Here is a 143,066-nt window from a genome sequence, read left to right as displayed (position 1 = left end):
GAGGGCGGGGAACAGGGGTTGAATGGCAGTTGGGATCCTGGGGGGCAGTCAGGAAGGAGAGGGGCGGTTGGATGTGGGGGCAGGGGGCAGTCAAGGGACAGGGAGAAGGGGTGGTTGGATGGGGCCGGGGTCTCTGAGGGGCCGTCAGGGAACGGGAGGTTGGATGGGGCAGGAGTCCGGTGGGGGGGAAGTCGGGGTGAGAAGTGGGGGGGTTGGATGGGGGCGAGACCAGGCCACAGCCTCCCCTAACCGGCCCTCCATACAATTTCCAAAACCCGATGTGGCTCTCAGGCCAAAATGTTTGCCCGCTCCTGGTCTACACTGTGGCGTCACAGCGGACATACTTTGACTCTTGGGATTAGAGCTGAGTGGGAACTGGGTTGTCTGCTTCATGGGACATTCCATGATTTCAAAACGTTCTGAAACTGAACAGAAAATGCTGAAATTTCCAGCCAAGTGAAATTTTGAAAAAAAATTGTTTTGCGTTGATAAAATTTATTCCAATGTGGTCATTTTATTCTGATTTGGGCCTTTTAAAAACTGTTCAAAAAGTAGATAAAATATGAAGTGCCTTTCAAGAAATCGTTTGAAAACTAAAAATTGAGGTGTTCCACTTTGAAAATATCAAAACAGGACTTTTTTTTTTCCTAATACAGTTTTTCTAAACATCTCAATTTTGTAAAAACCAGCCTTGTGACTAAAAATGTCCAAACAGCTCTATCTGTGATTTTGAATGTAATGGCAAGGGGCCTCAGAGAGGGGTTTCTTGTAACTAAATGATTTAATAAATGTATAGTAGTTTTCCATAAATGGACACAATGGGGCAGATTCATCCCAGGCATGGTTACGCTATAAATGAACACTCTACTGACCTCATGTCAGGTGGGATTTCATTCAGCAACTAGTTTAGTATCGGTGATTCAATGTTTCTTAACCAGGGGTACCTGTAGCTCTGGGAGGTACAAAGAGGTCTTCCAGGAAGTACATCAGCTCATCTAGATATTTGCCTAGTTCTACAACAGGCTACAGAAAAAATACTAGTGAAGTCACTAAAATGAAAATTTTGCAGGCAAGTAGCTTGTAAGTGAGGTTAAACTTGGGCATCCACAAGACAAATCAGACTCCTGAAAGGGGTGCAGTAGCCTGAAAAGGTTGAGAACCACTGTGCTAACTCATCATTGTAGAAATGTGTTGGGCTTTTTTTTTGTAAATAGTCAAAGAAATACAGCCCTCATATTCTACACAGCATTATAAATAGGGTAACACGTATTAATCATTGCTGCTAAAAGGTGAAATGGAGTTTTTAAAGCTTTTAATCACAATTAGCCTTTCTAAGGACTTGTCCACACACAGAAGTTGTACTATTTTAACTAGCCCTGTTTAATTAATGTAATACAACGCCCCAGGTAGAGGCGGCTCTAGACATTTCGCCGCCCCAAGCACGGCGCCATGCCGCGGGGGGCACTCTGCCGGTCACCAGTCCGATGGACCCTCCACAGGCATACCACCGAAGGCTGCCTGCCTGCCACCCTCGGCGACCAGCAGACCCCCCTGCGAAATTGTAGGGTGGACACGGTTATACAGTATCAGTATAAAGCACCATTATACTTTATGGCAGTATAAAGGTGATTTATACTTGTATAACTATTCCTGTACTGGAAGAGGAAAGTATAATGTTCCTTTATACCAGTATAACGTTGTCCACACTAGTGGGTGTACTGGTATAACTATTTTGGCAAGAAATTACATTTCTAGTTTAAAACCATGCATGGACCAGATCTTAGAACTTGCTTCGTAGCCCACTGGAATTGGTAGCTGGCTTTCCATTGACTTTGGCTTGGTCTATATTAGAAAACTTGTCCCCGTGTAACAAAATCGATTTAAAATCAGTCTAGTTACACTGATGCATATCTGTATTATTTATCATTTCAATGGTAGCAGCATCCAGAGGCTCCAGACCAAATGTGTTAGGCACTGTACAAATAGGTCAGTGACAACCCCTGCCTCAAAAAGTTTACAAACCATAACAGGGCTTTGCAATAAATTAAATACATCTATTTAGTTACATTGGTGCAAGTTTTCTAGTTACCTTTGGGCTTTGATCTAGCCCTTGGGGTGAAATTCTGACCTCAATGAAATTAATGACAAAAATCCCGTTTGCTTCATTAGGGCCAGCATTTCACCTTGAGCAAAGAAGATGTCATCATGAGTTTAGTGAGGAAGGATGGGGATAGATTTCCAGTGTTGTTTAATAAGGGTTTAATGAAATAGTTTTTAGTCAAGCTGGTTGAAAAATGCAAAAGGAAGGGAGAATTGCAAATAAAAAAAAAACTAAGTCAGTTCCTTTTGTGGGTTTTGAAAAGGAATTGTTTTTATTTGTGTGAACATTTTTTTTGAAATCTTGATGTTTATTTTTCTTCAATGCCTCCCTCTCCTCTAATTTCTTTTTCCATTTTGCCTCTGAAAAAGAGAGGATGGAAGACGGGGAAAAAAGAGGGGACTGGAGGGGAAAAATGAAAAAAACAGTAAACCAAAGCCAGCTACAATTGTCATTTTCCAGTGGTGTAGACAAAAAGGAAAACTTCGAAGAAAATCATGAACATTTCTGATTTGGGTAAAAAGGCCACTTTTGATTCCTTTTGTATTGTTCCTTGGGAAAGTTCTGCTGACTCTAGTTTTCCGCAGGAAAGCTCTTGCGGGCTTCATTTTTGCCCTGTCCCCAGCAGACTGTCAGTGATTAACAACTCCCAATCATCAAACAAAGGCTGAAGGTGTGAAAGAAAAGCCTGTTGACACACCAGGTTAGACACTGCGAGATGAGACTCTGGTCCCATTTGAGTCAATTGCAACACTCCCACTGGGGGCCAGGATTCCTGCTGGTGACTCTCCCACAGCACAGCGGGACACGGGGAGCGGCCAAGGGGGGGTTAAAAGCCTTTAACAATAAGATCACTTCACAGCTGGGCCCTGGTGAGAATAGCTGAGTTCTTCCCCTCTCAGGAGGGCACAGGGGTCGCAACTTGCCTCGTTTTGCATTGCTCCGCTTGGCACCCAGAGAGGTTTGAACCTGGACCCAATGATCTCAATGGAAAAGCTCCCACTCACTTCAACGGGGCAGGATTAGACCCCAGTAAGACTCCAGCTTCAAACGTGTAACCAAAAGGAAACGTTCTCCCTTCAGCCTGGAGATGATCCACTTTGGGGTGAATTCCCACCCTCCCCCATGTTAATGGGCCATGCCCAGTGCACTGTGGCCTAGGTCTGTTCACCCCGCTGATGTGAAACTGGCACGAATGCAGAAAGGTTGATCATTCCCTGGGCTTGCATCCGACCAAGCAGGTATTCAGGCACAGAAAGCTCATGCTCCAAAACCTCTGTTAGTCTGTAAGGTGCCACAGGATTCTTTGCTGCTTTTACAGATCCAGACTAACAGGGCTAGCCCTCTGATCCCTGGGCTTGATTATCATCTGCAATCTCCCTTCCTCCAGGGCTCAGCAGCAGGAGCCCCAGGAAAACCCTGCACTGAGGAGAACCAGGCCCGCAGAACGGATTCCTGGGAGTCCCCATGGCTTCCCCTTTGTATTCAAGGCTGCTTGGTCCAAAGCCCTCAGAGGTCAAGAGAAAGGCCCCCGTTTTGGAGCAGGCAGAGTCCTGCAACGTGTGAGACTCACCGCGCCCTACAGCGGGTGAACACATTGCTGAGCGGGGGCTGCACTCATGCTAATGGGACATGATTGCCCCAATATCCCTCTGCTGTTTTAACTCGCTTGGGAGTCGTTTATAGAAGACCTCATCACTTCTTTGGTTCCAGCCAGGGCACTGCCCAAAAGGCCTGGCCAGGGACGCCAAGTCGGGAGAACTTTCCCTAAATCCGTTAAGAGGCTTCCTCCACCCGTAGGAAAACCGTTGCATTTCCCCGCCTGTTCAAGGCAAGACTCTGAAGTTTCCACCAGGTAAAAAAAAAGGAGGTGTCGGCTTTGCAAGGAGGGTCCCACCCCTCTCCGTTGCTGGAAGGCATCTCCATCACCGCGCTCGGGGAGCCAGACATCTGAGGATCGGTGCACGCCTGCAAAGCAGACACACACACACACACACATACACAGCAAAAATGCCCGGAGCTGCTCGCCTGCGCGCACAGGTCAGACGCTGCAGCTCCTGGAGGAGCCTGGAACGGCCGGCGTGTCGTTCCCACACGAGCGTGTGCCTGTGCAAAAAGACACGTGCGTGTGTGTGAGAGACGCTTGCCTCTGCACCAGACTCCCGGGACTCCGGCGCGCGCCCGGGTCGCCCTGCACACTCACAATGGGTGTTGCTGCTGCGGCAGCGCTGGGTAGGGAGCCTGCAAGTCCCGCTCCCAATAAAGCAAAGCCCATTGTGCTGGGGACTGATAAACTGATCAAACAAGCAAAGCCCCCGGGGCAGCCTGCTGAGGGGGGTGGGGGGGGGCTCTACCTGGCTGTGGGGGAGGGGGGGAGTTTAAGGGGGGGGACAAGGAGAACATGGTGGATCCCCCCCCCCCCCCGACGCTGAATTCTTTTGCAAACATTCATGCCTAAGGAGGAAGGGCTGGAACAAAGCGGAGCCGCTCCAACCGGTCGGACAGGTAAGGAGGCTTGTTGACACCGTTATGTTTGCAGCACGCATGCTCCTCGCCGAGTTTCCTGGTGCATTTTTCTATTCCACCTTAGGAAACTTTCCCCCCGCTTTTGGGTGCGTGCGGGCTCCGCTCCCCGCTGCGGGACCCCCTGCCGGCGCCGGGGGTGCGGCCGCCCCGGAGCTGCAGCGGCCCGGCTCGGCGCTGCCCGGCCTGGGGCGGGGGGCAGCAGCAGGACCCGCGATCGGGGGCAGAAGGGGGGAGCCCGGCGGCGCCCGCCCGCACCATGCCCAGAGCCTTCCTGGTGAAGAGGCGAAGCCCGCAGCCGGCCAGCCGCAGCTGGGATGAGCTGCCGGACGAGGAGCGAGCGGACACCTACATCCCAGGTGCGGGGCCAGCGGAGCGCGGCGCTTGGGGGGCGGTCACCTGCCTGCGGCAGCACCGCTCGCTGCCCAGCAGGGGAGAGGAGACAGGCGACACCCCCTCCCCGAAATAGATCGGGGCGCAGCGGGCAGGGGGAGCTCCCCCGGGACCCGGGGGGGGGCAGTTTTTGCAAGAGTTTGGGAAGGGAGGGTGAAGATCTTCAGCGAGAACAAACGGCGGGGGCGTCGCACGTGGGAGTAGATCGCAGCTGGGACCCAGAAATGGACACGTGGGGCGGGGGGGGGAGCTGTGGGGCTGGCTGTATGTGGGGGGGGGTGGACTGTGTGTGGAGTGCGGGGCTGGGGTGTGTATGTGGGTGGGGGACTGGCTGTATGTGGGTGTGGGGGTGGGTGGACTGTGTGTGGAGTGCAGGGATGGGGTGTGTATGTGAGTGGGGGGCTGGCTGTGTGTGGGGGGCTGTGTGTGGGGGATGGGGTGTATATGTGGGTGGGGGGCTGGCTGTATGTGGGGGATGGGGTGTGTATGTGGGTGGGGGGCTGTGGGGCTGGGTGTATGGGGGTATATATGAGAGTGTGGGGCTGGATGTGGGAGGATCGGGGTGTGGGGGGATGTGTGTCCCCCCCGATCTTAGCTGATGCCCGGGGACGTTCCCCAAACGGTGCTTGATCCAGACCCCCTGCCCTCCCCCGAGTGACTCCCTCTCGGCCTGATCCAAAAGCCCCCCGAAGCCAAGGGGGGGGGCTTTCCATTGACACCTTCGGGATCGAGCCCTGGTGCCCGGGGCAGCGCCCCCCGAACAGCCCGAGGCTGCTGCCCTCGGAGCCGGCTGCTGGGCGCACGGGGTGGGGCCCCAGCGGGTATAACGGGAAGGAGGAAGCCCCGGCCGGTCCCGGCTGGGCTGTTTGAACTTTGGGACCATTAAGTGTTTGAGTTTCCGATTGCCCTGTTCGCAGGGCCGCCCCGCCCGCCCGCTGCTCAAACAGCGCTGCCCCCCCCCCGCCACCTGTGCCCTGCCTGGCACCTCCTGCCCTCTGCCTGCCTGGCACCACCCACTGCCTGCCCCATGCCTGGCACCCCCCCACCTGTGCCCTGCCTGGCACCACTCCCTGCTTGCCCCCTGCCTGCCTGGTATCCTCCCTGCCTGGCATCCACCACCACCTGTGCCCTACCTGGCACCACCTGCCCTCTGCCTGTCTGGCACCCCCCTGCCTGGCACCACCTGCCCTCTGCTTGCCTGGCACCCCCCACCACCTGGCACACCCCACCATGTGTGCCCTGCCTGGCACCACCGCCCTCTGCCTGCCTGGCACCACCTGCCCTCTGCATTCTGCCCCCCATGCCCTGCCTGGCACCACCTGCCCTGTGCCTGCCTGGCAACCTCACCACCTGGTACTCCCCACCACCTGTGCCCTGCCTGGCACTGCCCCTTTCCTGGCACCCCATCACCTGTGCCCTGTCTGGCGCTACCTGCCCTCTGCCTGCCTGGCACCCCCCAACCTGGCAGCCCCCACTACCTGTGCCCTGCCTGGCACCACCTGCCCTCTGCCTGCCCCCCCATCTGTGTCCTGCCTGGCACCACCTGCCCTCTGCCTGCCTGGAACCCCCCACTACCTAGCACCCCCACCACCTGTGCCCTGCCTGGCACCACCCCCTGCCTGCCCCATGCCTGGCACCCCCACCACCTGTGCCTTGCCTAGCACCACCTGCCCTCTGCCTGCCTGGCACCCCACACCAACTGTGCCTTGCGTGGCATCACCTCCTGCCTGCTCCCACCTGGCTGCCGCCACCACCTGTGCCCTGCGTGCCTCCTGCCTGGCACCCTCACCACCTGTGCCCTGACTGGCACCCCCCATCACCTGACCCCTGCCTGCCTGGCACCCCCCACCCCCACCACCTGTCCCCTGCCTGCCTGGCACCCAGCACGACCTGCACCCTGCCTGCCTGGCACCCCCACCACCTGTGCCCTGCCTGGCACCCCTCACCACCTGTGCCCTGCCTTGCACCACCCCACCACCTGCACCCTGCCTGCCTGGCACCCCTGCCATCTGAGCCTACCTGCCTGGCACCCATCACCACCTACCCCCTGCCCACCTGGCACTCCCCACCTCACCACCTGCACCCTGCCTGGCACCCTCCTCACCTGCCCACTGCCTGCGCCCTGCCTGCCTGGCACCCCCCACCACCTGCACCCTGCCTGCCCCTGCATAACACCCTGCCTGCCTGCACCTCCCACGCCACCTGTGCCCTGCCTGCCTGGCACCCCCCATCACCCGCATCCTACCTGCCCCTGCATAGCACCCTGTCTTCCTGCTTGGCACCCCTCACTGCCTGCGCCCTGCCTGCCTGGCACCCCACCACCTCCTGCCCCACTTGCCCCTGCATAGCACCCTGCCTGTCTGGTACCACCCCCTGCCTGGCTGGCACCCCCCTGCCATCTGCACCCTGCCTGCCAGCCTGGAGCCACCTGTGCCCTGCCAGTCTTGCACCCCACCACCTGTCCCCTGCCAGCTTGCCACTGGATAGTACCCTGCCTGCCCACCAGCCTGGAACCCCTCCCCCCAACCTGCGCCCAGCCTGGCATGCCTCCCCCTACCAGCCTGCTCACCCTGGGCAGCGTCCTGCCCACCAGCCTGGCACCCCCTGGCACCTGCACTCTGCCTGCCCCCTTCCTGCCTCTTGCCATCGTGCCCACCCACCTCTGGACAGTGCCCTGCCTTCCTGTCCCATGACATCCTGCCCCCTGCTAGCCTGTCCCTGGGTGGCACCCTCCCACTCTGCTCCCCCAACCCTCTTCTAGGAAGGGCCAGAACCCAGCCTGCCCCCCGGCAGCACTGCAGCTGCTATCTGCACTCTGCTGCGGCTGCCCCTCCCCTGGCCACTGTTGCTCCTCTTGCAGGGGCTCTGAATCTGGGCCACCCCCTTTCCCCTGCAGCAAGTGTCTCTCCCTTTCCCAGTAACCCTCCTCTGCCTCGCCCCAGGAGGGATAAGCTGCGTGCTGCTGAACTGCCGCATTGAAGACAGCTGCAGCTTGGAGAGCAATGGCAGTAGCACCGCCAGCACAAGGGATGCTGAGCGGAGTGATCCTCCGACTCCACAGCCAGCAGCCGAGATCGGGAACACAGAGGGGACCCTTCTGGACTTGGCCATGAAGCGCCCAGTGGTCAGATCGAAAATCAAGGTACAGCCCCAGCCTCCCATAATCTGCCCACCCGGCGCACAACCAGCCCAGTGACCGTCAGCTGGGGAACCCAAGGTATTTAGGCACTTAACTCCTATTCGAGTTAGACACCTACATACCTTGGAGGATCTGGGCCACACAACTGACACACTGGAGCCTACTCATAGGCATAGTTTGACTTCTAGGCCAATGGGACTGCATGTGGAGGAGCAATGCAGTTGGGAGGGGGCAAAGCCCCTCTTCCCCCTCCCAAAACTATACCCAAGGGCCTACTCTAAAAATGTCCTTTCCGTTAAATAAATACAAAGCTATGGAAATACCCGCCCTCAAAAACCGTGGATGAGCTTTGCAAGGCAGATTAGGGGATTTAGACACTCACCATGTGTTGAAATTCATGAATTGTCTGTTAACTAACTACACCTCTACCCCGATATAACGCGACCCGATATAACACGAATTCGGATATAATGCGGTATAGCAATGCTCTGGGGTCGGGGGAGCGGGGGCTGTGCGCTCTGGCGGATCAGAGCAAGTTTGATATAACGCCGTTTCACCTATAATGTGGTAAGAGTTTTTGGCTCCCGAGGACAGCGTTATATCGGAGTAGAGGTGTACTTGGAAAAATTCACTCTCCGTCTGTGTTTCTTGCGTGTACACACATGCTTGTATTTGGAGCCTGACTGAGTAGAGTCAAAAACCAGCTGATTGTAATGGAGATTTCAGTAGAAATGGCAAGACAGAAAAAGGGTAGTTGATTTGAGTGTAAAAGAAAAAGTAGCCCAATCAGAGAAAATGACGTCAGCCTCACTACGGTGGCTTCATTCAAAATTTTGCAGCTGGCTTATGTTCTTTTCCATGAGCCAGTTTCTGCTAGCATTGCTTTGCTACTGAGGAGGAGGAGGAGGATCAGGCAAAATAACCAGGGCTTCAGGAAAACCTAATTCTCTGCCTCTTCATTGTTGTTATTTATTTGTATATGGTTCAGTACAGAATAGCTTTGTGCTGCTGTAGGCCCTGATTCTGCCGTGATCTCTGTGTAGGTAAAACCTCGTGTTTGTACCGAGCTGATTGCAGGATCTGGGCCACATGTGGCCAGGAAGAAAAGAATTTGGGGTTATTTTTTACTCAAACTGTGGAATTTCTACAAGGATTTATTTTGCTCACTAGTTTACTGATGACCCTTATATTTTAATCCCCATATTGTTAGAGCCAGAGACGATCACGCAGAAATATGTATCATCTTATTAGCTGAGTTTCTGCAGAACACGCCCAAGCTTTCTAAAAACACCACTAAATGCACTGCAGATTCTCAGGAGTCTGCTCAACTCCTTTTTCGCTCTGACTGCTAAACTCATCTTTCACCCTCTATTTTAGAGTATGTCTACATTGTGATAGGAGACCCAGGGCACCGAGGGGCTGGCACGAGTCAGCTGACTTGGGCTTACGGGGCTAGACAAGTCCAATATACACATTCCAGCTTGGGCTGGAGCCTGGGCTCTGGGATGCTCCTCCCACATGGGGTCTTAGGTTCCAGTCCCATCCTCGGTGACTACACTGCCTCCCAAGCCCCAGGAGGCTGAGTTAGCTGACCCTGCAGTGTAGATGTATCCTTAGTGGCAGATGGGGGCTATCAAATTAATGTTTAACTATTAGCATAATCAAAACATTGAGCCTCCCCCATAAAGTCCGTTCTTCCAAATAGCTGAATCACCAGCATCAGGTCCAGCCACTTCAGATAATCACATTAGCTCAACCTTTCTTGTATTAGACTCAAGAATGAAAACATTAACTCATAATAACACTTTCAAGTTAATTAACAGGCAAGTGAGATAAACTGGGGAAGACTCTATTGTTTCAGTCTCTGCAGAGTCAACACAATGGCATGCTGGCTTACTTTGTAAGGATTATCTTCACAACCAAAACCTCTAGAAACTTTTTGGTAAACAAATCGTCTGTTCCATTAAACACAGCAAAAGGAAGTCCTTAGCGATACATTGAAATCTTGTTTACATGAGAAAGCTGCATTGATTTAATAAAAGGTGTGATTCTAAACCAATTTAAGCCTTGTCTATACGGGGAAGTTTTTTCTTCGGTGTAAACTAAGGTGTTAAGTCAAATACCCTCATAATCTTCTGTGTAGATGCTCTTATTCCAGTATAAGGGTGGCTTTTTTGTGTTTGTGGGCTTGTCTACATCAGAAAGTTGCAGCGCTGGTGAGGGAGTTACAGCGCTGCAACTTTGAGAGTGTCCACATCTGCAGGGCATCACCAGCGCTGCAACTCCCTGTTTGCAGCGCTGGCCGTACTCCCGTTTTGTCTCGGGTGTAGAGGATCCAGCGCTGGTGATCCAGCGCTGGTAATGCAATGTAGACACTCACCAGCGCTTTTCTTGACCTCCGTGGAAGGAGGAAGCCTCTGGTAATCAAGCTGGTTTCCTTTCCCGGTTTGCTCTCTCGGTCCCGGAGCCAGCCAGCAAACCGCGGGGAAGGAGACCTGCTTACTCGGGGTTCCGGGACCGAGAGAGCAAACCGGGAACGCCGCGGTTTGCTCTCTCGGTCCCGGAGCCAGCCAGCAAACCGCGGGGAAGGAGACCTGCTTGCTCGGGGTTCCGGGACCGAGAGAGCAAACTGGGAACGCCGCGGTTTGCTCTCTCGGTCCCGGAGCCAGCCAGCAAACCGCGGGGAAGGAGACCTGCTTGCTCGGGGTTCCGGGACCGAGAGAGCAAACCGGGAAAGGAAACCAGCTTCGCCGCGGTTTGCTCTCTCGGTCCCGGAAACCCGAGCAAGCAGGTCTCCTTCCCGCGGTTTGCTGGCTGGCTCCGGGACCGAGAGAGCAAACCGCGGCGTTCCCGGTTTGCTCTCTCGGTCCCGGAACCCCGAGTAAGCAGGTCTCCTTCCCCGCGGTTTGCTGGCTGGCTCCGGGACCGAGAGAGCAAACCGCGGCGTTCCCGGTTTGCTCTCTCGGTCCCGGAACCCCGAGCAAGCAGGTCTCCTTCCCCGCGGTTTGCTGGCTGGCTCCGGGACCGAGAGAGCAAACCGCGGCGTTCCCGGTTTGCTCTCTCGGTCCCGGAACCCCGAGCAAGCAGGTCTCCTTCCCTGCGGTTTGCTGGCTGGCTCCGGGACCGAGAGAGCAAACCGCGGCGAAGCTGGTTTCCTTTCCAGGTTTGCTCTCTCGGTCCCGGAACCCCCCTTGAAGCCGCCTAACAGCGCTGCAGTGTGGCCACATCTAACACCACTTGCAGCGCTGGTTGCTGTAAGTGTGGCCACTCTGCAGCGCTGGCCCTATACAGCTGTACTAATACAGCTGTAACAACCAGCGCTGCAAAATTTTAGATGTAGACATGGCCTGTTTTAGTATGTTGCTTGGAAGGGATTAAAGCTAAACTGAAAATAACCCGTAGCAGAGTGGCTACCTGTGTCTCTCTAGGGCAGTGGCTCTCAACCTTTCCAGGCTACTGTACCCCTTTCAGGAGTCTGATTTGTCTTGCATATCCCCAGATTTCACCTCACTTAAAAACTACTTTTTTACAAAATCAGACATAAAAATACAGACGCACACTATTACTGAAAACCTGCTTTCTTTCTCATTTTTACCATATAATGATAAATGTTTAATATTGTACTTACATTTCAGTGTATAGTATATAGAATGAAAGTTTAGTTTGTACTGACTTTCTAGTCCTTTTTATGCAGCCTGTTGTAAAACTAGGCAAATATCTAAATGAGTTGATGTACCCCCTGGAGAACCTCTGCGTACCCCCCAGAGGTATGCGTTCCCCTGGTTGAAAACCACTGATCTAGGGAGTTCTACCTCTCTAACTGGTAAAACTTTCCTGTGACAATGAGGCCTTAGTTAGACAGGCATAACTCTCTCATGAAGACAAGGACCTAGGTATTTTGCTGGATCAGGATCTAAGTATGAGGAGTCCCATTGAAGCCAATGGGTTACTCACAGGCTTAGAGTAAAGCATGTGCTGAAGTGCTTGGCTGGATTAGGGCCTAAATCTTCGGAATGTTTTCATTTTTTCTCATGACCGCATGTTTCTATTATCCCGGTTTATGACTCATAGGACAGTTCCCTTTTGTCCTGTGAAAAAACCCACAGGGACTCTGAGATTGCTCCTTGTCCGTTGAATTGGGCTATGGACTTTGCCCCATAAGCTACGGAACTCCTCAGATCTGTGTGGAGTCTGTGGTCTGTGCCTTAGGTTGTACAGTGCCTGAACAATTCCTTGTGATGGTGGATGGAGTCGTCCTCATTTCTCAACGTCCAACCCAATGTCGTGCTAGCTGTATCTCTTCCAGCACAAACAACCCACATTAACATGGCATTAAGGAAGCTGGTATCCATGCCTCACTAACTGACATACACTGCAAATTCAAGAAATCCCAAATAAGATTGTTTCAAATGCTTTAGAAATCCTGTTCTCTTCCATTCAGTCAGTCCTGTCTCATATAAGTTTGAACAAGAGTTAGAAATTCACTTAGCACTCTGAACTCTTACACCCCTCCACACATGAGCTTATCTTTTCAGCTCATTTTATGCAATATATCCAGAGGCTCACACAATGTTTGAGGCCGTTTCTGCAGAACTCTCCACTTCTTATATATGTCAAATCCTGAGCTGCTGTAAACTGGTGTAGCTCCACTGACTTAGATGGAGAAAAGTCGATTGACACCAGCTGAAGATCTTGCCCAAGTCCATATGGAATAATCTCCACTCAAATCTATGTTATTAAGATGCAAGTGTATTTTACTACCCACAGACTCAAATCACTACAGCTCTTTTAGTGGGACTTTAGCATTTTTTTTTAAAATAGGGCTGAAAAACAAACCCTCAGGCACAATATGTGTTAGAAAATATGGTCTAAAGGGCAGAATTAGGCACACCATCAATGGAAGCTGGGCACCTGGCCGTCCTTTGTGCCTTTGAAAGTCAAGCTCTGGATACAGGTGGGCAGGGAATTCAGTGTATTGTGAAATAGCACTCTATTTTCAGATCCAGGTTGTGACGCTAATTATGGGGGCACGGGGAGGGGGCATGTAATGCGGGGACATTATGGCATGTTTCTATCGGATGCGATGGATCTCTGGCCCTAATGATTTAGGAGATGAAAGCCCTGATAGTGCAGGGAGGTCGGTGTGAGGAATGTGGGTGCAAGAAGTCAGCCTCACGCAGCTCACTGTAAGTAGGAAGCTAAGACCTCAGACAATAAAAGCAGATTTCTCGTTCACGATGCTATTCGGTTTCTCCTGTGTTATTATCGTGAGGATTTTTTCACTGTGCACAGAGAGAATCCCCCTGTTCTTTGCTCTTGCCTGTCGACCCAGAATTGGATCAAACCATGTTCTATTTCCATCCGCTAGTTCACGACGGGTACCTGCGATGATGCGGCGCTGCACAATTGTGAGCTATGCGGCAAAGGCTTTCGTTTGCAGAGGATGCTCAACCGTCATGTGAAGTGTCACAGCCAAGTAAAGAGACACCTGTGCACCTTTTGTGGCAAAGGATTCAATGACACCTTTGACCTGAAGAGACATGTAAGGACCCATACAGGTGAGAGCAGCTGGGAGAAGGTTCTGCAGCCCGACCGAGTGGTGTTCTTTTCTTAAAAACTAAAGTGCTCTTCCCCCTACATGCAACAGAAAGCAGTGTTTTGGTGAATAGTCAAAGGGTGAACCACAGGATAGGATTTTATATTCAGTACAACCTCAGATAAGTACGGTTTGGTTTGGTTACATCCCACTCCGCCTCCCCTCCAGACTGGCTGGTTTGAGGGAAGCCAGACAGCAAATCTGACTTCTCCTAGCCCTGAGCACAGATGCCCCACAGAGCCAGCTGTGACAGAATCACGCTGCTTTGGGCTTCACAGAAATTGCATCCATTAAATGAAGGGCTTGTGCGGCTCTGTGTGGAGACATTTAAGGTACACAAGGCTGCATGGACATTGTTGTTCCAGGTTAGCTTCATTCAGTTAGGAACAGTATTAAGCTAAACCAAAATAAGCTGCTGTCAAACTGGAATAAGAGTGTTTGCACCAATTTTTAAGTAAACCAGTGCGAGTGTGAACGCAGAGGGAGCCTAAATTGGTATAACCCCTTCCGTGGACACTCTTGTAAGAGTGGCAGATAACTGAATTAAGCCAAATAAATATGGATTGATTGACTTTTAAGAGTGTCCACTAGAAGGTTGCCCTGGTTTCACTAAATCAATCTAGTTACACCAGTGCAATTTCTGAGGGACCCCTAGACCCCAGCCTCACCACTGCAGACATTCTTGGGCAAGCTGGCTACCCTATAAAATAGGGGTCATTAAACCAGCAGGTGTTTAGCTTGTGCTGCAGGATTTGGACACCCAGTGACTGCTGGACAAGCTTCCTGATTTCTCTGTTTCAGTGCTAGCCAGGACCTTAGGGATGCTGCGGTGCAACCTTGATTAATCTTTTTGTTTATGGTATCCCCAAGCAGAGAGTCATTAGCCAGGTACCCCACTGCACATCCAGGTGCAATAACTGTGTAGGCAAACACGGCATTTATGGCTTAGCAGTCGCTCCCACACAGCCACTGACATCTAATGTACTGAGAAAACGTTGGCCAAGATATTCGTCTTTCTCTTTGAAAAGCATTGTGGGATCTTCAATTTGTGCATGGAAAGCTGTTGGAGACGAACAGCAGGAAACAACATTTTGAGACACACCGTCAGGTTCAATTTGGCCCAAAGTTTAGATTTTGTAAAAACAAACTTTTATTAAGGACAAAAAAAAAAAAAGCTAAGACCAGCAGACATATTTCCATATACAGTATAGTGTGAAACAATTGTTCCTTGCCGTGTTTGCAACCAAAACTTTGCAGCTCTCTGATAGTGCATGAGAGGGATAGCTCTGTGGTTTGAGCATAGGCCTGCTAAACCTAGGGTTCTGAGTTCAATCCTTGAGGAAGCCATTTGGGGATTGGTCCTGCTTTGAGCAGGGGGTTGGATTAGATGATCTCCTGAGGTCCCTTCCAACCCTGATAATCTATGATTCTAAGAGAGTATGAAAGTGAACTGATTAGTCATCTTCCATTGCCTGAGCTGAATTTGTTGTAAAAAGTAACCAGCATAAATTCTTTCAGTTTAATCAAAGGTATCGTTTGTAAAAGAGGTACATTTTGTTTGTTCTAGATACAATTTGAAACTTGACTGTTTTCCCTGAATTCCAACTGGATTTGATGGGAATTATGAAGAATTCCCACCCCGGAGCGCTGTGGCTATGCTGGTCTCCCCCGCGCTGTAAAGGTGGCTAGGTTAACGAAATAATCTGTTGACCTAGCTACCATCGTTTGGGGAGATGGATTGTCTACTGCGATGGTGTCAATAACCTAGTCCCAGATTTGGACCTTAGTGTCCAAAATATGGGGATTAGCATGAAAACCTCCAAGCTTAGTTACCAGTTTGGACCTGGGAAAGCTGCCACCACCCAAAAAATTAGAGTGTTTTGGGGCACTCTGGTCCCCCCAAAAACCTTCCCTGGGGGACCCCAAGACCCAAATCCCTTGAGTCTCACAACAAAGGGAAATAAACCTTTTCCCTTCCCCCCCTCCAGGGGTTCCTGGAGAGGAAAACAGAAGCAAACTCCATGAATCTAAACAGAGGGATTCCACCCTCCCCGTTCCCAGTCCTGGAAAATAGAAGCACTTCCCTCTTCACCCAGAGGGAATGCAAAGTCAGGCTAGTAAATCTAACACACACAGATTTTCCCCTGACTTCTTCCTCCCACCAATTCCCTGGTAAGCAAAGACTCAATTTCCTGGAGTCCCCCCGCTAAAGAAAAACTCCCAACAGGTCTTAAAAAGAAAGCTTTATATAAAAAGAAAGAAAAAGTACATAAAAATGGTCTCTCTGTGTTAAGGTGACACATACAGGGTCATTTGCTTAAAAGAAATATGAATAAACAGCCTTATTCAAAAAGAATACAATTCAAAGCACTTTAGCAACTATAGACATGTAAATACAAAAAGAAAAACAATAGAAACCTTAGTGTTTTTATGATCTCTGTACTCACAACTTGGAAACAGAAGATTAGAAAGCAGGAAATAGAGATCCCCTCATAGCCGAGAGAGCATACAGGCAGAAGACCAAGAGCAAAGGACTCACACACAAACTTCCCTCCACCCAGAGTTGAAAAAAATCCTGTTTCCTGATTGGTCCTCTGGTCAGGTGCTTCAGATACTTCTTTCCAGGTGAAAGAGATGTTAACCCTTAGCTATCTGTTTATGACAGTTGGAACCCCACTTGTGTCACTGTAGAAAGAATCTGCAGTATGGTGCTCCAGTGGCATAGCTGTGGCACCATAGCTGTACTGGTGGAGCACTTGTAGTGTAGACATGACCTAACTAATAGTGTGATTGGGACAAAGATTTCAACAGTACTAGAAAAATATGTGATTGAGAATCTCCCTCCTCCAGCCTCAGATTAGCTGGATGTTTCTGCTAAAATGATCCAGTAGCTGAGTCATCAGCAATGGAGGTGTACATTAGCACAATTCGATTACATCGTTATCATCCATGAATATGAATGGGGGAATTTTACTCCTCTTTCTTTTGTTTCTGTCTGCCTCCAGCATAAATCCCCGAGCTTACAAACTGTTTTGCACAGGTGTATACATTAGGGTTGTCAAGCGATTAAAAAAATTAATCGCGATTAATTGCACTGTTAAACAATAATAGAATACCATTTATTTAAATATTTTTGGATGTTTTTTACATTTTCAAATACACTGATTTCAGTGACAACGCAGAATAAAGTGTACAGTACTCACTTAATGTTTATTTTTGATTACAAGCATTTGCACTGTAAAAAACCAAAAGAAATAGTATTTTTTAGTTCACCTAATACGAGTACTGTACTGCAATCTCTTTATCATGACAATCAAACTTACAAATGTAGAATTAAGTCCAAAAAAACTTGCATTCAAAAAATAAAACAAGGTAAAATTTTGGAGCCTGCAAGTCCATTCAGTCTTACTTCTTGTTCAGCCAGTTGCTCAGACAAACAAGTTTCTTTACATTTGCAGGAGATACTGCTGCCCGCTTCTTGTTTACAACGTCACCTGAGAGTGAGAACAGGCGTTCTCCTGGCACTGTTGTAGCCATGTTGGAAGATATTTATGTGCCTGATGCGCTAAAGATTCACATGTCCCTTCATGCTTCAACCACCATTCCAGAAGATACGCATCCATGCTGATGGTGGGTTCTGCTCGATAAGAATCCAAAGCAGTGTGGACTGACCCATGCTCATTTTCATAATCTGAGTCAGATGCCACCAGCAGAAGGTTGATTTTCTTTTCTGGTGGTTTGGGTTCTGTAGTTTCTGCACTGGAGTGTTGCTCTTTTAAGACTTCTGAAAGCATGCTCCACACTTTGTCTCTCTCAGATTTTAGAAGGCGCTTCTGATTCTTAAATCTTGGGTTGAATGCTGTAGCTATCTTTAGAAATCTCACATTGGTACTGTCTTTGCGTTTTGTGAAATCTGCAATGAAAGTGTTCTTAAAATGAACAACATGTGCTGGGTCATCATCCGAGACTGCTATAACAGGAAATATAAGGCAGAATGCGGGTAAAACAGAGCAGGGGACATACAATTCTCCCCCAAGGCGTTCAGTCAGAAATTTAATTAATGCTTATTTTTTTAATGAGAATCATCAACATGGAAGCATTTCCTCTGGAATGGTGGCTGAAGCATGAAGGGGCATACGAATGTTCAGCATATGTGGTATGTAAATACCTTGCAATGCTGGCTATAAAAGTGCCAGGCGAACACCTGTTCTCCCTTTCAGGCGACATTGTAAATAAGAAGCGGGCAGCATTATCTCCTGTAAATGTAAATAAACTTCTTTCTCTTAGCGATTGACTGTACAAGAAGTAGGACTGAGTGGACTTGTAGGCTCTGAAGTTTTACATTGTTCTGTTTTTGAGTGCAGTCATGTAACAAAAAAAAATCTACATTTGTAAATTTCACTTTCGTGACAAAGAGATTGCACTACAGTACTTGTATGAGGTGAATTGAAAAAGACAATTTCTTTTGTTTATCATGTTTACAGTGCAATTATTTGTGAGCAAAAATAATTTGCACTTTGATTTCAGTTACAAAACAGAATAAAATATATATGCAAATATAGACAGACAGCCAAAATATTTATTACATTTCCATTGGCATTCTATTATTTAACACTGCAATTAAAACTGCAATTAATCGCAATTAATATTTTGAAATTAACCTTGTGACTTAACTGTGATTAATCGACAGCCCTAGTATAAATATTAGAAGGATCACAATGTCTAAACACAAAATTTCACCAGTTTATCTAAGGTTGGAAATGGACCAAAATAGCTCAAAACTCGTGAGCCCGGGTCCTGAAAATCATGAGATTGGCTTAAAAATCAAGAGGTTTTTTTTTTTTTTTTAAAATTAGTGTTTTTTATTTGCCCTCTGGGTTTTGAGTCTTTAGGGGAAAACATTTTCAGCTTTTTCTCAGCATCCCTAAGAACTGGAAACAGGGGAAACCCTGGCCCCATCAAAGTCAGTATCATGAGAGCTGGCAACACCGTAAAATTTAGGACACTGATTCAAGAAAACCTCCCTGTTCAGCTTAAACATGTGCCTACGTCTTACTGAAATGCTTTTGTGCTTTCCTGAAACAGGGTGTTTGATACCTAATATGAATTTAAGGCACCTTGCTTTAGGCACCCACTTCAGAAAATCTTATCCTAAGAAAGCGTAAATATTTATTTAGATTGTAAGCGGTTTGGGGCAGGGACTGTCTACTAATCAGTGTTTGTAGCCTAGCGCAATGGGGCATTTTTCTTGGTTGGTCCTAAAGTGTTATTGCAATAAATGTGATTCGTCATAATTAATAATAAATAACGTTGTCTGGCCTTGCAGGAATTCGTCCTTACAAATGTGAGATCTGCAACAAGGCATTTACCCAGCGATGTTCTCTGGAATCCCATCTTAAAAAGATCCATGGGGTGCAGCAGCAATATGCTTACAAACAGCGACGCGATAAACTTTACGTCTGCGAAGATTGTGGCTACACGGGCCCAACGCAAGAGGACTTGTATCTGCATGTGAATAACGCTCACCCTGGGAGTGCTTTCCTCAAGAAAACCTCTAAAAAGCTGGCAGCAGTCTTACAGAATAAACTGACCTCTGTCCTGCAGCGGAACCCTGAAGATGATGAGGAAGACGAGTAACGCAGTGGATTACAGCGGTCACATGCAATAAAGTTTACGTGTCGGGTATTTTTTCAAACAGTTTTGAAAGGGATCCGTGTAATAGCAGGCATCTTGTCCTTTTGGAAATGACAGGCTGTGGATGTTACAGCCTCAATGTGAGAGAAATGTTCTCAGCTTAATGCAAATACAAGGCTTTTTTAATCGTGAGAATAAACGGGAAAATTTTGGAGCCAGCATCGCCTGTGGATAGAGCCCTGCACTGGTACTCGGGAGACTCCACGTCAGTTCCCAGCTCTGCCACTGGCCTGCTGTGTTACCTTGGGCAAGTTACTTAACATTTCCATGATTCAGTTTTCTCAACTGCATAATGGAGATAATGACACTAATCAACTTCGTAAGGTGCTTTGAAATCTGTGGGTGAAAAATGCTAGATAAGAGCGAGGTATCCTTAACATTATTCCCAGATGAGAATCTACAGTAAAATGAAGTTAAGGATGAGAGTATGTATCATAAGGTAAGAAATGAACAGTCAATACACTCAAACAACCTTAACTCTGCCCTGTAGTGAAACCACGCAGAAACCATGTGATTATGATTAAGGTTGTTAGGATTTGTAATCCCAGGTTAGAAAAAAATGAATTTTAAAGATGGTAGATTTTTTCATATTATTTCTGTCCGTCCCCCCCCGGGGGGGCATGATTCCAGGGCAGAGTTAAGGTTTTTTTGTGCGCCTTGACTGTGCATTTCTTACCTTAACATGTTTGGATTTCTTTTGAGTGTAACCTTAACTCTGAATTACCTGTTTTTTTAATGCTTAGTTCTGAGATCACTATCACATCCCTGTGGCAGTTGTTTAATTACTGAGGCATCTTTTCAACCTTAACTCCACCTTAATATATATTTTTTGTCTGGGAATTTCCCTAGTTCTAAAACATTTTCATAGATGAACGCTAAATAAGAAACCCAAAGAGAATGCTACCAGATAGTTCTAAGGACTTGAAGATACACAGCACCAACCTTCAATCATTTAAAAAAAAAAAAATTAAACTTCCAAGGGTGGATTTCGCTGGGATACCAAAGCAATGCAAAGCAGCCAGAGGGCACTAGCCAGTTCACCTAGTTATAGAACTACATTGCATCGCCAGAGCGGCACAAATCAACTAATGCTTACTGGTGAATCTGGGCCTTGCTTTGCCATTGACTTATTGGTTTAGAAGGCTGCGTTAGTGAGACCAGCACTCTGCTGTGTGGCAGGATCAGGGAGAGAAAGACCCCAGGCCCGGAGTCCCAGTGTCTCTGCTTCCCGTTTGCTCCCCCTCTGGTTCCTTTGGCAGTGCTGGCCCAGTGCTCAATGGAGTCAAGCAGCAGTGCCGTTGGGGAGCCTTACAGACACTGATGCCCAAACAAGTGTGCAGCCGCCGAATGGAATCTTTGAAGAGCAATGCCAGTTGGGCCAAGTCATCCGTCAGTCAGAACTCCTGGTACATGTGTCCAGTCTGTCTTGGTACCACTGAGTCATTACAGCCAATAGTACCGTTGCTTGCAAATTAGCTGGCCAGGAAGGGTGGCGATTGGTGCTCTACTCTGCTAAGCTCACTCAGGACAGAGAAAAGATTCATGCCAACACTCATTTCTTAAAGGACCCAGTTTGACTGCATAAACCAATGAATGAATTTACTTGTAAATTATCCAAAAACTCATTGTGTACTCAAAGAGTGAGTGCTGGACGTTTGGGGAGGACACACGCTTATTTTGTGTACAAAACAGAGATTGCATCCTGGTTTTAATGCAAAATGGAACTCAGCCTGAAGTATGGAATGGAACTCATCAGCACCTCCATGGTTAATATATGAAAATGATGTCAGATTCTGGTTGTGTCTGTAAAAACTAAATTTTCTTTGATTGCCTCAGTCCTGGTGCAGACATCTGTGAGGGCTTTGGATGGGAGAGGGAAAGCTTTTGGGTGTTCTTAAGCATTTCTTAATGAAGCAACTATTTTATGCAACAAGACTGTGGGTGCTTGGGGCCTTGAAAGAATCTTAATAAAGTGAAGCTTTGATGTAACGAATAAGAAAGTGACTGTCCTATGTAACAGGAAAGGTTGCAAGGGATACTTTCTTAAACAGAATTCCAAGTACAAAGTGTCGAGATGAATGACAGAATATTCACTTAGTGACATTTTGGTTGCAGATTATATTTTGACTCTTAGTTGTTCCCTGGTCATGACTGTTTTATGCTTCAGAGATGAAAGCCGGCTTGAGTTCTTAGCTAGGGCAAGGACTGGCACGAAACAGCATCTAAAATAAAGATTATTCTTTTCTAGTAAGGTTTACCTCTCTGCAAGCACACTGATACGTAAGATCAGATCGTGTAAGATCGTAAAGTTTAGGTTTGATCACGTGGGTTAGCAAAATAAAGATGGATAATTGTATTTAATTCTGTTTTTTTTTAATTGTAGAAATTATAGGCCAAAATATACTTGACACACCTGTAGTCCAGGAAATAATGTAATTTATTTGGTGGCGAATAAACAGTTCTATATGGCAAGAGCTAACACCATTCTTCCCTGACAACTTTATTAAACGGAAAAAACAAAACAACTAAGGATATTTCCTGACCAACTTACTTCTTCAACCCTAACTCTGTCCTAAGTAGCAGGAATGTAATAGAAAAAAGGCCCGAAGAGAACAGTGTCGCTTGAAATGACAGACTTTAGAACGCCAGGGAATTCTAAAGTGGAGTTACTTATAAAAGCCCTTCTAGAGCATGTTTTTCTCCTCTCACCACGCTGCATTTAATCCCCCCAACAGCTACAGTTCAGAGCCAGAGTATAGCAGCTTCATCACATGGGTTGTCCAGAAAGAGTGAACTGGGGATAACGCATCAGCTGTACTCCAGAGGACTGGGTAGTGGTTGATACACGTTTTGAAATGTTTGAGCTTGTTTTGCTTGACGCTCAGGAGGAGGCAATGGTAATGGCAGGGTGTGATGGGGTGTTCATCCCACACTAGCCTAGGAGGGGCAGATCAACCAACTAGGCCACAGTTGAGGGGAATCCCTCAGTAATCCCCTGAAAGATGACCGAGCCCAGCTGTGAAGGATCAGGCGGGGCTAGGATAATGCCAGAAAGCTGGCAGTGAGGGAACCTGCAGTCACCCTCTGGCTGTTAGGGTGAGAAACCTAGGGAAAGAATGTAGGAAAAGTCTCAGGGAAACTGCAGGAAAGGTGAAGATAGTGCAGGCCTTGGCTGCTGAGTAGATGGTCCCTGGTCTGGAATCAGGAGTAGCGGGTGGGCCTACATTCCCCTACCAGCCACTGGGGCAGTGCCACCAGCTGGGCAGTGATAAGAAGATTGCTGGAGACAGTTTCTGTGGAAAGACTTTGATACCCCAGAAGGGGGAAACCATTGTGACCTGGAGGGAGGGCCAAGCCAGGAAGGGAGAGCACTTGGAGTCTCAGGGGGAGAGGCACACAACAAGTGGCAGAAGGGGGCACTGAACCTGCAAAGGGCTGATCCCCAGAACAACCAGGAGGAGGTGCCCTAGCAGTGAGTAGGACCCCATGACACACGGGTTGAAATCAAAATGCTGTCTTGTCCCAGGTGTGCTCAGAGCCCTTTGGAGGGGCACCACCTGGGAGCCCTAGCCATGGACCAGAAACCCCCTGTGCTGAACAAAAAACGTACAAACTAGGTATATGCAGCTGTGGGGAAGGGATTCCTGGGAGCCCTTGGCTGTCTTGTTTTAGTCTCTCCCTGCTTTTCGCAACAGGGGGGTGATTTTCCCTCTTCCCCTGGGAGTGATCCCTCCTCACAGCACTCTCCAATGGGAGGAGGTCAGCGGTGAGTGTCAAATGTCATCCTCCCCATTCAGAGACTGTTTTCCCCTCGCTCTCCAGCAGGGGGTGCTGTATTCCTCCTCCACCCAGGCTTGCGGACTGTCTGTGCCATGTGATGTATTCATCTCTTAAGAACCCTGTGAAGCTCCTTTGAGAAGGCCCACAGGTGCCACAAACTCATTAAGTCTCCCCTTTTCTGTTGAAATTCCTAAGGTCCATGTAGACAGTTTCTAGAATCAATTCAACTGGCAGAATGGGGATATATTTACTATGCAGCATATTTCCCATGGTCTCCTCCCACCTTAGGAAATTAATTACAATATATTGCACTGACCTTTGCAGCTGCTCCTGTTCTTGGATTTTTAAATTTTTTTTTATATATATATATATTTGACTGAGGTTTGTATGTACCTGGTAGTGAGTTTAGTGTATTTCCTCTGGAAATAGGAAGCACATCCAAAAGTTATAGTATAACTTAAAAAACAAACCAAAAAATCCCTCAAGGTGAGCATTCCGCTCTTCAAACTGGATGGAGATGAGCAACTACATCATTAGTGCATGTCACAGGTCAATTGTAAGGTAACTTTCTCTAGACTTAGAGTAATTGCTTAAATTTGCACTATAACCTCAATATCTTGCTAGACGCCTTTGAAAATGCCAGTCCTTAAACTCTGCTGGTCTAGCTGGGCCAGTAAAGCCTGCTGTGTGGATGTTGTTATTGGTATAAAACTTTGCTGTAGCTGTTCTTGCATAGGAAGAGGAATAAGTTATATCAGTAGATGGCATCTTTATATTGGAATAACCACAGCCATGCTAGGGTTGTACTGGTATAAGTATTTTACTAATGAAAAAAGTGACCAATATAGTTGTGGTGTTTAAAAAATTAAATTAAATTAAAAAAATCTGTGTAGACCAGGCCTAAGTGGTGTGACAGACCCAGACCCAGACCAGTGGGGTACAGGAGTCTGGTAGAGGGCAAATATACTGGTCACTGGATGAGTAGTTTTCTATTCCTCGAGTGACCAGAGCAGGGGCTGCACTAGAGTAATCAGGAACCTGCTAGAACCAATTAAGGCAGACAGGCTGATTAGAACACCTGCAGCCAATCAAGGCAGGCTAATCAGGGCACCTGGGTTTAAAAAGGCGCTCACTCCAGTCAGGAAGGGGGGAGCCAGAGGAGAGGAAGTGTGTGTGAGGAGCTGGGAGCAAGAGGCACAAGGAGCTGAGAGTGAGAGGCTGTACTGCTGGAGGACTAAGGAGTACACATGTTATCAGATACCAGGAGGAAGGTCCTGTGGTGAGGATGAAGAAGGTGTTTGGAGGAGGCCATGGGGAAGTAGCCCAGGGAGTTGTGCTGTCATGCAGCTGTTACAGGAGGCACTCTAGATAGCTGCAATCCACAGGGCCCTGGGCTGGAACCTGGAGTAGAGGGCAGGCCCGGGTTCCCCTCCCAAACCTCCCAACTCCTGATCAGACACAGGAGGAGCTGACCCAGACTGTGGGGAAGATCACTGAAATGAGCAAATATGCCAATAAGTGCAGGACTCACCAAGGTAGAGGAGGAACTTTGTCACAGTGGCTAGACCTTGAAAAGTCCTGAACCTTTCCTGCCACCCTACTGACCTCTTTGGTGTAGTGCTGTCATATCCTATATTAAACAATTTCAGCGTTCTAATATTGTGCATCTGTTTTTCGAACTCTCGGTGCTCTCTTTCCTATTAGCCATTCTCCTGACTTTTACTGCATCTGTGACATAGATGATCCAACCTGACTGCAGCTTAGCGCCTGCGGCTTTCTCTAATTTCCTAGTTTAGAGGTTCTTCTGTTGTGCCATGTGCCTTTTGATTTCAGCGGTGCAGCATCAGATCCTAAATATGGCGTTGGAAACTGTCTTAAGAACGGCCCTACTGGATCAGACCAAAGGTCCATCTAGCCCAGTATCCTGTCTTCCGACAGGGGCCAATGCCAGGTTCCCCAGAGGGAATGAACAGAACAGGTAATCCTCAAGTGATCCATCCTGTCACCCATTCCCAGTTTCTGGCAAACAGAGGGTAGGAACACCATCCCTGTCCATCCTGGCTAATAGCCATTGATGGACCTATCTTCCATGAACTTATCTAGTTATTTTTTGAACTCTGTTATCGTCTTGGCCTTCACAACATCCTCTGGCAAGAATTTCCACAGGTTGGCTGTGCATTGTGTGGGAAAAATACTTCCTTTTGTTTTAAATCTGGTGCCTATTAATTTCATTTGGTGGCCCCTAGTTCTTGTTATGAGGAGTAAATAACACTTTATTTACTTTCTCCACACCAATCATGTTTTTATAGACCTCTATCATATTCCCCTCTTTTCCAAGCTGAAAAGACCCAGTCTAATTAATCTCTGCTTGTATGGCAACCATTCCATCCCCCTAGTTATTTTTGTTGCCTTTTTCTGAACCTTTTTCAATTCCAATATATCTTTTTTGAGATGGGGTGACCACATCTGCACACAGTATTCAAGATGTAGGCATACCCTAGATTTATATAGTGGTAATATGATATTTTCTGTCTTATTCTCTATCCCTTTCTTAATGATTCCCAACATAGTTTGTTTTTTTGGCTGCCACTGCACATTGAGTAGATGTTTTCAGAGAACTGTCCACAAGGATTGCAAGATCTCTGTCTTGACTGGTAACAGCTACTTTAGACCCCATCATTTTATATGTATCATTGGGATTATGTTTCCAATGTTCATCACTTTGCATTTTTCAACATTGAATTTCATCTGCCATTTTGTTGCCAGTCACCCAGTTTTGTGAGATCCTTTTCTAGCTCTTCGCAGTCTGCCTAGGACCTAACTATCTTGAGTAGTTTTGTATCATCTGCAAATTTTTCCACCTCACGATTTACCCCTTTTTCCAGATCATTTATGAATATGTTGAATAGGACTGATCCGAGTACAGACCCCTGAGGGACACCACTATTTACCTCGCTCCTTTCTGAAAACTGATCATTTATTCCTACCCTTTGTTTCCTGTCTTTTAACCAGTTACAAATCCATGAGAGAACCTTCCCTCATATCCCATGACAGCTTACTTTGCATAAGAGCCTTTGTTGAAGGACCTTGTCAAAGGCTTTCTGAAAATCTAAGTACACTGTATCAACTGGATCCCCCTTGTCCACATGCTTGTTGACCCCCTCAAAGACGTCTAGTAGATTGGTGAGGCATAATTTCCCTTTGCAAAAACCATGTTGACTATTGCCCAACAAATTATGTTCATCTACGTGTCTTGACAATTTTGTTCTTTACTATAGTTTCAGTCAGTTTGCTTGGTACTGAAATCGGGCTTACTGGCCTGTAATTGCCAGGATCAACCTCTGGAGCCCTTTTTAAAAATTGGCATCACATTAGCTATCCTCCAGTCATTTGGTACAGATGCTGATTTAAATGATAGGTTACAGACTACAGTTAGTAGTCCTGCAATTTCACATTTGAGTTCCTTCAGAACTCTTGGGTGAATCCCATGCGGTCCTGGTGACTTGTTACTGTTGTTTATCAACTGAGAGGCAGAATCACCTCTCCTCTTTAAACAGACGGTGTTTTAGTAAACGGCAGCGAGATGCAAACAGCCCCTGTACCAGCTTTGCCTCCTTTGGGCCACCTCCAGAGTAGAACTCCATACTGCATGCAGACATCTAGTGGCTGTGTCATATCCTATATTAAACAATTTCAGCGTTCTAATATTGTGCATCTGTTTTTCGAACTCTCGGTGCTCTCTTTCCTATTAGCCATTCTCCTGACTTTTACTGCATCTGTAACATAGATGATCCAACCTGACTGCAGCTTAGCGCCTGCGGCTTTCTCTCATTTCCTAGTTTAGATGTTCTTCTGTTGTGCCATCCCTTTGCTATATACAGATTCACCCTTCCACAAAATATTGCCCATCAAATAATGCACTTGAAACCACCCACCTGAACACTGTAATTCTGAGTTGTGGGACATCCCTACATAACAGGTAGCATCTGCTCAGCCATCTAAATAGAGCTTTTAGGCCTGGCCTGAATCTTAATGTCACATTCTGGAGCGCAGTCCAGAGGGGTTGTATTATTGCCTGTCCTGTAACCCTACGTGCCTCAAAAGGCTCTGCTGCTGCGGTGCTCTTGTCTAGATGCTCCGAGCCAGCATACAAGTCTGGTCTGAGTGTCTGGGTTAGTGCTAATTCAGCATTTCTGATTCCAGCTTGTTACCCCGGCCCCACTCTGGTTACACCTGGTAAGATGACCCCAACACACTGCCAGACCTGAATTTCCCATGTTGTCTGCCCTGCAGAGTTGCTTCCCTCCCGTAGAACACTCAGAGCACCAGTGACATTGGTTTGCCCTTTTAACGAGACAATACACATTACAGCTTACTGACTTAGCTGGGGCAAATGCTCCCTTCCCTTCAAGCACAACTCGGAGTTGGTGTATTGTAAAAATAAAACAAAAAAATAACACAATGACACAGGTTGTGACACCAAGTAGAAGGAAGAAAGTTAGAAAGGGTCGCAAACAAAAGTAAAAATCTACATTCTAATGGCTAAGACCTAACTTAACAAGCTACAGTCTTCGTTCAATGTTCTTCCCCGTCTTCCAGTCCCAGAGACTGTGACCCCCTTGGTGGAAGGAACTCCTCTTTCTTCACTTGCCAGAGCTCTGTTCCCTTGTCTGTCCTCTGATGGGTGCTAACATGGCTTCTCCATATCTCTTCCCAAACTTACTGTTTTGTCCCCTGGCTCAGGCTGACTCAGGGAGTTCTTCCCTTCCTGTGGGCTTCCCATCCCCCTGCTGATTTGTATGTAAAAAGGACCTCTATGGTTTGTGGTCACATCTTGCTTAGCAGATACTTTTATAATATGGTAATATTGTATACAATCAGTTGTCTGAATTACTTATCATTTGAGGTTTAGATCCTGTGTTTATAGTCCAGACAAGGTCTCTTTCTTGCTGGAATGCAGATGTCAAGCTGTCTTCTCGCCCTCTTGACAGCTTTGTTACCTTTTATGTAATTAGACCTTTGCTGTCTCTGCCTGACAAACAAATACAAAGTCCTTTGTCCAGGGCAGACTGGGCTTATGCACTGCTTGCCCAACACATTTTAAGAAAATAATTCTAGCACATTCATAAGTCTTTGTACACACCCCGTACATGCATCATGTAAGAACATTAACTATCGGTGAGTTATTAGTTTACCAGTATCTTATGAGACACCACTTAGGTAAAGCTTATGACAAGTGTTAGGTGCAGTGAGTATGTCAGGCCTGAGAAGGGCTGCTGACACAAAGTAGTGAACTACAAATGCGCATCTGGATCATAGTTGTCCTTTTAGTTATGAAGTTAATTAGTGCTTACCAAACACCCAATTTACAGGCAAGATGTGAACAAGGAAGTGCCATAATAGCTGATTTGGAATTTCACTGCATTGTTTTCCACACTGCTGTGTGCTCTGCAGGAACTGCAAATTCAAGTCTGGCTTTCTACAGCTAGAAGCTTATCCAACTTGCTTGAATAAACAATCTCTGTGGACAGCAAGTCCGTGCTTCAATTAGAAGAATATAGCACTATGAATATACTGCTGACCCATTTCAGCAGAATGGCAGTAGTGAAATGTTGAAGGCGATTAGAGAAGCTACACAAACAGAAAACCCAGCGATAAAGGGGTATTTCAACTATTCCCCTATTGACTGATACATGTCATCTCAGGAGAGGAAGCAGAGATAAAATGTCTATGCGCCATTTAAATGACTGCTTCTTGGAGCAGCTAGTTATGGAACCCACCAAGGGAGAGGCAATTCCTAATCTAGTTCAAAGTGGAGCACAGGATTTGTAGTGCCCCGCAAATACGGGGATATCCGCACACCATGTTTGCGGACCGCAGATGGATGCGGATCCAAATTTTATATCTAGAGCCCTGCAAATCTGCGGATATCTGCTTTATATCCATGGGCCATGTACACGGATCACATGCAGAGACAAATTTTGTATCCGCACAGGGCTCTAAGGATCTGGTCCAAGAGGTGAATATAGCTGAACCACTTGGTGATAGCGCCCATAATGCAATTAAATTTAATATCCTTGTAAGGCGGGGAGGGAATACTAAAGAAACCCACCACAGTAGCATTTAACTTCAAAAAGGGGAATTACACAAAAACGAGGAAGCTAATTAAGCAGAATTTAAAAGGAACAATGACAAGTGTGAAATGCTTGCATGGAAACACCATAATAGAGGCCCAAATATATCCTCCCCGCAAAAAAAAACCAAAAAAACCCCAAAACCAACCAACCAAACAGTAAGAGGTCCAAAAATATGCCACCATGGCTATACAAGAGAGTAAAATTGGTGGTTGGAGGCAAAAAGGCATCCTTTACAAATTGGAAGTGAAGTCCTGTTGAGGAAACTAGAAAAAAACACTCTGGCAAGTCAATTGTAAAAGTCAGGAAAAAAAAGAATTAAGTGTAACTAGCAAGACATAAAAGCAGCAATTTTTTTTTTTAAGTACATCAGAAGCAAGAAGCCTGCCAAACAGCCAGTGGGGCTACTGGACAATCAAAGTGCGAAAGGAGCACTCAAGGAAGACAAGGCTGTTGCACTGCACCTAAATAAGTTCTTTGTATCGGTCTTCACCGCAGAGGATGTGAGGGAAATTCCCACACTTGAGCCATTCTTTTTAGGTGACAAATCTGAGGAACCGTCCCAGGGCGCTGGAACAATTTTTATAGTGGGGGTGCTGAGAGCCACTGAATCAAACTGTAAACCTTGCATATGATGGAAACCACTTCAAACCCGAGGGGTGCAGCAACACCTGTAGTTCCAGCACCTATGAACTGTCCCAGGTTGAGGTGTCAGTAAAGGTGGTTTTGGAACAAACTGATAAATTAAACAGTAGTAAGCCACCAGGACCAGATGGGATTCACCCAAAAGTTATGAAGGAACTCAAATATGAAGTTGCAAAACTACTAGCTGTGGTATATAATCCTTTGTTTAAATCAGCCTCTATACCAGATGCTTGGAGGACAGGTAATGTAAAACTGATTATAAAAAAAGGCTCTAGAGGTGATCTTGGCACTTACTGAAGTTAGTCTTAACAGCCTGTACCAGGCACTGTGGTTGAAACTATAGTAAAGAACAGAATTATCATACACCTATATGAACAGGGCTTTTGTAAAGGAAAATCATGCCTCCTCAGTCTATTAGAATTCTTTAATGGCATCAACAAAAGTGATCTAGTTGACATTGTATACTAGGACTTTCAGAACAGCTTTGACAAGATCCCACACCAAAATCTCTTAAGCAAAGTAAGCCGTCATGGGATAAGAAGGAACGTCATCTCATGGATCAGTAACTGGTAACAAGATAAGGGGATGGATCACTTGATAATTGTCCTGTTCATTTGCTCTGAAGTGTCTGGCATTGGTCAGTGTTGGAAGACAGGATATTAGGCTACAATTCAGGGGTTCTCAAACTTCATTCTACTGCAACCCCCTTCTGACAACAAAAATTACTACATGACCCCAGAAGGGGGGACTGAAGCCTAAGCCCACCTAAGCCCCACTGGCCGGGGGCAGAGAGGTCCACAGCAGAATCCCAAGGGCTTCAGTCTCAGGCAGGGGGCCTATAACCTGAAGCCCTCGGGCTTCGGCCCTGGGCGTTGGGTTTCAGCTTCAGCCTGAACAGGGTTGTGACCCATTTTGGGGTCCTGACCCACAGTTGAGAACCATTGAGCTATGAGTCAGACACAGCATGGCCCTTCTTCTGTTCACAAGCATACCTGTTCAGTCCTTTTCAGGTACTGTCTGGTTGGTAGTCTTTAAATTATAGATCAGCTGTACTTAAATACATAATCCTGAGTGATGACAAGAAAAGCTCAAGTGTATGATTCAAAGGAATGAAACAAATAAGAAAAGTTGACATACACAAAGCCACACCACCTAAGAAACGCTCAGTGTTTATTCAACATTTACAAAGCTATCTTGTTACCGTCTCTTCTTACAACCCCGTTTTTATGAAATGAGTCTCAAATGTGACTCCTGTGTTTTAGGACTAATTATTAATCGAAAAACTTGTTGTTTAGTCAACTTAACATAGTCAACAGAAAGCAAGATACCTTTGTAGTCCGTGAAGAATATGGTTGCCGTTTTTACTTGTTTATTGAAGAACTGGCATCAGCGTTCAGTTCTTAAATTTCAAAGTCATAAAGTAAGGCTTCTGAAAAATATACTGTCACCAGTATACATCCCAAAGTTCTGATCCTGCAGTTAGTTCTGCATGGCTGGGCCTCCTTAATCTATGCAACACCCCAATGAAATCAGTGGAGCTGTGTTGGCACAAGAGTCTTTGCATGGGACTTATTGCCCAACTGGGGCCTAAGGTACAAAGCCTCAGTGTCATTCTCACTTTGCTTTATGGGAGAGACCCAGCTTTGTACTAAGGCAGAGAAACCTGTATGAGAGAGAGTCCACTCTTGTCTTAGGGGGCTCTTATGGGTAGTCTTCAGCTATGCCAATGACATTTCTGCTACTCTTCTGGGGGCCACTTCTGCTAAAGCAACCAATTAGTCTTAACATCCTGAGTGACTGCTTAATGCAGGTTTAGTTAGAATTCTTAGCACTTGCAGTTTTTCCGGCTTCCGAGGGACACTGTCAACATAAAAATCACATGTTGTAAACAGATGAGAGATTAACAAGAGCTGAAATGTTTAAAATCCAGTCTACTTGTCCCTATTTATGCTCTTCATTATTTGCATTTCACTCAGCTCTGACAATGCAAGTTTTGCTTTCGTTCAGAGTCAATTTCACTGTCTTGTTGTCAGTTCAGCAAGGGTTAGGTTTCAAACACCGCAAGAGTGTGATCCTTTGCTTACATAAACTTTTAACTGGATTTTTTCTTTAATTGTGGGAACACTTCTATTGATTTCAGGTTTTATAAAAGCTTGCTGCAAAATGTAAATATCAGCCCCATTTAAGTTGACCCATTAAATCCTCTTTGCACCTCTGTTAGGTAGGCAACTATTAGACCCAATTTACAAATGGGACACTGAGCCAGAGATATTAAGTGATTTGTCCAAGGTCAAAGAGGGTCAGTATCAGAGACTAGATTAAAATTCAGAACTTCCTGCTTCGCTTCTGTGCTCAGACCACACCTCTCTAACTTGTCTCAATTGCATTATTGTTTTTTGCCTTCTCTGTGTATTCTTCAAGGCGCAGGAGCCATTTGTTCCAATACTGAGAGCACAGATCCGAGTCCATGAAATGTGGATGTGCAGGGGAGCCATCCTTATAAGAAACCACAATGAGGCCACAGTTAACCTGCAATGAAAAGCATGACATCAGTAGTGCAATATCAATATGCAGGTTCAGTTGACTATTCCAAAGATTAAATTGCATTTTTACCATGTAGTTCAATGTAAAGATAAAATAAAAACCACTAACTTCACAAAGCAATGTTACTCGCAATAAAGCACCAGGAGCTCGGTTTCCCCAGGTATGGAGTGCCACTGACTTGTGACTTGGAATTGTAGGTGTTCAGCAATCCTGCATAGCAGGCCTTAAGGGTCTAATCCTGTGTTCTGGACATTGACAAAATTCCCATTGACTTTGAGTAGATTTTTGCCTGTACCAGTACAGATTCAGGCCCAGGCCATTCAGCAAACCAGGCTGTAAGGAAATGGTTACTTCTGCATGTTCCACTACCTAACAGACTTGTCAAATTAAACAACATAAAAAGTTAACAGTGAAGAATAAAGTGATATCATTGGCCTGTTATCAGAGCCATTTTTTTTTAAAGGAACAGAACGATGTAGCTACTTCCTATATTTTTCCATGAAATGATCCTGCCATAGCATTAAACATGTCCTCAGCTTAACTGAGCTGTTTCTTTCCATTCCTAGAAAATCCTCGACAGGGCCTTGGGTATCCTCTCATTTTCTCCTGCTTTAATCTTCCCTCTCCAAATCAGGAACTGCCTTCCTTCAGGCCAAGCAGACCCTCTTCAGAGTCTATAAACACACATCCCTTCCTCAGCTGTTGAGTAATGGGCACCACTTCCCTTCACTGCTAAGGAACGGAGTAATGTTCCCGGATGGTTTAAGGAGAGCATTTAACCACATCCATTCAATTGCCAGTGGACAGAGGCAATCAAGGGTGCTAGTTGCTACTCATTTCCTTGCCTGCCTGCTCTTGAGTTTGATTCCTCTCCTACCCTTTCACATGCCATGCTCACGCAAAGCAGCATGGAGCTGGATGGTTCTTCTCCACTGCTGTGCACTGCCCAGATGCTATGTTCTCGCTGTAAACTGGCTTGCTGTGTTAGGGTCTGACATTCTGTAGGACCATGCACCTGTAGCTCCCCCTGAGTTCAGTTGGAGATTTGGAGCTCAGCACTTCTCAATAGCTGCGCCATTAGCTAAGGGCCTGATGAGTGAAAAGTTCCTTAAGTACCCTGATGACATACTGCAGACCAAGGGAGGCAGCAGGAGCAGCAATGATGGTGGAATTAGCTTAGGCTGGGACAGGTACAAGCATGTAAATGCTAGCTGCAGTTCTATAGCGGATAGGGGGTGACTAAAGGATGTGAGTGGGAAAAATGAAGTTGGTGTGAGCACACCTGCTTGTCTCAGCAGGCAGTAGGCCTACTGACCTGGAAGTCGTAATTAGCATCATGGTTTATGGCTCCGGTATATGCTGCAACCTGTAGTGGGTTGTCAAATGTGTTCCGGAGATACGGCTTTGATTTCTCTGAAGTCTTCCAGTCAATCACACATAACTGGCCTCTGTAAAACCAAGCAAAAGGGGAGTATTTTAGTAAAACTTCGTGCTAATGACAAAACATGACATCAGACACGTAAGTCACTCACTTTACTCTATTTCTCCTGTTTCCTGCTGATGAGGTGTCACTTGTAATTATAATACTGCAGGTGCCAGCCTGAGTTATGAATCCTTCAACACAGGCTCGATCAGATCCAGGGACCAATAAGTACAAATACCAGTGGCAGTTCTAGATGATACCACTTTGGTTGACTTAGCTCTTTCGCGCTAACGTGACACTCCAGTGGCGTGCAGAGGTTACTCGCTAAAAGAAGAGCAGCACTGCTGTTAGCAGGGCAACCTGTGATCTCCCCTGTTCTTCTCTTCCCATCTCTATTTCTCATCCTGAACCTGCCTGACCTCCCCTGTTCCATTCCTGCTGCTGTTGCTTTGATGCTTCTTCAGCTCCACAGTCTCTCTGGCTTCCTCTCCCAGTCCACTCAATCTCCCAGCTGCTACTTGATGTGTCCTACCATCTGAGCCACATAACATCAAATAGGCCAGATTTGGCCCACAAGCCAGCTGTTTAGTCACCAGTCATATAAAACACAGTGGGATATAATAGGAGAATCAGCATCTCACCGATACTCAGCCACACAATCTACAAGGCCTGAATAGTGAAGAGTCTCATGATGAACTGCACTTTCAAGAGCTTTTACTCCACTGATGTCTCTCAGGACATGCTGCACACTTGCTAAGTAGCCAGAGACAGTGGTATCTTTTTCCTGCTCCTTCAACGGAACCTCTTCAGACAAAAAGACAGATTCCAAAGCTGCATGGAATAGTTTTCCTTGAAGGAAGAGGTCTATGAAAGATGACAGAAAAAAAGATCTTTAAAACCCCTTTCTTAATAAGCAATGCTCATATATGGAATAAAAACGTATTTTAAAAACTACTATAAAATCAACTTAGCTTATCTAAAAATCAGCCTCTAAAATCAGCCACATTTTGGTGCTGAAACAGCTTCAAGGGTATAAGAAGGGAAAGGGAACAAATAATGGAATTATTTAAGGTATTAATCTAAATTAGCCTCTGTATTCATGAATTGTACAGGAGCAATTTACGATGTGGTCATTCATTCTTTAGTCAAGCGTATTTGCCATACAGGGCCAGCTATAGGAAATGCAGTGCCCAATTCGAACAGTATCTATGGGGCCCCGGCAGGGAAGACAAAACAAAAAAACAAAGAACCGTAAAAAAAAAACACGTGGGGCTAGTACTCACTGGGTGGTGCTCCAAGTCTTCGGCGGCGGGCCCTTCACTCGCTCCAGATCTTTGGCGGCACTGAAGGACCCGCTGCTGAAGTGCCACCGAAGACCCAGAACAAGAGAAGCACCCACTGCCGAAGTGCTGCCAAACACCCGGAGCGCCGTCAGGTGAGTAAAAATTAAAAAGGTGCCTCATGCCAGGGAAGAGATTCTCACTGGGCGCGGGAACCGATTCGGGGGAATTGGCCTAAAGCCGGCCCTGCTTAGGAAACCTAACCCTAGGGCAGGGTGCACAACCCTTAGGAACCCTAACCCTAGCTCCAAGTGCCCTACCCTTAGGAACCCTAAACCTAGGACGGGAAGCCCTACCTATAGGAACCCAAACCTTGCTCCAAGTTCCCTACACATAGGAACCATAACCCTGGGGTGGGAAGCCCTACCCATAGGAACCTTAACCCTAGCTCCAAGTGCCCTCCCCTTAAGAACCCTAACCCTAGGGAGGCGTGCCCTACCCATAAGAACCCAAACCCTAGCTCCAAGTGCTCTACAGTTAGGAACCCTAACCCTAAGGCAGGAAGCTTTACCCATAGGAACCCTAACTCTAGGGCAGGAAGTCCTACCCAAAGGAACCCTACCCTAGCTGCAAGTGCCCTACACATAGAAACCCTAACTCAAGCTCCAAGTGTCCCATCCTTAGAAATCCTAACCCTAGGGTGGGAAGCCCTACCCATAGGAACCCTAACGCTAGCTCCAAGTGCCATACCCTTAGGAACCCTAACCCTAGTGCCAAGTGCCCTACCCATAGGAACCATAACCCTAGGGTGGGAAGCCCTACCCATAGGAACCCTAACCCTAGCTCCAAGTGCCCTACCGTTAGGAACCAAAACCCTAGCTACAAGTACTTTACCCTTAGGAACCACAACCCTAGGGCGGGGCGCTCTACCCATAGGAACCCTAACCCTAGCTCCAAGTGCCCCACCCTTAGGAACCCGAACCCTAAGACAGGACGTCCTACCTATAGGAACCCTAACCCTAGCTCCAAGTGCCATACCTATAGGAATCCTAATCCTAGATCCAAGTGCCCTACCCTTAGGAACCCTAACCCTAGCTCCAAGTGCCCTAACCATAGGAACACTAACGCTAGGGTGGGGCGCTCTATGGATAGGAACTCTAACCCTAGCTCCAAGTGCCCTACCCTTAGGAACCACAACCCTAGGGTGTGAAGCCCTCCCCATAAGAACCCTAACCCTAGGGTGGGGAGCCCTACCAATAGGAACCCTAACCTTAGCTCCAAGCTCCCTACTCATAGGAACCTTAACCCTAGTTCCAAGTACCCTACCCTTAGGAACCTTAACACTAGGGAGGGGCGCCCTAACATCAGGAACCCTAACCCAAGCTCCAAGTGTCCCACCCTTAGAAATCCTAACCCTAGGGCAGGAAGCCCTACCCATAGGAACCCTAACCCTAGCTCCAAGTGCTCTATCATTAGGAACCAAAACCCTAGATACAAGTACCTTACCCTTAGGAACCACAACCCTAGGGAAGGGAGCCCTACCTATAGGAACCCTAACCCTAGCTCCAAGTGCCCTACCCATAGGAACCCTAACCCGAGAGGGGGGTACTCTACCCTTAGGAACCCTAACCCTAAGGCGGGAAGCCCTACCTATAGGAACTCTAACCCTAGGGGCGGAAGCCCTACCCAAAAGAACCCTAACCCTAGTTCCAAGTACCCTACATTTAGGAACCACAACCCCACGGCGGGAAGCCCTACCCATAGGAAACCTAATCCTAACTCTAAGTGCCTTACCCACAGGAACCCTAACCCAAGCTACAAGCGTCCTACCCATAGGAACCTTAACCCGAGCTTCAAGTACCATACCCTTAGGAACCACGACCCTAGGGCAGGAAGCCCTACCCACAGGAACCCGAACCCTAGGGCGGAACACTCTACCCAAAGGAACCCTAACCCTAGCTCCAAGTGCCCTATCCACAGGAACCCTAACCCTAGGGGGGAAAGCCCTACCCAAAGGAACCCTAACCCTATCTCCAAGTGCCCTACCCATAGCAACCCAACCCTAGGGTGGAAAGCCCTACCCATAGGAACCCTAACCCTAGCTCCATGAACCCTACCCTTAGGAACCACAACCCTAGGGCGGGAAGCCCTACCTATAGGAACCCTAACCTTAACTCCAAGTGCCCTACCCATTGGAACTCTAACCCTATGGCTGGGCGCCCTACCCATAGGAACCGTAACCCTAGCTCCAAGTGCTCTACCATTAGGAACCCTAACCCTAGGGTGGGAAGCCCTAACCATTGGAACCCTAACCCTAGCTCCAAGTGCACTACCCTTAGGAACCCTAACCCTAGGGTGGGAAACCCTACTCATAGGAACCCTAACTGTAGCACCAAGTGCCGTACCCATAGGAACACTAACCCTAGCTCCAACTGCCCTACCCTTAGGAACCCAAACACTAGGGAGGAAAGCCCTACCCATAGGAGCTCCTAGCCCTAGCTCTAAGTGCCCTACCCATAGGAACGCTACCCTAAGGCAGGCCGCCCTACCCATAGGAAGCCTAACCCTAGTTCCAAGTGTCCTATCCTTAGGAACCACAACCCTAGGGTGGGAAGCCCTACCCATAGGAACCGTAAACCTAGCTCCAAGTGCCCTACCCTTAGGAACCCTAACCCTAGGGCGGGGTACCCTACTTATAGGAATCTTAACCCTAGTTCCAAATTCCCTACCCACAGGAACCCAAACTCTAGCTCCAAGTACCATACAATTAGGAACCACAACCCTAGGACAGGGCGTCCTACCCATAGGAACTGTAACCCTAACTCCAAGTGCTTTACCATTAGGAACCCTAACCCTAGGGCGGGAAGCCCTACCCATAGGAACCTTAACCCTAGCTCCAAGTGCACTACCCTTAGGAACCCTAACCCTAGGGCGGGGGGCCCTACTAATAGGAACCTTAACCCTAGCTCAAAGTGCCTTACCCATAGGAACCATAACCTTAGGGCGGGAAGCCCTACCCATAGGAACCCTAGCCCTCGCTCCAACTGCCCTACCCTTAGGAACCCTAACACTAGGGAGGGAGCCCTACCTATAGGAACCCTGATCCTAGCTCCAAGTGCCCTACCCATAGGAACCCTAACCGGAAGGCGGGGTGTCCTACCCATAGGAACTCTAACCCTAGGGCCGAAAGCCCTACCTATAGGAACCCTAACCCAAGCTCCAAGATCCCTACCCACAGGAACCCTATCCCTAAGGTGGAAAGCCCTACCCATAGGAACCTTAATCCTAGCTCCAAGTGCCCTACCCTTAGGAACTCTAACCCTAGGGTGGAAAGCCCTACCCATAGGAACCCTAACCCCAGCTCCAAGTGCCCTACCCATAGGAACTCTAACCCTAGGGAAGGGCTCCCAACCCATAGGAACCGTAACCCTAACTCCAAGTGCTTTACTATTAGGAACCCTAACCCCAGGGCGGGAAGCCCTACACATAGGAAACCTAACCCTAGCTCCAAGTACCCTACCCACGGGAACCAGAACCCTAGGGCGGAAACCCTACCCAAAGGAACCCTAACCCTAGCTCCAAGTGCCCTCCCCATAGCAACCCTAACCCTAGGGTGGAAAGCCCTACCCATAGGAACCCTAACCCTAGCTCCAAGTGCCCTACCCATAGGAACCTTAATCCTAGCACCAAGCGCCCTACCCTTAGGAATTCTAACCCTAGGGTGGAAAGCCCTACCCATAGGAACCCTAACCCTAGCTACAAGTGTCCTACCCATAGGAACCTTAACCCTAGCTTCAAGTACAATAACCTTAGGAACCACAACACTACGGCGGGAAGCCCTACCCATAGGAACCCTAACCCTAGCTCCAAGTGCCCTACCCATAGGAACCTTAATCCTAGCACCAAGCGCCCTACCCTTAGGAATTCTAACCCTAGGGTGGAAAGCCCTACCCATAGGAACCCTAACCCTAGCTACAAGTGTCCTACCCATAGGAACCTTAACCCTAGCTTCAAGTACAATAACCTTAGGAACCACAACACTACGGCGGGAAGCCCTACCCATAGGAACCCTAGCTCCAAGTACCCTACCCACAGGAACCCGAACCCTAGGGCGGAAAACCCTACCCAAAGGAACCCTAACCCTAGCTCCAAGTGCTTTATCCACAGGAAACCTAAACCTAGGGGGGAAAGCCCTACCCATAGGAACCTTAACCCTAGCTCCAAGGACGCTACCCTTAGGAACCACAACCCTATGGCGGGAAGCCCTACCTATAGGAACCCTAACCCTAACTCCAAGTGCCCTACCCATAGGAACTCTAACCCTAGGGCAGAACGCCCTACCCATAGGAACCGTAACCCTAGCTCCAAGTGCTCTACCATTAGGAATCCTAACCCTAGGGTGGGAAGCCCTACCCATTGGAACCCTAACCCTAGCTCCAACTGCCCTACCCTTAGGAACCCAAACACTAGGGAGGAAAACCCTACCCATAGGAACTCCTAGCCCTAGCTCCAAGTGCCATACCCATAGGAACCCTACCCCTAAGGCAGGCCGCCCTACCCATAAGAACCCTAACCCTAGCTCCAAGTGTCCTACCCATAGGAACCTTAACCCTAGCTTCAAGTACCCTACCCTTAGGGACCACAACCTTAGGACTGGAAGCCCTACCTATAGGAATCCTAAACCTAGTTCCAAGTGCCCTACCCTTAGGAACCCTAACCCTAGGGCGGGGTGCCCTACTTATAGGAACCTTAACCCTAGCTCAAAGTGCCCTACCCATAGGAACCATAACCTTAGGGCGGGAAGCCCTACCCATAGGAACCCTAACCCAAGCTCCAAGATCCCTACCCATAGGAACCCAAACTCTAGGTCCAAGTTCCATACCCTTAGGAACCACAACCCTAGGGCAGGGCGCCCTACCAATAGGAACTGTAACCCTAACTCCAAGTGCTTTACCATTAGGAACCCTAACCCTAGGGCAGGAAGCCCTACCCATTGGAACCCTAACCCTAGCTCCAAGTGCACTACCCTTAGGAACCCTAACCCTAGGGCGGGAAGCCCTACTCATAGGAACCCTAACCGTAGAACCAAGTGTCCTACCCATAGGAACCCTAGCCCTCCCTCTAACTGCCCTACCTTTAGGAACCCTAACTCTAGGGAGGGAAGCCCTACCAACAGGAACCCCTAGCCCTAGTTCCAAGTGTCCTACCCATAGGAACCCTAACCCTAAGGCAGGCCGCCTTACCCATAGGAACCCTAACCCAAGCTCCAAGTGCCCTACCGTTAGGAACCAAAACCCTAGCTACAAGCACCTTACCCTCAGGAACCACAACCCTAGGGAGGGAAGCCCTATCTATAGGAACCCTGATCCTAGCTGTAAGTGCCCTACCCACAGAAACCCTAACCCAAGGGCGGGGTGTCCTACCCATAGGAACTCTAACCCTAGGGCGGGAAGCCCTACCCAAAGGAACCCTAACCCTAGCTCCAAGTACTCTATACTTAGGAACCACAACCCTAGGGCGGGAAGCCCTATCCATAGGAACCCTAACTCTAGTCCAAGTGCCCTACTCTTAGGAACCCTAATCATAGGGTGGGAAGCCCTACCCATAGGAACCCTAACCCAAGCTCCAAGATCCCTACCCACAGGAACTCTAACCCTAGGGCGGAAAGCCCTACCCAAAGTAACCCTAAGCCTAGCTTCAAGTGCCCTACCCATAGGAACTTTAACCCCAGCTGCAAGTGCCCTACTCTTAGGAACTCTAACCTGAGGGTGGAAAGCCCTACCCATAGGAACCCTAACACTAGCTCCAAGTGCCCTATACTTAGGAACCACAAACCTAGGGCAGGAAGCTGTACCTATTGGAATCCTAACCCTAGCTCCAAGTGCTCTACCCATAGGAATCCTAACCCTAGGGTGGGAGGCCCTACCCATAGGAACCCTAACCCAAGCTCCAAGATCCCTACCCACAGGAACCCTAACCCTAAGGTGGAAAGCCCTACCCATAGGAACCTTAATCCTAGCTCCAAGTGCCCTACCCTTAGGAACCCTAACCCTAAGGCAGGCCGCCCTACCCATAGGAACCCTAACCCAAGCTCCAAGTGTCCTACCCATAGGAACCTTAACCCTAGCTTCAAGTACCCTACCCTTAGGAACCACAACCTTAGGGCAGGAAGCCCTACTCATAGGAACCCTAAGCGTAGAACCAAGTGCCCTACCCATAGGAACCCTAGCCCTTGTTCCAACTGCCCTACCCTTAGGAACCCTAACACTAGGGAGGGAAGCCCTACCCACAGGAACCCCTAGCCCTAGCTCCAAGTGCCCTACCCATAGGTACCCTAACCCTAAGGCAGGCCGCCCTACCCATAGGAACCCTAACCCTAGCTCCAAGTGCCGTACCGTTAGGAACCAAAACCCTAGCTACAAGTATCTGACCCTTAGGAACCACAACCCTAGGGAGGGAAGCCCTCCCTATAGGAACCCTAATCCTAGCTCCAAGTGCCCTACCCATAGGAACCCTAACCCGAGGGCGGGGTGTCCTACCCATAGAAACCCTAACCCTAGGGTGGGAAGCCCTACCCATAGGAACCCTAACCCTAGTGCCAACTACCCTACCCTTAGGAACTCTAACTCGAGGGTGGAAAGCCCAACCTATAGGAACCCGAACTCTAGCACCAAGTGCCCTACATTTAGGAACCACAACGTTACAGCAGGAAGATCTATGTACTGGAACCCTAACCCTAGCTCCAAGTGCTCTACCCATAGGAATCCTAACCCTAGGGTGGGAAGCCCTTCCCATAGGAACGCTAATAGAAGCTCCAAGATCCTTACCCACAGGAATCGTAACCCTAAGGTGGAAAGCCCTACCCATAGGATCCTTAATCCTAGCTCCAAGTGCCCTACCCTTAGGAACTCTAACCCTAGGGTGGGAAGCCCTATCCATAGGAACGCTAATCGAAGCTCCAACTGCCCTACCCTTAGGAACCCTAACCCTAAGGCAGGCTGTCCTACCCATAGGAACCGTAACCCTAGCTCCAAGTATCCTACGCATAGGAACCTTAACCGTAGCTTCAAGTACCTTACCCTTAGGAACCACAACCTTAGGGCCGAAAGCCCTACCTATAGGAATCCTAACGCTAGCTCCAAGTGCCCTACCCATAGGAACCAAAACCCTAGGGCGGGAAGCCCTACCCATAGGTACCCTAACCCTAGCTCCAAGTGCCCTACCCTTAGGAACCCTAACCCTAGGGCGGGGAGTCCTACTTATAGGAACCCTAACCCAAGCTCCAAGTGCCCTACCCTTAGGAACCACAACCCTAGGGCGGAAAGCTCTACCTATAGGAACCCTAACCCAAACTCCAAGTGCCCTACCCATAGGAACTCTAACCCTAGGGCAGGGCGCCCTACCCATAGGAACCATAACCCTAGTTCCAAGTGCTCTACCATTAGGAACCCTAACCCTAGGGAGGGAAGCCCTACCCATAGGAACCCTAGCCCTAGCTCCAAGTGCCCTACCGTTAGGAACCAAAAGCCTAGCTACAAGTACCTAGCCGTTAGGAACCACAAACCTAGGGAGGGACGCCCTACCTATAGGAACCCTAATCCTAGCTGCAAGTGCCCTACCCATAGGAACCCTAACCCAAGGGCAGGGTGCCCTACCCATAGGAACCCTAACCCTAGCTCCAAGTGTTCTACCCATAGGAACCCTAACCCTAGGGTGGGAAGCCCTACCCATAGGAACGCTAACCCAAGCTGCAAGATCGCTACCCACAGGAACCCTAATCCTAAGGCAGAAAGCCCTACCCAAAGGAACCCTAACCCTAGTCCAAGTGACCTACCCTTAGGAACCCTAACCCTAGGGTGGAAAGCCCTACCCAAAGGAACCCTAACCCTAGTGCTAAATACCCTACCCTTAGGAACTCTAACCCGAGGATGGAAAGCCCTACCCATAGGAACCCTAACCCTAGCTCCAAGTGCCCTACACTTAGGAACCACAACCTTACGGCGGGAAGCTCTACCTACTGGAACCCTAGCCCTAGTCAAGTGCCCTACCCATAGGAACCTTAATCCTAGCACCAAGCGCCCTACCCTTAGGAATTCTAACCCTAGGGTGGAAAGCCCTACCCATAGGAACCCTAACCCTAGCTACAAGTGTCCTACCCATAGGAACCTTAACCCTAGCTTCAAGTACAATAACCTTAGGAACCACAACACTACGGCGGGAAGCCCTACCCATAGGAACCCTAACCCTAGCTCCAAGTGCCCTACCCATAGGAACCTTAATCCTAGCACCAAGCGCCCTACCCTTAGGAATTCTAACCCTAGGGTGGAAAGCCCTACCCATAGGAACCCTAACCCTAGCTACAAGTGTCCTACCCATAGGAACCTTAACCCTAGCTTCAAGTACAATAACCTTAGGAACCACAACACTACGGCGGGAAGCCCTACCCATAGGAACCCTAGCTCCAAGTACCCTACCCACAGGAACCCGAACCCTAGGGCGGAAAACCCTACCCAAAGGAACCCTAACCCTAGCTCCAAGTGCTTTATCCACAGGAAACCTAAACCTAGGGGGGAAAGCCCTACCCATAGGAACCTTAACCCTAGCTCCAAGGACCCTACCCTTAGGAACCACAACCCTATGGCGGGAAGCCCTACCTATAGGAACCCTAACCCTAACTCCAAGTGCCCTACCCATAGGAACTCTAACCCTAGGGCAGAACGCCCTACCCATAGGAACCGTAACCCTAGCTCCAAGTGCTCTACCATTAGGAATCCTAACCCTAGGGTGGGAAGCCCTACCCATTGGAACCCTAACCCTAGCTCCAACTGCCCTACCCTTAGGAACCCAAACACTAGGGAGGAAAACCCTACCCATAGGAACTCCTAGCCCTAGCTCCAAGTGCCATACCCATAGGAACCCTACCCCTAAGGCAGGCCGCCCTACCCATAAGAACCCTAACCCTAGCTCCAAGTGTCCTACCCATAGGAACCTTAACCCTAGCTTCAAGTACCCTACCCTTAGGAACCACAACCTTAGGACTGGAAGCCCTACCTATAGGAATCCTAAACCTAGTTCCAAGTGCCTTACCCTTAGGAACCCTAACCCTAGGGCGGGGTGCCCTACTTATAGGAACCTTAACCCTAGCTCAAAGTGCCCTACCCATAGGAACCATAACCTTAGGGCGGGAAGCCCTACCCATAGGAACCCTAACCCAAGCTCCAAGATCCCTACCCATAGGAACCCAAACTCTAGGTCCAAGTTCCATACCCTTAGGAACCACAACCCTAGGGCAGGGTGCCCTACCAATAGGAACTGTAACCCTAACTCCAAGTGCTTTACCATTAGGAACCCTAACCCTAGGGCAGGAAGCCCTACCCATTGGAACCCTAACCCTAGCTCCAAGTGCACTACCCTTAGGAACCCTAACCCTAGGGCGGGAAGCCCTACTCATAGGAACCCTAACCGTAGAACCAAGTGTCCTACCCATAGGAACCCTAGCCCTCCCTCTAACTGCCCTACCTTTAGGAACCCTAACTCTAGGGAGGGAAGCCCTACCAACAGGAACCCCTAGCCCTAGTTCCAAGTGTCCTACCCATAGGAACCCTAACCCTAAGGCAGGCCGCCTTACCCATAGGAACCCTAACCCAAGCTCCAAGTGCCCTACCGTTAGGAACCAAAACCCTAGCTACAAGCACCTTACCCTTAGGAACCACAACCCTAGGGAGGGAAGCCCTATCTATAGGAACCCTGATCCTAGCTGTAAGTGCCCTACCCACAGAAACCCTAACCCAAGGGCGGGGTGTCCTACCCATAGGAACTCTAACCCTAGGGCGGGAAGCCCTACCCAAAGGAACCCTAACCCTAGCTCCAAGTACTCTATACTTAGGAACCACAACCCTAGGGCGAGAAGCCCTATCCATAGGAACCCTAACTCTAGTCCAAGTGCCCTACTCTTAGGAACCCTAATCATAGGGTGGGAAGCCCTACCCATAGGAACCCTAACCCAAGCTCCAAGATCCCTACCCACAGGAACTCTAACCCTAGGGCGGAAAGCCCTACCCAAAGTAACCCTAAGCCTAGCTTCAAGTGCCCTACCCATAGGAACTTTAACCCCAGCTGCAAGTGCCCTACTCTTAGGAACTCTAACCCGAGGGTGGAAAGCCCTACCCATAGGAACCCTAACACTAGCTCCAAGTGCCCTATACTTAGGAACCACAAACCTAGGGCAGGAAGCTGTACCTATTGGAATCCTAACCCTAGCTCCAAGTGCTCTACCCATAGGAATCCTAACCCTAGGGTGGGAGGCCCTACCCATAGGAACCCTAACCCAAGCTCCAAGATCCCTACCCACAGGAACCCTAACCCTAAGGTGGAAAGCCCTACCCATAGGAACCTTAATCCTAGCTCCAAGTGCCCTACCCTTAGGAACCCTAACCCTAAGGCAGGCCGCCCTACCCATAGGAACCCTAACCCAAGCTCCAAGTGTCCTACCCATAGGAACCTTAACCCTAGCTTCAAGTACCCTACCCTTAGGAACCACAACCTTAGGGCAGGAAGCCCTACTCATAGGAACCCTAAGCGTAGAACCAAGTGCCCTACCCATAGGAACCCTAGCCCTTGTTCCAACTGCCCTACCCTTAGGAACCCTAACACTAGGGAGGGAAGCCCTACCCACAGGAACCCCTAGCCCTAGCTCCAAGTGCCCTACCCATAGGTACCCTAACCCTAAGGCAGGCCGCCCTACCCATAGGAACCCTAACCCTAGCTCCAAGTGCCGTACCGTTAGGAACCAAAACCCTAGCTACAAGTATCTGACCCTTAGGAACCACAACCCTAGGGAGGGAAGCCCTCCCTATAGGAACCCTAATCCTAGCTCCAAGTGCCCTACCCATAGGAACCCTAACCCGAGGGCGGGGTGTCCTACCCATAGAAACCCTAACCCTAGGGTGGGAAGCCCTACCCATAGGAACCCTAACCCTAGTGCCAACTACCCTACCCTTAGGAACTCTAACCCGAGGGTGGAAAGCCCAACCTATAGGAACCCGAACTCTAGCACCAAGTGCCCTACATTTAGGAACCACAACGTTACAGCAGGAAGATCTATGTACTGGAACCCTAACCCTAGCTCCAAGTGCTCTACCCATAGGAATCCTAACCCTAGGGTGGGAAGCCCTTCCCATAGGAACGCTAATAGAAGCTCCAAGATCCTTACCCACAGGAATCGTAACCCTAAGGTGGAAAGCCCTACCCATAGGATCCTTAATCCTAGCTCCAAGTGCCCTACCCTTAGGAACTCTAACCCTAGGGTGGGAAGCCCTATCCATAGGAACGCTAATCGAAGCTCCAACTGCCCTACCCTTAGGAACCCTAACCCTAAGGCAGGCTGTCCTACCCATAGGAACCGTAACCCTAGCTCCAAGTATCCTACGCATAGGAACCTTAACCGTAGCTTCAAGTACCTTACCCTTAGGAACCACAACCTTAGGGCCGAAAGCCCTACCTATAGGAATCCTAACGCTAGCTCCAAGTGCCCTACCCATAGGAACCAAAACCCTAGGGCGGGAAGCCCTACCCATAGGTACCCTAACCCTAGCTCCAAGTGCCCTACCCTTAGGAACCCTAACCCTAGGGCGGGGAGTCCTACTTATAGGAACCCTAACCCAAGCTCCAAGTGCCCTACCCTTAGGAACCACAACCCTAGGGCGGAAAGCTCTACCTATAGGAACCCTAACCCAAACTCCAAGTGCCCTACCCATAGGAACTCTAACCCTAGGGCAGGGCGCCCTACCCATAGGAACCATAACCCTAGTTCCAAGTGCTCTACCATTAGGAACCCTAACCCTAGGGAGGGAAGCCCTACCCATAGGAACCCTAGCCCTAGCTCCAAGTGCCCTACCGTTAGGAACCAAAAGCCTAGCTACAAGTACCTAGCCGTTAGGAACCACAAACCTAGGGAGGGACGCCCTACCTATAGGAACCCTAATCCTAGCTGCAAGTGCCCTACCCATAGGAACCCTAACCCAAGGGCAGGGTGCCCTACCCATAGGAACCCTAACCCTAGCTCCAAGTGTTCTACCCATAGGAACCCTAACCCTAGGGTGGGAAGCCCTACCCATAGGAACGCTAACCCAAGCTGCAAGATCGCTACCCACAGGAACCCTAATCCTAAGGCAGAAAGCCCTACCCAAAGGAACCCTAACCCTAGTCCAAGTGACCTACCCTTAGGAACCCTAACCCTAGGGTGGAAAGCCCTACCCAAAGGAACCCTAATCCTAGTGCTAAATACCCTACCCTTAGGAACTCTAACCCGAGGATGGAAAGCCCTACCCATAGGAACCCTAACCCTAGCTCCAAGTGCCCTACACTTAGGAACCACAACCTTACGGCGGGAAGCTCTACCTACTGGAACCCTAGCCCTAGTCAAGTGCCCTACCCTTAGGAACTCTAACCCTAGGGTGGAAAGCCCTACGCATAGGAACCCTAACCCTAGCTTCAAGTACCCTACCCTTAGGAACCACAACCCTAGGGCGGGGCCCCTACTTATAGGAACCCTAACCCTAGCTCCAAGTGCCCTTCCCTTAGGAACCATAACCCTAGGGCAGGAAGCCCTACCTATAGGAACCCTAACCCTAAGTGCCCTACCGAAAGGAACCGTAACCCTAGGGCAGGGCGCCCTACCCATAGGAACCGTAACCCTAGCTCCAAGTGCTCTAACATTAGGAACCCTAACCCTAGGGTGGGAAGCCCTATCCATAGGAACCCTTACCCTAGCTCCAAGTGCACTACCCATAGGAACCCTAACCCTAGGGAGGGAAGCCCTACCCATAGGAACCCCTAGCACTAGCTCCAAGTGCCCTACCCATAGGAACCCTAACCCTAAGGCAGACCGCCCTACCCATAGGAACCCTAACCCTAGCTCCAAGTGCCCTACCGTTAGGAACCAAAACCCTAGCTACAAGTACCTTATCCTTAGGAACCATAACCCTAGGGAAGGAAGCCCTGCCTATAGGAACCCTAATCCTAGCTCCAAGTTCCCTACCCATTGGAACCCTAACCCGAGGGCGGGGTGCCCTACCCATAGGAACCCTGACCCTAGCTCCAAGTTCTCTACCCTTAGGAACTCTAATCCTAAAGCGGGAATCCCTACCTATAGGAACTCTAACCCTAGCTCCAAGTATCCTACACTTAGGAACCACAACCCTAGGGCGGGAAGCTCTACCTATTGGAACCCTAACTCTAGCTCCAAGTGCTCTAGCCATGGGAACCCTAACGCTAGGGTGGGAAGCCCTACCCACAGGAACCCTAACCATAGCTCAAAATGCCCTACCCTTAGGAACCCTAACCCTAGGGCAGGAAGCCCTACCCATAGGAACCGTAACCCAAGCTCCAAGATCCGTACCCACAGGAACCCTAACCCTAGCGCGGGAAGCCCTACCCATAGGAACCCTAACCCTAGCTCCAATGCCCTACCCTTAGGAACCCAAACCCTAGGGCGGGGCGCCCTACTTATAGGAACCCTAACCCTAGCTCCAAGTGCCCTACCCACAGGAACTCTAACCCTAGGGCGGAAAGCCCTACCCAAAGGAACTCTAACCCTAGCTCCAAGTGCCCTACCTTTAGGAACTCTAACTCTAGAGTGGAAAGCCCTACGCATAGGAACCCTAACCCTAGCGTCAAGTACCCTACCCTTAGGAACCACAACCCTAGGGCGGGGCCCCTACTTATAGGAACCCTAACCCTAGCTCCAAGTGCCCTTCCCTTAGGAACCATAACCCTAGGGCAGGAAGCCCTACCTATAGGAACCCTAACCCTAAGTGCCCTACCGAAAGGAACTGTAACCCTAGGGCAGGGCGCCCTACCCATAGGAACCGTAACCCTAGCTCCAAGTGCTCTACCATTAGGAACCCTAACCCTTGGGTGGGAAGCCCTATCCATAGGAACCCTAACCCTAGCTCCAAGTGCACTACCCATAGGAACCCTAACCCTAGGGAGGGAAGCCCTACCCATAGGAACCCCTAGCCCTAGCTCCAAGTGCCCTACCCATAGGAACCCTAACCCTAAGGCAGACCGCCCTACCCATAGGAACCCTAACCACTGCTCCAAGTGCCCTACCGTTAGGAACCAAAACCCTAGCTACAAGTACCTTATCCTTAGGAACCATAACCCTAGGGAAGGAAGCCCTGCCTATAGGAACCCTAATCCTAGCTCCAAGTTCCCTACCCATTGGAACCCTAACCCGAGGGCGGGGTGCCCTACCCATAGGAACCCTGACCCTAGCTCCAAGTTCTCTACCCTTAGGAACTCTAATCCTAAAGCGGGAATCCCTACCTATAGGAACTCTAACCCTAGCTCCAAGTATCCTACACTTAGGAACCACAACCCTAGGGCGGGAAGCTCTACCTATTGGAACCCTAACTCTAGCTCCAAGTGCTCTAGCCATGGGAACCCTAACGCTAGGGTGGGAAGCCCTACCCACAGGAACCCTAACCATAGCTCAAAATGCCCTACCCTTAGGAACCCTAACCCTAGGGCAGGAAGCCCTACCCATAGGAACCGTAACCCAAGCTCCAAGATCCGTACCCACAGGAACCCTAACCCTAGCGCGGGAAGCCCTACCCATAGGAACCCTAACCCTAGCTCCAATGCCCTACCCTTAGGAACCCAAACCCTAGGGCGGGGCGCCCTACTTATAGGAACCCTAACCCTAGCTCCAAGTGCCCTACCCACAGGAACTCTAACCCTAGGGCGGAAAGCCCTACCCAAAGGAACTCTAACCCTAGCTCCAAGTGCCCTACCTTTAGGAACTCTAACTCTAGGGTGGAAAGCCCTACCCATAGGAACCCTAACCCTAGCTCCAAGTTCCCTACCCATAGGAACCCTAACCCTATCTCCAAGTACCCTACCCTTAGGAACCACAACCCTAGGGTGGGAAGTCCTACCTACAGGAACCCTAACCCTAGCTCCAAGTGCCCTACCCATAGGAACTCTAACCCTAGGGCGAGAAGCCCTACCCATAGGAACCCTAACCCTAGCTCCAAGTGCACTACCCTTAGGAACCCTAATCCTAGGGCGGGAAGCACTACTCATAGGAACCCTAACCGTAGCACCAAGTGCTCTACCCATAGGAACCCCTAGCCCTAAGGTAGGCCGTCCTACCCATAGGAACCCTAACCCTAGCTCCAAGTGTCCTACCCTTTTGCCATACAATTTCTATGAATCTGTCTAGGCCTGTAGCATGCTTGTGAGCAGTTCATTGTATTTGATATCAAAGCTGTGATGGTTAGTTTTAATTGGATGCATCTGTTACCTGACTGAACATAACTCTTAGGATAAGGTATCTTAGGAATGATAGCTGCTTAAAATGTGCTGTTTCTGTAGAAAATTCTTGCTGGTATGTTTGTTCATGAAAATATTCAAGAATACAGACGGGGTGTGACTACAGCAAATTCAGCTTTTCAGCTGAGCAAAAATTTATGTAAGAAGTGTCACCAAGCTCTAGGTATAACAAGAGCTAGCCAACATCGCCAAGACTGGATGTTTCAGCAGGACTACGGTGCTTTGTCGCCACTGACCATGGGGAAATCAGTTGACAGCCTTCATGAATTAGAGACCTCATATGCACTAGGACTTCACAGAAAAATTTGCAATTCACATATAACGTTAAGGACTTCAGTATACCAAGCAAGCCGCGGTGGCTGCACAAATGCTGGTTGGTTTGGAGCATACAGCAGGACCAAAGACACTTAGCTAAAGAGCCTCAAGCTGTTGAGATAGCCAGTGGTCTATAATCAGATACAGTAACTGGCCAGCAGGCTTTGAAGTTTGCATTCAAGGACCCAGATCTGGAGTGCAAATATCAAAGTCTCCAGAACTGTCATCTCCAGTTATCTAAAAATTCTGGGTGTCCCATGATCCTCAGACAATTATTGTTACTGTGGTGTTCTGTAGTGCAGTGAACCACTTTATTCCCAAACATGAAAAAACAAATCATTCTATCTGTAGAAGTGCTAGTCAAACTCCAGAAATCAGGTAGGAAGTATAAACCTGTTGCAGATTCTAGCAGGTACTACCCAACATAATCGGGGTTGGAGCAAGGAACTCCTAAATTCTAATCCCACTTTACCACTAAGTACTATTAGGTTATTGGTTCAACTCCTGTGGTTCTTGTATTCAATGGGAGTGTTCCTGAATAAGCAATCAGGGAAGGCCTCACAATGTGGTCCATTAATACCAGGCATTCCTGTTAAGTCCTTTGGATTCTGAAATGGACGCTGCTATATGGACATGCAAAGTGTGTGTCTTCTAGGACCGGATCTGATAGCTATCTGCCCATTATTTTTGGAAGCATTTTGGTTAAACTTACTTTTGGTATATTCTGCAAACCCATCTTTTCCAAGTTCCAGAATCATCCGCTGCTTCCATCTCTTCAGGTAGAAAGCCTGGTGCAAAGGCATGGTCTGCTGAAGAACAGTCGTCACACTGGGCACCTTGTGCCTTTGTAAACGGATTTTCAGCAGGTGCTTTCGGTCACTGTTTGGAGGCAAAGTTCTTTTACTGGAGTTTATCAGAGGGACCCAATTTTTTGGAAATTTTGCTTCAACATCCTTAACTGGAGACTTAAACTTATTCACTGGTCCGTATATCAGATTATCTTCTTCAAACAACGTTTCTGGTGTCTGAGGGCTGGCTTTGGAAGATGTGACAGAACGGACCAAGTTCATGTATCTTTCTTGGTCAACTTGCTCATAACCATTCTCTTTTTTCTTCTTGCTACAAAGGTAGGAGGAGATACACAGGCACACATATGGAACTTGATTTTTGCAAAAATGTTCTGTCAACAGCATTTTTAGTCTCCCAGATTTTCTCGTTAATAGCTCGATGGATTTCATTCTCAGTAGCAGCATTTATAGATGGTTAAACAGAGTTTTATTTCTTCTGTTAGGAGCATTCATGACCTTCTATAATTACCTACTGTAGAAAAAGAATTTCCATGATTTGAAGAGTTACTGCACTTTAGTATCATCAAGCTATCATCTCACTTTACAAATTAAAGCTGCACAGTATTCATTAGTGCCTTTCATATCAACTGAACTCCAACCACTTTGAGTTAAACAATACAGTAATAGTGAGAAATAACAGCAGATGGAAAGATAAAATAAGAGGTATAGACAAGAGGAAAAAATGTTTTCAGATTTGAAATGTGGTGGAGAGATAAAAGAAGGCTGTTGCCAGTGGGAGAAGCTGTAGTGCAGAAGGCTCTTACAGTAGCAAAACCGTAGGAAGGTACAGAGAAGATGGTACTGCATGCAGGGAGAAAGAGACAAGCTGCATGGGCTAGACAAAAGCAAGTCCCTGAATTAGAATGAACTGACTAGAGAGGGCAGATGAGCTCTTCGGGAATGGCGTGGATGCGTTTGTTCTCTGTACATGTGAGAAGGCAGCAAGCAGTATTATGTACAGCCTAGAATCTGGAGAGCTGAGACTTGGAGAAGCCTAAGAGAAGGGAGATAAACTAAAATTATTTGCAATCTTCAAATACCAGTTTAAGCTCTTTTGGAAAATATGTATTTTAAATTAAAACATTAGATTTTTTTTCCAAACTGAGAATAAAACAAGTCCTCTTTTTAAGCGAAGACATTTCACGATATTTCTTCAATAGAAGCTGCAGAAAAAGAGAGTCTAGTTTATAACCTGGCTCTGAAAAGTATGTTGTAGTCGCAATTTTTGGCTCTGACCCTGAGAAGCTGCATTGAAATAAGTGTTTCCTAGTATGCTTAAAATTAAACATAGGCACAAGTCCTTGCAGTATTAGGGCCTAAGTTTTCTTCTATTGAAAACTATCCACTTAGCAATCAAAGTTACTTCATTCCATGTTTTGCAAATAAAACATGCAGGCAGTACGTATTATAAGCTAAAAGGACTGCTTTGTTCTTGAAACACTTCAGTATTTTTCATTTCATTCACTGCATTTTTCAAACACTCCACGCACTGTTCAAACAGTAGGAGTACTAGGAAAAAAACACAAAGGTCTTGATCTTACAAGTTATTCTGGATACGGGCATCCCCGTGCTCACACGGAGTCCCAATTAAGTCAATGGGGCTCACAGAACAACTTGCAGGATCTGTGCCCAAAAGCACTTATAGCTTAGTAGATGGAGCAGTCCTAGTGACAAAGGACTTTATGCAGCCGTCGTTAAGGTGCTTCCCTTAACTACCAATTTATCAAGGGAATTGCTAGTAATTTCAGGATTATATCGTGGACTATAAAAGAGAAAGAAGGGGAAAAAAAACCCCAATACAAGCTGTTCCATCCCCAAATTGTTTGCATTTGTTTGTATAATGTAAGTTAACTCCTCTGGGAAACCATAAGGTATGTAGTGGAAATGAAAAATAAATCATAACTTCTTGGTCAATATAGTTATTGTCCTTTTTTTTTTTTTTTTTGGTTTAGAATAAAAACAAGGTACTTTAAAAAGGAAACCTTTCCTACTAAGACATTTTGAACACCAAAATACACAGTTTCCCTATTATTACATTTGTATAGCAGAGAAGTCAGTATTCAAGCTTAAAGCGATGTCAAAATCTTGATCTACTTTTAAAAAAAATAAATTAGGATTGTGTTGTGTCCTGTTATGTTTGCCTTGTCCTATTATATCTGTTTGCTCTTTTCCAGTGTGCAACAATGGGAAATTGACATGAATCTTGCTCTGAGGATCCTGACATTCAGACTCTTTTCAAGTTTAGTTTTCTGTCTGCATACCAGAATAGAGCAGTCACGTGTATGTAGTAGGGAAGGGCAAATCAATCCATTCCAATCATTTTCTTACTAAGACAAGGTGTCCAACTATTGCCAAAAGTAGATCATGAGTAGTAACGATGTATATTGGTTTTATGCAATGGGCTAAATTCTGCCCAGTTCAATCTCATTGAAATTAATTGCACAGGTTTTGAGTAAAATCTCAATATCAATTTTCCTATTACTTCTCATTTTTACTTGGTGGCAGGCTGTTTCTTTGCCAGTTTTGCTCTTCCTACAATAGGGGCTTTATCCCTTCTTTTTAGCAATACATTTATTCTTTCTGGTAGTCAAAAGAAAAGTCTATACTTTGCATTAAGTACACATCAGTTTCAGTTCTTCTCAGCCACAATTTTTAAGTCAGTCCACCTTGGGCTTCTTGTGAGCCTTATATTTCATGTTTGCTATAAATCACTGAACAGAAGCTTAACAAATAGAGAATTGATTAAAACGATCTGTTCTTGCCAATAGGCACTCTTCTTTAATCCTGTTGCCCACTCTTCATTTTTAATAGAATTATTTCCAGTCTCTGATTTAGGTCAGTTACCTGTCATAATTTGCTAATTGCTAGACAAAGAATAAGGAGTGATGTTTGTAAATTATGACAGAGGTATACATTCTAAAGATTGTCAAAATGTACTACCTTGTGTATGAAATGATGTGAAGTGGTGCACGTAGCAAATTGATATCTAAAGGTTAGGCTTTGTTACCAGGAGCAAGTTGTTTCAGGGAAGCACTGTCTCCCTACCCAGATTTTTATAATGAAACAACCCTTTCTCCCTTGCTCACACTACCAACTTTAGGGATTAGGGGAAATTTGCAACCTACCTCCTAATATGCCCATTGCCCTCTAGTGGTTGACACACAAAAGAAAGTCTTCTGCCTAATAAAAACTAAAGGACAATCCTTGAGTTTTTATGGAGGAGAATACTAAGCTCTGTGCCCTGAATCACATGTTTGTGTGTAAAAAACTCATGATCACTTACAAAGGAAAATTAAACTCTGCCTACACTCGCTGTACAGCGAGACAATGAAAAAAATATCTAGCCCTAACCCTTCAAATTTGGTGATAAATCCTGATCATGTGCTTCAGAGTTGACATATGCCAAGAAGACTGCTGCCTACTGGGTAGCAAATACAAGCTACCTATTTCACCTCAGGGATAACTGCAATGAGCATCGCTCAGCTTATTTATAACAATAGTATCTAGCTCTGATATTGTACTTCTCATCCATAGGGCTCAAATAGGGTGACCAGATGTCCCGATTTTATATGGACAGTCCCGATATTTGGGACTTAGTGTTATATAGGCGCCTATTACCCCCCACCCCTGTCCCGATTTTTCACACTTGCTGTCTAGGCTCAAAGTCCTTTATAAAGAATGTCAGTAACACGATCCGATTTTCACAGATGGGGAAACTGAGGCACAAAAAGGCAAAGTTATCTGCCCAAGATCCCTGAGTAGTTCAATGGTCTTCTGAATCCCAGTCCAGTGCTCTAACCACTAGACAACACATGTTGCCAGTTTTCACGACATTGGGGTGAGAGTCCCCCTTCCTGGATGTTGATTTTAAACAGAGCAAGTTAACATTTCTCTCCGGGGATGCGTGTTGCAATGAAGCAGCCTGGCCTGGTGCCTACAGCCGCAAACTGGGACTGCGGAGAGCTCTGCCACCGGCCTGCGGGGTGGCCATGGCCAAGTCACTTTCCCCGCTCCGTGCCTCAGTTTCCCCATCCACACAATGGGGATGATGGCGCTAGCCTCCTTTGCAGAGCGCCGGGAGCACTGGAGGCCTCCATCCCTGAGGAGAGCTCGGTCTCCCCGCGGCTTGGGGCAGCTCCCCCAGCCGGCGGCAGCAGCGGGAGGCTGTTGTCCCACCCGGCACCTGGACATAGGGGGACACGGCTCTCGCCAGGCTCGTGGCCCTTACCCAGCTCCCCATGCGAGCGCCCTCTCTTCAGCCGTTAGTACCGTTACCTCCATTCGCTCAGCGCCCGGCCCGCCACTACCTTCCCGCCGGAACAGCGCGCCGCCTCTCGGGATTTGTAGTTCTCTGCTCCCTTCCCTCAGCCTACAGGCTGTACAGCTCCTGGTTTCCGAGAACTACAACACCCACAATGCATTTCGCCACCCCCTCGGCACGGAGCTCGGCGGTTGAGATTTACGTCAGCGGGAGGCTACGGTTGTGATAGGAGGGGCAGTGTGAACACGTGACGGAGACGGGGGTCTCCAGCTGCCCTCTGACCTAAGGGCAGGGTCACCAAGCGTAAGTGCCCAGCCACGCTTTCCCGCCCGGATCCAAAATGGCCTCCCAAAGCCAGGCGAGTGCTCCCCCTTCCGGGAAAGGCTTTTGGGTCTCTATGGCGGCCGCCCGTGTGCTGCCGGGAAGGTGGGGGAGGCGCCGAGGAGGCGGTGCCCGGCCCCGCTCGCGTGGGTCAGGTGGCCGGAGCCTATATGAGCCGCCGCGGGCGCTGAGGGAAGGGGGGGCTGCGGGCGAGGAGCGGCGGGCGTTATGGCTGCGCTGCCCGAGGAGGTGGAGGAGCAGAGGCAGGTACGAGGGGGGCCTCGTGTCGCTGTAGGGCGCCCTGGGGGCTGAGACCCCCCCACGGCCCCGCTTGAGGCTGCTTCCCCCTTCCCGGGGGAGGGCTCCCGGCTCCCTCTCCCTTGGGGCCGCTTCCCCCCCCCCCTTCCCGGGGGAGGGCTCCGGGCTCCCTCTCCCTTGGGGCCGCTTCCCCCCCGCTTCCCGGGGGAGGGCTCCGGGCTCCCTCTCCCTTGGGGCCGCTTCCCCCCCGCTTCCCGGGGGAGGGCTCCGGGCTCCCTCTCCCTTGGGGCCGCTTCCCCCCCGCTTCCCGGGGGAGGGCTCCGGGCTCCCTCTCCCTTGGGGCCGCTTCCCCCCCGCTTCCCGGGGGAGGGCTCCGGGCTCCCTCTCCCTTGGGGCCGCTTCCCCCCCCCTTGGGCTGGATGGCAGAGCCTCATATTAGGGGGTTGGTTACTCTTCCCAGCGGGGCTGTGACCCCCCAACATCTGTCTTCCTTGCCAAGGAGCAGCTGGCTGAACCACCCCTGCTGGGGGGTGATCCCCCCCACTGGTGGGGCTGGCTGCCTGCCTGTCCTGGAGCCCCTTCCCCTTGGCTGGGGTCTGCCTAGGGGTAGATCTGTTGTTTGTCTCCTCGTGTTGTGCTCTTTGCCCTATCCATGTCTTCACTCCCTGCTCTGCTGCTTTTTTCCTGTGCTGCTGACTGGCCCTGCTTTAAATTCCCCTGGAGAGTGTGTGTGTGTGTCTTGGCTGTACTGGTGCTGTAACTAACACACCGCGGCCCCTCCCTAGGGCACAGTGATGACTGACTAGCCACTTGAAACCTGCGGAGGCAGTACAGGTCTGTTGCATCTTACGCTGGGGATATGTTCTGCAGTCAGTGTGTAAAGCAAAAATCACATATAGTCAAAATTACATTGAGTGTAATGGTGTGCGGAATTGCCTGCACTACAGATACAGTATTAAAATTGTTGTTGTTTTTTTTCCTGACTGCTTAAAGCTGAAATCGTGCATGTTAGATGCATGTAAGATGTGACAGACCAGTACAGAGTAACTGCCCTGGAACTGCTGAGTGATTTTGGTTTCTTTGAAAGCTGAAAACCAAAATGCCTTAAACAAAATGTTCCCTGTAATCTAGGATTTTGTATTTATACAGTAGGGAGGAACAGGCAACTTCAGCTTAATACCCACAGCTCCAATGAAGTACCAAGGGAGTGCTTAAGGGCATGAAAACAGCATTTGACTTAAGCCAAATACCTGACCTGTGGGCAGGTTCTGCCCTCTCTGTCTACGTATGTGGCTGACTTGGTCTGTCTAGCCTTCATGGTTGCAAAGAAAGCTTTGATCACTTTTGGAAAGTGTAACTGATGTGCTGTGGTCTTCCCGAGTCTGCAGGCAGCTGAAGTAATGACACAGAGGGGTGAATTTCTACCAGCCCCCATTAAACTCTTTTGGGTTTGAACTCTAAAGCTTATGTCAGCACTGTTTAACTGCTGATCATTTTAACAGACTGATTGAGGGATAGGGTGTTAGTGAAGCTTGCAAGGGGGTTGGGGGAAAATGTGAGTGGCAACAGGGAAGAAAATAGAGGGGAGAAAGGAGGTGATGCACAAACTTAGGGGAAAGAAAGAAAGGAGGCTGGGGAAGGAAGAGAAACACAGGGCAGAAACAGCAGTGGTCTTAGAAGGGAGCAAAATGTCATAAACTATATTGAATATTTCATGGAAGTGCTGAACAAATTACTGAAAGTTCTGATAATGCATATAAACTGTTGGTGCTTAAACAAGATTGCTTCAGTCTCTTCTGGAGTCAGTTTCAGACAGCTGCTCTTCTTTCATGATCCAGAGTCATGCTATTTGTGAGACAGCCATGATTTCTAGATGAAACACAGGTTGCATGTCCTTAATCACAGTCCACGTTGATAGTTTTCTTTTAATGGTTGTATCTTGATACACTGAAGCAGTGAGTCCTAAGGGACTTGTCATGTTAGAGCTCTTGTGGGAGGACAGGATGCTCACCATCATCCTGGATATGACTGGCATTAGCTTAGTGTGGTATCTGCTGGGACAGGCAGACTTCTAACAGTGTTGTGCCAATTCAAATTAACTTTAAAACAGAAATGTATAGAGTTATACTTATCTGGCACATCCCACCATGACTCAGAGCCCACTTTACACTTTCTTTAGCTAACACCAGTTTGTGTTAGCTTGTCTAATACCTTGGGGAAAATGGCATGTGAATGTCCATTTATAGCAGTAAACTGCCCTAGAATTGAGCAAGACCCTTGGCTGGCTGTAAAAAATGTAAACTTTTGTATTTTGTGGTGGCTTTGAAAATTGCCATGCTTGCTATACTCCTAGTGCACACTGGACAATGTAGCGGTCTTGCCCTAAGATCAGACCACTATCACTAGTTTGGCGGGTGCGGGAGATGAGAGGGGACAGTTATAAATGTCTGAAGCAGTCTCTCCTGTTGGAGTCATAGAAATTTTCCTCTGGAAGAGAGTGGCTTTTAAGGGGCACCATACATTTAAATGCTCCAGTAAAAATGAGGAAAATTAAACCTGCACATATTTTTGTAATACACTTCAAAGCAACCATGAAATCTCACTTGGCTTCCCTTGCTACTTTGGTTCTGAAATGCCGCATTCTGTTTAGAACATGTAGAGGAAAGCAGAAGCTAAATACCTTCTCAGAAGCTCTCTTTCAGTACACTGAGATTATCAGCATGGACAAAAAAGGTGCTGTCTTCATCTATTAGCTCAATGGAATTGTCTTAAAATGACTAGAAAGCCGTCTCTGCATCAGTGTTGACAAAGCCCCTTTCAGCTGTGTTGTGGGGAGGCCAGAGTCCTTATTCCTGGCTCACAGGCCATAAACTTAAAATTACAGTACCTCCCAGCTGTCAATCTGTGATGGAGTTTCCCCTGGGGTCTTTGAGAGACTTGCATGAAGATCAAGGGTAAACAGAACATGGTCTCACTGTAGTAACTAAACTTCTTTTGCTGCTGCTTGCTTCAGTATTTCATCTAGAAGTAGCATCATGTAGTCAGAAAACTGGTTCCCTTTTAGGACTACAGATGTTCCTGCTCCCTCTGTCTTCCCTCAGTTTCTTTCTTTGTGGATTTCACTTCTGGTCTCTCCCCCCAATCTGTTGAAACCTGTAATTAAATGGTTATGCTGGCATTAAAGTGGCGTTAATATCCCAGTGCACTTAGTGGGAAGCAGCATTTCAGTCACCGTTTCAAGCTGTTGGCAGGGCCAGGGAGGCAACTGTGCTGATAATGCTTGTGTAACCTTCCAGTTGTGACTCAGGGATTAGGTAAGTACTTTAAACAAAAGCTTAGATTCTGCTTGTTCTTGAATGTCTTCGGGCCCTAAATATTAATGGGTGTCTGACCTCTGTTTCATAAGTTAAGCTTCTTGGTGGGAACTGAGACTCTGTGTTTACACTGTGATGGAAGGGGATGGGGGTGTGTGAGCAGGATAGGCTGGAGGTGGGAAAGGACTGGGAGGAGTGGGGTACTGGTCTAGCTTGGGGAAAGCAAAGGGAAAGGATAGAGATGACCATTAGGAGTTAAGTAAACTGGTTTTAAAACTCAAGTTATTAAAATCCAGAAGATGTCCAGAGTTGGAGTAGGTGGCCTCCCTAGCAACTTAGAAGTCTGTCATCCAGAAGGGACATCAAACCTGCCTCTTCCTTTAGACTCTTGGGCCATGTCTACATCCAAAATTTTGCAGCGCTGGTTGTTACAGCTGTATTAGTACAGCTGTATAGGGCCAGCGCTGCAGAGTGGCCACACTTACAGCAACCAGCGCTGCAAGTGGTGTTAGATGTGGCCACACTGCAGCGCTGTTGGGCGGCTTCAAGGGGGGTTTGGGGAACGCGAGAGCAAACCGGGGAAGGAGACCAGCTTCGCCGCGGTTTGCTCTCGCGTTCCCGGAGCCACCCAGCAAACCGCAGGGAAGGAGACCTGCTTGCTCGGGGTTCCGGGAACGAGAGAGCAAACCGGGAAAGGAGATCAGCTTGATTACCAGAGGCTTCCTCCTTCCACGGAGGTCAAGAAAAGCGCTGGTAAGTGTTTACATTGGATTACCAGAGCTGGATCACCAGCGCTGGATCCTCTACACCCGAGACAAAATGGGAGTATGGCCAGCGCTGCAAACAGGGAGTTGCAGCGCTGATGGTGCCCTGCAGATGTGTACACCTTCAAAGTTGCAGCGCTGTAACCCCCTCACCAGCGCTGCAACTTTCTGATGTAGACAAGCCCTTGGTTTCAAGGAGGATGAGGATGGAGTGATCATTTGCCCAGGGTGTCTAAGGCCAGGGCTACACTAAAATTTAAATTGACTCAGTTCAGTTGCTAAAAGGTATGAAAAATCCACACCCCTGAGTGACATAGTTAAGCTAACCTAAACCCGTATATAGACAGCATTTGAGTGACGGAAGAATTCTTCCAGCAGCCTACCTCTGTTCCCAGGGAGGTGGATTAACTACAGCGATGGGAGATCCATTGCTGTAGTGAGTGTTGATGCTGAAGCATTACAGTTGCAGTGATTCAAGTGTAAATCTAGCTTACGACATGGCTTCTGGGAAGCCTCCCATCAACTTCTGCAGAACCTCGGCTTTCTTTAAGAGTTTAGCTCTTAGGGTTGCAAAAGACCGTCCTAATTAAACCAGTGCTGTGCATCTATCAGTTAGCTGCTGCAGACTGTAAACTGGTCAGTCTTGTCTTTGCTGCTACCCAGCTATGAAACCTGACAGTTCGTCTGCTGCTTGAAAAAGCTTGGTGCAATAGCCTAGACAGGTAGTGGAGTTATTTACTGGGGAAGATGATCTCAAAACAGATACTCCCCTCCTCAGCTAGAAAGCTGAGGGAGTGGTAGAGTAGTGGACAGCACTGCCAACCTTCATAGCAGTCAGGAAGATCTGGAAGGGGGTGGGGATTGGGGAATGGGAGAGAAGTGTGTTCCTTTCCCAAGGAGTTGGGGTGGCAAGAGGCTGATATACCAATCCCCAGGCAAGGTCCAGGTGCAACACACTGGTAAGAATTCTAACTCTAGCTTTTTCCAGTAGCTGAGAGAAAGTTGGCTTTTTCCAGACAGTGCCTGCTGCCACCCAACTTTGCATTGGATCTGTGGTATCAAGTGGCTAACAATTTCCAAGACCCATGTAAGGATAGATCTCTGGGCTAGGCATACATTTGCCCACTCTCACAGCACACTTTTCAAAGCAGAAGAAAGGAGCAGAAAAAGTAGAAAACACATGGAAAGGAGGAGGGGTGTGTGTGGCAGGGGGTGGGGGGAAAGGAGTAGAATAAAGAGAACGGGAAATGGAATGCAAAGGACAGCATGATCTATTAGAGGAAGGAAAAAGATACAGTATTTTAACAGTAACTATTCAGTCAACTCACTTACTTGACAGACTTCACCAGCACTTACAGACTTATCTGATGAATACTGTCCTATAGTGCTCAAACAGCCTTATAGCTGGTCAGATGTTAGAACAGGAATATATTTAGCAAATACCAGTGAAACTGATTGACCAGCAGAATAGAGTCGGTCCTAATAGTATGTTGCACTTCTAAATAAGCCCTAAATAGAAGGCAAGGCATGATGCGTGACCGGACAGTTACTGTATTGCTTAAATCAGGGGTTCTCAGCCACTTCCTTTCTGAGGTCCCTCCAACAGGCTATTAAACTCCATGCACCACCTGTGACACAACTGTGTTTCTGCATGTAAAAGCCAGGGCTGGCATTGGAAGGTAGCAATTGCCTGAGACCCCATGCCATAGGTGGCTCAGCAAAGCTAAGTTGCTTAGGTTTTAGCTTCCATTAGATCTGGTGGGGTTTGGGGTTTCAGCTTTCTGCCACGGGCCCCAGTGAGTCGGTCAGCCCTGCTTGGCAGGCCCCCTGAAACCTGCTTGCAGCCCCCCAAGGTCACCAGACCCTATTGAGAACTGCTGGCCTAAATTACAGGGGATAGTACTTGAGCAGCAGTGTGGTGGTGTAGGTGTGATGGTCATAGGTATTAGCAGGCTTAGTCCTTGGGCAAGTAGCTTTTTGGGTACGCTTTAATGCCCTAGGTGCTCTTAGGTGAAGAAGTTAACCTTTCGAGGACAAGTGGATTGACTCCAGTTCCCTGATACCCTGGGTTGATACTGGTGGAGGAGGTGAGTTGCAAGTGTCAGAGGGAAAGTAACTGAGTGCTCAGATAGTTCTAGCAGAAGCCATCACTGTACTAACAGTCCAAGAGTAGTGCTGCTCCTGGAAACTGAAGAGTTGTTTCCTTCTCGTGGCGGTGGCTGCTGCTGCTAGGACTTTTCTGGGGGAAATGAGTTTTTTTAAAATTCTGCTCCACCTATAGAAAGCACTGGTGGTAGATGAGGCTACTGGGACCTGTTGCTGAGAGGAAGGATGGGCAGGTAATCCCTACTCAGCAGCTTTCTCCCTGCTTTTTGCTGGCTGCATCACATTTTCATGTGCAATGGAAGAGAGCTTTGTAGTATGGACCAGTTGTTATGAGGCCCAAACCCTAGGACCTGAGTTTGACTGTAGTAATGCTTGAGTTGGGTTCTGCCTGAAGAGTCTGGCTGTCATAGTTGATTGGGCAGTTCCTGACACATTCTCTGAGTTGGAGAACTGCACCACTGAAACACACATGGTCATCATTTGTACCCATTCATCATCCATGCGCAACATCTCTGCAAACATCTGCAGGGTTTAGGGATTGTTGCACCTATTGGACAATCCCTAGCATAGCTGGAGCAGATCCATAACCTCTATGGTATGTCTGGACACTTACTGTAGTCAAGACTCTTATTGCTTAGTGGTTCTGTCCTGCATGCAGATTTGTCCATGCATTGTAAGCCAGGGTTACATGATGCTATACCCTCAACCATCAGTGCTGATGACAGGATGGAGAGTCTCAAACCTCCCCCTGAACTGCTGTGAAATGAGACTGGGGCCTGTTCTGTTGCTGTTAAATCAGTTCTATACGTTGAAGGGCTGTGAATTTTACTTAATCTCAGGGTGGATTAAATTTAAATCAATTTGATTTAAATAACTAGTCAGGAAGACTCAGTTTAATCATTTTCTACATAAAAGTGCATTCTGTTGGTTGTTATAACCTTAATACATCATCTTCACAACTCAGATGATGTAGGTTTCATTTTTAGAAGGTACACACTATGCATTTTTAAACAATGATTCTGACAACTCTTCAGATTAGTTTTTACAGCTATATCCGAAAAATGAACTGTTTGGTTATTTCAGTTACCAAAGGTAATTGAAGCAGATAGTTCACCTCTCAATGACTTCATAAATATCTCCAATTCAACAGGCTAATATTTGGAGGATTTTCTTGCCATGCTGTATTAGGAGGTGAACATCACCAGACATTTAAATTGTTTTGTTTTAAGTAAAAACAACATTGTATATTCAACAGCAAACATATAATATTTTAACAAAACAAGCATCTGTCCCTAGCTTCTCACATTTATCTCCAGACTTCTTCTCCTTGTCCAGATCTATTCTGCCCCAACAATCTTCTATTCATTGAACTTTTTGAAACTTTACAGTTTTAGAGAGAGGTAAGGGGTTGACTCTGTGTGTACACAAATTTGCTGAGGGACAATAGAGTTGAGGTCTGTTTCTCACCTCTACATATTTATTTAAAAACATTTTTACTGTTAACAAGCGTGTTACCTCTGGAGACACAAATACAGAGTCTGAGAACTGCAAAACTAAGTATCTGATATCTTTCAGACTGAGCACAGAGTCCCATTGAGTAGATAAAAAGATTAACCTAAATAATCTATACAGAAGCCCCTGGAACCCCATAAAATTGGGTCCCTAATCCATGAACTATTGGAACTCATTTACAAAACTTTTCTTAAACATTACATGAATATATTGTTTCATGCTATAGAATTGATAATCCCTATATATCCCATATATATTATCCATGAGATATCTTTGAGCAATAATGTATCTTAATTAAAGCTATCTTTAGAAAGGTTTTTTTATCAAAATCAAATTTAAATAAATTCCCTTTTTAAAAAAAAATTTTTTTTTTATTCACTGTGCTTAATCTCACTGGCTGGGAGCATTAGTATAGGCTGGCTGCCATCATTCTGCCATGTCGTTCAACCTGAACCACTGGTAGCCCATCACTAACCCTACTTCCTCTAGTGCTAGCATCTGTGGAATTACAAGAGTGGGATATTGTCAGAACGACATGGGCACAGCCCTTCTGACTTCTCTTAGAGAACAATCTGGATCTCTAGTAACACTGATAGGGGTTTGCCCTTCAGTCCAGTCACCTCACTCAGGTGCTTAACAAATAAGGCTAAAATAGTAACACTAAACAGGGCAATGTCTTCTTGCTCTCAGGGTATGTCTACGCAGGGATAAAAACCCCATGGCTGGCCCAGGTCAGCTAACTCAGGCTTACAGGGCTCTGGCTCTAGGGCTGAAAAATTGCTTTGGGGACATTTGGGCTCAGGCTGGAGCCTGAGCTCTGGGACTCTGAAAGGGTGGAAGGTCCCAGAGCTTTTGAGTCCCCAGATCAAGCCCAACTCTCTCCACAGCAACTTTTGGCCTCATGAGCCAGAGTCAGCTGATGTGGGCCAGCCATGGCTGTGCTGTGGGTCTTTTATCCCTGTGTAGACCAGTGGTTCTCAAACATTTGTTCTGGTGACCTCTTTCACATAGCAAGCCTCTGAGTGAGACCTCCCCCCTTATCAACTAAAACCACTTTTTTCAATATATATTTAACACCATTATAAATGCTGGAGGCAAAGCAGGGTTGGGGTGGAGGCTGACTCCTTGCAACCCCTCCATGTAATAATGGTGTGAACCCCCCCGAGGGGTGCCGACCCCCAGTTTGAGAACCCCTGGTGTCGACATACCCTCAGTTTCTTTGCTTAAAGTACAGATTAATGTAATTGCAACTCTAAGATTCCACAGATTAAAATCTGTAATGGGAAATGCAGCTAAGGTATTAATAGCAACACTAACGTGCATTGCACATATGTAGTGCATGTCCTATTTTTCTGGTTAAATGCCTCACTTAATAGACTGCTTATAAAACATATTAAAATTTCAGGACTGATGTGGCAAAGCTGCTCTTGCTTTTGGAACTAACTCTTGCGTGTCCTGACTTTATTCCAGTTGCCCAACTATTTACAATATTGCATAACCTTCTGTTTCTTTGTACTGTATAGACTCTAGTACAGGGGTTGGCAACCTTTCAGAAGTGATGTGCCACGTCTTCATTAATTTATTCACTCTAATTTAAGGTTTCGCGTGCCAGTAATACACGTTAATGTTTTTAGAAGGTCTCATTCTGTAAGTCTATAATATATAACTAAACTATTGTATGTAAAGTAAATAAAGTTTTTTAAAATGTTTAAGAAGCTTCATTTAAAATTAAATTAAAATGCAGAGCCCCCCTACTGGTGGCCAGGACCCAGGCAGTGTGAGTGCCAGTGAACATCAGCTCACATGCCGCCTTCAGCACACGTGCCATAGGTTGCCTACTCCTGTTCTAGTAAAGGAAGGTTTGCGTACATGTTTTTCTAGTAAAACTAAAAGGAAATCAGAAACTGAATGCACAGTGTTTGAAGGATGCAGCATAGCTTTACTTTTGAATTATTTATATTAGTATCTACAGGTCACTTAATATTTAAGATTACTGCTAGTGATCTAAAGAACACGGGGATCAGAAATTAAATGGAACAGAGATTTTTTTTCCTCTCTCTTTAAGAACTCTAGAACATAGTGCTATAGTGTGTCCAGTAGAAATACAACCAACTGTGAAAGCTTGCTCGTAACATTTATTCCATATTCGTTTCTTGGCTACAATCTCTAAGATCTAGCAGCCGGCATACATTCACCGAAATTACGTGATCTTGCTTTGCATGAAAAGAGGGGTGGCTTTAAAGATAACTGGTTAAAAGCAAAGCCACTTCATAAAATGAGACGCATCCTGTTTACACTTTTAGTAGCAATTGCCTCTTGTTCCAATGTCCTAGCTAATAACTAAATTTCCTAATCAGGAGCTCTTGAACTTTCTTAAAATTGATGAGAGATGCACGTGCAGTATAGTCTTACTGCTAGTGTCCACATGCTGTATCTGAGTTCTGCAAAGCAAGTTTACTGATGTGATTATTTGAAACTTTAGAGTTCCAAGCGATTATTTAAACAATGGGATCATTTATTATTGCAATAACTTAAACTGTAACATCTAATTGTTTGGCATCCTTAATATTAGGAAAATATATAGTTACAGATATGTAGTACTGTATAAAATCAATAACAGAATTCAGGGACTTTTACAATAGCTATACCACGTAGGTTGCTGAAAGCACTTGACTTTGTCATGTGGTGCTTAAAGACAGAATTTGCAGCTATGGTAGGCAAATGCATTTAACTTTGGGAGCCTCACTTGCCCTTGATGGTACCAGTTGACTTTCGTCTGGAAACCAAGTTTAAAAAAAAAAAAAAAGAATATAAGCTGGAGTCAGAGTTGATGGAACATATTGCTACTTCTGGGTAAACTTACGAACACTCTGTGTACTGAAACAATCACTAAATCCTGGAAATTCAGTTATTCAAAATACCCAAACACTTGAAAGCTTAGAAATACATAATCAAGGCATCTAAGCAACCTTAACTCTGCCCCTGTTGCTAGAGTGCACTCTACAGGGTGAGAGGTGGCATCTGCCTCTCCACCTGCCATTCCCTCTACTGGATTGCAGCATGCTGGATCTGAGGAAACACAGGCACCAGTAGCAAGGGGAGGTGAGCATGGGGCCCCCACTAGCACTAATCACTTCCATCTTCCCAGCCTGCTGCCTTTGGCATTTCCCATGCAGGACCACACCAAGATGCTTCCCCTGCAACTAGTCAGCCACCTCAGACAACTTTTCCTGCTGAGCTGTCCCCAGCACCTTTCACCACCAACTCAGCTGCCAAAAGTGCCACTGCATGAGTGAAGTAGTAATATCTTCCAGCTGTCTCTCCCACCTTCCCTAGAGAGCCTCACTGGATGGAGGAGGCCCTCCCACCATCTGTTTCTGGGTAGTGGGGGCGGGAGAGGTTCCTTTTTCTTCTCTATACCTGCTCCCGTAGTTGGTTGCTGGAGGACAGAAATGATGAGGTCCTGTCTGGTAGAGCCCTCTCATGGAATAGCCCCAAACACAACAGATTCACTAACCCCGGGGGTCTAGGCGCTTTAGGAAGGTGAGAGAGACTGTCCCCTTTGAATGCCTCTCATCTAAGAGAGCACAGTCCAGTGGTCAGGATGCTCATCTGTGACACAGGAGATCTGGGTTCATTTCTTGCTGATAGTCAAAAAAAAGTCTGTGGCAAAGCAAGTCACTTACGGCTAGATTCACAAAAGGACTTGTGCACCAAACTGCCAATTCAGGCATCTAAATCCTAGAATCCAGCCCCACTGGGATTGACAAAGCTGTCACTGAGCCAAGTAGGTGCCTGAACTTACTCTGTGCTTAAATGTTTACAGTAAAAGTTCCCACTTTGTCTGTTTCTGCCTCTGTGCATGCATGCATGCACGCTGCGGCCTCGCACCAGGCATCTGGACACCTAAGCCCCGCAGTGAGGCACGAATCGGGGAAAGATGGCTGTTCTCTGCCTAACTTGCCTGCAGGGCCTGATCTGGTCCATGGGCTCAGAGGTGGCTTACTGAATTGGGCCTCTGTAGGTGAGGTTACACAACAGGTGAGGAACGAGGAGGATTAGGGCCTGATAACTTTTAGCCCAGTGGTCAGGGTCTTTGCCTGGTGTGTGGCGACCACTGATTCAAGTCGCCCTTCTGCCTGAGGGAGAGGAGAGATTTGAACAGGGATCTGCCACCCACTCAGATGAAACCCCCGAGTCACTTGGTTTGGTATGTTCTAGCATGGAGCTTCCTGAGTCATCCATGGTGAAACCGCTTCAAGGGGAGAAGGTGATTAAAAGCAGCAATTGGAACAGAGGGACTAGATCCTGGGGCTCCCAGCTCCAGGAATGGGCTCTCACCACTGGGTACAGAGTTATTCTCATGCTTGGGTGTCCTTCTCTCTGGCCCACTGATTGTTTCATTATTTATCCACAAGAATAACTTCAACAGGAGACACTGAGGGATCCTCACATCAGACTATCTCCTAGCCTACTGTTTGGAGCATTCACCTGAGAGATGGCAAATCCCTTCCTCCCATAAGAGGGGAAAGACAGGGGCGACTCTGTTTTTTGCTGCCCCAAGCACAGCAGGCAGCTTTCAGCGGACCTCCCACAGAAACTCCACCAGTCCTGCGCATTCAGCATACTTGCTGCCGAATTACTGCGGGACCGGCGAACCTCACGCAGAAATGCTGCGGAAGGCAGCCTGATTGCCACCCTCACCGCGACCAGCAGGCCACCCCCCACAGCTTGCCACCTCAGGCACATGCTGATGCCTGGAGCTGCCCCTGGGGGGAGACTTGAACTGGTGGGGTGTCTGCTCCAGGTAAGTACCCCACTCACTGGGCTAGAGGTTGATGAGGGAGGTCTTCCCTGCTCTTTCTCCTCCCACCAAACTTCATGCCAATCCTTTCCTGGTGTTACGCAGCTGTATGATTTTTGCAGCTGAGAAGTCCAAGCAGCAGGAGGGGTCTCTTTGCAGCCTTGATTTAGGTGCTGGACCCTGAGAGGGGAGGCTGGCTGGGGGGCTTGGTATATCCCAGGGAAAAGGGTGAGTCCTATTGGCTAGTTTAGACAGCAAGTCACCTAGCATGCTGGCTTTTGTGAACCCATTTTTACAAATACACTGATTACTCCAATAACAAGTTGGGGCAGGAAGGAAGAGAAGGTGGCTTTGAATGGAAGTTCAGACTTGATCTCAGCAGTTGCATAGCAACTGACTCCTCGGTTAAGACTAATATAAAATTAAAGGTTCCCCATTCTGCATTGTTAGCTGGGGCTTTAAGGGCAAAGAGGGCCATCTTAATTAGACTCCAGCTCAAATCGCATGTGAATTTTTACTTTGGAAGGAAAAAATCTGTTCCACCAAGACTGAAAAGCTGCCACCCCACCAAGCATAAGCTGCACAAAAGGGATATGACATGCTAGTTATGCAATGGGTTGCTTCTACAGGAAGGAACGCCACAGGATTTGATTGTGGTACAGAGATTGAGCATGTAACCCCATGCTGATTTAAAAAGTCCCTGGATGTCTTCACATCCCTTTTTTTTTTCTTTTGAAGGAGAAAATAACTAGTATCTAGAACCCAAGAGTAAAACAACCTTCATACTAATCCCTCTTCTCCTCCCCCCTGGCTGAATCAGTCTCCTATTGCTAGCTGAAATGAAGTTGGATACTGAACAAGGTAGGTCTGCAAATGTTTTCACATGCAGATCTTTGTCCAGCCATTTCCCCTCCATAGCCTTGTCTGTTCTCGGAAAAGTCGTGTAAGCCTTTCAGTGCCCATTCAGCTACAATGGTATGACCAGCAGTAGAAACTGTAGAGTAGACATTAGTACTTCTGCAGCTGACTGTGCCAGGGAGGAGAACCTACAAAAGTCCAGTGCGGACATATCTTTAAGTTACCAGTAGCACTGCTAGCCTGTCTGGTTCAGAGATCAAGGCATGTGGGTCATTAGCATTGGATTGCATGCACCTGGAATGTGTCCCTGCCTAGTGGAATGAGCAGCTGTAGATAACCTCTATTAGTCTTTTTTCTGTAAAGCTTTCTTCACAGTCTAAATACTATAGAGAAACTTGTTACTTAAGTTAAACTAGCTTTTTTTTCTTTAGAATGAACCATCCACAAAAGTTTGAACCGTAGGCTTTAGTCAAGACCCTACAGTGACAGGTCACTTGAATTCGTTACCCTTCTTCCCCAGCCTCATTTGGACCTCTGCACTTTTGAGTCATGTGTTGCAAATGTTCTCTAGTCACCAACTAATGCTAAGGCTCTGTCCTTCTCCCCTTTCACTGCAACTTTTCTGCTACAAAATCTCAAATGACAGCTCACAACTGTAGGACTGGCTGGGTTGTGCAACGTTTTCCTTGAAAACGAGCTGAAAGGAAGTTGCTTCCTCTGGTTTATCACGCTCTTCACAGACTCAGCAGTTTGCATTGTTTGTCCTGTCAATCCTGTTTGGACAGGGAAGCAAGTAACATCGAAAAGAGCAGGCTTTTAAAAATTGCTGCACACTCCCATAATGGCCTGCCAGTAACTGAAACAAAGCTGTGAATCCTGTTTTACTCTCATTGTTAGCTAACGCTGAACAGCTTGTGCTCCTCAGAACTGCACTGAGCATGGTTCAGTTAAGAAGATTGACAGCTGTGCTGTGATGGGATCTAGTTAAACTGACTACGCCTGACAGGAACTAAGGCAGATAATGATCAAAAACTTCATCATTGTTAAAGGCTTCAGCTGCTCCTGGTTGAACCAGATTAAGCATGAACAGGTTTGGGGTTTTTTTTGTGTCCACACTTGCTATGCAGATGTGTCCTGAACCATCAACTTCTCCCTGTGTCAACAGTGGTGCGCTCAAACTATTTCAGTTGTAGTTGCTTCTGGTTCAAAGCAGCTCTTAGAAACCGTCAATTTTGGAAGATTTGAAAAGACCTCTGGTGCACTCTGGGAGAGTAGGACTACTTGCCCTACATTGACAATACAACACTTCAAACTCCTGGTACTCAGAGTTGTCAAAGGCAAAGTTAAGCCAAACAGTATCTAGATGGTGTGTTGAAGCACTTGGCAGTAGCAGGGTGCACCAAACCATTCTTACAGTAATACATCATTTGTAGACAGTGCCTATAGGTGGCTTGGAGCCAGGCCCTCTAACAGATTAGCCTGAAAAAATAAGAAGGGGACCTTAAAACACACACCCTACAACTCATTCATGTACTGCAGGCAGCAAATGTGTTCAGTAAAAAACAAATTCGTGTCTGGCTTTAAAATAAACCATCTTGTGACTATTAAAGATGTGAAATGATCAGACTTCCATATAGGTTGGCTTTATGGTGCAGTGAGCCCTTGGGTGTTTTGCTGCATAATGGCTGATCATACAAGCTTTCTCTTCCCTTTTCATCCTTCCTAAAAGGGCATGGTAGGGCAAGGAGACTTTAATTCCCCTCCCTTGTATTCTACAAAATGAAAGGCAGGGGAAGCGCTAGGATTGCCAGGTTGGTAATATTTAAAAACCAGGCATTCCAGCAGGAGTGCTGGAACCTCCCCTGCCCTGCTTCTCTCTCTGAGGCCCCACCCTTATCTGCTCCTCCTACCCCCTCCCCACTATCATTTGCTGCTGCCCAGGTCAGGAGGGACTTGCTTGCAGAGACGGGGTTGGGAGCTGCAGCTGCCGGACAAAGGTAGGAGGTAGCCCTGGCTGAGTAGGGGCTGGAATAGGTGATGACCCATGGCCTCCTCTGCTTACAGCATCTGGATTTTGGGTGTTCGGTCAGTAGATCTGACAGGACACTGTCAGGTCCCCTTTTTGACACTCTCAGTGCATTGTGGGTAAAAGTCAAGAACACCTGGAAGAGCATCTGCTACAGTGTTGGAGTGTTGCTTTCTTTCCTGGGGATGATGTGTTCAGAATCCCTTTTTTTTTTTTTTAAAGAAGTATAGCCTTGTGGCTAAGTAGCTGGGGTAAATTACCAGCTCCCTCTGCCACAAGTGTACCCAAGGTCACACCACAGGAAGTCACTTAACCTCTCAGTCACAGTTTAAAAGGGGGAATACTTCTGTTGTAATATCTAATTAGATTGTAAACTCTGAGGCCAGGGACTCTCCCTGGTAGTCTGTACCACAGCAGGGGCCCAAATTCAATTAGGCTGAGGTTCTGAGATGTTACTGAACTACAAGTGATGACTACAGCTGGCTGATAACATTTGTGTCTGATTTGCCTGCAGGAGCTTTCACCTCACAATGTGCAGGCATCTGTAACCTGTAAAACCAACAAAAAACTACTGCAGTAATGTGCCATTCCTGTTTGTCCTGGCATAGAGGCTATTCCCATGGTCTGCTAGCCAAGCCTAAATTGACCAAAAAAACTAGGCTAGGCAGCAGGAAATTTGCTTTTGTATGTGTCTCTAAAATGAGAGATCAACATGCCCCTCCTGCCTGGGGAAGCCTTTAAGTGTGTCTGTGCAGGCAGGGGCCCAATGGAAGGGAGGGTACACTGAATTTGTACTGTCCCTGCACACTAATCTGGCCTCTTTTTGTCACTTCTTGGTGTGCAGTGTGGGGAGAAGTTATGAAGTTTAATCTGTTTTTGAGTGGGGAAAGCTTGGGCTTTGTCTTTTCAAAGAATGTCTGAGATTATGACTTTAGGAATCTAGCATGCACAGCCCACTGCTCTATCAGCTGAGTTGGCTATTCTGCTGCTTAGCAAATTGGCACATGCTACAAATGAAATGGTGCCTAGTGCTAAAATGTTACATGGAAATGGAAAAGTGTCCCGGAAAGGAGGAGGAAAAGCTAGCTTTATTGTTCCCTTTGCTGCTGTAAGGTGTATGGTACAGGCCTAAGACTTAACTCAACTGCAAAAACCCCACAAATTGTAAAACATCTGGAAGGTGTAGTCTGTCCTCTCCTGTTGATGTCCCGACTCAAAATAGTCTTGGAGCACTCTTAGCCCTTAGATTCAGCCACCCTCAAATCCTTTAATAGATTGTTCCTCCGAATGACCAGTTAAATAGATGTAAACAGTTCTAGGACTCTAAAATCACATCCTCGCCCCTTGCTTCCACTCCTGATAGCAATGGGTTTCCAGGGTAGACAGCAAGGTCTGAATTTGTAACAGAGGAGAGGGTAATTTAATGAAGGTTTGGAAGGTTTTCCTAAGTTATGAAGAGGGGGCCCAAACAGCCTCTTCCTCTGTTACCTGTAGCACCCAAAGCACCTTTCTTCAGCCTGCGATCTAAAACGTAATGGAACTAGCTGCCTCTGAGAGCTGAGTGCAGGGTTTTCTCAATTTAAGCTTGCTTTCAGATGCTATAATACTCCCTGTATCTCTTGGCTGGCCACCTGTGGACCTTGTTCCTGGCCCTAATGATCAAACTGCTGTATCTTTAAATTTGTGTATGACCCTTGTTATAAGACTTCAAACTCCCGTCTGCATGGTGTGACCCTAATCTCTGCAGAACTGAGGGAAGTTGTTGCCAAAACAAAACTACCTGAAATGAATTACATCCAAGTCCTCATGTAAAATATTTATGGAAGATTCGTGGCATACTTCTCAGATATCTGAGCTCAGGGGGCCAGTCTTCTTGGAAAGACTTGTATAATTGGCTCTCTATTTCTATACAGCTTGGCCTATAAATTTCAATCTCATCCTAGAGCAGAGCACTGCCTCTCATTTGAAAGGTGATGGCTGTGGAATTACATATTCTACTCTTCATTTGCAGACCGGAGCCATATTTTACAGTGGCAAAGTAAAGTGCTAATTAGGATTTGAGAGTGGTGGGATGGGCAGCGTACTAGATGCTGTGACCGCGCTGCAGGCATATCCCTGCTTTACAGCTTAGGCTAGGTCTGCACTACACGGCTTTTAGCAACAGCGGTGCTGCTACAAGTCGTACAGTGTAGCCACTGTTGTTGGCTATCCTGCTGACAAAAAAACTTCCACCCCCCCCCCCCATGAGCAGCATTTTCGTTGTCAGCAGGAGAGCGCTTCTGCCAACAACATACTGTTCACACTGGCGCTTGTCGCGGGAAAACTTTTGCTTTTCCGGGGCGGGGGAGGGCCACCACCACCACTGAAAGACACAAGTTTTGTCGTTCAATTGCCAGTGTACATATAACCTCAGAAAGGCAAAAAACTCTGGAAAGGGCAGGTGAAAAGATACAAGCAAAATGGTGGGAAGCCCATTTTAGGTTAGTTATTAGAATTTAAGATTTTTTTAATAAAAAAAAGTTGGGGTTGGTGAAGGGCTTGTTTGAGTAAGCAGGAGGGGGGGATGGCTCGGTGAATGGAAAGTGTGAGGTTGAGCAACTGAAGGGGGCGCTTCTGTGGTATGAGAAGGGTGGCAAGAAGAAAACAGATTTCTGTACTCCACACTTATTGTAGCTTATAGTAAATGGTGCAGGTAGTGTGTTTATCCAAACGCAGGATGCTCACAAATGAGCTAAAGACTGTAAACTGAAACTTTAGGAAAATTGTGACCGAAAGGACTGCAGGTTGGAAAAATGGCTCAAGTTGGGGAAGTAGTTAGTTGACTTCTGTACCCCCAAACATCTGCCTTTTTAAATGGAACCCTAACTTTGGATCTGCCAGTCTTCCAAAGACCAATTTAATAACTGCTCCATTTTAAAAAGTGAGCTCCAAAAGTACAACTGAGTTTGTGCCTTAGTTTGCACTCTGATAACCTGCGAAAACCCTTGGGGTTCAGTTTCTTCAGCTTAGTTTTGATTTGATTTTTTTTTAAGTCTTGTTTCTGCAGTGACCAGAAAACTAGTAAATTGACATCCTAAGACTAGAAACCGAGCAGTGGTGAAAGGTGCTTCTAATTACTTGCTCTTTTTGTAAATACATCTTTAAAACTTACTGGTGGTTGACTATTGAAAGAAATGTCTCCAAGCTTCAACACCCCTGACTTTAAGTTAAAAGTGCAAGACCGTAACAAACATCTGTGGTGCTGCTGTGTGCCTCTGTCCCTGCCCAAAGGCCTCCAACAAAATCTTTATTCCTGTTAAACAAGCAGGGAAAACTTGAAAACAGCTTTTTATTTTATATATACAAGGCACAAACCAGGCTTCTGAAAACCCTTTACAGGTATCTTTAAGGACTCTTCAAAAGGCTAATGATTGTCTGTTTAAACTTAGCAAGAAGCTTTTGAACTTGGAGTTATGTGTTTAGAGTGTGAGGAAGACTTGTAGTTCTTTTGCATCCCTTCAGCTGATGCGTACTGTTAGATATGCCCATGATACATCTGTCTCAAGATTTGAATCTTTTCAAGGTATTAAGAATTTCTGGTTGTGCACTGTCTCCATCAATTTTAGATTATTGGCAAGTCAAGATAGACGTTTGACTTCTGACTTTAGGCTGAAATACTTTAACTTGTGTTTCAGGTGAGGGCTGTGTCTGTGGATCTGAGTATTGATCCTTCCCTCCAGATTGACATCCCAGATGCACTGAGTGAAAAAGACAAAGTAAAGTTCACTGTACATACTAAGGTAAGTTCATGGTGAAAGGAGAAGGTGATTTAATATACACACATGCAGGCTTAAAATCCAGTTGAATGAGGCAAGTAGGAAACTTATCCTGTTGTCAAATGGGCCTACACCATTAACTCCTAGGTTTTAGGCTTTCATTTAAAAAAATGGCAGGCTTTAAACATGAGGCTGTCCTGGATCAGAACAATGGTCCATCAGTCCAGTATCCTGTCTTCCAACAGCAGCTAATGTCAGGTGCTTCATAGGAAACTAAGGCCGGGTCTACACTACACGTTTATGCTGATTTTAGCAGCATTAAACCGATTTAATGCACCCGTCCACACAACGAGGCCCTTTATATCGATATAAAGGGCTCTTTAAACTGGTTTCTGTACTCCTCCCTGACGAGAGGAGTAGCACTGAAATCGGTATTACCATATCGGATTAGGGTTAGTGTGACTGCAAATTGACGGTATTGGCCTCCAGGTGGTATCCCACAGTGCACCACTGTGACCGCTCTGGAAAGCAATCTGAACTCGGATGCACTGACCAGGTAGACAAGAAAAGCCTCGCGAACTTTTGAATTTCATTTCCTGTTTGCCCAGCGTGGAGCTCTGATCAGCACGAGTGGTGATGCAGTCCCAAATCCAAAAAGAGCTCCAGCATGGATCGTACGGGAGATACTGGATCTGATCGCTGTGTGGGGAGACAAATCTGTTCTATCAGAGCTCCATTACAGAAGACGAAATGCCAAAGCATTTGAAAAAAATCTCCAGGCTATGATACAGAGTCCACAGCACAGTGCTGTGTGACAAGCGTTATGGAGAGCCAAAGAATCAAATGGATGCTCATGGAGGAAGGGAGGGGGGACTGAGGACTCTAGCTATCCCACAGTCCCCGCAGTCTCTGAAAAGCATTTGCATTCTTGGCTGAGCTCCCAATGCCTGTAGGGTCAAACACATTGTTCGGGGTGGTTCAGGGTATATCTCGTCAATGTACTCCCCCTCTGCCCTTGTGAAAGAAAAGGGGGGAAAAATCGTTTCTTGACATTTTTTCAGTGTCACTGTATGTCTACTTCATGCTGCTGGTAGACATGCTGCTGGGGCAATGAACAGCAGCATCCTCTCCCCTCCCTTCTCCGGTGGCAGACGATACAGTGCAGTAGGACTAGTAGCCGTCCTCGTCGTCATCCTGTGAGTGCTCCTGGCTGGCCTCAGTTGAGGTCTGCTGGGGGTGCCTGGGTAAAAATAGGAATGACTCCCGGTTATTCCCGGCAGATAGTACAGAATGGCTGATAACTGTCCTCATCATAGCAACTGGGGGCTGAACTCCATCAGCCCCCCCCCTTTCATGTCTAAAGAAAAGATTCTGTACTGCCTGGACTATCATAGCAGCTAGAGGCTGCCTCCCCCTCATTTTATCTCACTAAAAAGTCAGTGTTTCTTATTCCTGCATTCTTTATTACTTCATCACACAAATGGGGGGACCCTGCAACAGTAGCCCAGAAGGGTTGGGGGAGGAGGGAAGCAACAGGTGTGGGGTTGTTGCAGGGACACCCCCTAGAATGGCATGCAGCTCATCATTTCTGTGGGATCTGACTCAGAGCGGCTGTGTTCTCTGATACACTGGTTCTCTAGTACACTTGCCCCATATTCTAGGCAGGACTGACTCTATTTTTAGATACAACTTAAAGGAGGGAATGACCTGGGGGGTCATTCCCGTTTTTGTCTTTGTGCCCCCGGCCAACCTCAGCGAAGGTCAGCCAGGAGCACCCATGACAGCAGCAGATGGGACAGAACGACTGGTAACGGTCTCTGTTACCTTGCAAAGGCAAATGAACGCTGCTGTGTAGCGCTGCAGTACCGCCTCCGTCAGTGGCATCCAGTACACATACAGTGACAAAAGGCAAAACAGGCTCCATGGTTGCCATGCTATGGCATCTGCCAGTGCAATCCGGGGAAAAAGGGGCACGAAATGATTGTCTGCAATTGCTTTAATGGAGGAAGGAATGAGTGACATTATTTACCCAGAATCACCTGCGACACTGTTTTTACACCACCATGCATTGGGATCTCAACCCAGAATTCCAATGGGCGGGGGCAACTGCGGGAACTATGGGATAGCTACCCACAGTGCAATGCTCCAGAAATCAACGCTCGCCTCGGTACATGGACGCACACCACCAAATTATTGTGCTTTGTGAGGCTGCGTACACTCGACCTTATACAATCTGTTTTACAAAACCAGTTTTGTATGTAAATAGGAATAATCCTGTAGTGTAGACATACCCTAACAGAACAAGGCAATTGAGGGGTGACAGGGCATGGATCAACTCCCAGCTTCTGGCAGTCAGACTTAAGGACACACAGAGCTCTATCTGTGACCATCTTGGCTAATAGCCATTGATGGACCTATCCTCTTTGAACTTGTCTAATTCTTTTTTGAACCCAGTTGTCCTTTTGGCCTTCACAACATCCTCCTGGAGTTCCACAGGTTGACTGTGCATTGTGTGAAGAAGTACTTCCTTTTGTTTGTTTAAATGTGCTGCCTATTAATTTTATTAGGTGACCCTTGGCTCTTATGTGAAGGGGTAAATAACGTTTCCTTATTTACTGTGTCCACGCCAGTCATGATTTTGTAGACCTTCATCATATCTCTTCTTAGTTGTTTCTTTTCGAAGCAGAAAAGTCCTGGTCTCATTAATCTCTCCTTAATCACTTCTGCTGCCCTTCTCTGTATCTCTTCCAATTCTAATGCATCTCTTCTGAGATCAGGCAACAGAACGGCATGCAGTATTCAAGGTATGGGCATGCCATGGATTTATATAGTGGCATTATGATATTTTCTGATAATTAGCTATCACTTTCCTATCACTCTGTTAGTTCTTTTGGCTGCTGCCATGCACTGAGCAGATGTTTGCAGAGAACTATCCACAAAGGCTCCAAGGTCTTCTATTTTTTTTAGTGCTAACAGCTAATTTTGACCCCATCATTGTGTATGTATAGCTGAGATTATGTTCTCCAATGTGCATTACTTTACACTTCTCAACAGTGAATGTCATCTGCCATTTCGTTGCCTAATTACAGGTTTGAGACTCCTTTAACTCTTAGCCAAGTCCAAAGCAGACTGTGATCTTAAGTAGTTGTATTGTATGCAGATTTTGCCATCCCACTCTTTGCTACTGTTTCCAGATAATTTATGAATACTTTAAACAGCACTGGTCCCAGTACAGATCCATTGAAGAGCCAGCTATTTAATCCTCTCTGTTCTGAAATCTGACCATTTATTCCTACCTGTTTCCTGTTTTTCAACCTGTTACTGATCCATGAGAGGACCTTCTCCTTTTTATCCCATAACTGCTTACTTTGCTTAAGAGCCTTTGGTTTGGAACCTTGTCGAGAACTTTTCTGAAAGTTCAAGTACATGGTATCTACTGGATTCCCCTTAACCACATATTTGTTACTTTCCCCTCCTCTCCCCCCGCCCCCTGGAATTCTAGTAGATTGATGGGGCACTTCCCTTGGCAAAAGCTGTGACTCTCAACAGGTTGTGTTCACTTGTCTGATAATTCTGTTCTCTAGTATAATTTCAGCTAATTTGCCTGGTACTGAAATTAGGCTTACTGGATGTAACTGCCAGGATGGCCTCTAGAGCTGCTTTTTTATTTTTTTAAATGGAGAATAGTGAAGCTTATTTAATTAATAGGTTATGTACCATGGATGTTAGTTCTATAATTTCATATTTGAGTTTCTTCAGAACTGTTGGGTGAATCCCATCTCGTCCTGGTGACTTATTACTGTTTAATTTTATCAATCTGTTCCAAAACCACCTTTAGTGACACCTCCATCTTAGATGGTTCCTCACATTTGTCACACAACAAGAATGGCCCAGGTGTAGGAATCCCCCTCACATCCTCTGCAGAGACAAATGAGTCAAAGAACTCACTTAGCTTCTCTACAATGGCCATATTTTCCTTGAGTGTTCCTTTAGCATCTTGATTTGTCCAGTGGGACCACTGAGTGTTTGGTAGCCTTCCTGCTTCAGATGCACTTAAAAAAATGAGCAAAACATTTTATACATCTTTTTTGCTAATTGCTTTTCAAATTCTCTCTTTTTTGGGGTCCTGCCTATTTATACTTTTACACCTTAGGAAGGGGAAGAAAACTGTCCAAATGGAACCCAAGTAACTGATGCAGGGTGGTTGTCTTGAGTTCCAGACAGATCAGTACTGCCACTCTTAGCTTTGCTAAGCAGTGGTGGATTGAAATTAACCTCCCCATGCCTTTTGTTTCTTCATCTGTAAAATGGGGATAATACTGCCTCATTTTTCTAAAGTTTGCAGTCTGCTGCTGAAAGCATTATATAAGAGAGAGAGGTATCATTAATTCTGGTCAGCTAAAGTGGTATAGCAAACTTGTTTCTACAAAATTATCCTTTCACTGCTAAGGGAGCTGTCCAAAGAAGGCTCCCCTTAACTGAGGGCTAGCCAACACTAGAAAAGGCAATTAGGTGTGGCCTTTACTAGTCAAAAGGGCCTGCTATGGAAACTAATGAACAAAACTACTTCTAAAAGCACTAGCTTACAAAACAGTAGGACTTCTGTATTTCATCTCTTCCAGACTACACTGCCAACTTTTCAAAGCCCAGAGTTTTCAGTTACGAGGCAGCATGAAGACTTTGTGTGGCTACATGATACGCTTACTGAAACTGAAGAGTATGCAGGATTTATTGTAAGTGTTTGTTTTGCTTAGGATTGAATTTTATAATGGGACAATGGTGCACCTAAGAGGAAGTTGGTAAGGATGCTAACCCTGCTAAAGTAAATACTGCTAGTGTTTTCTGTCTTGGATCTTAACTATGCAGATCCTATGTGGTTGTAACATAGCTTTGCTTTTATCTTTCCTGAACAGTCTGCAAACCCTGCCATACCCTGCCCTCCACTCTTTTAAGCTCATGGTATTGGAATCCTGCAGGTACTGCAGAGTGGATTTGCCCCCATGTTGGTATCATTCCTGACCCCATAGAAGCCCTTATGGAGAAAGCGCCATTGATTACCCTGCTGCCAGGACTTTTGAGAACAGGGGTAGCAGCTGGTGGAGAGCCTCCATTAGTATGGCTTCTCCAGGAGCCAATGCTGATCACAGGATAAACAGGTCCATGTCTCCACATCCCGTGATACAGGATTTGTGGGCACTCTGGATGAGCCTTATTGCATCCACAAACAAACTGCACTACACAAAACCTGGGTAAAAAGAGCAGCATACATTAGTTTACAAGGTAGCTATGGAAATTCCAGGAACTTTCACTACAGAGTGATAGGTACTTGCAACTAATACGATCTATTTTATATTGACTAGATACCTCCAGCGCCTTCAAAGCCTGACTTTGATGGTCCCAGAGAGAAGATGCAGAAACTTGGGGAAGGAGAAGTCTCTATGACAAAAGAGGAATTTGCAAAAATGAAGCAAGAACTAGAAGCGTAAGTATGTAGCTGTGTGTATACACCAAAGTCAGTCTGCATCTTGATGGAGGATCTACTTGCATGGTAGCATCAACCCTGTTTAAAATAAGGCTCTGGCTTGAGGTGTAACTTCACCATAACACTTTTAACCAGGTCTCTGTTTCTTGAAAGTCTTGGACTTTGGTTAGATAAACCATATAAATGCCTAACAACCTTAGTACCTTTCCCAGCCCTGAAGAGAAGCTCTACGTAGCTTGAAAGCTTGTCTCTTATCAACAGAAGATGGTCCAATAAGAGATTACCCTACCTAGCTTGTGTCTCTAACCTTCATAAGATGTCTTTTGGTCATCACTGTGTGAGTTCTAAAATATACTGGAAATGGCCAGGTGGAGACAGGAATGCTTGTTCAGAAGCACTGGGCCAAAACCTGAAGCGGTAAATAAAATTTGTCAGAGCAACACTTTGTGCAGTGAAGTAGGTGGTACAGACTACACATCTTCATCGGTGCTTAACTTTGAGGGTTTTTTCTCCTTGATCTTCCAGTGAATACCTTGCTGTCTTTAAGAAGACTGTGTCATCACATGAAGTTTTCCTTCAGCGACTTTCTTCTCATCCTGTGCTCAACAAAGATCGCAACTTCCATGTTTTCCTAGAGTATGACCAGGATGTAAGGAATCTTCCTCCATTTCCTCTGCACTTCTGGGACAGGATGTTAGAAATGCAGTCAGTTTCCATGAACTCGTTTTATCAATTTTGTTACAACTACAGCAAATTCTAATGTGTAAACACAATCCTACATAGGGTTTATACCAGGGGTTCTCAAACTGGGGGTTGGGACTCCTCAGGGAGTCAGCCTCCACCCCAAACCACACTTTGCCTCCAGCATTTATAATGGTGTTAAATATATTAAAGTGTTCTTAATTTATAAGGGAGGGAGTTGCCAGTACAAGAATTTGAGAACCATTTGTTTATATGGTTATCTCTGTAGGATTGTGCAATCAGCGTCCCAAAGAATATCCTAGGGCCAAAAATGCCATCTCACTCAAAACAAACCAAACAAAAAAACTGAATCAGTATTCATGACAGAAATATCATTGCATCAAAATATAAATTGCAACATACAAACCAGGCTCGATTGACTTAAAATGCTGACTTTAAATCAGGACTTAAATTGGCAAATGGGAAACACTGATTTAAATCACTGATTCAAATCGTGTTTTTCATGTGTACCTTTCAGTTGTCTTCCAACAGAGGCTGATTCTCATGGGTGATATAATTTGGTGTTACTTTTTGCTAGCTGGGAGATCCACTAATCATGATTTGTGTCAAACTACATTTAGTTGGAAATTTTGGAATTCAGTTTAAAATGCATAAACAGCATTGACAAATGCTTTAATTAAATCCACTTTAAACGTTTTTGGACTGGATTTTTTCTTACATATTCAAATGTTTTTAATTTATAACTTATTCAAGTGAGCTTTCACTGTAGCTAGGGAATTGAATTGACTTTTTGGTCCCCATGTAGTCAAGACTTTCTACCTTGTAGATCTCGTTCCCATACCCACTTCTATAGATTGGAAGGGCGGGAAACAAGCTTTCAACCTCCACTTTGAATAAACTAGTAATTGAATTGAACTAGTTGAATACACAAATGAAGAAAATAGCCTCTGCGTCTTAGAAGAGGCTACTGCTAAGCTTGTTTATCCCTTCAACAAACAATCGTAGAATATCAGGGTTGGAAGGGACCTCAGGCAGTCATCTAGTCCAAGCCCTTGCTCAAAGCAGGACCAATCCGCAGACTTTTTTTTTTTCCACCCCAGTTCCCTAAATGGCTCCCTTAAGGATTGAACTCACAACCCTGGATTTAGCAGGCCAATGCTCAAACCACTCCCCCTCCAGGTGCTTAGCCAGTGACTTGCTGGAAGACTTCAGCAGCAAACATACTTCTCACATATTCTTGGTTCTGAAGTGTTAGAGTAATTATAGGCCTTAACATAGGTTATCATAATTCAGAACTAATTTTCAATAGGATTATTTTTAAAGGAAAATTTACTTAAATATTTTTAAAAGGACTTTATCTTCCCTAAAAATTCAGCCTCTTTTCAAAAGCCTGTGCACCTCAGACCCTTTGTCTTTCTCCAGCTGTAGGGGCTGCTGTGCAACATGCCCATTACACAGCATCTCTGCTTTGTATGTTCCCTCTTTATTTAGAGGGATTAAATTCAAGCTGTTGAAATGCACCTGCAGCTGTGGGAAAGACTGCTACGAACAAAGATGTTATAAATTTGTCTTTGTGCTGAATTTATTTAACTCCCTGTTTCTAACAATAGTTCCTTCCTTCATTACAAGAAGACCTCTCTGGTGCTATAACTTGAAAACAGGAATTCTAGAGCAAACTTGCAATTCAATCACTTTTTTAAAATATACCTGGAAGTTAGTGCAGTGACAACACCAGTACAAGATTAAACTTGAAGCTTGTTTTTGAATTGCTTTTTACTCCCCTAAAACGTTTGTTTGTTTGTTTAGCTAAGTGTTCGGAGAAAAAATACTAAAGAAATGTTTGGTGGCTTTTTAAAAAGCATGGTGAAGAGTGCTGATGAAGTCCTCTTCTCTGGAGTGAAGGTAAGAAGATTTGCTCCCCTTCAACAACCATCAGATACCTTTTCACTCTTGCTTTCCACTGTGTAGGATTGCTTTATTCCTGGTGCAGGTTTCTCCTAGCTTTGTCAAGAGTATACTCAATAACTTGCTTACCTCATATTTGCTGTCGAGTCTGAAGGGTCAGTTAAGCCAATCCATTGCAGAGTTGTGAGAGCACTTGATTGTGTCTGAATAGGTAAAACCTGCCTGCCTAGAGAAGTACATGACTGGCAAGCTTGGGATGAAATTGACAAATCCTGGGCTCCAAAGATATAAATACTGGAGGTGGCATCCAAGGAGTCAGTTTTTCTTTCCCTTAAAAACAAACAAAAAAAACAACTAAAGTTTCAGTACACTGAAGAATCACACAGTAATATCCTGCTAAAGAAACTGCTCTGAATGTAGTTAACTCTTGGGCAAAAATGTGGTGGTCTCCTGAAACTTTTTACATATCTAATAGTATTAGAATGCCTCCACTCAGCTCCAGAAACCAATACACACTACTCCTGCCTGCACGCACCACCCTTGCAGCTCCTTACAGCCGGGGAACTGTAGCCAATGGGAGCTTTGGGGGTGGTGCCTGCAGAGAGGGTCAGTGCGCAGAGCCACCCCCCCTCCCTCCTGCCCAGCATATTGGCCCCTTCTGCGAGTGGTGTGGGGCTGGGGCAGGCAGGGAGCCTGCCTTAGCCTCGTTGAGCCGCCCAAGGTAAGTGCTAACCAGGGGGAGGCTGCCCCCCAGCCCTGCACACCCTTCCCAGAGCCTGCACCCCAAGCCCCCTGCCAGAGCCAGCACCCTAATTCTCCTCCTTCTGCTCCTCAACACTGTGCCCCAGGCTCTGCCCAGATCCCCCTCCCACACTGCAAACCCTTTGGCCCCAGCCCAGTGACAGTGAGTAGGGGGCGGGGAGATGGAGGAGGTAGGTGTGGTGTGAGCAGGGTGGGGTAGATCTTGGGTTGCCCTTATATTTCAAAAGTGATCTTGGGCATAAAAAGTTTGGAGACCCCTGCACTAGAACAATAGAACTATTAACATTGAGTGAAACCTTAGGAGACGGACCACTTAACCTGGAGCTTGCTTCTGAACCTCTGCCCCTTCAGACAGCAATGCTAATGTCCCATGACCTAGGCTTTTTCTAAGGAAATGCCACAAAAGATCAGATCTAAAGGGCCAGCTCCTGCTGACTGTAAGTAGAAAGTAGTTATCTTTTGAAGTGTTCATAACTTGGGGAGGTGCTGACTAGTGATGGACAGCATGGAGTAGCACAGTTGTTTCTTAGACAATGAAAAGTTCAAGTAACTCTACACGACATTTCCGGTGGTTCTTGCAGCCTTCTGAAGTGCAGAGCAACAGATGCAGGTGCATCGTGTTGCAGTTGCACTAATTAAGAGTTGAATAAGAGCTTTTTCTTTTCATTCTCAGTGTTAATTTTGCCTTTAACTTCCTTTGCTTGTGCTTTTAAGTGGATTACCATGTTGATGAACTTAGCTGCGCTAAATAAGTAGTAAAACACTAAACTTGATAGCACATGCTGTAATGCCAGTTATGACCGTAAGAACCATAACTTCTGAACTTTCGTTGTTGTGTTTTAAATTGCTGCCCATCACACACCAGTGGCCTGGAGAATTGGGTCTGCAACATCACTAACTTGCAGCCTAGGATGCCCTGGGGCTCTTTAGTAGCAACCCAAGTTGGGTGGAGGTACCTCAAAGGGAAAACGAATATCAGTGCCACCAGACTCTTCGTAGGGGTCCCTCATCACTTCTGCATAAAGAAGAAACTTGTACTAGAGAAATATTTTAAGCAGCTTTGGCTTGTTTCATTGTGAAGGGGAGGCTAGAAATGTGTAGCCACACTTAATGGCCAGATTCACAACATAGGGGCAAAGGTTTAAAGTCTCTTACTGAAGTCATTGGTAAATGAAGGCAGTACTAATGATCTAGCTGTGCGATCGGTCTAACAGATCATATTCTCTTTTCAGGAGGTGGATGACTTCTTTGAGCAAGAGAAGACTTTTCTCGTAAACTATTACAACAGAATCAAGGATGCATGCGCAAAGGCAGATAAGATGACAAGATCACATAAAAGTGAACTTTTTTACAAACCTTTTCTATGTAATGTCAGTGTGTGTCACTGGAGACAAAACTGACAGCATTGTCCCTGTTCCCGCAGATGTTGCAGATGACTACATCAGCACTTCAGCTTGCTTGAACAGCTTGGCTTTAGAAGAGCCCACAGTCACTAAAAAGTAAGCAAACCCACTAATTGTTCATGCAAAAGTCCAAGATTAGGTATTCATTCAAGTACTCCAATTCTTAATTTTGTTACACAATACACTGAATCATGGCTTTGAGGTCCCCTCCTTGGTAATTAGTATCTCTAGTGTTGGTGTTCAGAATGTGGGATTTTTTTATTTCTATTTTTTTTAATGGTGCTATCAATATGGCACAGTTGACATTCTTCTGGCCCCCCCCATCCACTTTCCCTTAATGTTTTTTAAATCGAATCCTAGTAGAATCCAGCAGATTTGGACTCCGTTTTAGCCTTATAGAATCATGGAACTGGAAGGGACCTCGAGAGGTCATCTAGTCCAGTCCCCTGCACTCAGGGCAGGACTAAGTATTATCTAGACCATCCCTGACAGGTGTTTGTCCAACCTGCTCTTAAAAATCCCCAATGATGGAGATTCCACAACCTCTCTAGGCAATTTATTCCAGTGCTTAACCACTCTGACAGTTAGGAAGTTTTTCCTAACATCCAACCTAAACCTCCCTTGCTGCAATTTAAGCCCATTGCTGCTTGTCCTAGCCTCAGAGGTTAACAACAATTTTTCTCCCTCCTCCTTGTAACAACCTTTTATGTACTTGAAAACTGTTATGTCCTCTCTGTCTTCTCTTCTCCAGACTAAACAAACCCATTTTTTTTCCAGTCTTCCATCATAGGTCATGTTTTCTAGACCTTTAATCATTTTTGTTGCTCTTCTCTGGACTTTCTCCAATTTGTCCCCATCTTTCCTGAAATGTGGTGCCCAGAACTGGACACAGTACTCCAATTGCAGCCTAATCAGTGTGGAGTAGAGCGGAAGAATTACTTAAGTCTTGCTTACAATACTCCTATTACATCCCAGAATGATGTTTGCCTGTTTTTGCAACAGTGTTGACTCCTCATATTTATCTTGTGGAGGTCACACTGGATCACATCCCTTTCCACAGGACTCCTTCCTAGGCAGTCATTTCCCATTTTGTATGTTATAGAAGCCCTGTCTAACATATAACTAAGTTTGTACCCTGTGTGTATGACAAGCTTGTCTGTAAACTTGGCATGTGTCCATACATGGCCAATACTCATGGTGGCAATGAACTGTGTGTGTCCTTCACCTAGAGCCTGTAGTTGTCTGACATATGGCTGCCTTCTGCGGATGTCAGGATTTTTAGCGTAGAAGGGACCCCTGACTACCTGTAAACAGGCTGGCTAGTCTTCCTTCTTCCTAGCTCCTGTAACCAGGTCGTACTAGAGTACATTGCCCTTAGGACATATAGAGGAGCACCCACAACATGATATTTTCTAGATGCTGTTAAGGTGCCTGGGATAGCTGTCAGCATCTTCCCAGAATGCACTGATACCTTTCATTGGGTTTGGACAAACAGATTTTATAATTGTCTGCACCAAGGCTCTTTTCTCAATGCAAGTCAGCAATTTTGTTAATTTATCAGGCCAGTTTTTCCTGGGAGAGAACCATTATGTATCTGAGGCCTGAATGACTTGCATAAATAAGTGTGGTGCAATGCAAAATGTTTGCTCAAAGTGGTGTCCTGTAAGCATTATTAAACACTTCTTTGTGGCTCTAGAGCATAAAGAGAAGCCCGTTGGAACAAAGAGCTTACACGTTGGGTAGACTCTCATAAGCAGGCTAAAGCTAAAAGCGCCTTGTCTTCTCACTGGTTTCAGTTTCAGTCCAGACACATTTTCTTACCTGTACTTGAATTTCCTCATTTAAATAAGGACTTGTCTAAACCAGCACCTACGCCAGTATGCAAACTTGTGTAGGTTTCTTCTCTTGTGCTAAGATTCTTGTATTCAAGTGGTACATTACAAATCTCAATGAAACGTAAGTAAATTTCTTTTTCTTTCTTTTAGGTACTTGTTGAAAGTTGCTGAGCTCTTTGAAAAACTCAGGGTAAGAGCTTCTTTGAAGATCTGTAAACCTAGGCTTCATTGTCTCTTGTTCTGTCATTCCTAATTCTTCCTTTCTTCTGTAGAAGGTAGAGAGTCGTGTGTCATCAGATGAAGACTTAAAGCTGTCTGAACTGTTACGATACTACATGCTCAACATAGAAGCAGCAAAGGTGAGCCACTTCTCCTAATGCTCATCCTGTATTATTCCCTGAAGTTACTTAGTTACAAACTTGCTAATTAGCACACAAGCTTGTGCATGTGTGTTCCAACTGCCCCCCCCACCCCCCAACAAGCAATACAGCCTGAGTCTTTGTCCCCTACCTTGTCCCTGGAAAAATAGATTTGCTGTGCATGTTTTCTGGGTTTTAATCCAGCGGAACAGAGTAGAGAAGTTCAGAGCAAAGTGTTGAGGGAACCCTTGACAACTCCTCCCTCAAAACTGGGGATCCGCTAGCTGACAGCTTAAATAGCTCTGCAATTGTCATCAGCTGAGGGAGACGCTCAAGTGGTCAACTCCCTTTTTACCTCTTAATGTAAGAAACCAGATCTTCAAGACAGGAGGTCAAGTCTACCAGCCGCTTTAGTTAGTCTCTCAAAAGCCCTTCAGGTTTCCTATTTGGATTGGGTTGGATTGTGTGATTTGTTTTTTGGTTTTTAAATCTTAATTTGTATGAAGATAATCAGATCATAAACAGCTGTACCAACTTGAGTCTTGTTTTTCCTTTAATTGCCATAATTTCAGGTTAGCTATTCAGTGTGTAACAGCCTTTTGTCCCCAATCCTGACAGACCTGTGCTGAGACTGGATGATAGGGGATGGATCACTTGATTGCCCTTCATTCCCTGGAAGCATCTGGCATTAGCCACTGCCAGAAGACAGGATACTGGGCTAGCTCAACCATTGGTCTGACTCGGTATGACTGTTCCTATGTTCCAAGTCCCCTGAGGATATGTCTGCACAGCAAAGAAACTTGTGGCTGGCCTGAGCTAGCTGACTTGGTTGCAGGGCTTTCATTGCTGTGTAGACTTCTGTGCTCAGGCTGGAGCCTGAGCTTTTGGGGCCCTGCACAATTGGAGGGTCCTAGAACTTAGATTTCCAGGCTTGGGCTGGAAACCACACCACAATAAAAGCCCTGTGAGCCGGAGTTGGCTGGCCCTTGCCAGCTGCAGGTTTCTCTTTGCTGTGTAGATATACCATGAGCTGTCACCATTCCCATAAAGCTCTAGGGTGGGACTTTCAGACATGCTTAGTGTAGTCCTAATGCTGATCCCATTCAAGTAATGGTAAACCCACTGACCTCAATGAGGAGAGACTTAACTTAGCACAGAATTCTTTCAAAAACACCCTTCATGTTTAAGATTAAAAATGGCACCTGCTTCCTACCACTTCTCATTGCTTTGTCATGGATTTGGTGTGAACTTGAGTTCAGATTCCATTAGATCCAGTTTGTGGTGGGACCTTTCATGTACCTTTGCTGGTCGGTGTTCCATTCTGATCATACTGGTGCTGTTGTGAAGGAGGGTGCCACACTGGCCTGGAGAAGATGTTGCAAATAGTGCAGATGGAAACCCTGGTGTGTGTGTGTGAGAGAGAGAGACTGCATTGGATCATTCAGAGAAATGCAATACAAACACTCTAGCCACTCAAACAGTGGCCTCAGTATTCTTTGTAGTTTTACAGGGCGTTGTTGATGCCTTAACTTCTTTTTACAGACCACTGTTCTGTACAAGTATTTCTAGATTAGTGTAAATACAGTGGTGGTGTATCTCTCTGCAGCCATTAATGTCACTCCTTAAGCACCTAAAGTCCTAAGCCAGCAGAGCACTCGATCCTATCTCTTAGAAGTACAGTTCGTTAGGCTTATTGCTTCCTTTACTCTGCAGTCAAAGCACAGAATCCAGAACCAGTTTCTCTAGATGCTGTTGATACAATAAAAGTAACATCCAATATTTTTTTCTTAAAGGATCTCCTATACAGACGTACCCGGAGTCTTGTGGACTATGAAAATTCAAACAAAGCCCTGGACAAAGCTAGATTGAAAAGCAAAGATGTCAGACTGGCAGAAACACACCAGCAGGACTGCTGTCAGAAGTTCGAAAAGCTTTCAGAGTCTGCAAAGGAAGGTAAAACATCACGGCGCATTAAATTCCATTGATCCTCTGCGTCCTTTCCAGGCCTCTCAGAGGGAATTTTTCCATAGTAACTCCGTGGAGTACTGTGCCCCGTAGCTCACCCAGAAGTCCCATTTCTCCTAACTCTTCCCTCCAGGCTAGCAGGCTTTGAGTAAGGTAGTCAAGCAAACCGTTTTACATCACATGGACAAGTCTCAGCATACCTAAATATTTCTTTCTAATAATTGGTGACCTCAATTTAAACAGTCATCTGGTGTTCTTCAAACTAAGGAGATCATTGTGATACTGAAGAAAGAACAAGGGCCTAACCATATAGTGCTTTAATGGTCATGCGTTTTCCTTTTGGGTTGAAACTTCGTTCTTGCTATCTCCCTCCCCCAAGGGTAACTTTGGAACTAAATCCCTTCAGCTAAACAAAGTCAAGATGCCCAAATGGGTGTAGGTCAGAGGTCCATTTAGAGCAGTGTTTGAGTCATGCAGGTCTAGTGTGAGAGGTATCTAATGGAAAACAAGGCAAAACTCTTCTGATCAGAGCCCAAGCACGCTAGTAAAACATGCAAGAGGAAAGTGGTCTTCCCTCATTCTTGTTTCCCAAGTCTGCTCTACCGCCTAGGAGGGGCATTCTAGGGCAGAGCTTACAGGTCTGCCATACCCTCACCTGAACAACTGTGTACCTTTTACACAAGGGCAGGAGTGATCTGGGAATGCACATGCTGCTGGCCAGAACGTAAATGTACATGACTGCAGCTTCTCTTGTAGCCAAATACAACTAGAGAACTGCACGCACCACTTCAGGAGTATAGGGCTGACACTTCAGAACGTCACATATGGAGTGACTCTTCTGACTAGTCTGTCTGAAGGAAAAACTTGATTTATGAAACTGACTTAAGGGTTTCAGTATGTGCATAACACTCAGCACATGTTAAGATGCATGATGGTGCAACTCCAGATCTGTGACCTAACAGCTAGAGCAGAGAACTGAGAATTCAATTCTACTTGGAGAGCTGCCTCTGACTTGCTGTCACTTAGGGTATGTCACTTAACCTCTTGGTGCTGCTGTTTTATTGCATATAAAATCATAACCTCCCACCCAGTTGAGTAAACATTGGATTTAAGAGTTTCTAAGCACTCTGCAAAGTACTTGCTTTGCATAAAAGTTCATGTGGTATTGCAGCATGAATGACTCTATAATCTACTGCACATTGCATTCAACCACTGTTACTTAAGAGTCTAGGGTAGGTTTGTGTTAAGGAGAGAGGAGGAAAAAAAAGTTGACTCCCGTTTCTGCTGCACTGTTAAGTTAAAGACCGACACTGACTAGATACTCATCAGAGGGGTAGCCGTGTTAGTCTGGATCTGTAAAAAGTGACAGTCCTGTGGCATCTTCTAGACTAACAGATGTATTGGAGCTTTTGTGGGTGAATATCCACTTCAAACATGCATCCAACGAACTGGATATTCACCCACAAAAACTTACGCTTCAATACGACTGTTAGTCTAGAAGGTGCCACAGGACTTTGTTGCTGTCTCTAACTTAGTTCTCTTTCATCTATATAGCAGTTTTTTTTGGTGTGTGCTAGGGATTCTGCAAGCATGTTAGGTTCCTACTACAAACAGCTTAATCTAGGACTAAGCACACAAGGCATGAGGGAAGGGATTCAAATACATAAGCAGATGAGGTGAGTGAAGTGCTGTCTAGTGGGTGCTGTGGTGGAGCCCCATGCTTCATGGTGGCTCTTGGGTGCTTCTGGAACATCAGGCAGTCTAGCAAGAGGTAAAAGCAGCAAAGAATCCTGTGGCACCTTATAGACTAACAGACGTTTTGGAGCATGAGCTTTCGTGGGTGAATACCCACTTCCTCAGATGCATGTAATGGAAATATCCAGGGGCAGGTACATATATATACCTGCCCCTGGATATTTCCATTACATGCATCTGAGGAAGTGGGTATTCACCCACGAAAGCTCATGCTCCAAAACGTCTGTTAGTCTATAAGGTGCCACAGGATTCTTTGCTGCTTTTACAGATCCAGACTAACACGGCTACCCTCTGATACTTAGCAAGAGGTAGTCCCTCTTGTCTGATCTGCCTCCATGCAGAGAGGAGGCACAACACATTGTCTGACTGCCAGCCATTCCAACTGCTTTCCTACCTGAGGGAAGCCACACTTTCTTTCCCTCAGATTCCTTACACGTGGAGTCTAGCTCCATGTTAAGCAGGGTTTAAATGGCGTTAGCTCCCTTTCTCCTGTGGTACCAGCCTATAGTCAGTCTCCCTATGCTGCAAAGGAGTTGAAAGTCCAGATTCCTGGGCTGTTGTACAGGTGCCACACTACTGCTTTTATACTCTCCTTCTAGGAGGAAACAAGAGACCGGAAGGGCTATTCTTTGGGTCTGCTCTCTTAGGAATTTCAACTTCTTGGGGACACTATTCTTCAGAAGAGGAGCTAGGCAGGGGTGTCACACTTGTTTTGAGTGCTGAATGCTGCCTGTAGTCTGTGAAACACATTAGGATGGCTTGACTTGCAACCATAAGCATGTAAACTTTGCCAATTAAAACAGTAAGTTTAGCAGACTGATACCATGTGAATGAGGTGGAAGTAAAGAGCAAGTCCTTTTACATTCCCCGCTTCTCCAGAATTTAATGCTCATATATTCCCTCCCTCTTGTGTTTGTAGAACTGATCAGCTTCAAGCGGAAGAGAATAGCAGCCTTTCGTAAAAATCTAATTGAAATGGCTGAGCTGGAAATCAAGCATGCAAAGGTAAGAACTCTCTCCCTAATGTGTGAGTGCACAGCTGTAACACCACCTCTGGGACCACATATACTCCCAAACCTTTCTCCTGGAGAGATTGCTTTTTACTCTGGTTGCACATTAGAGGATTGTTCTTTCCTTGTAAAGCTAAGAAATTACATGCAAAATAACCTTTTTAAAAGGTTAAGTTTGAGTCAAGTACTAAAACTAGGAAAAGCCAGACTGGGTTGGCCCCTGTGTGTATGATTGCATACTAAGTTTTTCAACAGGCCTCTGCAGTATTCTGTGTGCAGGATGGAGGATGCTCAGGGATTGAATATCCAGTATGGATAATGAGGCTGCTTGTAGGGCCCCTGCCTCATTCGTTGGAGTAGTTGAAGGGTGTAGAGAAAGTTGCAGGAAGAAGATAGGACCCAGTTCTCCTGGGTCTCTTCCACAGACTCTGTGCAACTGAACAATCACTTAAATTCAGAGGTGGCCACACTGTGGTCCTCGTCTTCTGAGAGCCCAACTTGAGACACCTAAGGCCTCATTCATGAGTGCTGAGCACTCAGACCTCCCAATAATCCATGGGAGCTGCAAATGCTCAGCACCTCTGAATAATCTGGCTACATTAATCATTCTGGCACCCAGTTAGTGGACGCTTGCAAATCCTGGCCTTGAGTCTCCCTGTGCCTCAGTTACCCAATGAGGAGGGTACTTCCCATCTCATGAGTTGCACAGACAATCTTGCAAATGCTTGTTCCGTAGTGATCACTGAATGAGATGGGGGCCCTGTGGGTGAAGGAGAATAGTATGTGACCTCATAATTAAGGACTATATATATGCACACTTCAAAAGGGGCAGAATTAAGGTTGCTTGTGCATCCTTAATTTTGGAACTTCCTAACTTGTTTTCTTGTCTGTGCAACCTTAGCATCCTTCTAGTGGACTTTGTAGTGATGATACTAAATGTAGCTTTCAGACAGAGTCCAGAAAATTCAGCCTTTCCGTTTTTGAGAGCAGAGCATCAAAACTGCTAAGCTCACTTGTTTCCAGAGTGTGAATTAATTTGGTGTCTGTTTTTGATCCCATGCTTCTCACTGAGAATGAACTGTCTTCCCTTCCAGAACAGTGTCTCGCTCCTGCAAAGCTGCATTGACTTGTTCAAGAACAACTAAGGCGCCTTAATTGGAAAGAATGTGAAAAAACAGCATGAGTTGCACTTCACAGCCATGGGAAAATTTATATTTAGCTTGACTTCATTAGGTTAAAATATATAAATAAAGACATTGGCTCAAACCTTTTGTTTGACTAATATTTAACCATGTTGATGCCAGTCGTATTGGTTTCCATGGTATAAATGAAAGCTGAATTGCATATGAATTACTTGAATGTAGCCAATTTCCTGTTGAGAGTTACTATCTCAAGGTAGGCAAAAAGTACAAGTACTAGATTCCAGAATGTTGACCAGTTTTCTAATGATGGAAAGGGGCAATTCTCTCCAAGTGTGAATGGAATTTAGGTGGTTTTGCAATCTTTCTCTAGCCTAAACTATATGTTAAAGAAGTTCATATCTGGGAGGGTCTTGTGTACATTCTTAAGCAATTTTATAAGGTAAAATACATTCCACTTCATAGACAGATTTCTACTACAGTGTATTTTGGATTTCTATGACTACATTCAGTATTTGTACACTCAGCAATACAGCAAAAATAAAGATGTCTAATACTATGCAGTGGTGTTTCTATAAACTAAATGACCTTGTATAATCTGTATATGGGATTTAAAGCCTCAAGTAGTTGGTTTTCATATCATGAAAACCAGTACTGAATATCTAACCTGAATGATTGTTGCAGTTTAAGGCAAAAACAAGACTGAAGTCAGTACAGGTGCTTGTGGTCTGATCTTCTTACAAATTAACATTTAAAAAACCTGTTGCAAAACACAATCCAATAGGAAACCTGAAGGGTTTCTTGAGACTCTTGAACTAAAATGACTGGTAGACTTGACCTCCTGCCTTGAAGATCTGCTTTCTTGCTGTACTTTGCATCCTGGCACTTTCATTTTCTCTAACAACTGGTAGCTGAGCTCAAGTTGGTTATCCTAAAGAAATACATCTTGGTATGCTCGGAGTGGCAGGTGAATTGGGTATTGTCATTGCAAGGGTGGGCAGATTGATCTCTCATGGGACAACCTTTTGTAAACAGCTGAATTTCATTATTCCACCACATACTTTGTGACTGCATAGTGTTTTTATCAGATCTCAAAGTGCTTTATGAAAGAGTAATATCACTGGGGGAGAGGGATAGCTCAGTGGTTTGAGCATTGGCCTGCTAAACCCAGGGTTGTGAGTTCAATCCCTGAGGGGGCCATTTAGGGACCTGGGGCAAAAATCCATCTGGAGATTGGTCCTGCTTTGAGCAGGGGGTTGGACTAGATGACCTCCTAAGGTCCCTTCCAGCCCTCATGTTCTATGATAGTTTCCCCCATCTGTAAAATGGGTAGCAGAGGCATGGGGGTATGACATGCCTTGCCCACTGTCCTCCAACAGGCAAGTGGCAGAGGTGGGAAGAGAACACAGGTCTCCAGAGTTCCAATCCAGTAGCTTTAATTAGTCACCACATGACCTAGGCAGGATCAGTTTAGCTGGGCAGTAAGTGTGACCCTGTCTAAAATGCAGTTGGCTAGTCCTATAACTAGCCACCCTCCTTTCCTTTCCCTGCCCCGTTGCTACATCCTGTTCTTGGGTCCCTGCCTCCATCCAGTGTTAGTCCTTTCACCTTTCCAAGATGGGTAGAAACTACCCAACAGCTCTGCTCTGCTTATCTGAGAGGCCCTAGAGCAGGACTGGGGCCTTCTTCCAGGTGCTGCCTTAAGACAGGGTTGCTGCCTTGAAGAGTTTACAGTCTGACAAGATGGAGTAAGTAGGTGTAGCGCTGCTGGGGAGGAGAGTATGGGAAAGGATAAGACAAGTCCTAAAATGGGCAAAGTATCTGTACACAACTTCTTTTAAAGAAGGAAAATAGACTTGCATGATCTGTGCTGGCTTATGAATAGAGAGGCTGAGTGGTCTCTCAAAACCTGCTTTACTCTTATAAATTCAGGGTTTCATTACATGCCAGTCATCAGTAAAGCAAGAGGCGAATCCACTACACCTCCTATAGGCACAGCTCCTCTAACTGCAACTGTTTTGCTTCCTGTTTAATTGGCCACTAAGTGTCTGACTCTGGCAAGAGCTGAAGTTGCTTCTGACACTGTCCAAGAGGTTTCCAGGGAAGTGGGACAATAGTACTATCCCCAATGTGTATCTGCTTTTCTGTAAGGTTCTCGCTAAACCTTTTCTCCAGCCCTCTCCTGCGTGGGTTCCTGCTGTTGATTTAAAGAAGCACTACACTGCCCTCTTTAACCCACTTCTTCCCTGCATAAACTATCTGGAGCAAGAACTAGTATTTGAAACTGACACCACTGACTCACTTAGAGCTACAATTTTCCAGATCGGGTGGCCTTGGTGGCCAGTTGTTTCATGTCAGAATAGTAGGCTCCTGTGCTGTAGCACTGATGCTCTGTCACAGGGGTTCTCAGACTCTTGTACTGCTGACCCCTTTCACACAGCAAGCCTCTGAGTGCGACCCCTCCCCCCTTATACATTAACACTTTTTTATGTATTTAACACCATTATAAATTCTGGCGGCAAAGTGGGGTTTGGGATGGAGGTTGACAGCTCGCAACCCCCCGTGTAATAACCTGGGACCCCCTGAGGGGTCCCAACACCCAGTTTGAGAACCCCCGCTCTATCACTGGGGTTATCCCCTTTCTCTCAGGCACTCACATGAGTTCCATTTGGTTACAGGATTCTGTCCATTCACTTTGATCAGCCTAAACCATGTAGGGTCTCTGGCTGCAGCTCCTTCCTTTGGTAGAAGCTACAGCTGGCCAATGCCCTTTCCCATCAGTTTGATTTGGGAGGGGGTTTCCTGTCCCAAGTTTGGGTATATTTCAGGCTCCATTGTGACTCTAAGCCATGTCTACAGGAGCACTTACATAGGCAAAACTCTTGTCACCCAGGGATGTGAAAGACCCCACCCCCCGGGGGAATATAAGTTTTGCCTACATAAGTGCTTGTGTGCACAGGGCTACGTTGGCAGGAGACACTCACTGCCAACTGCCGCTGTTCGTTGAGCTGGTTTTATTGTGTCTATGGGAGCGCTCTCGTGTTGGCTCATGTAGCCATATTATGCCATCTTACAGCAGCGCAGCGGTAAACTTGGACGTCTAGACAGGGCCATAGTCAAAGCCTAAAGGTCATGTCGTGTCTTTGCCTCTCATACTCTAAAGCAGGGACCCCTTGCTGGGAAGACTTGTATGGTTTGCAACAGCTTTCCAAGCTGCCAGCCCACAAGTAGTTCATCTGGGCCACCTTTTGCAACCAGGGGAGTGACCCTGTCAGAGTTGACAATGGGGCTTTGTGTTGGGGAATTCATAGCAGGTGATGCTTTCTCCCTCCATGCTCGGGGTGGTAGGGGCTAGCAGTGATGGGCTTGAAAACCCATGGGCCCCACCAGCTGACAATCTAGAGCTGGTGAAATAGTAGCCTTGCCTTGAAACACTTCTGTCACCAGCTGAATTGTGGGGCTAGCAGAAAAACAGAATTACCAGGAGAAGTAGCTATTGGCTGGCCATGTGGTGTTTTTGTAACCACCTTCTCTGAAATAATCTCCCTCCCTCCCCAAAAGCAACCTGCAGGTAATAGTTCCTGGACTCTAGTAGGGTGTGGGAACTGAAGGAGTGGGGCCCTCACTGGTCTGAATGGATGCTAGACTGCCAGATGATTCACCCACTGCCCCATAGCCCTCAAGGGGAGTGGTCAGTTGCAGATCAGGCTGTGGGCCTACCCTGAGCTGCCTCTGTCCACCTTTAGAGGTCTTTGCTCGGTGGCCAGCAGTTTGCAGCTGGGACGAGTACAGTATATGCAGTGATTCTGCAGAGCAGTAGCAGCCAGCAGAGGGTGCTATTGTGTGATTTTGTGTTGTTTTTCTGAGAGCAGCTGTATCTTGAGATGTGCATGTGCAGTTGCAGGCAGATGCTCTGTGCTCCCAGCACCTCACTCCATATACTGAATGTACCTATAGGGAGGGAGCTGACCGGCTTTCAGGCCAGTGAAGGGCACTAGTTTTCCAGCAACTACCTGGATGCTCCTGCCTGAGCCTGGTGGCTACTGACTTGACAGCAGCCGTGACACTACAGAGGGGCGGCTGCTCCACCACAGTTAAGATTGTAACTGAGTGTCCACTGTAAGCCTGACTTCTATCTACTCAAAATTTAAAAAAATCTTACCCTGAATCTCAGTGGGTTAGTTCTATAACCCTGGGAGACTGTCACCCTGACAACTACTGTGATTCACATTAGGGGTTTATTATCTGGGCCACCTTGAAATATATGGTGGGTGAATGCAGTTCCTTAATTCTGTTCTTTTCCTTGTCACTTTCTAACATACAATTGATTCCCCTAGTGGAGATCTAGTGCCTTTTAACACTTTGAGCAAGGACCTTGCTTAAGCAGCATTGCTGTCTCTTGCAATATTTGGTGTGTTTCTTAAAGCCCCAGCTTCTGGAATCAGGTGAGTGGGGAGAACTTATCTCCTCCCCCTCCCCCACATTTTTTATTTTTAAATGGAAGTTTCTAGTCCTCCTGGTTGGGTCACATCTTCAAACTTTTCCTCCACAGGTGCATTGAAAAGGCTAAAAACACAGAAAGCAAATAAACAGAACCTAAAATGTATTGTTCTTTAGAAATCTCCTGGGGAGGTTTTAAGCTAGTCTTGTCATTTTTGAACGCTGGCAGTTGGCGATACCGCATAACACATCTCATTTTCTTTTGGAAGCACATGGGGGGACATCCTCTTGGTGTATTTGCTTATCTCTTTTCAGGGAGTGCTGTAGTGTTGTACCATACTGGAGCAGAGTTAAAGTTGTTAATGGTGTGGAAGTGCCTCTTGTGAGGAATGTGACCATAACTCTGCAGTTCCTGGAGTTTGAATGTTCTCTCTCAAGCTAGCATTGGAAAGGTTACAAGTGCTTCAAACCCAGCTATGTGCATGCAACTTTAATGATGGATTCCCACTTAAAATGACATTGATCAGTCATGCAATGCTGTAATTTAAATGGCTGATTTGCACTTACGTTGTACTGATGTAGCTGTTTCAGTTAGAGGGGCGTGTGTGTTTACTAGAAATAAATACTGGTAAAAACCTTCTGGTGGGTGTGGTTCTATCAGTATAAAAAGTACATTATGCTGGTATAGTTATCCCCTGCTTGCAGAGTAATAGCTACATCCCTATAAAACACACATCAATAGCACTGGGGAGGTGGTCCTGCTTTACGTTGATCACAATCAGGCCTTGACATCTGAAAGGGCCTGAGCTATAAGGGATTTCCTGATGGGTTGTGGGAATACAACTGGTTGGGGGTTCCCCTCTCTCCCCTCTTTCCCCCCAGTCCTGTGGGTGGCAGGCTTGGACAGCCTTCTACAGCTGGTAACTAACACTATGTGGCATGGATTTACAGTATGACTATAAGTAGCTGGACAATCCAGCTGTTTAAATGGCACATCTGTTAGGCTGCCAGTTCTGCGTTCATGCAGTAGGTTAGAGAAATGTTGATGGCACCAAACAACAAGCCGCCGCCCACACAACCCATCCATCCATAAATCTTGTGGGTAGCTGTGCTAAGATGACAGAAGATGTTGCCTCAGACTTTCTTTTGTAATTGGCTAAAGTTCGCTTTGGATTCATTTTCCTTGGAGCTGGGCCTTGCCTAAGCCGTTGGCAGAACAAATGGACCAAAATGGAAGTGATTCATCTTAAAATAAAGAGATTTTAAAAACTGAGCTCCATGATTCATGGGGTCACGTGGAGGAGCAACCTGCTTTCATGTATGATCCTGCTCAGGAATGAGTCTGTTCTGGTTGTGCTTATCCCCCAGCTTGCCTTTACGCATGTGCCTAGAGCTAAGCCTTTGCATTGGTGTTAGCAGCATGGGGCCTTAAATCAGTGCATGGATTGCAGCTCAACAGTCACTTCTGTCGCCTCCTTTTGAGCTCGATATAGGAACACGGGCAGTCATCCTGAAGGAGGAAAACTCTCTTCCTCTCGCTGGTTTTCAACCTCTCCATCTTGCTGGCAGAGACACTGAACAGATCAGCCGAGCTTTCTGATCCATTTTTTTGAGACGAGGTGGATGATTCTTTTGTATTCGGGGAACTACAACTACCACTGGGGTGGACAGGTGTGCAGCAGTGAAAATGAGACCATTAAGGAGGGGATAATGCTGTAGGCATTCATTGACCAGTTGCATGCCCCAGCGTGGCAGTTCTGGGTCTGTGAAATGAGCATCGGGGTATGAGAGGGTCAAAGTGTGGAAGACTCAGCTGCAGAACTTTTGGATGGGGAAGGCCAGGTTCCTGGATCTGTGGGTCGAGCTTGTCCCCACACCTCAGCACAGAGATACTAGAATGAGAGCTGCTTTGGCAGTGAAGAAATGGGTGGCCATCACGCTGTGGACAGCGAGTTTGGAGCTGGGAAATCTCTGGTGGGGTGATTGTCCTCCAGGTGCACCAGGGCCATTCAGCAGGTCCTGCTGTGCAGGACTGGGACTCTGGGCAATATGCAGGAAATAATAGATGGATGTGAAGCATCGAGGTCCCATCCACTGCCTTACCTCTGAATACAGAAATGGGGGACTTTGTGGTTACACAGGTGCTGGTAGAGCACCCGGCGTGTTTCACTGATTTTAGTATTGGCTGGTCAGGGAAGATGCATGGCACTCGCCTCTTTAGGAATACTGGACTTTTCCAAAAGCAGCAAGCAGGGAGATTTTTCCTGGGCTGCCGTGCTCACATAGGAGAGGTTGCAATACCAATCATGAGTCTCAGGGACCCATCCTGCCCTTTGGTTCTCTGGCTGCGGAAGTGAAACGCAGGGCGCATGGACAGCAGCAAGGGAAGATTTCGCTATTGGCTGAGAAGTGCTGGCTGACCATGGAGCGTGCCTTGGGCTGATTAAAGGGGCGATGACGCTGGCTTTATGGCCAGGCTGGATCTGAGAGAGCCAGCTGTTCCCACAGCTGTTGCTGCATATTGTGTTTTCCAGAATATTTGTAAGGCCAAGGGGGGAAATGTAACCAGCACGGTGGAGAGAGGAAGTGGACAGATGATCTGCACATGCAAGCAGCTGGGCACAAGGGCATTTACCAGATCCCACTGGGTGCTGTGCAGATACAGGAGGGAGCCTGAAGCATGCTTTGCCTAGAGAGTGTGCTGCTTTGCGTTGTTTTTTGTTACTTTGTGACCACACAGCCCATGGCCAGGTTATGAATTGTTCTCAGTCTGATGAGGGGTTACTGACTGGTGGGGTTGCAGCTCTGTATTGTGTGACACAGAAAACCAGTTATGAGGATCACAGAATAGAGCCTGATGACGAGATAATAAACCCCATGCACACTGCTCGAAAGAGTGCACAGTGCTGGCTGCATCACAGGTCACGAGTATGCATATACTTATAGCAGTTCTCCTTCGTGTCCTCTGGGGGATGAGTGGAAGGTATACCACTGCAGAGCATATAGGGGTAGGGGGAGTATATGTCCCTGGCCCTTGACGTCTATGCAGTGTAACGGGTGCTGGGATGTAAGCCACTGGATGCTTTCTTATCTTGGCCTTCCTGCCTTTCCTCTAGCAAGCGTTCCCTCCATTCCCTCGTCCCATAGACACTGGAGTTGAGACTCATGAGCAGCTCCCGGAACAAAGCAACCCCATGCTCTGGGTGTCCCTAAACACTGACTGTCACAAGCTGGGACTGGACGACAGGCTGGATCACTCACTGATTGCCCTGTCCTGTTCATTCCCTCGGAAGCATCTGGCCTAAGTGGACCATGGTCTGACCCAGTTTGGCCGTTCGTACGTTCTCATTTTTTTTCTTTTCCTTATCTTGGTCAGTCTTTCAGCAGATTTGGAAGGGGTGGCTCTCAAGGTCATTTATAAACAATCAAGGTCAATTATAAACAACCAGACAGAGCTATTGTTAGATTTTTTGGGGGGCTAGCAGACATCAACAGGCCATGACTCCCTAACATTTCCCCCATGTAGATCTGCATAAAAATATGACCAGAACAGCGTCTCAGTCACTACTGCTTGCTTCAGGGCCGTGCACTAGCACATGGCATGGTGAGTATATGGCGGTGCTTTTCAAAATCCCATAGTCGTGTCCTGGCTAGGTGCGGGGACAGTGTAGTGAATGCTGCTGAATGTACTCAGGCAGTGATGACCCTTGTGGATGTACTGCTGCAAAGGTGCCAAAGGCCTAGAGAAGGCGGCTGCTCGAGATGGCTCCAGGTTGCTGGGCCCATACACTGCTGAGTCCCTCACAGCAGTAGTGACCCCAGAGCTCACTGCAGGGTGGCGTGGGAAGTGTCATACTGCAGTGGAGAAACAAGGCAGCTCTTCCTAGATACGTGCAGGCAAAGGTCAAGCAATACACGCTCGGAAACTTCAGAGGACAAAAGGGACGTCCAGACTGATGTAAACCAGACAACCTGCAAGCAGAGAAGAATTGTGGTCACCAGCTAGTTCTGTGAGCCAGTCCCCTGAGCCAGCAACAGTCTCCACCTCCTTCCTGAATCCTAGCACAGCATGCGCGGAATTCGTTTGGGGCTTTCAGGCTATGTCTGCGCTAGAAAGCTACAGTGGCACAGCTGCTGTGGCATTGACATTTACTACAGCAACAGAGGAAGTTCTGCTGCTGCTACAGTAAATCCACCTGTCTGCAAGGGGGTAGCTAGGTCAGCGTCTACACTGGGCTGAGGTCAATTACTTACACTGCACAAGATGTGACTGTTTTTCACAGCTCTGGGCTATGTAGTTAAGCCAAGCTAACTCTGTAGGATAGATCAGCCCAGACTTGAAAACCAGGATATTGTTCTGAACTAGCAGCCCTGCATCCAGTAAGTTCACAACAGGGTTGCAGCAAAACATGTTGCCTGATTGCCCAGTCACTGGATGGGTGAATCCAAGCATTCTTTTGTATTCCCAATGTATTTAATTTGGATGCTGGAGCACTGGTTGGCATGTATTTCTTTTTTGGGGTTGAGTGCAGTGAATCATAGTCAGATTGCTTTTATTTTACTAGAAGATTTTTTTTTTTCTGCCCGCACTGATGGAAGTGTCCTGGTAGACAGCGTATGTCACTCAGAGGTGGTTTAACTTGAACTTAAGTACAGCCATAGTGGATCGGACCAATGGGCCCCTCTCTCCAAATTCCAGGGGTGAGGAGAACAGGAAACAAGAGGCAGGTGAGGCTGGTTCACAGAAGCTGGGGAGGTTAGTGGAAAAGCAGCTAAAGAACTTCACTGAAGTGTTGGGTGCACTCTCCACTGGCGGGAGGCAGGATAGTCTTGTGGTTAGAGACTGGGCTAGGACTTGAAGAGCTCTTGGTTCAACCCTTGGTGGTTCTTCGAGTGCTGTCCCTGTGGATGCTCCACTCCAGGTGACGGTGTGTCCCAGACTGTGTGTGACCTTGAGGAGATCAGTTCAGCAGAGGTACTGGAAGTAGGGAGTGGCTGGCTTGAAGTGGTTTCCATTGTGGATAGGGTTTGCAGCTTGATTCAATGGTTCTCAGCACCCCTACACTTAGGCCCAGATCTTCTAAGGTATTTAGGAGCCTAACTCCCCTTGGTTTCATCAGTCTCTCTGTGCCTGAGGTCCCCATCTGTAAAATGTGGGTAACGATATTTTTTCTCCCACTCATAAATTTGATTGTCTGTCGACTGTAAACTCTTTGGGGGCTGGGACAGTCTCTCACTGGAGCAGAGGGGCACTGATCTCAGTCCGGGACCCTACTGTAATATAAATAATTATTTCCAATAACCGAAACTAGAATTTCCCAGAAAGAACCACGAGCGGGCCAAGAACATTCTGGTGGACTTCAATAGAGGATCTGACACATGCAGTCATCTTAGCGAAATTGATCATAGCAAGAGGAACACAGATTCTGCAGAAATCACATGAGCAATGAACTCTGCAGAGCCCCCTTTTGTGGTCAGAGGGATCAGGGCATGACCCAACATTCTGTGACAACAGCCAGCTGTGGGATAGCGGTACTGAAAAAAGTCCTTTTTCAACTTGTGCTTCTCTGAAGAAAGGGTTGAGACGCGACCATGGCCAAGGAGTGCTGATCTGCAGTTCATTCATTCAGAGCGATCCCAGACACCAGGAAACTGGTAGAAAATAAAGCTGACTGCACAGCAACCAGGATCTTGAAGGTAATTGCTTGTGTGTAGAGCTTTAGATCTCATGCATTCACTGCTTTTCCTGAAGGTGGAGCTAGATTTCACCCTGATTCTATCCGCCACTGTAACCTTTTGTAACCTTTATGTTGAAATGTCCCCAATTAATATTGAGTTGTTCAAGACAAGGGTGCCATAAAATCCAACTTAGATTTCAAGTTCGAGCCTCTAGGTTGGTTACAGAAAATTTGCTTAGTAGAGGACCACTAGGTGACACTTTAATGGTAAAACTAAACTTTTTTAAAAATGGAAAATGATCAGCTAAGCAGACAGGCATGCAAATACCGCTTACCCAAGACTACAATTAATTATACTTACACCATTCTATCCTGGAGTGTATCAGTGGGGGACAGGTTTATAATCCTGGAAGCTAAGGGTAACCGCTAGATGTTAAATGGAGCTCTCCCCTAATTTAGCAAGACTACTCCTTTTATAATCCATTGTAACACTAATTAACATTAAACTGCCCCTTACCACAATTATATTGTCACCACCTCCTTATTGGCTATTTACAATACACATTATTTCAATGAATAGCTGCCCCAATGTCCTTCTCGTTTGAACAATATAGGTTGTCTTATTAAAATGCTTTCACAATTCTCCAAAACACTCAATTAAAAATCTTGCTCAAACCAGTTCTCAGCAAATCATAAAAGTCACCCAAGCCTGGCTCTTGTCTTTGCTAACTCTTAGTTGCCCATAACACTGTCTTTCCAACTTATCTCTAACTTTCTTCCAGTAGCAACTTCAATTTCCCTTACTGCTCTACACTCAAGCTGATTTGTCCAAGGTCCCACAGGCCATCTGTGGCAGAGCTGAGAATGGAACCTAGGTCTCCTGAGTCCCAATGCAGTGTGTTAACCAGCCTCCTCTCATCTCTTCTTGCCTCAGCCACTGAAATGCAGGCCTGGCCCCCCTTCCTCTGGGGAACAGCTGACTTCTCACAGTACAGAAGCTGGGCCCTTGCTTGGTGCTATTAGCGCAATCTCAGCATTGTGTTTTGTTTCCTCAGACAGTCTGTAAAGTCTGTCTCGCTGATGTTTGCAAACCTTCCCGGCCCATTCTGTTGAGTAAATGCTCTTGTGAGTTGGAGTCAGCGTGCGCAAAAGGAGTGGCAGAAAAGCATTTCACATACATTTAAAACTAGCCTGCAGCGTGGGTCTGAACTGTTGTCCTATTGCAGGGATCCTGCTGCTAGAGGATTAACACAACTCCACTGGCCTTTGAATTTGTGAAGGAGTCTGTTTAAAGCAGGCTCAAAACTGTTTCTCACTCCATGTGCTGTCTTTGAAACACTTAGCCCTTGCTTATCTCTTTCTCCCCTCCCCCATACACTCATGGCTCAGCTCAGATTGTAACTTGCTAGGGACCTGCTGAAAGATATTCTCCTAAACTGCTACCCGTGGACTGTTCTGGTTGTGGAAAGCACTTGAGTACATGCTTTCATCCATCCCTGCTCAGGAAAGTCCTTTAACAGAGTTGAAGCACATGCCTCAGAATCTTCCTGAATTAGAGCCCAGATTCTGGGCTTGGGGGAAGCAATGCATGTTTGAATTCAGGGAGCTATTGGAGGAGCTCATTCAATGAGCAGGTTACTTCTATTCTTTTCACTTCTGGTGGGCACGCTTAATCCCTCCCTCTGAGAACACATTGCAGACCAGGTGGTTGCTAGTATGGAGCAGCCTGTGGCCAAGGGATCTGATCTGAGTCTTACTTGCAGACTGATGAATTCACAAGATAGGGCCAGATTTTCACTGGTGTTAATGAGTGTTGTCCCACAGACACCAATGGAGCTATACTGACGTACCCCCCGTGATATATTTTAATAATATAGACCAGAGGTAGGCCACCTATGGCACACATGCCGAAGGCAGCACGTGAGCTGATTTTCAGTGGCATTCACGCTGCCTGGGTTCTGGCCACCGGTCCAGGGGGCTCTGCATTTTAATTTATTTTTAAATTAAGCTTAAACATTTTTAAAACCGTATTTACTTTACATACAATAGTTTAATTATATATTATAGACATAGAAAGAGACCTTCTAAAAACGTTAATATGTATTACTGGCATGCAAAACCTTAGAGTGACTAAATGAAGACTCAGCACAGCACTTCTGAAAGGCTGCTGACCCCTGGTAGAGAGAGTGTTTGACTTGCAATGTCGGCTGGCAAACAATCAAGTTCCAAATCTGCATCAGCTCTGAAAGCCAAACTCGCTTCTGGTTACACTGAAAATAAAATATGGTGAGCAAAGAAACCGCTGCTGTCAAAGAGGCCTCTCCTCTTGCTGATAGGCTACTTCCTCTTAAGGGGCTGGATCCTCAGCTGCTATACATCTGGCTACTCCCTGGTAGTCAGCACAACTCCGCAGGGACACTGAATGATGATCTTGGTTCCCCAACTCCCAGCTGGTTTTCCTTGCACACGGCAAAGGGGCGTATATTACAAGCTAGCATGACATTTGGGGTAAAAGAGCTAGAAGTGACTAAAGCGTGTGTGCTACGAAGCGGCTCCACTTTAAAACTTTTCATACTGCTGCAAGGATTATTGGCACAGGCGGGCGAGTCAGTCAGTGCAAGATTGTTGCTATGGAGGACAGGAAATCCTTCGTCTGCACTGAGTAGGAAAACACTGGAAACTATCCTCTGGTAAATCCCAACCGCCTTCGGAGTGAGAAAGGCGCGTTTGCCTGGCGTGTTTTCCTAAAGTCCCATTCTTTTCCTCTGCCAGTTTTGCACATATTTGCTCTGTCTGAATTCCCTTGTTGCACGTTGAAGAGCAGGAGCTCACAGCGATGGCCGTGCTAGTATTATCTGCAACAAGGATCTCCATATGGGAATTAGTATATTAGCACGTGGCATATATTAATACCATACATCTGTGACCATATCTGTTCCTTTCCAGCTAGTTTACTGCTCCCTGTGCACACAGTCACTCTGGACAGGGAAAAAGGCAGTGCTCTCCTTGGTCTTTGATCTTCACAGCACTCCTTCTTGAGACTAAATTATTCCCTTGCTGGGTGTGCTTCGGGACATCTGCCCCAACCAGCAGATGTCAAACTCAATTCAGTTTGCTTAAAGCAGGGGTAGGCAACCTATAGCACACATGCCAAAGGCAGCACGCGAGCTGATTTTCAGTGGCACTCACGCTACCCGGGTCCTGGCCACTGATCTGGGGGGCTCTGCATTTTAATTTGATTTTAAATAAGTCTTTTTAAACATTTTAAAAACCTTATTTACTTTACATACAACAATAGCTTAGTTATATATTATAGACTTATAGAAAGAGACCTTCTAAAAAACATTAAAATGTATTACCAGCATGCGAAAGCTTAAATTAGAGTGAATAAATGAAGACTTGGCACAGCACTTCTGAAAGGTTGTCGACCTCTGGCTTAAAGTAAAGAGTGTTCTATGGGCAACTGGAGCGTAGGATAGAAAGTCTTCCATCAACATCCCTGCATGCGGCACGAGGCTGAGCCGGTGGTTAGCTGCCCAGGGTGTGATTCCTTCACACACACAAGTGACAGGTGAGTCGGGACATGTAGTTATCCTATGCTTCTGCCCCCTGCTGTTATAACAGGGTGTTGTTTGTATTGAGGCAGCCCCTACTTGCACCAGTCCATGGACCAGGCCCCCACTGTGCTCCGTGCTGTACAGACATAGAACAAAAAGTCAGTCCCTGCCCCAAAGAGCTTCCACTTGGGTTAGTTTCTGTAGCCTAGGTAAGTGTCTTCAATGCAGTGCCATGGCTCCCTTAACAGAGTGTCGTCCCATCCACACAAGCAAAGCCAGGGCGATTGTGCCCCAAGCATAACTGGGGCACAATCGCAATCCTAGCTACCCACACAATCAGTGTGCTTTCTGCCAGCCCCCTATGCCTGGCCCCACTTCCCTGACCCCATCCCCACTGCCCCATCCTGTCCACATTTAAATCCCTCTTAACAGCCCATTTCTGCTGTGCTGCTTACCATGACTCAGGTTGATTTATAGAACAAACCCCTATTGGTTGTCCCTCTAATCTCTGTGCGTCCATCGGCTGTTTGTGCCCTAAGAGAGGGTCTGCCTGCTCCTTCAGTATCTGGAGAATGTCCAGCCTTGGGAGAACCGGATGCCCCAACATGGATGGAATTATAACCAAGATATAGGTCCTCTAGCTTTGTACTGAGTTTCTCTTTCCTCCAGTATGAGCACATCAGTTCAGCCAAATAGCCTATAAGCTGTGTCTACACTAGGGTGTTTTCCTCTAAACTTTCCCATTGTTGGTAGACCTGCCTCAGCTCCACCAGCTGTGTCAGTGGTGGGAATGGCAGTAGAGCGAGGCTGGCGCTCTAACCAGTGTGTGTCAACTGACCCTGCTCAGAGCGGGTCTACAGGATGTAGCCCGCTGGTCAACGTGTGTTATGTGCCACCCTCTGTGCTCCATCTACAGTGTAGTGCAAACCTACTTTAAATGATGCCTCATAGTCCTGTTTGTTTTTATGATTCTGATCTCCTGGTGTCAGGCCTGGCTCCTGCTCTGACCACTAGGTCAGACTGCCCACTTCCCAGTTGTGACAGGGCCAACCCCGACACCCATATGGTTCCCAGGTTAGATACTCTGTGTCTGCCATGTTGGATTGCACTAGATTTGTTGTGATCATATGGCTTTCTTTGCCATTAATGAGCTGGACTGGCTTCCTGCGATGAGTGCAGGCCATATCTCTACTGATGTCCTGGGGTTAGTAAGGACTAGGGTTGTCAAGCCTCCGGGATTGTCCTGGAGTCTCCAAGAATTAAAGATTAATCTTGAATTGAAGATCACATCACGTGATGAAACCTCCAGGAATATGTCCAACCAAAATTGGCAGCCCTAATACGGATAGGCATTAGAATCAAAGTGGCTTGGCATGTTGTCTCTGTTTCACCACGCTGGGTGGGAGGAAGCAGAAAGCTCTGTGTCATCCACTGTGACAAGGACCCTGTCATAAACAAGGGCCAGATCTGAACCCCCTGAAATTGAAGGGAGTCTGTCTCATCGGCTTCAGCAGGCTTTGGATCAAGTCTCAGATGTGCTAGATCTGTGTGACATGTTCACAGTGAAACCTTGAATGTGCATAGCATTTATTTGGTTAACACATTTGTTTCAATCGTGTCCTGCATTCCAGCTTTGTGGAAAGGCTCCCTGGGCTTTCAGATCAACGCCACTACCTTGATCCTCTGTGAAATTCAGTGTTCTGCTGCAGGGTGGGATGACAAATCCCCTGAAATGTGATGGATTCAGGTTTCATGCTGACAATTTGGGTTCATGTGAACCCCAAACTCAAACCCAACTCAGGGGCATGGGCCCCCAGAGATCTAAACCAAGGACTGTTTGAATATCCATTTTAAACTCATAATGAACATTAACGATCTTTCTCTCTATTTATTCCTTCCCCCTCTGTAGGGGAAATAGCTTGGCTAGTTCTAGGTTTTGGGGCTTGGTTCACATCTGTGTGAGTGGTTAGTGTGTTCTGTGTCCATGCCTCTGTGTGAAGAAATCCCGGAGGGTGGCTTAGTTGGAGAAATGAGTTTTGGGCATTGAGCGCTGAACATGGTGAGGTCCATGGTCATTCGTGTCTCCTGCTGAGGTTCTATAGTCTGGATCCAGCCCCTGGGAAGGTTCTGCCTTCTGCCCGCCTGACCGTCTCCCACTGGTCGACACTATCATTATTCCAGGGGAACGTGGCTGTCGTGGTCATAGGCTGAGAAACGATCTCTGAAGGAGCTGGGACCAAACCTGTGGAGAGTTTGAATATCTGGACAGACACTATATGAACGGCACTCTGCAGTGCTGGAGAGCCAGTGCGGAGACCAGAGTGGTGTGTTCAGGGCAGCCTGCATTGCTCAGCTGATGGCTATTGCACTTGGTATCAGCTGGAGCACTTTCAGCGAGGATGGTTTAATTCCTAGAGATGGTAAATCTCAATAAAGAAGCCTGGAGGTCACAAGTGCAAGGACACCCCCATGGCCAGGTCTGTGTCTGATAGGCTGGAGTACAGTCTTCCAGCCAGTCACAGACAGAAGTGGGTGTTTTTGCCACCACAGCTATTTGGGCATCTAGTAACACTGAGGATTCAGTCCCAAAGCACCCCAAGGCAACTATTGGACTGTGCGTTAGGCCCAAAGGGGAGAGACCGCCACGCTGCTCAAAGTGTATGGCGTGTGCAAATGGGGTCTTGAGTGGGGCTTGTCATGTCACGCCCCGGGGGGCGGCCTGCAGGGCTTGGACGTGAGGCAACCATTACGGTGGGGTGGCAGGACAGTGTGTGGGGCCCAACAAGATCACCAGAGACATGAATCGACCCGGGCCAGTGGCACCTACAGGCTTAGTTGCTCTCCAGGAAAAGGATGGACTAGAAAGGGCACCTCGGTTACTGGGCACGAGGCTATCAATGCACCTCTGTTAGGCTGCCCCCTACAGGCCATGTTACAAGCTGCTCTGTGCAATCAATTGGTCCTGGTGGATTTGTGTGATGGGTGTCCTCTTGTGGGTGAACTGAGGGCTACCAGCGCTATGGGCGTGAGCTCTAGCTGGAGGCTGTAACAGAGACTGGCACAGAGAGGAACCCGTAGCCCACACTCCCCAATGGTTTGCACTTGCACCCTTTCCAGGCAGCTCTGGTGAATAATCCTGTCCTTTAGGGGCATGGGTGGGTGGGTGTTAGAAGGGAGCTGGCTAGTGCTGCAGCTGAAATGGCTAAGCAGCTGAAGTGCCCCCAACGCTTCCCTCTGAGTCCATGGCAGAACTGGCATGTTACGACAGGTCTGGTGCGCTCCAGTGACCTCCCGGGGTGGTGGGACTGCTGCGCTGTTAAAGGGATGGTGAAAAGACTTCAGCTGTTTTATGACCATGCCATCCTGCTTTGCCTTTAATTGCAGGGACAGTTGGGATCTGGGTGAAAGTAAAGTAATTGGCAGTGCTGGCGGATTTGTTTGTGCAGCCAGTGGGAATGCTGGTGACTAACAGTGTTGGCAATTCCGCTGTCCCTCACCTTGTCTGTAAATATTTGTATCCTCCCTGTGCTATTGGCAGGCTGGTATTTACACACAGGGAAGGTAACAGATGGCACAGCATTTAATTTCCCAAGCTGCCCACTCACATCTGTTGTGTTTCCAAATGCCTTTTCCAACAAGGTTTCCAAATGCCTTTACTCTCCTCCAGTGGGCCACAGGGATGGATACAAAGTGAACAATGGTGGCATTTCTGCATTGTCTGCTGCGCTGCAGGAGGGCACCTTCCTAACACCATTATGATGACGACTTATAGAGCACAATGCTTATATATTGATTAGCACCCCCTACATAAAAAATATCCTCTGCTCCCTGTGTAACATGTAGTAAATGCTCAGGAGTCACCATGCTCAGGAGACAGACAGCAATTTGTATTCTCTGTGCGTGCATGTTCAATATCTTTTTTTAAATCCTTACCTCGGTATCATGTGTCAATGAGTTCCACAGCCTGTATGTGCATTGGTGTTTTAAAAAGTATTTCCCTACGTTGATTTCAAACGTATTGCCTGAAGTGGGGAGGAAGGGGGTGGGGGTAGATGGAGGCATGTCTCTGCCCTTGCCTGCCATGCCAACCAGTAGAGTTCCATTTACAGCAGCTGAAGCTTTGGTTCCAAGACAATGAAGGAATATGGAAAAGTCAGGGCTAATATTCTATTCCTGTTCATATTCCACTGATCTTTCACTCTACGATGCACAATAATGTTAGCTAGCATTTATATAGCACTCGGAGCCAGTACATCTCAAAACCCTTTGCAAAGTAGGGCAAGATCATTATCCTCATTTTACAGCTGGGGAAACTGGGGAACAGATCGGGAAGTGACTTGCACAAGGCCACACAGCAGAAGATTGACTAGAGCCCTGGCCTCCTGAGGTCAAGCCCGGTGCTCTACCTACTAGGCTACACACTAGAGTTTTTATTGGAATTTTACTGGTGTTTTCCAGCAATACTTTCACAGATCCTAGCCCTTGGGTGCCATCTGAAAGCTGCTGTCAAAGAGTTAAGCTGGCTCTTCAGGGAACCCCATCTGATTTTCAGGCACAAGTGTGGTTTGTAGAGCAGAAATCAGAGGGGAGTTTTCTAAATATGCTGCTTTTCCAAAGGATCTGCCAGCTCCCAACTGTAATAACAGGCCTCCTCCAATCGAGGGTTTCTGATGAAGAAGGAAACCCAAATCACAAGCACAGTTCAGGCTGGCCAAAGCGACCTCAAAGGAGAGTAGACGCTATCTGAAGTCATTATACTTTTCATCTGTGCTAAGAACATAAGAATGGCCCTAGTGGGTCAGACCAAAAGTCCATCTAGCCCAGTATCCTGTCGTTCGACAATGGCCAGTGCCAGGTGCCCCAGAGGGAATGAACAGAACAGGGAATCATCAAAGGATCTATTCCTGTTGCTTATTCCCAGTTTCTGGCAAACAGAGGCTAGGGACTCCATTCCCACCCATCCTGGCTAATAGCCATTGATGGACCTATCCTCCATGCATTTATCTAGTTCTCTTTTGAACCCTGTTATGGTCTTGGCCTTCACAACATCCTCTGGCAAGGAGTTCCACAGGTTGACTCTGTGTTGTGTGAAGAACATGTGTTACCGAAGAGACGTTTGTCCTTGGTTTAAGCCACGTCATACTCATACCATGCTGGGAGGGAACTCTTTGTTTGATTTATTAAAAGTGAAAGCCCTTACTTGAAGGCATGACAGGAGCAAGGAAGAAAACATATAAATCAATAGTATCTTTTGACATGTCAGAAGGCAGCGGTTATTTTTACTGATAAGTCTCTCTCTGTCCCCTGAAATGTATGATGTGCATATCATATATTCTAGCTTCCTTTCGAAACACAGCCAGGTAATTTTTCTGCAAACATCCATCGCACTTTTAGAAATGACTTTCCTGCTGTTGGAAGGGGGATAGATTGACCGCGCTGGAAGTGAGTGCACTATTATCTTGCTCCAGAATCGGTAGAGTAGGCGTTATAGTAGGGGTTATAGTAGTGCAAGTTTCCTTTCTTTGCTGGGAGAATGACTCTTGTGCTTAGATGTAAGTCACTCGCTATATTCTTTTGTTTTCCCTGCTGCCAAGTGATTGCAATGCGGACTCTTGTTCGCTATAACCTGCATGAGATGAACAATCCCTTTCACTTAGGTCCCCAAATAGCTGTCAGCTGCTGTAGCTACCTCAAGCCATTACTGACCTGGGTGACAAGTATGATAGTTTTTTGCAATCTCCATTGCATTGCAGTGATGGTCTAGTGAGAAGCACATTCTACTGGGACTCCAGAGAGCCCCAGTTTTGTTCCTGAACAGCTGGGTGTCCTTGGAGATGTCACTTCCCCTCCCGTGCCTCAGTTTCCCCATCTGTACCATGGAGATAATGAGACTGAGCTCCTTGATGAAGCAATTTGAGCTTTCATGATGAAAAGTGCTAGATAAGAGCTGGGTATTATTTTGAATGGTGCTGAGAATGATATTGTGACTATACAATCAAACACATTGCCTGTGCTTGACCATAGTCTTCCACTCATCTCTTGCCTTGAGAACGTGAACGCCCTTTTCTTCACCTGTCTCACTTCAGCGGAGCAGCGTTGTTCTTTCCCATTAACGAACCCAGAGAGTGTGGAATATGCCAGTTTGGCAGAACTTCAGATGAAGTTCCTGATTTATCCACAGGCCAAGTTTGGCCTGAGCGGAAGCTTTTCTATCCCATGCCTGGGTTCTGAAGATGGGCAGCCTGGATATTAAAAGGTGGCTGAGTCTCCATGTGCATTCTTCACTCGCTGTGACTTCCCCCAAAGTCTTACTTAGGTCCTGGTCCAAAGCCCATTGAAGTGAATGGGAGTCTTTCCACTGACTCCAATAGGCCCTGGATCAGGGCCTTGGTGCCAGCTTTGAGGATGGCGTTTGTGACCATCCATGAAGCTCGCCTGGGGCTCTCAGGAGTCATAGGCATAGCTTTCAGCTGCTGTGACCAGGGCTGGGTTCATCCCGGGATCCTAGAGGTGAAAGGCCTCAACTCCCAGTGCCATTCTCTCCATCTTTTGCTGAGGAACACTGAACCCCAAAGGCTCTTCTACTGCCACGGTCAGGAAATACATGTCACCTAATGCATGGGACTACGTCTGACTCACCAGAGTACCTTGCTCTTTTTGTTTATGGCAGGGTGGCATACATTTCCTTCCTTAGAGCTTTCTTTGGTGGCTGCCCAATCTTTTTTTTTTTTCCCCTTTCTAGTACAATACTGCTTCACCTGTTTGTCTTCTCTCCCTTGTGCCTTGCTTATTTGACTTCCAACACACCTCGTGGAAACCTTCAACCTGGGACAGATCCTCAGTTGGGGTAAATTTGATTTAGATCAGCTGAGGATCTAGCCCATTGGCTTCCTGTCTCTCTGTCTTCACTCTTAGTTTGGCGGTTCATACTCATCTCTACTGGAGCACTGTCAGGCAGATGCTGAGCACTGAGACATGCTCATGGTGGTTGCTGCTGAGGAAATGCTGGAATCTGAGCATTAGGTCATGCTCTGCGGGCTTGAAAGTGAGCTCTCAGTGGGCGAGTGGGGTTGACTAATGTGCTAGGAAAGTTTCTCATGTACATCCTACTCCCCTCAGCGCTCACCCTTAATATCCATCGGAGGACGTTGCAGCCCTGAGGCTGGGCATTTCAAAGGACCCTGACGGAGCTCATTTCCTGTGCAAATTTTTGACAAAAATGCAGGGGAGGGAAACGGTTATTTTTTTCCCCACTATGGAAAGCAGATACTTTCTGTGAAAATTCCCATTTTGTTGAAACCCTAATTTTTGGTGGAATATTTTCCGCCAGCCTTAATTCTTAAATGAGAAAATTTTAAAACATGGTGAAGTTGTTTCAGTTTGGCAGGCTTTGAAACACTCATTTTTTTTCCAATTTTTTTCATCCCCCCCCCCAGCTTTACTGAAATGGTTCTTTGACTGAAATTAATTCTTTTTTTAGTAAAAGAAAAACCATTTCAATACGCTTTTTGAAGAAAGAAAAAAGAGGTGAATCTAGAAAAAGTCAACTTTTCTGTGAACATTTTCATTTATAAAAAAGCCATTTTTGGACACACAACTCTTCCCCTCTCCCCGAAACAAAAAAAAAAGTGTTGAAAAATTGCTGACTAGCAGTACTCATTCCACAGGGCGAGAGACGGGCTCTGGCTGGGATCTGACTCACTGTCTCCTTACTGTGGTGATATGTAAATAACTGGAAAACTGAAGCCATCACTCTTTTCTCACCAAGCTGTGAATTGCAAAGGGATTGCTGGTTTTTTTAGTGGTCTGGCAAACATACATAGTCCTTTTATTTTCTGTGTAAGGTCCTGGGCCTGCAGTGAGCTCAGGGAAAACCAGGGCTCTGCATGGGGGCAGAGAGCTGTCTGCCTGCTCACCCGCAGGAGCAGAGAATCAGTAGCTGCCTTACTGTAGCCTTGTAAAGAAGAACAAGGAAAAATGGGGAGGGGGTAGCCTTCCTCCTTGCCTTTCATGGGTACCAAATCCCTGTTCGCTCCATTCCAAAGTGTAGAAAGCAATGAATGAAACTCCACAGCATGACGTGATTTTAGAAGCCCAAAGGAGACAATGACAAAGACGTTTTGGTCTTCAAAGGGTTAAGGAATCTGGATCTAAGGAACGTGAGCTGATATTCCTTTTGTGATTTAAAGAAGGAAAAATGTGCTCCGTTAATTCCCTCTGTCCAAATAAGGACACAATAGGCCCCGTGCAATAACGTATGAGGCATTACTCATATGCTCTGGAGTAATTCAATTAAAAGCCCGGCTTTAAAAGGGCAGCTCATGAGAAATCAAATGTGACATTTAGAGGAATTCGCCTTCTGTAGGAAAGCCAAATGCGATTTCAGTAAATGGAGACACCTGTGTCATTAGCAGGCAAGCAAGACAAGGCCGTGTTAGAGAGAGAACCAGATACCATCAGCCCATTAGTCATTGTAGATCATTAAACTCAAGAGGCTGGTTTGTCTTTTTGGCATGGTTTACATGCCTGGTAATAATCTCAGGCACTCAGCCTGGTTTACAGGGGCTTCTGGCTATTTAGGAAGTACTTAGGTGAATGTGATAGAGCCTGAGCCCAAATGCATTCAAGTCAATGGGAGTCTTCCCGTTGACTTCAGTGGGCTTTTGATTAGGCCCCTAAATTACTTGTTAAAGACCTTTTCCTATAACCATGTTTCTCAAGAAGGTCTATCCTTAGCCCACGGGGGAGCTTGGCTAATATACGGTATGATTCTCATTCAGCTGAATATCTGTGTCTTGGTGCAGCAAGGGAAGGCACCCAGGTGCAGGGCAGCATCCACCTATTGGATGGTTCATCTGTGTGTGTGGTCCTGCATCTCTTCCCCGCTTCTTTGTGTATCACCTAACATCACAAACTCTTTGTCTCAGTCAATGTGAAGTATCCCCAAAGCTTGGACTATGCTCAATATCTCCAGCATTGTTGTCATGGACACCTTCTCCTCCACTCCTTGCTTCTCTCTCCTCCCCCAGCTTCATTCGCAGCCCCCGCCTGTCCTGAACCACACACAGAACGTGTGTGTGTGTGTGTGTGTGTGTGTGTGTGTGTGTGTGTGTAATTATTCTCGGCCTCGCTTCCATCCCCGCTCCCTTCTCCACAAAAAGCTCCCACAAACCAGCGCAGATTCTTATTGGTACGTTCGTAGAGGAGCATGACAGGAGAAAAAGGATCAGTGATGGTCTGTGCAAACGTTGTGCCTCTGGGTAGCAGAGTTGTGCCACAGCAAAGAACGGTACTTGTGAAATGTGTCTGTGTTCAGTTGCGTCCCTAAAATGATGCGTTTCTATGGACTTTTAGGGCACTTCATATTCTTTTAAGCAGATGATACACAGCTCTACCTCCCCAGTACCACATACCACCACAGCGCTACCACCAAGATGGCATAGTGCTGGGATGAGATCAGCCCACGAATGAAGAACAGCTGTCTGTACTTGAAGCTGAGCAAAACAGAGGGGATGCTGGTGGTCGGAAGAAAGCACCTTGGAGAGATTGCAGCTGTGGTACAGTCTCCTTTGAGTGAAGACGCACACCTGCCATTGGTCAGTTCAGTCTGTAGTCTAGGAATACTCTTGGATTCTTCTCTGATGCTGAACTTTCATGTAGCAGCATCCATGTGTAGCCCTTTCTACCATCTCTGCTTGGCTAGGAGACTCCATCCCACCCTGGTGGACGGAGACCTGAGCTCAGTTATTGATGCGCTCGTCCCCTCTCAGCTGGATGACAGCAATGCAATATACATGGGCATGAAGCCTTCAGCACCCAGGAAACTCCAACTTGTACAGCAACTCAGACTTCTGTGGGCACATCACACCTGTCCTCTGCTTGCTACGCTGGCTTCCCATAGAATATCGAATCACATTCAAAGTCTTGGCACTTATCGTCAAAATGCTCTGTGACCTGGGCCCAGGTTACCTACAGGATTGACCAGTGCTCCAGGATGAAGACTGTGCTCCACAACTGTGCTATTCTGGCACAATGAAACTGTCAACAATAACAATCAAGCTCGTCTGTGTGGGAGACAGAACTTTCTCTGGGGGTGGTGTGATGGGGTGTACCAACCCTGCACTGGACCAGCAGGGCCTGACCAATCACTGTGGGCCCCTCGCCCCTGCTGCGCGTGCTCCAGGTGGAAGGGACAGATAAAAGGAGGCAGCCTAGCTCAGTCTGGACTGATTCAAGAGGAGGAAGGACGTGTGCTGCAGGCTCCTGTAGAGATGCCCGAGACTCTCCAAGTGGTGAGAACTGTGGACCCGGACTATGCTGCGGGTGACCGGCCGACTGCAGAGACTGACTGGGACGCCAAGCCGCTGCCAGCAAAGGAGATGCCTAAAATGCACCTTGTGGTAGGTAGCAACTCAGGGAATGTATTGGACGCTGATGCTTAAATCCTTAATGTGGAATTTCCTGTCTTCATAGAGCCCTGGCTCGGAACCCAGTGGAGTAGGGTGGGCCCAAGTTTCCCTACCCCCACCCACCACTTGCCACTAAGTATGGCTACTGCTTATTTGCCCTGCCATGCCTGGGGGCCACAGACTGTTGTCCTGCCTTGCCCAGAGGGTCAGAACACCCAGCTGCCATTGCCTGACCCAGCCAGGAGCCATAGATACTGTTCTTTGCCCTGCCTCCCCTACGGGCCACAGACTGATTGTTTGCTCAGCCCCACCGGAGGTCTTGAGACCCCCTTATTGCAATTGGCTAACCCTACTAGGAGTCCTGACGATTGTGTGATGGGATGTACCAACCTGCACTAGCCAATGGGAGCAGCCCCACTTGACACACACCGCCCTCCATGACAGGTGGTGGGGGATTGTGGAACGAGCTCCCCTAGGAACTAAGGATGATCAAAAACCTCACCTCCTTCCAATTCAAGTGTCAGGTGCACTTCTTTGCCTTTGCTAATATAAACACGGCGACCAGGGGGTGTATAATACCCTGCCAAACCAAGACACTCCACCGCAAACACTTCTCCCTTTGCGGAGAGAATGAGAGAACAGCCAACATGTGACAGAGGTGTAGTCACATTGATTAGTGCGCTACTGGAAGGTTCTCAGATACTATGGTGATGAGCACAGTAGGAGAACCTGTATAGAATACTATTCACGTGTGCAATGGTGTATGTGTAAAGTAAGTGCACTAGGCCTGATTGGAAATCAGATCCCCAGAGCCTTCTGGGCCCCAGTATCAGTCAAGTGGAAGGACTTATATGGCCCCTATCACCATGGTACCTGGGCACCTCATAATCTTTGATATATTTATCCTCCCAACACTCCCATGAAGTAGGGAAGCGCTATTGTCCCTATTTCACACATGGGGAAACTGAGGCACAGGGAAGCTAAGTGTTGTCCAAGGTCACACAGAAGTATGGGGCAGAGCAGGGAATTGAACCCAGGTCTCCAGCATTCTAGGGCAGGGCCTCAAACACTGGAACATTCTTGTCTCTGGTATGTTTTTAGTGGAGTATGCTGGGAGAAGGAGGATTTGTGGGTATGAGCCAGAGCTCCAGACTTCCTGCTGAAAGCTAACTTCCAAGTTTTTCGTGAGTGTCGTAATCTTGATTTGGTTTTCACATAAGGCTCCAGAAGCCCTAGGAAAACAATGGAGGAACTCCACAGATGCATTGCATGTCTGAACTGGGTAGTTATCAATGAAATCCATGGAATTACACCAGGGTGAATTTGGGCTCAAATGGTTAAAGTTTGGCAAACTTATAAGCACGGAAAAAAGGCCTTAAAATGAAAGATGTCAGGCAACCTTAATAATAAGTGGTGCTAAAAGTCCCAACCTGTAATGTAATATAGCTAATTGTGTTTGTGGTTATATTATAGTCTATACAATGCAACATTCATAATATGTCCACATAGCTCTCTCTCATGTAGAGTGTGTGTGTGTATAAAATAAGGCTGTATCACAAACTGGCTGTGATTTCTCTCCATATGTTGGGCAGTGGATACATTTCTCATGGCCTCGGTATGAGGACAATTGGGGTCATGTTGCTCTTGAACGTGCTGGCCCCTAATTCTTGAATGTAGCTCTGAATCCCAGCCGTACCAAAGAAAGATAAATAGCTAGCACATTGATTGAGTTCACTAGGGGCGAAATGCCCCGGTGTGCATGCGCTAGCGTGAAGACTGTAAAGGTCTCATGCTGGTGTAACACCGACAGACCCCGGTCACCAGCGGGTAGGATCAGAGACTGCTGGAATGTAGTGCATCAGCCTCTACCGCCATAGGTGCCGACTCCGTGGGTGCTTCGGGGCTGGAGCACCCACAGGGAAAGATTAGTGGGTGCTCTGCACCTGCTGGCAGCCAAGCTCCACTCCCCCCCAAATGCACCATGTCCCCGTTCCTCCACCTGCCTCCCAGTGTTTCCTGCCCAGCCGCTGCCAAACAGCTGTTTGCACATTCAGGGGTGGGAGGAAGGAGAAAAGCGGGAACACTGCATGCTCAGGGGAGGAGGTGGGGCGGGGATTTGGGGAAGGCATTGGAATGGGGTGGGGGCATGGAGTGGGAAGAGGCGGGACAGGGGCTCATAGATGAGGTGCAGTGGGGGCAGTGCTGAGGGCACAGCGGAGGTTGAGCAACCACGGAAAACAGGGGAAGTCGGTGGCTATGTCTACTGTGTGAGCTAAAAGCCAACTAGCTGTTAGCTAAGGCTGCAGAGCAGACTCCCTTTGTCTCTCTCTCTCGGTGGCACTAGATGGGACAGACCCCCACACCCAGGAGGTGTGCAGGTTACACTGGCCCTCTTCCCAAAGATGAATTTCACCCCACATTTATGAGCCCAGTTGATGGGTCTAGGAGGGGTTGCAGAAAGGGCTCCATTCTGTCCCCTCGCTCAGTATTATTAGGATGACAGTGGCAGCGTAAGGGGCCAACACAGCACTAGGTGCTGGACATCCCCAAGAGCTGGTTCATGCCTTAACGAGCTTAGCATCTAAGTAGGCAAACGGGGAGAGGAAACAGCCACAGAGACTTGGCTGCAGGCTGCTGTGAGAGCCAAGAGTAGAATCCAGCTCTCCCTGGGCCCCTCGAAGACTCTCTCCATTACACCACGCTGCCTTGTGGTTGCAGGGGATGTTTTCAGTTGTACACAATGTTGTTGTGTGGTAGGGTGGAGTGCTGCACAGTGGGGGTGGAGTCTCTGACCCTGCCGTCCCTCTGAAACCGAAGCAGGGTTTGGCATAAAATAGCTCAGTATGTTACTAACGTTCACACTAATATGGCTGCAAAACCAGTTGATTTGTGTTTAAAATAAAATAACAAAAGGTGAAGAGGTGATGTTGGAAACTTCTCAGACTGGACAAGGTCCCAGCACTGCCTTTGGGCCAGTCCGATGAACGTTCCCCCTGTGGTCAGACCAAGCTCCTGGCACAGCTCAGGCAGTGACGAATCAGGATCTCTTGCTTAACCAACACAAGGCTCAGGATGTGACTGAGAGAAAGTGGTGCACTGGGCCAGGATACAGGCCATGACTCTTACAAACTGAATCCTGATGCAGGCATGTCCCCTCCTCTTTGCACAGGCCGGCAGCTCCCATTGCTCTCTCTGGAGAGGAGAAAGAAGGTTCTTTATTATTCTCAGTGTTTGTTGTGCAATTTTGAAAATCTGGTGCTTCATTTCAGGGGTGCAGAGCTGTTTAGAAAACGTGGCTCAAATATTCTGTTAATCAGAGATCCTGGGAATGGGAATGGGAGTGGGTGTGGAGAGGAGACTGGGACTTGGAGATTCTTGAGCAGCAGAGTAGGATTGACTGTGCAAGGAAGTTGGGCCTGGAATGAGAACATAAGAACATAAGAACGGCCGTACCTGGTCAGGGCATAGGTCCATCTAGCCCAGTATCTGTCTACCGACAGTGGCCAATGCCAGATGCCCCAGAGGGAGTGAACCCAACTGGCAATGATCAAGTGATCTCTCTCCTGCCATCCATCTCCATCCTCTGACAAACAGAGGCTAGGGACACCATTCTTTACCCATCCTGGCTAATAGCCATTTATGGACTTAGCCACCATGAATTTATCCAGTTCTCTTTTAAACGCTGTTATAGTCCTAGCCTTCACAACCTCCTCAGGTAAGGAGTTCCACGAGTTGACTGTGCGCTGCATGAAGAAGAACTTCCTATTATTTGTTTTAAACCTGCTGCCTATTAATTTCATTTGATGACCCCTAGTTCTTGTATAATGGGAATAAGTAAATAACTTTTCCTTATCCACTTTCTCAGCATCACTCATGATTTTATATACCGCTAACATATCCCCCCTTAGTCTCCTCTTTTCCAAGCTGAAGAGTCCTAGCCTCTTTAATCTTTCCTCGTACGGGACCCTCTCCAAACACCTAATCATTTTAGTTGCCCTTTTCTGAACCTTTTCTAGTACCAGAATATCTTTTATGAGGTGAGGAGACCACATCTGTACACACTATTCAAGATGTGTGGGTACCATGGATTTATATAAGAGCAATAATATATTCAGTCTTATTCTCTCTCCCCTTTTTAATGATTCCTAACATCCTGTTTGCTTTTTTGACTGCCTCTGCACACTGCGTGGACATCTTCAGAGAACTATCCACGATGACTCCAAGATCTTTTTCCTGACTCGTTGTAGCTAAATTAGCCCCCATCATATTGTATGTATAGTTGGGGTTATTTTTTCCAATGTGCATTACTTTACATTTGTCCACATTAAATTTCATTTGCCATTTTGTTTCCTAGTCACTTAGTTTTGGGAGATCTTTTTGAAGTTCTTCACAATCTGCTTTGGTTCTAACTATCTTGAGCAGTTTAGTATCATCTACAAACTTTGCCCCTCACTGTTTACTCCTTTCTCCAGATCATTTATGAATAAATTGAATAGGATTGGTCCTAGGACTGATCCTTGGGGAACACCGCTAGTTACCCCTCTCCATTCTGAGAATTTACCATTAATTCCTACCCTTTGTTCCCTGTCTTTTAACCAGTTCTCAATCCATGAAAGGACCTTCCCTTTTATCCCATGACAGCTTAATTTACATAACAGCCTTTGGTGAGGGACCTTGTCAAAGGCTTTCTTGAAATCTAAGTAGACTATGTCCACTGGATCCCCCTTGTCCACATGTTTGTTGACCCCTTCAAAGAACTCTAATAGATTAGTAAGACACGATTTCCCTTTACAGAAACCATGTTGACTATTGCTCAACAGTTTGTTTTTCTAATGAGAAGCCTGAGGAGTGAAGACAGAGAACTGCAAAATAGAGACAAAGGGACTATGCTTCTTTGGTGACGGCTGGATCTGGATGCCTTTCCGGAGAATATACTTTAGTCAAATGCAAAGTTATTGGAGTAACTGGATGAAATTGTCTGGCCTGTGATACACAGGAAGTCAGACTAGATGGTCCCTTCTGGCTTTAAACCCTCAAAATCTATGAAAAACATGCAATATCACAGGCACAGCCAGATGAGCTGAAGCAGGGCTCTGCCTTGGCTCTTGATGGTTTGTCCAGCACTGCAAACCACAAAGGAAAAATACACTTGTGTCCTGTCTGAGAACATCAGGAACCACATGCTATCTGAGTCACCTGGGAAACAGACTCTGGATTCCTTGGATCTAGGTCCCAACTTATATGAGCAACCTGAGGCCAACTGGTGCAGATAAAAGTTTTGAGTCTAGGAGCTTCTGTATCATGGGGGAACTCGAGTGGTCTCTGCTTTGCAAAAATCATCTCAGCTAGACTGGGCTTTTGCAAAGCAAAACAAAATAAAAACAATGAAAGTTCGAGTCAGATCTGGGAACAAGTCAACTTTGCGGTGGTGGTGTTTCAGATCAAAGATTCCAGCTGATGTTTTCAAAGCAGCCAGAGGGATTTGGGACCCAATTTCCATCACTGTTAATGGGCAGTAAGAAAAGTCCAGGAAACTTTTAATATTTTACTGTCTATTTTTGCCCATTTCTAACTAGTATTGGCATCACTGTAGTCCCTGGAAACTTGAGCAGTTTGCAACTGTATTGTTCTGGGCATGATCCATGCCCCTTGAATAAGAAGTGGTCCCTGCAATGAATACTTTATTGTCATTAATAGGGCTGTGTGAATAACCAAATATTTAGTTCAGGTTCAGGTCAGAAAAATTGACAAAAAAAATCACTTTGGGTCCAAAATTTCAAAACAAAATGTCTTTCTGAAATTAACCATTTCAATATTTCTGAAATTCTGGTTTGACTGAAACACTTCACTAAAACCAGCCCAAATTTGTGGATTGTGTAAGTGACCCAAATCTGCATTTTTCATCACACACACAAAAAGTTTTGGATAAAAAATTTCATCCACCTCTAATCCTGTCTTCCTCTCAGTAGTCACTCTTAGGCAACCCACTAGGGGGCACAAGAGGGTCAACAGTTGTGGGGATTTACCAGCCTGGTAAAGAGTTCAGACTATAATTAATTAATTGAGATGTGTAAGGAGCTCTATAAATTCCTCATTCGCGCATAAATGGTGCTCCAGGCTGGAATGTCTGTTCAGGCTTTGAAACAAAGCTCTTCCATTTAGCTTAAGTGGTGCTTTGGGATGATTCTATTTTTGATCCTTCCATGAGTCACCGATCCCTAGTGAATAATTGTGACTGTTCCGTAAAGAAAAATACAAGCAATGACACATGAGTAAGGCAGCATGTAGAGAATCAGGTGGACATCAAAAATCATCTCACTCTGTGTCTTGGAAGAGGTCTGGATGCCTTCGCTTCCCTGGCTCTTTCGTTCGGGCTACATGGCACTCCCTTGCCTTGCCAACCTCTTTTTTCCCCCTAGCCTTAAAAAAAATAATTACCAAGTAAGTCAGCTGAAACCTGCCACCAGGGAGTAGTAGAAGCGTGACTCAGCCTTTACAACAGTGAATCCTAACATGCCTGGGAACTCAGGGGAAGTCAGTTGTTGATCAAGGGTTTCTAAGTGCCCAGGAGGTGCTCAGTGGCTTTTTTGCCTTGAAGTCCCCCATTTCCATCCATTTCTGATTGGAATAAGTGACTGCCTTCCTGACCGGACAGCGTTAACTGGCCATAAACAAACTGAGTGTGGGCAGGGGGGTAGTATGGGGGGAAAGCAGCATTTTTCTCCAAACTATTACATACTCTTGTCATGGCTTTGAAAGAGATTGATAAGAACATGAAATAGGTGGGACTAAATATCCCCTCTTTCCTGAGATCCCACGCAACAGGGATAAACTTCACAAGAGGTACGTGATTTCCACATAGTCTGCCCGTCAAAAGAGGGCTTAGAACACCGAGTGTAATGTTCTTTCTAGAACTTGAACTTCAGTTTAACAGCAATCGTTTATCTACAGCTGGCCGAAGTTTGACCTTGGGTGTGTGTGTACAGCTGTTATTGGTTCCAGGGGCAATGGAGGCCCTGACCTAGGAAAGCATGTAAGAATGTACTTTACCTTAACCACGTGCCTAGTCCCACTGGGTGAGCATATGAAAAAGGCAGAAGCAAATGTCTGTCTGTCTAATCACCACCAACTAGCTAGATCCCTGGAGAGCGTCTATTCCATCCCTTAAACTCTTTTCTTCCATGGCCTCACATCAATGCCGCCATCATACTGGGTGAAGAGAGGATGGGACTCCCTTTGGAGTTCTTTTACGCCACAATTTAAGTGGCCAGTCTTGTTGAGCAATGCACGGTATGCTGACCTCTCCAGAGACCAGGCTAACTGCTGCTGGAGGTTGGGTGGGTCTAGGGGATGCGGTTTGAAGGGATCCTCAATTGACTGCAAGCAGAGCTTTGCCCACTGCGCATACTGTCTCTGCAGTCACTTCTGGCTAGAGCTGTGCAGAATTTACAATGGTTTCCCCACGGCATTTCATATGGACATTTTCACCACTATATTTCATGCATAGCTATGCTCTACTTCGAACAGGAATGAATTCAAGGATGTTCTCTGGGCTGTGTTATCCAGGAGGTCAGACTAGAGGAGCACAATGGTTTCTCTTACCCTTAGACTCTATGAACCTATGCAATTTTGCATCCTACTATTTGTTGACTAAACAGTTGAAAACCCATATGCTTTCACAGGCTTTTAATGCCTCGTGAAAACCTGGCCCAGCTTTGTTTAACAAAACCCCTAAACAGTCAATGTATTGTGAACCTTTTTGCTAAAATGACCCACAGTGGGGTTTGTTACAAAAGACCAGAAATTGAAAGGAGCAGAAATGGAATTTTCAAAATGACTAAATGACTTAGGAGCCAAAGTCTCATTTTCAAAAGTGACTTGGGAACCTAAGGTCATGTCTATGCTACAGTCAGAAGTATGAGTGCAGTATGAGTAGACATGCCCATGCTAGCTTTACCTGTGCTACCACTGCTAAAAAAAGCAGTTCAGACAGGGGTGCATGGGCTTCAGTACCTCTGATTGCAATGGAGACATGTAGACACACCCTTAGTCTTATTGAAATTCAGTGCTGCTTAGGCTCCAAAGTACCTAAGTCCCTTTTGAAAATGGGTCTTGGGTGCTTTTGAAAATGTGACCCTAGGTCTCCAAGCTAGTCCCTGCTTTAAGAAGGGTGTGATGACTTTCGTGACCATGTAGGCTTTGACTGCATTGGGGTTTTGCCATGATTCCAACCACCGGTGTAGACAGAATAAGATGCCATTTGCACGAATGCAGCCTAACCTTGCTTGAAACTGGGGTTGGAAGCACCAGTGTGGTTTTCTTTATCTGCACTTGGGATTTGCACATGTCTAGCGACACCATTGGCTGCACCAAGGCAGATTTCAAGCCTAGACAAAGCCAGGTACTATGGGTGTCCTGTATTGTGAACAGGACTTCAGGTCATGCATGTGAGGTGTTTTGTGCGTCACTGGCTGATTGTATAGAAAAGAGGAAGGTCTATTGAGCAATGACAAGTCTTGCACTCTTGGCCCGTGACATTTGGTGTGTGTCTGACAGCCCCTGCACCTGGAGTCACATGATCACAACAAACTCTCAGCCTTCACGTTTTTGAAAAGGTTGGTTTCTAGCCCTCATGGTTGCAGGGAAAAGCTGGAAAACAGCAGCCGAATGCCCCCAATGGCTCAGAAATCTGAAGGCAGAGAAAATGTTCCCAAAGTTATGATGTTTATACATCTCATGATATTTACATGAATCCCCTTGTTCTGAGGGGTTAGACTCATGCTTTTTGAGCAGCAGGGACTGGCAACAGGCGGCTTAACACCAGCGCTGTAAATGGTGCCTGAGCAATGATCCAAACCCTTGCCAGTAGTTCTTACGGTCCAAACTCCCTCCGAAGCCAATGGGGACCCATTCCAGTGATGTGTCTGGGAGCTGGATCAGGCCCTAAGGATACATGTGAGTGCTAATATTTATGGGTCAAACTCCAGCTGCTTCCTTCCCGGCTGGTGCAATGCAGGTAGGAACGTGCAGTGCCTATTCCCTGCCTGCACCGGCCTGACCGCTAGCAATCACAGAGGGATTCTGGCCAACTCCTCAGGCAATCCTCAAGGAGCCATACATAATGGCTTCACTGTGCCAAACCTTCAAGTGAGCTTTGAGGCCAGTATCTATCTAAGCTCTGGAGGAGAGAAGCCCCTTGCCCACCTGTCTTTGTATTGTTAACTAAACCCTACCTACCTGGGGTAAATCTTAGCCCTAGCTCGGAACTACTTATTTTATTGGTCTTTGGAATCTGACCAATTGTCCACATGCTGCAGGGAAGGAGCATGGTCACCTGCTGCTCAGGCTTTCCTAGAATCAGAATGATGAGCTGGAAAGGACCACGAGAGGTCATTTAGTGCCTGCACTCGCGGCAGGGCTAAGTATTGTCTAGATCATCCCTGCCTAAACAAACCCAATTTCTTCAGTCTTCCCTCATAGGTCATGGTTTCTAGACCTTTAATCATTTTTGTTGCTCTTCACTGGACTTTCTCTAATTTGTCCACATCTTCCCTGAAATGTGGCACCCAGAACTGGACACAATACTCCAGCTGAGGCCTAATCAGCGCAGAGTAGAGCGGAAGAATTACTTCTTGTGTACAACACTCCTGCTAATACATCCCAGAATGATGTTTGCTTTTTTTGCAACAGCGTTACGCTGTTGACTCATATTTAGCTTATGATCCACTATCACCCCTAGATCCCTTTCCGTGGTACTGCTTCCTAGGCAGTCGTTTCCCATTTTGTATGTGTGCAACTGATTGTTCCTTCCTAAGTGGAGTACTTTGCATTTGTCCTTGTGTGTTCTCAGATCTCGCCGGGGTTGCTTGCTCCTGCCAGCAATGGTCTCCACACCATGTTTGCTGAGTGATTTATTCCCCCACGCTGTACCAATGGCACAGGAGGATCCACAGGTCTAGAACCTGGAGCTGCTCATTCCTGGATGGTTACCACACCCACAGCCCCACCCAACTGCTCTGGCACAGCAGCCCTGAGTGGGCTGGGATCCTCACGGGGCCAAGCACCGCAGGATGTGCCACGTACAGGAGGCCTGATTGCCAATGCTCCTGGGGTCCCTGGTTGGTCCAGGCACACTCCTGAATCCTGGAGGACACAGTAGGAAGTTTTGTGCAACAAGGTGAGTCCTCAGCTGGCTGTTATGACAGACCCTGCTTCTTTGCCTTGTTCCTGACTCCTGATTCCAGACTCTGGTTCCACTCTCACTAGGCCTGATATAGCGGGTCATGACCTCTAGTGCAGAGCACAGTGTGTATGATCTGCAGGGCTGGTGCAACCATTTAGGTGACCTAGGCGGTCACCGAGGGCGCTAACATTTTCTTCGGCAGTGACCGGGGCGGCCGGATCTTTGGCCGCCCCAGTGGCCACCGGCATTTAGGCGGAGGGAACTGGGGCAGGGGAGTGCGGGGAGGGCTGCCTGCAGCAAGTAAGAGGGGGGACGGCACATAGGGGAACTCCCTGCCCCAGCTGACCCCTGTCCCGCCTCCTCCCCGAGCACACCGTGGCTACTTCACTTCTCTCGCCTCCCAACTTAGGCACCGCAAGCCTGGGAGGCGGGAGAAGTGAAGCAGCGACGGCACGCTCAGGGTGCTCGTGCGTGGAGCAGGGGTGAGCTGGGGTGTGGTGGGGGGTGGGGAGCTGCAGCAAGAGAGGGCACCTCAGGGCGGAGGAGGGGGAGTTGCTTCAAGGGGGGTGCCTCAGGGCATGGGGGGAGCTGCCACTGGGGGAGGGGAAGCCTGAGGGGGGCGCAAGGTGGAAGTTTCGCCTAGGGCGCAAAACATCCTTGCACCGGCCCTGATGATCTGGCTGCACCTTGCCTAATGTTCTCTCTGCTGCCTGCAGGCAAGAATTGCACAGAGGCCGTGGCTGGCTTCACGGCAAGGCTCTCTGTCCATGCATGGATCTGAGCATGATGAAGCTGGTTGGTGCCGCTGCTGCTTCATACATGCTTTGCTTTATGAATACTGTCGGGTCCCCTGTTCAACAGCTCCTGTCCTTCATTAGCTTGGGGGGGACTTTCTTTTTACATCTATTTATTTTTCCCCTTTGGCTGCTTTCTCTGATCCCTTTTGCTCTTCTGCATTTTGGCTTCCCCCTTCAATAGCATGCTGGCTGCTGCATGCTTTCCCAGTTTAAAAGGATGGCTGAAGTCACTGGGAGTTTTTCTATTGACTCCAATGGACTTTGGATATCAGCCCCCTGGTGCAAACCCATTTCATCAGGTTTAATCATTTCACCCCCCTCTCTCCCCGCCGCTTTGTAAAAAGCTCTTGCCAGTTTGACATAGCAATGTGTGTCTCTAGCCCCTCCACCGCTCAGACACGTTGATTTGTTATTGTAGGGTTGCGCCTAAGCCCGGTGCCTCATTTTACAATGGGGAAATGGAAGCAGATACATTTAGGGTGGGATTTTGAAAGAAGCGTTAAAAAGAGTTGAAATTCAAAGGGAGCTAGGTGCTCCACTCCTGCTCCACCCCAAGGCCCTGCCCCCACTCTGCCCCCTCCCCCAAGGCCCTGTTCTCCCACCACTTGCTGCTCTCCTCCCTCCCACAAGCACCTCCCCCAGCCACCAAACAGCACTTTTTTTTCCCGTGGACACCCCAGCCCTGAAGCAGCCCCAGAGTCGACGCCTATGCCCTTATGATCCTTTGAAAAATCTTGACCTGTCACGGGCCTGCTCTCCACCTAAAGATTAGGTCCACCTAGCTACATTGCTCAGGGCTGTGAAAAATTTCACACCCAGAGTTAGGTCAGGTCAGGTTAGGTTAGGTAGACGCAGCTCAGCTCGGTTGACAGAAGAATTCTTCCTGGCGGGGTGGATTATAGACGGGAAAACATCTTCCACTGATGTGAGAAGCGTCTACTCTACTGTGCTACGGGGGTAGCAGCTGCAGGGCCACAGCTGTGCCGCTGAAGTGTAGCCCAAGTCTGAGTGTTGCCAACATTAAAGCGTTCAAAATAGCATGACTCAGGTCCCCCTTAAAAATCGTAAGATTGGCTTAAAAATCATGGGATTTAAAAAACGAAATGAATCTGTATATTTTTTTATTTGCCCTCTGCTTTTTGATCCTGTAGAAGTCACATTTTCAAGATTTTCTTCACAACCATACAGGCTAGAAGCTCTTTTTAAATTTTGAAATGTAAGCCAAGGTTCTCATGCAATCACCTGCCTCCTGGAGTTTGAGCTTTATGACCAACACCAAGCATTGCAGGACTCATGGTTGAAGCTGGTGAGGGAATGGTTCTATTTGTTTCTGTGAAAAAAATTGGATGAAAAGGAACTCCTTTTCGGGTTTTGCTAAAATTTTTCTTGGAAGATTTTACACTGGAAAAGAAGAAAAGTTCTGAATTAACCCTTCCCGCCCACCGTGTTGACAAAACTGGACATTTCCTGCGAAATTTCCCATTTTGCCAAAGAAGCCAGTTTCCACAGGAAAAATATTTTGATTCGACTTACAAGAGGCAGCAGAAGGCATCTGTACCAGAGCCAGGTGGATGGAATTTTCTCAGTGGAGAGACCACTTTGTAAAGTTATATGGTGATTCCTACAGACAGCAGCTTTCTTCTCCTTACAGATGCTCCTTAGTTACCAAACGGACACACATTTCCTAATCTCTCCCCCTCCCGCCAGCCCTGGCCCTCTTGCGAGTTGTGACCTGGCAGCACTGTGAGTCTCTGAGATGACTCACATCAGTGCCTGGTGGAGAGAGAGATGGCGAGCCCACCAGCCTGGGAGGTAACAGACTATTCTTTGTGCTGAGCTGCTTAAAGGAGCTTTATGGCTCCTCTCAGAACAGGGTGAGTGGGGGCTCCCACACAGGCCCTCTTTGTGGTGACGTTCTCCTCTGGTGGAAGGGGGGCAGGGCTGAGCTTGACGAACATGCCATACATCAGGTTTTCCATTTTGCTGGGGGGGGCTGAATAAACACAGGAGGCGTCTGGGCTGGCGGAGGGCAGTGGTGCTCCAGATCCTTGCAGGGCGACGCTACCTGCTGCACGGAGGCAGGGTGACGGAGCACGTTATCTAAGGTGAACATACAGACCAGCAGAGGAGGCCCCGAGCCCTGGGAGAGCGCTGGGAAGGGAGCCAGTCGGGAGTTCTTTGAGGAAACGTTTTTGAGTCAGAAAATGCCGAATCGTTTAAACTGATTTTTTCCCCACAGAAATAACAATAGTTGTGTCGACATTGCAGCTCAGATTAGAGCTCAGGCCCTGAAGCCTAGGGAGGAGGTGGTCTAGAAAAGCCGAGCCATGACTTAGAAGCGCTGTCTACATGGCTGTTTTTAGGGCCCCTGCACAAGCCTGAGTCCTTCGAGCCGGGCTCGGAGGCACCTATCAGTTGTAACAAAGTGGAACAGCTTCAATAAGAGCGACTGAGAGCCGCTGGCCCTAGACTAGCCAATAATCCAGAGGTTTGGGCGCTCAGGTGAGACGCAGGCAATCTAGGTTTGTCTCTCTCTCTCCCCTCAGGTGTAGCAGGCCCGTAAACCCAGGTCTCCCACGTCCTCGCTGAGTATCGTAACTACTGGGCTGTAGGTTATTCCAGGGCGTCTCGCTCGCTCTGGTTTTTCAGAAGAAATTTCAACAAAAATCGCCTGCGTCCTGCCGAGGAGCAAAACCGGGACTGGTTTTCCAGCCAGGCTTAAGTGGGTGTAGTTTCATCGACTTCAGTGGGCTTGCATCAGACCCTATGCACAGAACAGCACAAAACCGTGATGAACGTAAACGTGCACATGTGGGCATGAAATAGCACGTTGGATGGGGTGCATTTTAAACACAAGGGAATGAATAAATAATACTCTGCCACACCTTCAAAGCATGGGACAGGTTATCATTGAGTAAGCCCCACAACAGACCTAAGATACTACTAAAATAACGATGATTATTAGAACGGAAGGGCTGCCTCAGAACTCTGCTGCTAGCATTCAAGCCAGTCTTAAAAAATCGCTTTGATTTACACTCTTTTCATTATTTGTGCTCCAGCAGTGCCTGTAGATCGAGGCCCAGCTGTGCTAGACCTACCAGGTCCCACTGGGGTGCTGGGCATGGGCAGGTCTAGTTTGAGCGTGTCGTGGGGGGTTAGATGTGAACTAGTGAGTGGAGCAGCTTGTGTGTTCGGCGATGGCACTGGAACAGAAGCAGAGTTGTGCGAGCCTATTGGTGGAAATGTAGGGGCCTATGCGGCAGCTGAGTGGTGGCTTGGGAGTTACGCACACAAGTCCCTTTGTGGCTCTAGCCGATAGCCTTTATTGACAGCCCATTGTGGCCTGTTGGTGTGCTGATCTTTGAACCAGTCTCCTGCTTCTTGTTTGAGTTACGGGTTGCGGGAGGGGGGGCTTGTTTCCACCCTGTTTAGGGTTGTCACCCATCTGGGTTTTACCCGGACAGTCCGGGTTTTGGCTTCTGTGTCTGGGTGCCATTTAGGGTTGTCAGGTGCCCAGTTTTTGACTGGAAAGTCCAGTTGAAAAGGGGATCTGGCAACCCTAAATGGCACCCGAATCAAAAGTCCAGTTACCGTGGGGCGGACCCCTTGAGACAATCCAGTGAGCGATTGGTGGGGGGAAAGAGGAGTGAGCAATGGAGCGAAGAGGTGGAGGAGAGGCAGGGCCTTGGGGGAAGAGGCGGGACCTGGGAAGAGGCAGGGTGGGTCATTAGAAAGGTGGCAACCCTAACCCTGTTACTTCCTTTATTCTGGTGGGTGGCGTCCTGTGGGTGCTCTGGGTGGTTCATGTCCCTCGTTTCATCTGACTGTCCCATTTCTGGCTAGCTGATGTCTGAGTCTTGTTCCAAGTCCTCCTGGTCCCAGCCTTGGCCCATCTGTCTGGGTGCGTGGGCTGCCTGCCGCTAGTCCGCAGTTGCATTTGGGTTTTGTCTGCACCGCTGCCCTGAGTCTAGGTACAGACTCATATGACTTGTGTCCCAATGCAGCTTGGTCTGCTGCCTTTTGCTATTGCTTTGTGTGGCCAGTGCCAGGTGCCCCAGAGGGAATGAACAGAGCAGGTGATCATCAAGTGATCCATCCCCTGTCACCCATTCCCTGCTTCCAGCAAACAGCTTCTGTAGCATTTTAATAAACTCTCTCCTGTCCCACAGAGTCATCTATGTTGGACTCTGGAAGATCTGCCCTGCTCAATGTATCTGCCATCAACAGCGATTTCCTGGTCACTACCAAGACATGGAACGATGGCCTATAAAATTGTGGGATTAACTAAATGGAAAAGGAGGGGACACCACATGCTTTTCAGATGCATGGAAAACATTTCTAAAGTACGAAGAAGGATCAGCAGTGACTTTAGGTTTACGATAAGCCAGAAGGATATAGCAAGAGCACAGTTGTACGATGCCATGGGCTGCTCCTGCTCCCCAGATCTGTCCTGTCTCTGAATGTGGAAAATCTTCAGAAATTTTTGGGGACAAATTTTCAACAACAGTTTTGAATTTTCAGTTTTGTAGTGACCTGCTCTATTCACCATGTTACCCTAGTTATAGTCCAGGTGTGTATCTTCAATGCTGGTGGTACGCAGATATGAAACTGGAGCACCACAGTGGTGAATCAGACTCTTCCTGAGTGGGTAGGCAGCTAAGATTGACTAGGCTGACTTTTTGTTCTAGGCTTGTACAGCACCTGGCACAGTGGAGGTCCTGGTCCTTGTGTAGAATCCTATCTGCTGTCGCAATACAAATAAATAATAATAAATAAAACTGAACACAACAGTTCCACTGGTCTTAGTAGGAAATTGTATTATATTTTATAATTATATTATATTTAATTTAATAGGCATTTACACTATATTTTTCAACATGAACATTTTGAGGAAAAAATTTTTTTCTTTAATTTTTTCCCCCAGGTTTTCACTGAAAAGTAAAATACAAGCATTTTTTTACAACAATGGAATTTTTTTCCTGAAACATTTCAATGTAGTCAGAAAGCCATTTTCTGTCAGAAAAAAAATTATTACCTTTGAAAACACTAGTTCAAGGAACTTTTCGGAATATTCTGTGTGGCAGAATTCAAAGAGAGACTGGTCAGTTGGAGCTATAACGAAGGCATCATGACTCCACACCAAGAGTCAAATGGGACGAAACGTGCCCAAGACCCAAAACAAGGGACCCCCCCCCAAACAATTATTCATTCAGGAAACATCAACAGCTGTGATTTCCTTCCTTTGGTGTCAACAGCGCTTCCTCTCCCCTCAAATTCATGATTTTTTATGTCTGATGCAAACCATTTTAAACAATAAAAGACACCAAATTTGTATGTAATGTAGACTAAAAGGAGTGACATTCCTTGAAATGAGGGATGTGTAAGAAGAATGAGTGGAGATGAAGAACCATCTTTTGCCACCTGAATGTTCGTGGCATATGATTTTAAAAGAAACCTTGTTTGGCCGGGTTCTCGGCTAGGGCAGATCTCAGCTAACGTTAATGGCGCTACCCCAATTTACACCAGGCGAAGATCTGGCTCATGAGATTTCAAGTTTGGAACCATGAACGCAGAACTGCTGCCAGTAAAACAATTACTTCCAATAAAAGTACCTGTGCGTAGGAGTTATGACTTGGCACTGAAAGGAAAATCTGGTACAAATTATCACTGCAGGTTAACAGCTCCCCAGCACTGCCACCCACATGGAATATTTGCAAATTCCTTCTCCCTTTTGGTCCTTGAAAGCCACTGTAGAATGGCTTATACCCAAACCAAATCTGTCTGCACTTAACAATTGGTCTTCTCTCCACTGATGGTTTCCATGCAGAATTTCTTCACAATAGTTGTGCAGCTGGGAATCCGACAGTAGAAAGGAATAGATCCTCCGTAAAGAGCCAGCTATATGTGGGACCTGATCTCAGCCCCTCCGCAACAGCTGACAAGGAAACCCAAACCCTATTTCAAACTTTCAGTGCGGGAGAAAGAATGGGGAGGAGGAGTCAAGGGGGCTAGTCTGAGACTTGGGAGATCTAGGTTCTTTCCTCTCCTCTGTCATGGGCTACTTGTGTGACCTTGAGCAAGTCACTTAGCCTCTATGTACCTCAGTTCTACATCTGTATGTAACCCTTCTGCCCCTCTGAGTTGGCAGCAACAAGGGCCGGGTTCAGTATCCAGGGGTTCCGTTTCAATAACACAATGCCAAACCAGCTCAAGCCCCCACCCAGTGACCTGGGAAAATCTTACACACACCCCTAGGTGTCTCAAAGAGGCAATGCTTCCCCTCTCGCAAGCACAGAGTCTCGGTGTAGCAGAAAAGGTTTAATTACATGAGATAAACAACAAGCACTAAATTGGGAAAACACCTCAACTAGAGTTCATAGATCAAACCGTGAGCAAAGACCCACCCCAGGAAATTGTGCTGTGTCCTTTTCCCTGGGCTCTTGAGTCCAGCAACCCCCAAATCACCTACAGTCCCAAAAGTCCCACAATCCAAAAGTCTCTGTCCTGGGTCAGTGCAGCCCCAAAGTTCAAGAGTCTATCTGCAGAGGTCCCTCCCCCCAGTCTGGGTAGAAAGGGGCACCTTATGTGGTCTGGGGCCAACTGCCCTGCCTCTCCGTGGGTTCTGCTTCCGCCTTCTCCACGAACTGCTCCGCTTTACCAGCCGCTCCACTCTGCTCCTCCAGCCGTTCTCACAAACTGCTCCGCTCCACCAGCTACTCTGCTCCACGAGCTGTCCCATGAGCTCCTCCAGTTGTCCCTGCAAACTGCTCAGCTCCGCTCGCTCTGTGGGCCACTCCACCCATCCCACAGCTACTCCGCTCTGCCAGCCGCTCTGCTCCACCAGCCGTCCCCACAAACTGCTCCACTGCGCCAGCTTCTCTGTTCCGCAGTATAGCTTCAGGCTCCCCCACTAGTTACCACAGTACTCAGTGCTCTCAGCTCAGTAATTTCAGCTCTTTAGTGATTTCAACTCTTAGTGATCTCAGCTCATAGTAGGAGAGCCCCAGTGCTAGTGCACCATTAGCCCAAAGTGAGTTCAGCTCAGTAACCTGTATCTAGATTCTTAAGGGAATAAAAAATCAACTCTGACATTCCACAGTGGAGAGAGAAGGGGGTGGAACTGGTGCTTCTGGCTCCACAAGGAGAGTGCACCACCAGACACAGATACCTGTCCCCAGCCTCTCTCAATTCACTGGGTTTTGGAACCCATGTCCCTTGTCTAGCAAGTACCCCCCAACTAAGGTTGAGTCATTTCTGTCACAAAGCAGTCCCACAGCTCAGCAGCCTGGGATGGGGTAGACGTGCCTATGCAAATACACTCTCTGAAATTTTTTCCACCAGGTATCAGGGTAGAGCTCATCCTGACTCTGCTTACATGTACAATGAGGATAACTGCATTTCCCTTCCTCACAGGAATGTCGTGAAGATAAATACATTGACGATAGTGAGGGAATTGTCCTGGTTGCAGTAAAGAAACATGACTGGATTCTTACCTGGAACAAGCTGACATAGCTCCATTGAAGTCAACAGTTCCTGCTTTCTAAAGTGCCCAAGGCTCATTGTCTTTCAATAAGACTTGGATGCCTCTTTTGAAAATGGGTCTCCGGCCTGCCAAAGAGCTGGCATGTGGCATAATGCAGGTCAGATTTCCAAAGGGTTGGCACCCACAATCAGGGCCAGGGCTTCAGCTAACTAAATCAGGGTTGGAGTTGGAAAAGTGTTGAGCATCCAGCAGGTCCTGTTGTGACACTTATGATCCATTGTGCTGAGCTCTCTTGAAAATCTGGCCCTACATGCTGATCTGACAGCACGGTAGCCTGAAAAGTGGGAACGCTACTCTAGCGACTGCCTGCCGAACCAAACTCATGGTGTCTCAGACGTGGCTTGCTTGCTAGCCTTGATGCCAAAGGAGCTCTTTAGAAAGATGACAACGGGTGGAGCAGGGGGCAGTTTGGTGGAACTGCAAGGCTGACAAAGGAGAGAGAATTTCAACAGGGGGCCTCAAAGATACTTGAGGAAGGTGATTTTTATATTGTGTGTTTGTAGTGTTTTCCTGTGGTGAAACACTCCGAGATATTCACAGCAAGTAAATATATGAAAGTGGGATCTACAGAGCCTGATTCTCCACCCTGCTACTCTAGCTGTTGTGCCACTGAGCTGTGGTGGAGGTGAGCCAGTTAGCATCAGCTAAGGATCCGGCCTGTTGACTTCAGCACAGTCACACTGGCATTGAACTGGTGTAACAGAGTGGAGAATCAGTCCCACTGAAGTGCTTAGTCAATGTCTCACAGATTGATTGTTTCTGGACAGGAATGGGAGTGCCATAACCCTGAGTCATGGGACTGGAAGGAAGCCATAGCTCCACAAAGTTCCAGGATAAGTCTCATCAGAGTGTAACGTCTAGCTGATTTGTCACCGGGAATAACAGAGAGTCCTTATGACTGATGGTGAAGGTCTGGGCTTGTGGTAAATCCAAAACCCAACATTGCTAATTACTAGGCTTTCCAATGACACGGCTCAGACAACTATATGAAGCAGAACATCTGTTACCCAGCCAGGATACTAGAGAGAACCACCAGCTCATGGGGTTCAAACTATCTGGTACATTTTCATGGCTATGAAAAACAATCATTTCTGCTTTAAATGCTGAGATGCTCACAGAATTTATGCTTTCACTGAGGTTGATACATACACACATAGGGTGACCAGATGTCCCGTTTTTAAAGGGACAGTAATGTTTTTGGAGTCTCTTTCTTATATAGGGGACTATTACTCCCCCCCCCCTTGTCCCATTTTTTCACAGTTGCTACCTGGTCGCCCTATACACACACATTGTCCAGCCCCCCTCTCAAATCTAGCCCATTATTTCCAGGCTTAAAAATGGGATTTTAGGAGCCAAAACCAATGTAACCGAGGACAGTATTCTATACAAAGGAAATATTAGGAATAAAAATAATTTGATGTGACATGGTAAAGGGCTAAAATGGTTTTTATAAAAAGCAGGGCTCCCTTAGGATGTAACAAGCTGCTGTTAAAATATCTGCACCATCACATCATCCCTCGGTAGCCCAGATTTCCACTCCCATCCATATAATAGTACCACGTCCATATAACGGTGATTACTGGGACTTGGCAGAACACAAAGCAAGGCCAAGAGTGGAGGGTGGGCTAGGTGAGAGGCAGAGAGGGATGGTGCCAAGGAGGCCAAGGCTGGAGGAGAAGAGAAATGAAAACAAGAAGCTGGGCTGGGGACTTGACAAACACATCATAAATGTAACATACTTGAAAACAGGAAATGAAGCCATGTGTCGGTTTTAGGGATAATGAGAACCAGACTGAGCAACTGGCTAAATAGCAGGAAATATATCTTTTATGTGGCATCCTATAGCGATGCACCTTCTGTCTGGTGTGTGTTAAGTGAAATATTTTTCTGGCTAAGTTTCCTTTTTCCACTGCAGGCCCTCAGACATAACTTAGTTTTAGGATTATACATTTTTTAAGAGCCAGTGGCAGGGTAGGGCTGATGTCACTGAAGGATTCTTTCTGTGGTTAGCCAGCTGTTTCAGATTGTAAGTTTTTTGGGGGGCAGAGACTACTATTTTATTCTCTGTTTGTGTACAGCACTTGTGCACTGGGGTCCTGATCAGAGCTGAGAGAAACAGTTTGGCTGAAACTTTTTTGTGTGAATTTGTGTCGGTTCTGCCGAATTTGTTTCAGTGAAAAAAAGAGAAACCGCCCCTCTGCTCCAACTCTAAAAAATAAAGTAAAAATTCTTAGGAAACTGAAATGTTTCAATTTTTAAGTTTGAAATGAATTTTCATTTCAATTTTTCCTTTAATTTCATTTAAAAAACTCCAGAGATGTTTACAAATGATAGAAAATCAAACAAAACATTTTGTTCCACCCAAAATGAATTTTTTTTCAACTTCTTGATTTGCACCAGTTTAACTTAAATCAGTTGTTAAACAGACTTAATTAAACTGGTGTAAAACTCTTGTTTGGGGTGTAAAAATGGCTTGGACCCAGGCAAGAATCAAGTTAAGTTAAACTGACATTTCCATTTAGCTTCAGTTAGAAAGGGATCAACTTAAGTTTAATCAATATAAACCACTTCTAAAGCAACATAGTGGTGTTTCTATGCAAACTTGCACTGGTTTAATTGGTTGCAATCAGTTTAATGACACCTGTCCAGTTAACCGGTGCAGACGAGGCCTCTTAAATAGCAGAGAGGGTTACAAAAGGAGCATCATTAACAAGTGTTTCAGCTGCGGTCTCTCTGAGGGCACCCCCATCAGGTCTCAGGCCTTGCGACTTTCCCTTTCCTAGGGTGGAATCCCATGATTATTCCACTCCTGGCTCTGGGCTACAGCATCCTGTGTATTGACAATGCCTACTCAGCAGGCCTGACTGGCTTTGGCACCTGCGGTTCTTCCCTTTTGGAGTCTGTGGCACATGGTGAATATAGGGACTAGCACCATAGGAGCAAAGTATTTAGAACAAATGGATTTTAAAACAACAAACACTCTACATGCATGTCGAGCCTACTTACAGGCTTGCCATTCCCTGCTGGCAGCCCAGCCTCACCTAGCTTTTTCAGCCACCTCAGATGTGCCTGTGTCAGTCTGAACAGCTCCCTAAGCACAACCTCCCCTGGAAGAGAGCTTCTCTCTTTAGCCAGCCAGAGATCCTTTGTTCTTGTCCATTCCCAGGCCCTGCTTGTCAAAATTCAGTTCTGCAACTTGGCTGGAGTCAGGGAGAATCATAACGTCTAATAGCGCAGGCATCGTCTTTTAACAGCCCATAAGGGTCTGCTGAGGGTGTCTTATCTCGAACTGTTCTTTCCTTTCCTACATCTTTTTACTTACCACCTGCTATTAAACTAAACCAACATATTCATACAGTCAACTTCGCTATAACCAGGTCACGTACAATCTTCATACTTTATTACAGTGCAGACCCCTCTGCCACAAAAATTCACCCCATAGTCAATGGGCAGATGGCAAACTGGAGCCCCTGGGACTGGGATTCCCCACAGGGCTGTTGTCTTGGAAAGCACCCATGTAAGTCTCACTCACTGCAGTGGAGAGTTGCCACTCATCCTGAAACCAAAACAGCAGTGCCAGGTGCCATGCCCTTCCGTCTAACAAAAGAGGAAAGAAGGAGTCAACTGAGAAAACACAGGAAGGAAGGGTACATACAGCTGTGGGTTTTGTACAGCTAATAGTGAAACAGAGTCAACTGGCTCATCTACAATGTGCACAGCTGGGGGAGTCAGGCAAGAATCACCGTGCGCCTGGCTTTTGCATGCTTGCCATGGAAGACACCTCATGCAGATGGCCACAAACGATGACTGAATTTGCATGCCAAGGAGTTCACAGCTCTGGGCAGCTTCAGGCTAAGAATTGCAACTGCTCATTCAAGATACCAGAGCCTCAGCCAGTATAAATTGGCATAGATCTGCTGATTTCAATGGGGCTAAGATCCCAGCTAAGGGTCTGGCCCATTCACTCCCTTCTCACATCATCTGCAGTCATGTTTTTAAGCACGCAAGTGGACAGGGCCCGCAAAAGCGACACTTTTGCTGAAAAGTCTATTGCTGCATGTAAACGGCTGGTCAATCATCCATGCACATCAGACGTGGAACCCAGGCAGGGCTGAGATGGGCACCTTGGGCTCAGATTCACCCCTGGAGCTGCACTGATTTTAATGGCTCTGCACCAGTGCAATGGAGGGCAGAATTTGGCTGCTTATGGGCAGAGTATTGAGTCAACACTCTGGTGCTGGCGAAATCTAACCGTCTCCTGCTTCCCAAAGCCCTGGATACTCACATGAGGATCTCCTCTCCACATAGGTTACAGCAGCGTTGGGACATTAGGTGCAGCGTGAGCAACGTCCACCTTCTTCTGCAACAGCTGCACTGCCAGGGATAAAATGGCCCACGTATTAGCTGGACCACTGCTGTGCTCTACCCAGGCAGCCCTTATGCGTCTGCCAGTAAAAATATACCGGGCCCATCCTGAAATCCTTCCTTAGTGTTTATTGAGGCAAAACTCCCATGGAAGATTTCCAGGAATAAAAGCTTTTCAACCAGCCATTGGCTTGTATGCATAAACGATAAAAAACAGGGGTAAGTGGCATGGAGACAGGTTTTCTGCCTCTTTACTGAAGGCTGGTGTCTCTGAGTTTAGAGCTATTTGGTCCAAACTCACTCAGAGATCTCACGGCAAACCTCCCTGGCCAGCCTCTTATTGACAGCAACTACTAGTCTAACCAATAGGTGGTCTGTGCCAGCCACAGAGGGGTGTGTGACCAGGATGACTGGGGGACACATTAACCTAGAGCATCCTTTCTGTAGCATCTACCAGCAGGGAGCCTTTGGCACAGCTAGTAGAACTTCGAAACCCCAAGGGAAGCAGGCAGTGGAAGCGCTGGCTGCACTTTCTGGTAGGATGAACTCCCCTTTAGGGCTAGGCCATACTGGCAGAGCGATGAGCTGTTTCTACTTCCCTGAGCCAGCATGAGAGAATCAGGCCCACGCCTATCCTACATTTATCTCGAACCGCCGGAAGGGACGATTATGATCATCTAATCTGCATCACGCAGGCCGTCACTCAGCCAGTCATTCCTGCGTCAAGCCCAGGGATTCCCGCAGAACCCCTTACACTTCTAAGGAGTCAAACAACATGCTCCCATGCAGAAGAATGCAAACTAATTTATGCAAAGCCAGGCTCATGGAGGGTCCTGTCCTCTGAGCTAAAACCATTTACAGAATAATAATAGGCAGGAGGAAGTCTCATGGGCTAAAGACACCGAAGAGATACACACTCCTGCTTTGGCTAGTTTCTAAAACACAGAACATAGTGAGCACCCTCAGAGGTAAACACTAACTGTTTAAATGGCTACTACCCAATTGCTGCACACTACAGCAGGGGACAGTATGGCTAGTTGCCCGAGTGCAAGCTTGCCCTGCCCCTGGGGCTGAGCTCTGATGGCTAGCCCAAGCTGCCACCTGTGCCGTAATCTTCATGCTGCTATTTTTCACGTGCTAGTTCGAGCGGAGCTTGTCCATGTCTCTCTACCCAGGCTGGGAAGCTTGCCCCCAGCTGCAGTGTGGACGTATCCTGTTTGTGGTGCAGGCGACGTGGTCTTTGATTTGAAAATCAAACCAGAGTGAATGACATGGACTCCACATAGAAACAGAAGGAGGAAGGTCAGATTTTTGTGCCTGTCAACATTAACACGGGGTTTCCCTTGGAATTTGAAGAGGATTTTTGGCAGGATATTTATTATACACACCCAGCCAGGAAATCCCGTAGCTCACAGGGAGAAAGGAACAGGAGAAATCAGGAAGGCAGAACAGAAGGAGATTAGCACGATGGCTATTTTCAAAATGTCCCCTTCATTACTGGTTATAAGCCATGAGTTAAGAGTGAAAATCAGTGACGTAAGGTGTCTGTTCAAGGTGAAAAATAACGCCCAGGCAGTCACATGTGGGCACTAAGCCAGAGTGACTGGCAAATGAATGCTATTGTTAACTGGCCTTTTCATTCCTGAAGGTCACAGGCTGTATTTTTAGCACAATGGTTACAGGTGCCCGAAACCTCATACAGGGTTGAAAATCAACTGTGATTCGAGCCCTGTCCAACTGCTCTTGTGTAGCCAGGCCTGAAAGCAGAGCAAACTGGAGGTTCCCATGCAAACCACGGGGATTCCCCCCCCCCACCCTCCCTCCAGGGACAGTGAGTCATAGCAGCTGCAGAATAGCCCTGCAGGGTAAAACTAAGAGCCTGCAGTGTGTTGTGCAGTGAGAGGAAATAGTTAATGAAACCTAATTGTCTCTCTCACCTTTCTTGACAGTGATTAATTGCAGCTTTTGTATATGCCACTTATGTCAAGCCAAAGCTCAGAAGCAGGGGTGGGGCAGGCATTCCACATCCTTATCCCACATCCTCGTTGGC

General features: G+C 46.9%; 3 protein-coding genes across 6 annotated transcripts; 2 read left to right on the top strand and 1 right to left on the bottom strand.

The window, feature by feature from the left end:
* Positions 1–4,861: 4,861 nt before the first annotated feature.
* On the top strand, positions 4,862–21,881 carry OVOL2 (ovo like zinc finger 2). Its single transcript, XM_030558091.1, has 4 exons — positions 4,862–4,980; positions 7,957–8,156; positions 13,522–13,711; positions 19,076–21,881. Exons 1-4 carry the CDS (start codon positions 4,881–4,883, stop codon positions 19,384–19,386), a joined length of 801 nt encoding a protein of 266 aa, XP_030413951.1. The 5' UTR covers positions 4,862–4,880; the 3' UTR covers positions 19,387–21,881.
* A 9,272-nt stretch (positions 21,882–31,153) lies between these two features.
* On the bottom strand, positions 31,154–56,072 carry MGME1 (mitochondrial genome maintenance exonuclease 1). 2 transcript variants are annotated; one of them, XM_030558089.1, is made up of 5 exons: positions 55,977–56,072; positions 51,613–52,220; positions 34,611–34,833; positions 33,862–33,994; positions 31,154–32,531 (listed from the first exon to the last, which is right to left on the bottom strand). In XM_030558089.1, exons 2-5 carry the CDS (start codon positions 52,151–52,153, stop codon positions 32,370–32,372), a joined length of 1,059 nt encoding a protein of 352 aa, XP_030413949.1. In that variant the 5' UTR covers positions 52,154–52,220; positions 55,977–56,072; the 3' UTR covers positions 31,154–32,369. The 2 variants fall into 2 exon arrangements, with proteins under 2 accessions (XP_030413949.1, XP_030413950.1); XM_030558090.1 differs by having other exon boundaries at positions 56,024–56,071.
* Positions 56,073–56,292: 220 nt separating this feature from the next.
* On the top strand, positions 56,293–94,605 carry SNX5 (sorting nexin 5). Of its 3 annotated transcripts, none has more exons than XM_030558088.1 (13): positions 56,293–56,367; positions 75,647–75,751; positions 80,350–80,460; positions 81,088–81,209; positions 81,735–81,858; positions 83,718–83,813; positions 85,811–85,916; positions 86,002–86,077; positions 87,967–88,006; positions 88,089–88,175; positions 89,969–90,128; positions 92,815–92,900; positions 94,000–94,605. In XM_030558088.1, the coding sequence occupies exons 1-13, from the start codon at positions 56,350–56,352 to the stop codon at positions 94,048–94,050; spliced, it is 1,182 nt and encodes a 393-aa protein (XP_030413948.1). In that variant the 5' UTR covers positions 56,293–56,349; the 3' UTR covers positions 94,051–94,605. The 3 variants fall into 3 exon arrangements, with proteins under 3 accessions (XP_030413948.1, XP_030413946.1, XP_030413945.1); XM_030558086.1 differs by lacking the exon at positions 56,293–56,367 and adding an exon at positions 56,459–56,597; XM_030558085.1 differs by lacking the exon at positions 56,293–56,367 and adding an exon at positions 69,017–69,091.
* Positions 94,606–143,066: the final 48,461 nt, after the last annotated feature.

This window comes from Gopherus evgoodei, chromosome 3 (genome assembly GCF_007399415.2).
Source record: "Gopherus evgoodei ecotype Sinaloan lineage chromosome 3, rGopEvg1_v1.p, whole genome shotgun sequence".
NCBI lineage: Eukaryota > Metazoa > Chordata > Testudines > Testudinidae > Gopherus > Gopherus evgoodei.
Note: the sequence above shows the minus strand (reverse complement) of the source record. Positions and strands in the feature narration are given on the sequence as shown.

What these genes read in the sequence shown, in the direction of transcription:
- OVOL2 (XM_030558091.1), top strand. Translation starts at nt 4,881, where the DNA reads ATGCCCAGAGCCTTCCTGGTGAAGAGGCGAAGCCCGCAGCCGGCCAGC. An exon ending in AGCGGACACCTACATCCCAG is followed by an intron (nt 4,981 to 7,956) that starts GTGCGGGGCCAG and finishes GCCTCGCCCCAG; the next exon opens with GAGGGATAAGCTGCGTGCTG. An exon ending in TGGTCAGATCGAAAATCAAG is followed by an intron (nt 8,157 to 13,521) that starts GTACAGCCCCAG and finishes TCCATCCGCTAG; the next exon opens with TTCACGACGGGTACCTGCGA.
- MGME1 (XM_030558089.1), bottom strand. Translation starts at nt 52,153, where the DNA reads ATGCTGCTACTGAGAATGAAATCCATCGAGCTATTAACGAGAAAATCT. An exon ending in GATTGTGTGGCTGAGTATCG is followed by an intron (nt 33,995 to 34,610) that starts GTGAGATGCTGA and finishes TTGGTTTTACAG; the next exon opens with AGGCCAGTTATGTGTGATTG. An exon ending in ATGCTAATTACGACTTCCAG is followed by an intron (nt 32,532 to 33,861) that starts GTCAGTAGGCCT and finishes TTTTCATTGCAG; the next exon opens with GTTAACTGTGGCCTCATTGT.
- SNX5 (XM_030558085.1), top strand. Translation starts at nt 69,032, where the DNA reads ATGCTGATGCCTGGAGCTGCCCCTGGGGGGAGACTTGAACTGGTGGGG. An exon ending in ATGAAGCAAGAACTAGAAGC is followed by an intron (nt 81,210 to 81,734) that starts GTAAGTATGTAG and finishes TTGATCTTCCAG; the next exon opens with TGAATACCTTGCTGTCTTTA. An exon ending in GAGCCCACAGTCACTAAAAA is followed by an intron (nt 86,078 to 87,966) that starts GTAAGCAAACCC and finishes TCTTTCTTTTAG; the next exon opens with GTACTTGTTGAAAGTTGCTG.